At 33.2% G+C, this 142,968-nt stretch overlaps 15 protein-coding genes and 2 long non-coding RNA genes across 24 annotated transcripts; 8 read left to right on the plus strand and 9 right to left on the minus strand.

Moving 5' to 3' along the window:
• The first annotated feature begins 588 nt into the window (after positions 1–588).
• On the plus strand, positions 589–3,121 carry LOC11432620 (homologous-pairing protein 2 homolog). The gene is made up of 6 exons (XM_003614484.4): positions 589–724; positions 811–836; positions 947–1,214; positions 2,245–2,315; positions 2,423–2,611; positions 2,714–3,121. Exons 1-6 carry the CDS (start codon positions 697–699, stop codon positions 2,810–2,812), a joined length of 681 nt encoding a protein of 226 aa, XP_003614532.1. The 5' UTR covers positions 589–696; the 3' UTR covers positions 2,813–3,121.
• A 6,215-nt stretch (positions 3,122–9,336) lies between these two features.
• Positions 9,337–14,639, minus strand: LOC11430123 (cyclin-L1-1). Of its 5 annotated transcripts, none has more exons than XM_024785084.2 (9): positions 14,476–14,639; positions 13,994–14,167; positions 13,810–13,891; positions 13,591–13,731; positions 12,729–12,898; positions 10,846–11,107; positions 9,927–10,308; positions 9,813–9,866; positions 9,337–9,731 (listed from the first exon to the last, which is right to left on the minus strand). In XM_024785084.2, the coding sequence occupies exons 2-9, from the start codon at positions 14,143–14,145 to the stop codon at positions 9,670–9,672; spliced, it is 1,305 nt and encodes a 434-aa protein (XP_024640852.1). In that variant the 5' UTR covers positions 14,146–14,167; positions 14,476–14,639; the 3' UTR covers positions 9,337–9,669. The 5 variants fall into 5 exon arrangements, with proteins under 5 accessions (XP_024640852.1, XP_024640854.1, XP_039690477.1 ...); XM_024785086.2 differs by having other exon boundaries at positions 9,813–9,848; positions 14,476–14,638; XM_039834543.1 differs by lacking the exon at positions 14,476–14,639 and adding an exon at positions 14,405–14,425.
• Positions 14,640–19,403: 4,764 nt separating this feature from the next.
• LOC11433759 (uncharacterized) lies at positions 19,404–21,363 on the minus strand. Its single transcript, XM_024784364.2, has 3 exons — positions 20,448–21,363; positions 20,271–20,352; positions 19,404–19,886 (listed from the first exon to the last, which is right to left on the minus strand). Exons 1-3 carry the CDS (start codon positions 20,583–20,585, stop codon positions 19,720–19,722), a joined length of 387 nt encoding a protein of 128 aa, XP_024640132.1. The 5' UTR covers positions 20,586–21,363; the 3' UTR covers positions 19,404–19,719.
• A 649-nt stretch (positions 21,364–22,012) lies between these two features.
• LOC11433760 (uncharacterized) lies at positions 22,013–25,906 on the minus strand. Of its 2 annotated transcripts, XM_024784365.2 has the most exons (4): positions 25,752–25,906; positions 25,481–25,617; positions 25,190–25,271; positions 22,013–22,255 (listed from the first exon to the last, which is right to left on the minus strand). In XM_024784365.2, exons 2-4 carry the CDS (start codon positions 25,595–25,597, stop codon positions 22,089–22,091), a joined length of 366 nt encoding a protein of 121 aa, XP_024640133.1. In that variant the 5' UTR covers positions 25,598–25,617; positions 25,752–25,906; the 3' UTR covers positions 22,013–22,088. The 2 variants fall into 2 exon arrangements, with proteins under 2 accessions (XP_024640133.1, XP_003614537.1); XM_003614489.4 differs by having other exon boundaries at positions 25,481–25,904.
• A 1,510-nt stretch (positions 25,907–27,416) lies between these two features.
• Positions 27,417–31,272, minus strand: LOC11438423 (uncharacterized). 2 transcript variants are annotated; one of them, XM_003614490.4, is made up of 6 exons: positions 30,895–31,272; positions 30,190–30,260; positions 29,967–30,089; positions 28,810–29,637; positions 28,509–28,719; positions 27,417–28,403 (listed from the first exon to the last, which is right to left on the minus strand). In XM_003614490.4, the coding sequence occupies exons 1-6, from the start codon at positions 31,184–31,186 to the stop codon at positions 27,871–27,873; spliced, it is 2,058 nt and encodes a 685-aa protein (XP_003614538.1). In that variant the 5' UTR covers positions 31,187–31,272; the 3' UTR covers positions 27,417–27,870. The 2 variants fall into 2 exon arrangements, with proteins under 2 accessions (XP_003614538.1, XP_003614539.2); XM_003614491.4 differs by having other exon boundaries at positions 30,190–30,247; positions 30,895–31,192.
• Positions 31,273–52,922: 21,650 nt separating this feature from the next.
• LOC120580665 (uncharacterized) lies at positions 52,923–53,855 on the minus strand. The gene is made up of 2 exons (XM_039834702.1): positions 53,736–53,855; positions 52,923–53,621 (listed from the first exon to the last, which is right to left on the minus strand). The coding sequence occupies exons 1-2, from the start codon at positions 53,853–53,855 to the stop codon at positions 52,923–52,925; spliced, it is 819 nt and encodes a 272-aa protein (XP_039690636.1).
• A 1,604-nt stretch (positions 53,856–55,459) lies between these two features.
• On the plus strand, positions 55,460–57,048 carry LOC11442138 (uncharacterized). Its single transcript, XM_003614497.3, has 3 exons — positions 55,460–56,140; positions 56,255–56,311; positions 56,620–57,048. Exons 1-3 carry the CDS (start codon positions 55,513–55,515, stop codon positions 56,703–56,705), a joined length of 771 nt encoding a protein of 256 aa, XP_003614545.2. The 5' UTR covers positions 55,460–55,512; the 3' UTR covers positions 56,706–57,048.
• Positions 57,049–66,719: 9,671 nt separating this feature from the next.
• Positions 66,720–70,166, plus strand: LOC11409653 (LEAF RUST 10 DISEASE-RESISTANCE LOCUS RECEPTOR-LIKE PROTEIN KINASE-like 1.1). 2 transcript variants are annotated; one of them, XM_003614500.4, is made up of 4 exons: positions 66,720–67,536; positions 67,635–67,733; positions 68,189–68,437; positions 68,973–70,166. In XM_003614500.4, the coding sequence occupies exons 1-4, from the start codon at positions 66,900–66,902 to the stop codon at positions 69,884–69,886; spliced, it is 1,899 nt and encodes a 632-aa protein (XP_003614548.1). In that variant the 5' UTR covers positions 66,720–66,899; the 3' UTR covers positions 69,887–70,166. The 2 variants fall into 2 exon arrangements, with proteins under 2 accessions (XP_003614548.1, XP_039690531.1); XM_039834597.1 differs by lacking the exon at positions 68,189–68,437.
• Positions 70,167–71,718: 1,552 nt separating this feature from the next.
• LOC112422100 (uncharacterized) lies at positions 71,719–74,214 on the minus strand. The gene is made up of 4 exons (XM_024784846.1): positions 73,386–74,214; positions 72,675–73,229; positions 72,301–72,542; positions 71,719–72,201 (listed from the first exon to the last, which is right to left on the minus strand). The coding sequence occupies exons 1-4, from the start codon at positions 74,212–74,214 to the stop codon at positions 71,719–71,721; spliced, it is 2,109 nt and encodes a 702-aa protein (XP_024640614.1).
• A 5,575-nt stretch (positions 74,215–79,789) lies between these two features.
• On the plus strand, positions 79,790–81,028 carry LOC11411188 (probable xyloglucan galactosyltransferase GT14). Its single transcript, XM_003614503.2, has one exon. The coding sequence runs from the start codon at positions 79,790–79,792 to the stop codon at positions 81,026–81,028; it is 1,239 nt and encodes a 412-aa protein (XP_003614551.2).
• Positions 81,029–81,444: 416 nt separating this feature from the next.
• LOC11406056 (uncharacterized) lies at positions 81,445–88,652 on the minus strand. Its single transcript, XR_003012251.2, has 3 exons — positions 88,421–88,652; positions 87,708–88,315; positions 81,445–82,090 (listed from the first exon to the last, which is right to left on the minus strand). It is a non-coding gene; the product is annotated as an uncharacterized lncRNA (long non-coding RNA).
• Positions 88,653–92,852: 4,200 nt separating this feature from the next.
• Positions 92,853–93,727, plus strand: LOC120580666 (L10-interacting MYB domain-containing protein-like). Its single transcript, XM_039834703.1, has 3 exons — positions 92,853–92,987; positions 93,124–93,198; positions 93,299–93,727. Exons 1-3 carry the CDS (start codon positions 92,853–92,855, stop codon positions 93,725–93,727), a joined length of 639 nt encoding a protein of 212 aa, XP_039690637.1.
• A 1,350-nt stretch (positions 93,728–95,077) lies between these two features.
• LOC120580667 (uncharacterized) lies at positions 95,078–96,007 on the plus strand. Its single transcript, XM_039834704.1, has 3 exons — positions 95,078–95,270; positions 95,394–95,480; positions 95,553–96,007. Exons 1-3 carry the CDS (start codon positions 95,078–95,080, stop codon positions 96,005–96,007), a joined length of 735 nt encoding a protein of 244 aa, XP_039690638.1.
• A 3,159-nt stretch (positions 96,008–99,166) lies between these two features.
• Positions 99,167–103,685, minus strand: LOC11405157 (nicotinamide adenine dinucleotide transporter 1, chloroplastic). Its single transcript, XM_003614507.4, has 8 exons — positions 103,180–103,685; positions 102,926–103,009; positions 102,033–102,139; positions 101,238–101,286; positions 100,881–100,990; positions 100,444–100,538; positions 99,878–99,966; positions 99,167–99,787 (listed from the first exon to the last, which is right to left on the minus strand). Exons 1-8 carry the CDS (start codon positions 103,259–103,261, stop codon positions 99,339–99,341), a joined length of 1,065 nt encoding a protein of 354 aa, XP_003614555.1. The 5' UTR covers positions 103,262–103,685; the 3' UTR covers positions 99,167–99,338.
• An 18,491-nt stretch (positions 103,686–122,176) lies between these two features.
• LOC11418967 (probable leucine-rich repeat receptor-like protein kinase At1g68400) lies at positions 122,177–126,174 on the plus strand. Its single transcript, XM_003614511.4, has 2 exons — positions 122,177–123,591; positions 125,429–126,174. The coding sequence occupies exons 1-2, from the start codon at positions 122,313–122,315 to the stop codon at positions 126,049–126,051; spliced, it is 1,902 nt and encodes a 633-aa protein (XP_003614559.1). The 5' UTR covers positions 122,177–122,312; the 3' UTR covers positions 126,052–126,174.
• Positions 126,175–126,674: 500 nt separating this feature from the next.
• Positions 126,675–129,318, minus strand: LOC11415785 (glycosyltransferase BC10). The gene is made up of 2 exons (XM_003614512.4): positions 128,301–129,318; positions 126,675–127,488 (listed from the first exon to the last, which is right to left on the minus strand). Exons 1-2 carry the CDS (start codon positions 128,835–128,837, stop codon positions 126,853–126,855), a joined length of 1,173 nt encoding a protein of 390 aa, XP_003614560.1. The 5' UTR covers positions 128,838–129,318; the 3' UTR covers positions 126,675–126,852.
• An 811-nt stretch (positions 129,319–130,129) lies between these two features.
• On the plus strand, positions 130,130–132,123 carry LOC120580710 (uncharacterized). Its single transcript, XR_005646441.1, has 2 exons — positions 130,130–130,710; positions 131,384–132,123. It is a non-coding gene; the product is annotated as an uncharacterized lncRNA (long non-coding RNA).
• Positions 132,124–142,968: the final 10,845 nt, after the last annotated feature.

Below are 142,968 nucleotides of genomic sequence, written 5' to 3' on the forward strand. Positions count from 1 at the left end.
TTTTTTTATTTTAAAATTAATATAAATGAAAATAAAAAATCAAAAACAAAATTAATTATACAATCAGCGCGCCACATCATCCAAAAATGTTGACTCATCATGTCACGTCATCATGTTTGCGCAGTCAGATGACCTCAGGGACTAAAACGAAAGAATCTTCAAATTACAGAGTCTATTTCGGAAGACTATTCAAATTAGAAGGTTGAAATCTATACTTTTTTTTTTTTTTACAGAGGGTAAACTGTAACTCGCCCAATTTACAGGGGGTAAGTACATATTAACCCTTAAAAATATAATAGAAATATAAAAATAAAAGGAATTAGGACTCAAACATGGGACATCCATAAGAAAATTGTACTTCCTAACCATCGAGAAGATTGAATGTATGTATATGTAATTTTACGCTGTTGATATATACAAATTAAATTCATTTTTTAATTTGTAGCAAATGATGAAATTGATTAAAATTAATACTAATCTTCAATTTCAAAAACTAGTTTCACATTTTGCAAACCTAGAAACAAAATATACTTGGGTCGTTTTTCATTCACTCACCAAACAAACGACGTCGTAGAAGCTCATATACCCTTGTCAAATCAAATACCCCCATTTCATTTCATTCACCTTCTTCTCAGAAACAAAAGAAAAGAAAAAGCGTTTCAGAATTTTCCCGCCAATTTTCTTCCAATCTCAACAATGGCTCCAAAATCCGATAGCGCTGAAGGTACTCTCATTACACACCCATCTCTCTCTCAATTTTTCGTTTCCTTTCATAAACCTAACATTTTCTCTCTTTAATTCAATTTTCAGCAATCGTGTTGAACTTCGTCAACGAGGTAAAAAAAAAAAATTGTTTTCACTTTCAATTAGTTTCTATTGATTTGGTATTTATACTGTGTTTATGGTAAAAATTTGTTGAATTATTGTGTTATTGTGATTTGGGTAGCAAAATAGGCCGCTGAATACGCAAAATGTGGCGGATGCGTTGCAAAAGTTTAATCTGAAGAAAGCGGCGATACAGAAAGCGTTGGATAGTCTTGAAAAAGGCGGGAAGATTTCGTTTAAGGAGTATGGTAAGCAGAAGATATACGTTGCTCGACAAGATCAGTTTGAGATTCCGAATAATGAAGAGCTTAATCAGATGAAGGAAAAGAATGCTAATTTGCAGAAGCAGCTTGAGGAACAGAAGAAGGTTATTGGTGAGGTTGAAGCAGGTATGATTTAAAATGTTTTGGAAATGTAATTGAATTGGGTGATTATATTGATTATTGATTGAACTCGATGCTGTTTGGTTATTTGAGCATTTTGATTGGGGTTTGTTTAGGGTTCGAGGGGTTTAAAACAGTTGAATCATGACCTGGATGATTCAACTGATTGAACTGGTACTATCTACAGTTCAGTTATTTGAGTAGCTTAATTGTGGTTCCATCCCGATTTGAGCGGTTTAAAGCAGTTGAATCATGACCTGAATGATTCACGAGTTCGGTGTTTTAAAACCTAAATGATGGAACTGTGAACCGGTGCTTTCTACGGTTTGGTTATATGAGTAGTTTAGTTTGTGTTCCATTCCAATTTGAGTGATTTAAAAAGAGGTTTGGGTTTGATGTATGGTTGAGTCTTTAAAACACTAATTAATTTGAGTAGTTTAATAACTGTTATGGTTCGTTTATTTGAGCATTTTGGTTATGGTTTCATCCCAATTTGAGTGGATACCTGGAGGTTTTGTTCATTCGATGCCCGGATCAGTCTTTCAAGCACTGCAATTAATTGAAGCCATATTTTGATCTTCACCAGATTGTTCAATTGATTGAACCCTGAACTGGTACTATCTTTAATTAATGAAAAGAGATGGAACGAAGTACAATGATACAAAGTATCTCTCAAGTTAGTAGGATTTCGTTGTAAAAATATATACAATTATAGTGTTTGCTGTGCTGGATTTCATTTTATAGTATTTGTTGTGATCTCCACCGATATCTTCCATTGCTGAAAAAGGATGGAACGGAATACAATGAAACGAAGTAACTCTCAAATTTGAGAGGATTTGATTGTAAAAATCTAGAGTTATAGTATTTACTGCATTCCATTTTGTTTTGTTTCATCTGATTTCATTCGATTCTCTATTGAATATTCCAAGTAACAATCTAGCAGTACATTTGTTAAAGATTCCGGTTATTGTTGAAACTGGTGAGGGCTTGGTCTTTTAGAATTCTTGCAATTGATGAATGTAACTTGTTGGTGCAGAAATTAAGTCGTTGCAATCAAATTTAACAATGGAGCAGATCTGTGAAAAAGAAATTGACCTTCGAATGCAGGTAAATATGTGGTTGTTCATGTGCCTTTTTACATTGTTGAAAGGAATTAATGATTTGGAATGTTGTTCAATTAAGATATTGTTATCATCTATAAAATTCTGCTTCAGGTTCAAGAACTGGAGATCAAGTTGAACAAGTTACGTGGAGGTGTTACTTTGGTGAGGCCAGAAGAACGTGTGGCAGTTGAGAGTATGTTGTCGGAGAAAATAAGTCAGTGGAGGAAGCGTAAAAGAATGTTCAGGGATTTATGGGATACCCTCACTGAGAACTCACCTAAGGATCCCAAAGAATTTAAGGTTTCTTTTTGTCCTGTCAGTATCATAGTTGTTCTTTTTCTATTGTTGTGTTGTGCCTATTATTACTATTACTATTACTACTAATATAATTGAATATTGCAGGAGGAGCTTGGGCTAGAATATGATGAAGATGTTGGTGTGAGTTTGCAGTCATGCAGTGACCTGATACCGCAAGGTAAGAAGCGGCCAAGGGGACAGTGATATATTTATCGAAACTTGGAAGTCTTTCCTTCCTGATCAATGACACAGGTATATAGATTATATGGAGTTTCTGACAGTACTGAACATGAATACAAATTACATAGTCAATGTAATGTAAGTCTTTACAATTTAGACTCAGTTTTCGGGTTTTAGTCCACCGTCTTTTACAAGACTAACTCACCAGGGCATGGTCTCAGTGCAAATATTATTGTTTATATCTCTCTGGTTGCTGACATTGGTCATACTACATAGCATGCTATCCTTGTGTATTGATGTTTCAGGCACATAATATCTTACTTAAGTTTCAAACTTCATAACCACTAACATTTGATTGATAATTTCACAAAAATTGGGTCCAATAAACAAAATATTATGGTAGGAACCTCATATCCGACCTTTAAGAAACTTACTGATGCTTTGCCTGGTATGCTAATATTCTGGTCTAAACTGAATTCTAAACTTGCTGATAAATGATAATAACACCAGATAGCTGACAATTGTTTTCATCTAATGTTAACATGCTATATACCACTGAAGAGTGAAGACTAGTTAGCAACTTCACTTTGAAATGTCTTCTGATATTCTGGTTTCTTTTGCACTCATCTGTGAATTGTCAAATACCAACCTGTTTCCTATGTCCTTGTCTGAAGGGTACCTATTTTTCTGTGATGATTAACTAGAAGTTGGAATCTATGATTCTGATTTTATATCTAACCATGTAAATGCTGGAAATCCATGCGAAAACTTTGATGGTAAATATGGAATACAATAAAAATATAATGACCGAAATATTTACATATTTAGCTAGGCTACTAGCAAGTTCATATTTGATTTGAAACATCGCATGCTGCTTGCGCTCATACCGAGCAATTTAACAATCATCTAGGTCTCATTGAAAATGGCCTCTTTTCTGTATTAACCTGAGGTGCACTCTGCATCTAGTCCTCACTGTATTCAAATCTAGTTGCCTAGAACCTGATCCAACCTCTTTTTCCAGCATCATATCTTGAGAAGGTATCCTCTTGGAAGAGCGACTTCTATTCCGTTTATTATTTGATTCATCAATCATCACTCTTGTAAAAAACAATTTCCTTTACAAAAACATCAGCTTTAATTTCAGCATCTAGTGAGGCCGCAGCCCCCTTCAAAACATCATCAGCTGAAATGCAACTTAAGATACGTTTTGGCATCTTTTAAATCTTTGTTGAATTATTTCTTTTTTCATGGTTGGAGGCTTGGACTATTATGATCATCACACGATCATGTAGTCCAGTTTCTGAAAATTCCAAAAATGATTAATTGGTTCCTAAGATATTCATAGTCACAAAATCACAAATTTATTTGATATTTAAAAGTAATTCAACGTTACGTACATATCCTTATGAAAGAATCCTATATAACTTTGTAAAATACTAGTGTAACGCCTCGTGCCAAGTACGGGATACATTTTATTTAAATTTTTTTAATATGATTTAAATTTTAACAGATTTTTTAAATATTATTGTTTTTGTTTCTTTTCATCCATAATTTTGGCATTATGTGGTATTTTATCTTCGTATTTAAAATTGAACGATAAATAATCATTTATTGAGATCAAAAAGTTAAATTTTATAGATGACTATTTTTGTGAGAGTGATAAAATAATCAACAAAAGTACAATAAAATCCAAAAGATAAAAACACTATAAATAATTAATATATTTCTAAAAAATTAACTAATTAGTAAGAGTTTGTATTAGCTTTGGTTTGTCAGTCATTCAATATATCAAATGGATATGATTACCTATGTTTTAATTTTTCACTCTTAATAAAATATTAATTTTTTACTTAATCACAATGATCTCTATGATCGCAATTATAAATAAAAAAAACCTAAATTTAAAATTTTAGTTACATCTATTATTTTTATTGGTTTCATAAATAATATTCATTAACATTATTTTTTTAATTTATCAAAATAAGCACATTTTTGAATAAAATTTACCTCATAAATATATGTATATTTTGTATTTCATTAAAAAAAAATGAATTTTTATGTTAAATTTTGAATATAAAAAAAGCATTAACGTTTTATATTTGTGAACAAAAAATAAGTTTAAAACACAAAAACAATATTTTTAAAATAATAGGTTATCGCTAATTATTCACACTTAGGGAAACTTAATTTTTGTATTTACTTTAGAATTTGTGTAAAGTTTAAGACATAAGTAAATTGTAAATTGAAAATATGGAAACTGGTTTTTTTTTATTGAATTGTCAATACATGCAACAAAAACGATTTGTTCAATTGAAAATTGAAATTCCCAAGACAATAAAAGAGGTGCCGCATCACCATACAAAATAACATTATACCAAAAGGTGTACAAACTTTACCAAAATAGACCTGTAATAAAATAAAATAAAAAACCTTATTAACATTCTTCAACTCCTCAATAGTGGTCCTAGGAGTAAGTAAGAGAAACTCCTCATTTACAGGTATGCGAGATGAATTTGGTAACTGGATCAATCCCGATGCAGGAGAATTTGTATTTGCACTAAGAAAGCTATAATAAAAAGTATCAATCAATAATATTATAACTTAAGAAAAAAAAATGTTATATTAAAAAAAATATATATACCTTTTCCTTATTTCCTTTGTTTCACCCATTTCAGGATTGAATGTGATTCTAGTGTAAGAAAATGCATTTCGCAATGCTGGTTTTCCTATCATTAAGATTCAAAAGTATATGAATCAAACCTACCCATTTGAATCCAATTCAATGACATTCATTTTAGTTTTTACACCATCTCTTTCGTACTCTCTTTCAACTCCAACTCCAATCATGACTCCTATTACATCTGCATATATAACACACATTAAAATATCGATGAAATTACTATTTATTATTAAAAGAATATAACGTACAATTGAATCATATTAAACTAAACATTTTATTAATTCAATATATAAATTATTGTGTTATTTTTGTAAGCAAAAATAATATTTAAAAAAATCTACATGAAGAAAATTATAGTCACGTACCAACTAAGTAGTTGTTGTCGTAAGATTCATTGAAAACATGAGGTGCAGGTGTAAACGAATACACGTTTGTTGGGACCAAAACAGTTTTAGATAGTTTGACTTTTGTGTTGATTGTGAAATCCAGTTTGTATTCGTTGCATGATGGTCGATACGAACCATTGTTGCTAGCAACATTAAATGAGGAAATCGTGAACACCATTCCCTCTTGGAGTTGTTCCTTGAACTTGTAGATCAATGTTCTTCGTATAGACGCACCAATTCGATCACCCTAGATAAAAAAGTTGAGAACACTATACTTTAAACAAAAAATACTAAAAAAAAAAACAAAAAAGAAAAACGATATGAAAAAGATACCTTTCGATTCATTAGAACCAACTCCATGAAAAATGGTAGTTTTTTATTTTTGTAGTCTTGACCAAACCAAGCACGAACAACCCTCACAACCAATGTCCACGATTGTTTTCTTGGCGAAACATTAGAGATGAAGTTGTGTTTCGTTGACATTTTCCTTTGCAATAGAAAAATTACAGAAATAGTTTAGAATATAGATACCAGAGCACCAAAGAACAGAAAACGAATAACTACATTTTGTGATTGTTGTTTACTCATACCCAAAATCTCTACTATTTATATAGAAAAATAGTACCATAACGGTTAATATAAATTAATTATCAATTTGACCGTTTTAAAATTAATATTATCAACGTCTTTAATATTATAAAACGTGCATTAAACGGTTAAATTATATTTCATGTAACGTACAAAAAATTAACTTCATAACATTTGAAATTTAATTTAATATTTAATAATATCTTATAAATAATTATGTAATATAGTTTTGTAACAAACAAAAATTAATTATATAACCTTAAAAACTAATTAATACAATTAATTTTTTAATTAGTAGGTTAATGCCTTAGTGTAACGTCCCAAAATTCAAAATAGAATTTATTCAGTTTATTTATTATAATTTTGTAACCAACCAAATTTTGAATGTTACATATAAATGTTAATTGAATACTAATTAGATTAGTAATTATTTGATTTGTAACGTTCAAATTTTTATTGTAAAATATAAATTTTAATCGAAACAGTAATTATATTAATCATTATCTGATTGTAACCAACTATTTACTTTATGTACAATTTAATGTTAAATAAAAAACGGTTTTTAATAATAATTAAAATTATTAAGCTTGTATTAAAAATTAGGAGGAATTTTGGGAACATATGCCAAGTAGGCTTTTGATGAGGTGGACATCCTTAGAGGAAAGGAATTTGAAATAGGCTATTTCTAAGAACTCTAAATTGTTAGTATAAAGATTTAATATTTTAGACTTTTAAATATTTTTTTCATTGTTTTTACATTAATTTTTCATTATAGATACCTGATAGAATAGTCTCCGTGAGTTTAACTAAATTGGTACAGACATTGCCTAATTTATGTAGGAGTTGAAGTTTCAACCCTAGACACCCCACTTCTTAACGTTTAAACATGTGAGTTTCCACTAAGCTACTAGACAAAAAAAAAAAGAAAAAAGAATCAATGTCTCCTTAGCTATATTAATTTTTTTAAAAGTATGTTATAAAAGTTTATTCCATCATATCCCTCTTATCTGAACATCAAACTCTTAACGTAATGGACACCACATCCATTAGTAGCCAAGATTCCTAAACTATGACATACCTCTTAGAAAGTTCATATGAACAGAAGTCTCGTGGAAAATATACTCATTTTCTTTCTTCAAATAATTTAGTAGTTAGATTCACAAACGGTATGTTGAATATAGAGAAGTGGAAAAATTTATATATGCACCGTCACATCACTCTTGTTATGTTAGTTCATTATTCAAATCACGTATAAACAAAAATTAATTCAAAATTTAATGATGGAGAAAATTTACGATATTTTAAAATTTTAGAGACTATAATTTCGAAATTTCAAATAGTGACGAATAGAATATAATTTAAGATATTTTTCATCTTACTTTTTGCTTACAAAAATTACATATTCATTTACTACTACGACAACCAATTATGTCTACAATGATTGAACAATTCTTGTGATACTATTTTTTTTTTTTTTTAGAATTCTTTTACTGCTTTTATGTGCGCGTATAGATATTGCATATTTTTCTATAAAAAAAAAAAAAAAAAAACAAGATATTGCATATTTTTTGGAGAAAATCTAAAACCTTATAACATTTTTTTCATATTTTTAGGTAACTGTTATCAAAGAAAGGTAAAGATCTCTTGATTTCTTATCATTGTTTTCAAATTCAATTTTTTATGTCTGAAAACCCATTGCAACAATCTTCATATTGACATTGAAGAGTGTTGGAATCAGTTGGGTAGAAGTCGCAGTTATATATATATAGTGGAATGCAAGATGAAGTTCAAGATGAGGAAAAAACTCAATCATCTTCTTATTCAAGATGATATGTACTGGAGAAAGAGAGCAGAAAATCACTTACGAAGTTCTTTCATGTTGTGGCAAGATCTAGGAAGAAAGTTAATCAAATTCTTCCTCTTGAAACAGATGAAGGAACTCCTATAACAGATGACATGGGAATGCGCTCCATAGCTAATAATTACTTTGAAGAACGGTTTGAAGGAAAAGAAAGTATTTCTACCCCATTTAGAAGAGTTTGAGGTCATTAATAACGAAGACAATGACCAGCTAACAGCTCCGTTCCATATAGAAGAGTTTAAAGAAGCAATGTTCTTTATGCGACCTGACAAGTGTCCTGGACCTGGTTTTAACCCTGGGTTCTACCAACCCCGTGTATATAGAGGATATTTATAATGAGTGTTGTCAGTGGCTGAACAAAGGGCAATTCCCTCCATCTTTGAACTCCACAAATATAGCTTTGATCCCAAAGGGCAAGGAACAATAAACTATAAAAGACTGGAGAGGCATTGCGTTGTGCAATGTTCGCTGTAAACTATTATTGGAAGTCCTTGTGAATCGCCTCCCGAATTTTAATCCAACACATTATTTAAAATTACAAAAGGAAAATGTTTCAGCATTCTAAATGGAAATTAATTGTAAATTATTAATAGACCTTTATTTGAAGAAGAGGCGCTGCAAATTGTGTAACGTAAGGGAAGTTATGTATTCATTGATTTGACCAAGTTTGATTGACTATAAAGAGTAGTAATTGGTTTACAAACAAAACCAGCAAATAAATTACTAGAATTCAAGGTCAACTAAAACTCATGGAAGTGATTTAATTGGAGTTTAAAAAAGGTTTTTCCAATTAGTAGAATCAGGAATGCATGGCAGAAAATAAGAAGAAAGGGAGAGCAAGACAATGAGAGTCAAAAGAGAATTCCTTGGGTGAAAAATTGAATGATAAGGGCTTAAACATTGGGATGGAATATAGACGACTGTAGTAAATTCTATTAGAGTCATTACATAGAAATCAAGATAAATAAAATATATTGAAATATGATACAATAAAATATAAATAGATAATTGAAGTCTCATAGGTTACCTTTCATAAAAGAAACAAACTTCAGATTATACTGATTTAATTAAAGGAAGTGTGCTATATTTTTCCAAAATTCTTACACCTAAAATATTTTCTTTTGATAAATCAAGAAAAGTACTAAAAGGAGATTAGATATTGCAGAATATAACAGGCACACATATTGCAGAATATTAAGCATTAGATCAAAGTTTGGGTTTATATCTTTAACAAGTTCGACCCTGACGAGCATAAGCTATTTGAGAATATATCGTTGAATCAAGAGCTGTACAATGTTTGATCAACTGACTTAGACAAGCATCCACGGATATGCCGTGGGGCACACCTTAGCTCTTCTAAGTTACGTCAATGATGTCTACGCCGATCCTTCTCTCTTGACGAGTAAGAGGAACTGTAGTAGTCACGGTCTGAAATAAGAAAAATGTGTAAGGAAATTATATACCAAAAGAAAATGGCAAATACCAAACTCACAAAGACACAATTCATACCATGCGACGAGTGGCGTTTTGACTTCTCTGAATGTCCTGCATCCAGTACAAATACTAAATCTTAACTTAATAACACAACAAAACAATAATCACACATAAAATCTGTAAATTTACCTGAATCCCTTGCTCTCTGCCTAGAATGATGACCATGATCCTTGAGTTTGAACCTCTCAGCTTCCTCTCGCTCACGTTCATTATCAGAATCCCTTCCTCGACCACGACCCCTTGATTTTATTCTGTCCAGGTCCCTGCGTAAGTCTCCAGAGGCCTCCACTCTACGATCGGATTTGGATTTGAATGTGAGTTCATCTTTTACATCTCTCTCAGCAGCCGTGCCTTTGGATTCGTCATCAGACTTCCTAGCATCGTTCAGCTTATCACTGGTTTGCTTTACCAAAGCACCCTTGCTGCTACTCAAGTCAATATTAGCTTCTTCGAGAGCTCCCTTTAGGGCTGGCGTCTCAGCATTCGTTGGGGAGCTACTTTGTGGAACATCCTACAGATTGGCAATGATTAAAAAATATGTTCGATCAAAACCATAAGTTTCATTGTCAATAATACAGGTTTATAAAAGAAAACATTGTCTCATAACATAACAGCCAAGTGAACTAATACAGTATTGCACCAATAAGGCAGGTTAAAAATAAAGCATGACTCCACCGAATATGGGGACACACTTCAAAAGATAAAAAGAATAATGCTAGCAACACTCTCTTAACAAGTTTTTCAGCATACTCTTATTGCTTAAAAATCATATTGATCCCACCAAATTTATATGGGACTCATGAATTTGTGGACCCATGTGATTTTAACCAATAAAGAGTGAGTTGGAAAGTGTGTTAGACAGTGTTGCTAGCAGTCCGCAAGATAAAAATTATGGATTTTATACATATATTGAAAACATCAGTATCAATTTACATGATTTTCCATACATAAAACATGAAATATCACTGTTTAAACCCCACTTTACTATATAAAATATATACCTCAGTTTAGAGGAGCAAAATTTCAAAATTAAAAGGGAAAAACTGACCATCGCCTTTGATTCCAATGATTTGTTGGAGAATGTAAATGAGTCCTCGTCCTTGCAAACTGGTATATATTGTGCCTTGGGAAGACTATAGAGGTGAGCCAAAACCCTGCAGACTTCATCAATCCCAGACTTTTCTGCATCAAATGCCTTCCACCATGGTGGGTTCTCAGGAAGGGGTACTTGAAACCTACGAGCTGCAGCATATACAACTCCACAGGCCACAATCTCACTCTTAAATCTAACACACAATGAAGTGCGCAAACTGCATAAAAAATATAATTAGGTAGGCATATAACTAAGAAACATCAAGCGAGATGTTCTAGTTGAGAGCATTGAATACATGTCATAACTAAAGATACTAGCACGAATTCTAGTCAGAAATTATGAATAAATAAATTTTAACTCCACTACATTGTGATATGATCAGATGTTTGTAGCACAAGATTATAAGAAGCATCAAGTGTTAGTGCTATCAATTGGGGATCGCGGGAAATGGTGGCTTGTTCAAATTTTACAACGCCAGCAGTGCTATAGTGCCCCTATTTGACAACATTTTGTATGAAATGGTGTATCGTGGATCAATGGCAATTTACTAAAACTCCCCTAAGCTATAGCGTTATTGCGCCGCTATTTAACAACCGTGTCGCTAATAGCGGCAAGTAAAACAAGTCCAACATCATAATAAGTAAAATAATCATCAAAACATCTACTCATTGACAACAAGTTCAATAGGTTCAACAATGTCATAGAAGTGTCGAAACTTAGTACCATAATACAATCACACTTGCTGCCTAGACCGTGCGATATTTTTCAAAACGTTAATTTCTTTTTCTTTTTCTTTTTTTCGCTCTTTTATTACAAGATATAAGGAGAACAATCAAATAGAGCTAATACAAAAATCAAAAAGTAAAATCATTTTTATAATGTCTTATGTTTTCACTTTAACACTGCCCGCAAAGGATGATATTTACATTATCCGGTGGTGAATAAAAATTTCATGGAAAGATTTGCCAATATTATTTTTTACTTCATTAAACTTTCTAAGAGGATTAGTCCATCACTTGACATTGTATGTTGCATCCAAATATAATAATTAAGATGATGTTCAGGGATCTTAATATGATACAAAAGATACAGTCTAAATCGGGGATCATATTAAGGGATCTTTTGGGACTGTGGGAGTAATGAATCATGGGGTACATTACATACAATGTAAAGTGAAACAAAGTGCATGCCAAGAATATACACAATACACAATCAGCATAACAAAAGGCGGCAGTTATTTAGTAAAATAATTATAAATAAGAGAGGAGACAGCTAGAAAGTATAAGGTATTTCGTATGTTGGTTTGGTTTGGGAGAGACTAGGCTCTCTAATTCCTAGAGTATTTATTTGTACATTATTTCAGTTACTATTTTGTATTGTCAGTTTGTAACTATGTCATTTGTATAAAGGCTCTGTTGGAGACATAACCGTATGCAATCAATAACAGTCTGCAATTTTCATATCCCTTCTCTATCTATTTACTCCCTAAATAATTAAGATCTATCACAAAAATGTCATGGAAAGATTTGTCAATATTATTTTTTACTTCATTAATTGTGCTAAGAGGATTACTCCATCATGTGCCATTGTATGTAGCATCAAGTATAATGACCATGATGAAATATCCAAACTAAACACTAAGACTCCAATGGAAGCAAACCTTCAAAGATTTAACAGAACAAAAATAGTATAATTTGGGGATCGTATACAGGGATCTTTTGGGACTGTGAGAGTAATGAATCATAGGGTATGTATAGTGTAGTGGAACAAAGTGCAGGCCGTGAATATACACAATCAGCATAATAAAAATAGAAATCACAATATCTACAATTACATACCTATCATTAGCCAGATTCCAAGCTTCTTGCCTCAATTCTGGAGGAGTTTCAAGGGTGGCAAGGTAATTTGAAATAAACTTGTGAGGATGTTCAACATGACAAATAAATCCCATTTCTTTCAAAATATGTCTCTCTGTTCTGCTCAGCTCCATTTTCAAATTTACGTATTTCTGTTCAACAAAAGAGAAAACAAAATCAATCAAATGACTATAAATTGTTGTGATAGAGCAGAGAAATGATGAATGGAAAAAAAAAACCAGAAAATTATTATATTGGTTATCCATAAGTGACTAAGCCCTCAGCAGAGCCAAGCTCATCAGAGAAGAGAAACACACTCTCTCTGCCTAACCGCAACTCTGCAAGACTCCCAACAACAAATGGTTGCCAATCCAACTACCCTCTAATTACTGGAATATCGTAATTAACTGCAAGGTCTGCAAATTTCTAATTCGGACAAACCGCCATTTTGGTCCTTGAATATATGAGGCATTGTCACTATAGTCACTAAATGTATCGATATTGCAAACACATTTGTGTCTCTTTTGTTAGTAATTTTATGAGCTAAATAGACAACCTATTACCTAATACATTTGAGGACTAAATTGACTACCTATTACCTAATAACAGATTCAATGATCAAAATAACTATTAAAAGAGACACTTGTTTGCAATTTCGATACATTCAGGGATCAATGTGACTGAGTTACACTTTCAAAGACCAAATTGTGGTCTCCCTTTCTAATTCTATACACCTTCCATACAAGGTCCCTGTCATTAAGGGATTCTTTCAGCATGGGCCTAAAATCTATGATTCTATCATACGCATGCTTAAAAATAAAAGGGGAAAATGCGAGCTTCGAACCTTTGAATAGAAGTCTAAATACTCGACGGGCAAGTTCTCCCTCCTGCATTCCATCCTGTGAAAAATAATAAGAACTTGTCTGGCTTTTCTAGGGTTTTCCTCTAATTTTGAAGCCAACCAAACACAGCTTGCGGCGACTTTCTGCAAAAAAGATTTGGAATATGAGCATTTTGATTCACTATGCACAAGAAAAAGAACAAGTTATATATAAATCAAGACCTTGACATTGAACCGTGCAAACGACTTCTTGCAATAGAACCGATGAAACAGAACCTGCCCGGTAGCCATGACCGCTTGCGGTCTGTCAAATAATTAAGGTAACCAACTAAACCGAATGCATTTGAAAAGATATTAATTTAAACGCAAATGAAAACAATAGCAATACTGATCAGAAAAAGGATACAATCTAAGCAAAATACCACTTTCTTGGATAAGATCACAGCCATAGATTCTAAGAGAGGTTTCAGTTGCTTCATCTATGCCATCTTTTCTGGACGGTGAATTCGTTAACTGCTCATCCGTGAGATAGAACGTGTCAATTGCTGCGTAGATCATCTCTTTTATGCTCCCTTATAACCTTAACACAATCAAAACAAGGCTTCATCAAATTTCAAATAATAATAATAATAATAATAAAAAAGGTAAATCACCAATTCGCCCGTAAAATTGTATGGGTCGAGCATTAACCCCCAAATAATGCTCGACCCCTACAACTTGAGGGAGAGAATCGGTGATTTGCTCATAAAAAAGAGCAAATTAAACGTTTGCTGTTAATAAATTATGAAAATTAGATGTGAAAAATTAGGAAACGCACTTGTTTCGTGGAATCGCTTAATTAAAAGAAAATCCGAAAAATAAAGATTATTAAAAAGAAAAGGAAAAAACCTGGAATGGTTTCTTATGATAGTGAAATTCACCCAAACTTGAAATTTCAAAATTGTACCATTCAAATTCACCAAAACTTTGTTAGGGTTCTAATTAATTCTGAAGATGCGTTGTTTCTTCGTTTTTCATAACTTTGTAAATCCGTGCTTGCGACTATTATTATTTTTCCTTTACTTTTTTTTTTTTTTTTTTTTGGGTACATTCTTTCTCCTCAACTTATTTAAAGTTGGCTTAATTGCACTTTTCCCCCTATAGTTTGTAAATTGTGCGATTTTGCACTTCATAGTTTTAAACGAGCGATTTTGCCCCTATAGTTTTCCCCCTTTCTGATTTTATGGTCCCCATGACATTTAGTGCTGGTTTTTATCAATTAATGTGTGCTACGTGTGTAATTCTATTTTTTTAAAAATAAAAAAATAGTATTTTTCAGATTTTGAGAGAAGGAGCACGTGATTTTTCGGATTTTAAGAAGAAATATCACATGCCTCCTTCTCTCAAAATCTGAAAAATACCATTTTTTTTATTTTTTAAAAAATGGAATTACACACGTGACACACATTAATTGATAAAAAACAGACATATCAACACTAAATGTCATAGGGACCATAAAATCAGAAAGGGGGAAAACTATAGGGGGCAAAATCGCTCGTTTAAAACTATGGGGTGCAAAATCGCACAATTGGCAAATTATAGGGGGAAAAGTGCAATTAAGCATTTAAAGTTTTTAATTGTTGCAAGTGTAAGTAGACATGACAACACACAACCCGCACCCTCTGAATCCCACCCGCTCTGCTCCGATTTTAACGGGGAAAAGCTAAATTAACTGGGTACGGGTGCGATGCGGGAGAAACACGTAGTTTTAATACGGGGTTGGGGAATGCTCACCCCCGCCTCACACCAACCCCACCCCACCCCGCCACCTGAATATGCTTTGGACACACCCCTCTCCCTCCCTTTGGATTAATTATTTAATTAATCAATCATGGATTGACAATAATCAATTATTATAAGTTAATGTCATAATATAAATTATGATCTATTGTGTTAAGCACTAATTAGTTGATGAATATGTGTGATCGGGCTATTCTTTCTAAATGGACTGTGATGGGTTGGACCATTTAGCTAAGTCCAATGAGAGGTCCCTGCCCTCAGCCGTTTAGCTATTTAAACGTCATCCCATCGGAAGGTTAAACTATTCTGAACATTCTGGTGCTAAACGGAATGAGGGTAATCATCCCTCTCATCCTTGTGACAACTATCCTTCATCAAACTTAATTCTAAATATACACAATCTCTTATTCCTTCTTTGTTATCATGATATGCTATAATTTGTATCTAATCATCTATGACTAAATCCTATAACTTTTATCACCCTGAAGTTTGAAGAAGAGAAACGAGCCAATTCCAGTTTCCAACACCATCCATCTAACTCAACTCAAACAATTCTTACTTTTCCTCTCTTTAATGAATAAGCTTCTTCACTTCACATCACTGTTAAAGGAAGGAGCATCTCCATCAACTAAGGTAACGTTGATCCACTTAGGCAAGTATATTTGAGTATTATACGTAATCTTTTTTTCAAACAAATAAAAGCATATTTGATGTTCTTGTTATAGAGGGTTTTTCAATAACATTTCCTCCCCTCAAAGATGTTTGAATTACACTACCCTCTCCTCTTATGTTAAAATGTCCACTCCCCTATTAGAAATTTTTTCACTCTCATCCCTCAAGAGAAGCTTGAATTACATTCTCCTCCCCTCTTATGTTAAAATCTACACTTTACTCCCTCAATATATATTTTTTATTTCTATAAATCTAAAAAATAAAAAAATAATCTAACACAATTCAAAGAAAAATAGTATTACATGTTCATTTTAATATACTCAAAATTTGAATACATATTTTTCGCTATTTTTTATTAACAATTTCATTAACATATAGTTTTAAATCCTATTATAAAATATGAAACAACCCAAAATAAAATTAAAATATGTGAAAAATTAGTGAAGTCAATTAAGTAATGATTATTTAAATGTGAATTTTATACTCCAAATTATAAAATTAATAACAAAATATTTAAATTTGCTTATAATTGACATTTAAATTATAAAAAAATAAATTTATATTTTTTAAATCGTGATTCAAAATTAATATATACTATAAAAATATTTATTTATGTTAAAATAGATTAAAGTGTAGTGTATATTTAATTATTAAGGGATGAGGTTGAAATTTAAGCATCTTATAAGGGAGGGAAGTATCAATTTTACTTTTCAAAAGAGGGGAGTGTATATTTTAACATAAGAAGGGAGGGGAGTGTAATTCAAATATTTTTGAGGGGAGGGGAGTATAATTTACTCTAACATTTATCTATACAATCTTTTCTTGAGCAAGTAATCTTCGTTCATTGTCTTTCTTGAAAGTTGAAACCCATCTCAAATTCATTAATCCCATCCCACTTTACAACTCACTGTTATTTACTCCCTCCGGTCCTATATATAAGAAACAATTTACTTTTTTGATTCATTGAATAGTTGATGTATTTGGTCTATTTCTAGGCTAGGTACATTAATTATTTAATGAATCTAAAAAATTAACTTTTTCTTATAAATAGGACCGGAGGTAGTATATCTTTTGGTTTTATAAATGAGAAGTAAATAAAAGAGAACTGCACATTGGTTTAAAAACTCATATACCAAAAAACGAATACATAAAAGGATTAGATTTATTCCTAGTTTGCAATTAAAGTTGAATGGTTGAAACTTGAAAAGCCCATTTTATTTTGAGCTGAAACACAATTTTTTTTTCTACAGTTTGCGGGTGCGGTGGGGGCGGGGCCGGGAAACTCATCCCCGTTGGGGCAGGTCTGGTGGGTAAAGTTTCTATTGTCGTCGGGTTTGGGGCGGGGCTGGGTAGAGTAAAACGGGGGCGGGGCTGGGTATGTTAAAACCCAGCCCCACCCCGTTGCCATGTCTAAGTGTAAGTCAGTTGGTATCGGAATATTATGTGTAAGGGTTGTAGTTAATATACTAGATTTAATATTTTTCCACACATATTGTACGTTAATCTAGCCATTATGTTACATGATTAAAAAAAGAAGTCATGTTAACCAGTGTTCGGAGTAGTGGAACACTCGTTAAGCAGCTAAAAATGTAAAGAAAAAACGAATTTAGCATTAAAAGCAACATTTTTTCAGGTTACAAAAAGTGAAATCGACATAATTCTTTACACAATTTTCAAGAAAATATTTCCTTTTATGATTCTTTAACTAGTGCCCCGAAGGAACTGGTTAACCTTTCCAAAAAAAAAAATCACGTTAACTAGTTCCCCGGAGCACCGGTTAAGGAAGTAAAAATAGGAATTTTTCATTAAAAACAATAATTTTTTGAATTTCATAAAGTTGAATATTCTACTTTTCACCACTTTTCAATGCAAAACTTCTATATTAGTTTTTCTTAATCAGAGAGCTTCTGAGGCATTAGTTAACATTTCAAAAAAATAATTAATTGAAAAATTTGATTTAATTTTTTTTTGTCAAGTAGTCTAGTGGCTGGAGCTCACACAATTAAATTATGGAGAAGTGTAATGTTCGGGGTTCGAACCCCGACCGCTGCATAACAAATGCAATCCCATACTTCCTTTTGAATAGTTTCACTTTTATAAAAGACAAAATTTTACCGTTGAGAAGAAAGACATTGAGTAATCAGACAAAATTGGGTACAAATAGTTTCTCAAGGCTATCCCATACTTCCTTCATGGATTTAGTATCTACGGCCTTCTCAAAAATGTCAAAACTCACACATTGATGAAAGTGTAACTTTTTGTGCATCAATTAAGGTTTGAGTGATGGGGTTGACACCTATCTTTACTTGATCACATGCATCTTCATAATCGAACACCATTTTCATTTGTTTGCACAATTTGTCATATAGTTCATCACATACATTGTTGAAATTTGGAACCTAACCCATCCTTACAAAACCGACTTTTGAGGTGAGGAGTGTCTTCTCTTTATAAACTCTCATCAGGAGTCTCATCTATCCGATGTGAGATTTGGATTTTTCTCAATATATATCTTGACCTACGTTGCTTGAATACTTGCAATGGTTGGAACCAAACTGAAACTCTTGATGCCAGATGATGGAACAAATCACTATGTTCACTCAAGCAAGAAGAAAATAGAGAAAGTTGTTTGAGATAGTAAACTTTACTTATAGAATGTGAATGAACTCAATTGCTTATAATTGTCACCTATATACATCACTTGCACACACTTTGATCATGACCAAATTTTGTTGGTAACATAACTTGCTTCTTTAACTTCAGCTAAGTTCCAACTAACACCTAACTAACTTCAATTGCAAAGATGGAACCATTGATTTGTGACTTTCACTCACTGACTTTTATTAACATTCACTTTGGTTTATGACTTTCAACAATAGGAATAAAGTTTGGGTGAATTAGAATGGTGCAATTTTGTTGTGCTAAAAACACACTCAGAGCAAGTGTACTATACGATATAAGTAGTATAAAAGAGTGTCAAATTCAAACGGATACGATGTCCGTCTATATTGCTTATAAATACCTAGTGTACATGTCATTTTAGACGTACACAAACAATCAAACTTATTATTTTTCTCCCAATTAACTTTTATTTTTCTGCTTTGCAATTCATCTACGTTTTCTTTAGTTTAGTAGATCACAAACAATTCAAAATTCATACTTAACGCTCTTTGAAGTAGTTAAAGAACTCATAACTTATGAACAAAGTTATTTCTTTGGCATAATAGCTTGAAGTAAACAGAAAATCACGGTTTTGAGTTATTAGTTGAATCTTCAGCTAACTTTAAAATTCGAGAACAATATCATATCCTAACTTTCAACGAATTTTGAATGTAACTAATGTAGTAAATTATTTTCAAGGAAGATTCTTCTTATCTTCCTTCTAATATAGCATTTACATTTTGAAAAATGTTATTTAAACATCTAAAATTGAAAACATATATTTGACCGATAAAAAATATATCACTTGTAACAATTGATCTGAGTTAGAGAGATACGGTGTTGGACAACAATTTTGTTGTCCAAACATTTCCCTTGCATTTTTTCCATATAGTTTTGGAGTAACCACTGCAACAAAGTTGACTATTATATACAAAATATGCCATTGAAATCTTGGCTGATAGGAAAGGAACTATAACCATCTTATAAGAATGTGAAATTTCTATGTTCTCTCAGTTTAGATTAGTTTGGTAGTTCATTTTGTTCCTCGCCTTCAAATTCTTGAACTTCAAGAATCTCAACCCTACGGTTCATTTTCTTCTTTATCTTTATTGCAATATCTGCTGGTACAAATCTTCCACATACACATACCCTGCGTTGCTGCTTCTCTATCAAATGGGTTTCGATCACTTCAATATGAAATGAGAAATGGGCAGTTAGAAACTTAGAACTAACCACCAAACTCTACTTATTTGAGGCGTGTCGGATACTAATATGGATATATACATCTCTCGGAATTCAAGTTTAGGTTCACCACATTGTGGGTAGTTTAGCACATTGCATTAGACTCAACATGCACTAGAATCAACCTCGTTGGTTTGACGGAAGGGTCTAAACTTCTACAACATGGCGAACTAAGGTTCAAATTCCGATTGAGAAAAGTAACCATATTTGATGTCCGGCATGCCTCCAAATATAACTACTTCTTGTGACGAGAATTTATAGAAAACAAAAAACAAAAATATTATATAATTTACCAACCATATTCTAAATTAGCATTTAAAATATTCTACCTTTCATCCTTAGAATTATTCTCCTTAATTTTCTACAACAAGCATTACAGTCAACGTTGATTCTCATGATCATACAACAATACTGCAATTATAAAAACGCAACCAATATTAAAATCTATCACCAAAATGCAATTAATAATTTTTTGTGAAGGAAATGGAAATAGAACAAAAACTTGCCTTTTCGGACAAAGGGTTGGACTGAACGGAACCCAGGATTGATTTTCTTTTGTATATATTAGCCAAAAGGCACAAAGAAAATGAAAATGACTTTGTGGGGATTTGAGAATATGAATGTTCATTGTCTTTGATCAACATGTATTTATAATTTTGTAATTTGTTTTTATAAGAAATAATATAATTTTTATATTTTGGAATCTGATTCTACTTGGAGTTGGACTAGGTTAAGAGGTTGTTGTTTATATTGTAAGTTTTATTAATATCCTATACCTTATCTTAACGCTTCATTTATTTGAAAACAACATGGCAAGGTGAAGCATCTCTTCAAGCACATGATGTGCATTACCTAAAGCAACATTAGAAAGTTGTTAAGCATCTTTTTCTCTCTTTTGTAATTTTAATAAAGTGGCTTATGTCTTATGTCATGTATAAGTAATTAAGTATTTTAATTGTATTTTCAAGTATAAAACTATATAATTATAAGCTATCAAACGGATCATTGAGCTGGGTTTTGATCGAGTAATTTTGTGAGCTTCCATTCCAAGTTGTAGTTTATGCTTTTAATAATCCTCATATAATCTCCTTCAAACAAAAAAAATAAATAATCCTCGTATAGTCATAGTTTATTTTTTATTTTAAAAAATTAAACTAGTCCAACGAAATTGGCACATGGAAGAATCGATGTGACAACTTGAAAGGAGTATACTTCAAGGTCCAAACCAACGATACTAGACCAACCCATCGTAATTTATTATATCTACTAGTTTATCATACTCCTCGACCGAGTTTACTAGGTGGAAAATAAATATATAAGGATTTCTTATGACACCCCAGATTAAAATAGAAGGTAAAATGCACTAATTTTGAAATAGGTTCACAACGGTTGCAAACTAGATTATAAAATTTCTTTTTGAAAATATGTTTAAAATATCACATTTTACGCACACATTAACATTCAAGATTTCATAAGGCTATGCTACATGCTTGATATCGCCAAATAATTTCCTTGATAATAAATTGATTTTGGAAATAACAATTGAGGAACTTCTTCTTTAGATTCCTAGACTATAAAATACATTTTTGATTGATAAGTTTACAAACATAACTTCTTTTTAGCGAAAGAGTAAAGTGCTTGATTAAAAAGAGAAAGAGTTATCATTGTTCTGGGCAGCGGTGGATCTCCGTGGAGATTCATAGGAGCCACTGTACCCCCAACTTCTCTACAAATAACATATTAGTCGTTATATAACACATACTTTAGGGTTGATGTAGTGGTTAAACAACCTCCTAATGGATTGGAGGGCGTGTAATTGACTCGCCCACCCCCTCCTTTTTATATTTCAATTGTATTCTATGTAACACTCATGTAATCAAACCACCACAACAATTCGTAATTCTGGTACTTTTTTGATACTGTTTAATATATATTTTATCAGAATTTAACACCTCCAACATAATAACTCAAGATCCGCCCCTGATTCTGTGCTGAAGGCCATGCATCAGTATTTGTTTTAACCATTGCTTTATTTATTTATTTTTTAAATGAACGATTTATTATTCAATCATGAGCCCAAAAAAATTGTTTATGCACATTGTCAAATCAATAAACAAAATATCATTTCTAAACATACAGATCCTTTGCTAATGAAGGGAAGATTGAAATAAACGTTTGGTAATGGCAACTTTAGGGAGATGATTCCTGCTGATGGGGGTAATTTGCCTAGTGATTCCTTTAGCCACAGTTGGTAATATGAATGTAAGTGTCACTTTCTTTTCCAACACATTCACTTCCATGGACTCTGTCTCTACTGAATAATCATAATTGAGGCAAGCATCAAGAGTTAGCAAAGTTATTAAGCAATTTAGTTTAATTGATGTTTTTTGTCAAAACATCAAATTCTCCTATTATTGTGACAAAGAAGCAATAAAATAAAAGCAACATGTCATGTAAGTACAAATCATATGATAAAACATAGTAGATGTATGCGATTTTTTGATATGTAGGATTAAACATGTAGTAGTTCTCCATTTATCTACACCTAATTTATGTGAATTTCAGTGGTAGACTCTTTAAAAGAAAAATGCTTAAACACTTTTGGTCCCCTAACTTTGCATTAGCCCCCTAAGTTTCTTTTTTTTTTTTTTTTTGCAATTTTTAATTTTGATCATTTAAAATCAACTATTCAAGACAATAATAGCAAGTGGGAGATTCTCTTAAGCAAGATTAAATAAGCTCGACAACTAGTACAAAGAATATGGTTTGAGATTGGTTTCTTGATCTTCTACCGTCTTGAATGGTTGATTTTGAATGATCAAGATTGAAAGTTGCAAACCCACTTGGGTTGGTCTAGTGGTATTGGCTTGGGACTTGGAAGTGTGCTCCTCCCCAATGTCTCAGGTTCGATTCCCTCTGATATCAATTTAGGTGGGTTAATTTAGCTTCTTCAAAAAAAATTGAAAGTTGCAAAAGAGGGAAACTTAAGGGTTGAAATGTGATTTTTTTTTTAATACAGTCAAAATCGCAACTACTACAAAGTTAGGGGGCCAAAAATAAGTTTAAACCAAAGAAAAACAAACAAAAAAATGCAATGTCGGCCAATAAATATATATATAATAAAAGCAAACTAGTATGTAATGGTTAATCATATGATTAGTTTAATTTTCAAAGATATTTGCTTGATGCTACAACAAAATAAGAGCAGTTGACTATTTTGTCATTATGTGCATCACGCTTGACAAAACTAAGAGCAGCTTTGTTCTTTTCTGTGTCTTACTTGGTGGCTTAGAATTTAGAAATGAGTCATCAAACAGTGAGTTTAAGTAAGAATTTATGATCATTGATAGATGAAGACAGTTATTATGTGTGAAAAAGAAGAAGATGAAGACAAGTTTGTAACTAACAATAGCAGTTTCGGTCCAGTCAAAAATAGTAACGCTAGCAGTTTCGACAAAAACTAAGAATAGAAAATTCCAAAGGTTGACTTACTAAAAAAAGTATGTAAAATCATAACAAAAGAAGTATTTTATATTCCTCACACTTTTTGAAAAATTATTTCCAAGTAAAGAGGAATTCAAATATTCAATTTTGTTGAAAATTTATCCCTATGAAGCCCGATACTTCAAAATTGATGACGTATTGTATCATCTGCATGCATCGATACCTGCCCGATACGTATCAGGAGAGTATCCAAAGATTATTGTTATTTTTTTAAAAATAATTATCGATAATTTCTGATACGTATCAGAAGAGTATCTGATAATTATCCTGCACTGATACCTGCCTCGATACTTCTCAATTAATGTTAACTAAAATAATTTAACTCTTGAGCACTGATGTGTTCTTTTTGGATATAGTGCTTCTTTTTTGGATCGATATAGTATAACACTAACAATGTTCCTTTTGGATATAGTATAACATTCTTTTTGGGATATATTGTGTATGTAACTGACTAAATATCATCACTCTCTTAATCGTTAATATTATTTATATTTATGTTGATGTGTTACGAGCCTATGACTAGTTTCTTTTGTTTGTTAATATATTTGCATATTAAAAAATAGTTATAATTATATTGTACATTTAATTATGTAATTTTTTTATTAATGTATCTTAGCCGGATCGTATCTTGATTTTTGAAATTTTTTCGTATTCGGCGTATCGTTGCAGTATCGTATCTGTATTATATCTCGTATCTGGGCTTCAGAGGGTATTATATTATTTTAACACACGTAAACATTAATAGTTGTATTATGAGATGAGTTTTCTTAAGTCCAAAAACTCAGACTATGTTTTTTTTGTCAAGTAGTCCAGTGGCCGGAATTCACCTTTTTTAAGATGAATAAGTTGGGTGTCTGAGATTCAAACCACAGCCCCTACATATAATAATGCATGTCTAGACTATATTTAATATCATTGTAGGTGAATTACGCGACTCGCCGTAATCTTGTAGAAACTACAAACTATTGTGTTTTAAAAAAATTACGGTGGATCGATGTGATTCTGACGTATCCAACTGTAATACCAAACATAGATTTATACGGCGAATGACTATATAAAATTACGGTGGATCACTGTGATTCTGACGCATCCACCGTAATACAAAAGACGAGTTTATAGTGAAAGACTATTTATAAGTACATAAAAATTACGGTGAATATTGACCATCCAATAAAGATTTGATGTTTTATATAGGAATGAGATTGGATTGATAAAATTTTCAATAGAACTTGAAATCTGAGACTCATAATAGTATTTGCTACCAAACAAATGCCAGGCTATTTCTAGGTGGAAACCAACAAGGACCACCTCTTTCAACGTGTGCCCCACCCTCTTTGTCTCCCATGGAATACTTTTCTAGGAATTTTAACTTGGATTCTTTATAACAAAGTCTTTGAAAAGCTTCAAAGTTCAAATCATGTAACAATTTCATCTTCAACAAACTAATTTACTAATGGCATTTCATAACCCATTTGGGTTGGATCTGATAGTGTTAACTTATGACTTTAGAGTATGTTTCATCCTAAGGTCTCGGACTCGGTTCTCTCCAGTATCAATTTAGGTGGGTTTGTTTATGGTTTGGTTTTAAAGAAAAAACTAATGAGATTTCCTCTCAAAGAAAAATCTTGAAAAGGTATAGCCCTAAATTTGTAATACTAATGTTGTTTCCTCTCAAAATAATCTTAAAAAAGTATAGCTCTAAATTGGCAATTAAATGAATTTTTTAAAATAATAAAATTCTTACCATTCATTTTAGTAATAATGTCAATAACCCTCTTTTGGCACTTCTCACACTGCATATCTGCTGAAAGAACAACCTCATGAACCTGTTTTTATAGCAACATAACCAAACCATCAGGCTGAATACTCTAAAAAACCATTTGACCAAATTTATGTTTGGACCGACGGCGAGATTGGCAAAATCGTGGTGAGCCGTCTTGATTTTGGAGCTTCACAAAATCACGATGCCACCGTAATTTTGCTGTCAACCTAAACATAAATCAAAACCCAAAATTAAGTAAGTGAAAATACAAACCTTTGGCATGGACAAAGATTCTATAGATGCTAGACTAGTCCCAAATAGAGGAAAATTCTTTGAACTTTTTATAGCAATTTCTTGAAGCTCACTTTTAGCACTATCTTTAAAAGCCATAACTATGATTAGGTGTGGAGCTGTATCATAAAGAAGCTTTTATATTATATAAATTCAATAGGTTAGAAGGTTCAATCACATGGTTTTTGAGAGATAAATATGCAGAAAATGATCTATGAACAGCTCCTTCTACACTGATAGAACAATACCATACCATGTATATTGTTTAGTGGTTGGTGGCTTAACTCAACATGTTGAAGTGAAAAAGGTATTATGCCTAAGTTGACAGAGATTGTTCTTTAACTAACGTGCGTATATATTCCCCACATAGTGCTTAATTGTCACTTTCTTAATATTAGGATTATTCCTTCAATGTTGCTTACTAAAACAGCCATCAAGCTAATTCAATAAACCAACTAAACTGATAGTATTTAAGGGAGATGGAGTTTGTTTTTTTTGTCAAGTTTACTTGAGATTAGACTCCTACGTTAAGTATGAAAAAGTGAGAAATTATTGGTTCAAACTCAAGTTAAAACAAACTCATAAAATCCAACTTATAAAACTTTATCATAGATCGAATTGATGAAACATTCGACCATGGTTAAATTGAATCAATCGATTCAACCATGATTGAACCAAATAATAAATAAATACTTCTTTAAAAAAAAATACAAAAACATAAAAATATAAAATATAAAAATGTGATAATAAAGTTTGAAACAGCCATAATTCGACGAATCAACTTAAAATCAAATATTATTCACCAATTATAATACAACCAAAATTGAACCAATCAAAAAAATTCTTTTATTTCCAAAAAAAATGTAGTCTTCCGATCCAATTTTTAAAACATTAACTTTTTTCCTCCACACTTTTGCATTTAATGTTTATCTAAAGTAAAATTATGTTCCTATTTAGATGCTATTTTTTTGGAAAGGAATAACTGTTAGCTCGTCTGACTATACTTAACATAATCTCTTACTTATAAATATTAATTCGTCTCGCTATACTTAACCTATTATATTACGTTATCAAGGATGATGTCATGGAAATATTATGTTATGATACAGTACCAACATTTATACTTCTTAATATTATAAAATAATATATGACAATCATGACATTCATCTAAACCGTCAAATATTACCTTCGATATGACTAGCACGGGATGATCTAGTTCTATAAAATTTTGACATCAAAGAACCTAGATCTATTTAAAGGTGTCTTAATTAGGTTTAACAAAAGTAGATAAGCTGACCTCATAGAAGTTCAAACAAATAGCATTGGATCCCCCGATCCACGACCGTAGGGCCTCAAATATTGTAAAATAATAATAATGATAATATTAAAGTCAAACAAGTGGGTCCTTTTTTTGGATGATGTATATCTCTGATTTGGACATATCCATATGCAAGGAAGGTGGTCAATTTCCTGGTTAGCTGGCATAGATATTCAAACTCAATACGGCAAAGAAACTAAACACTCAAATTATTCTACTAGGCGGCTTTGACTTATATTATATATATGGTTTGGATTGGATTCACAAGTAAGTACAAAACACCTACTCAACTTGCTAAAATATCACTTAAACATGTGGATTATGTTTCGATATATTGATACTGAGTAAATTTTAGAAAGAAAAAAAAAAAAATTATCCCTTAAAAATAGTATAGGACAATTCCACCATGGGAGAATATTGTTCTTGTATACACAATATATACAATTATACATAGTGCACTTTCTTTGAGAGTTGATTTTTGTACATAATGGAACACTAATGTATAAAATAAATGGCTACAACCCATATGATTTCTAAATAAATGAATACAATACAACAAAACTGGGGATTAATGTAAAGAACGTGTAATGAAACAACAAATGGCAGAGAGAATAAAAGACATTCATCAATTGAAATTAAGAAAACAAGGCACAAGAAAGGTAAAACTTCTATTATCATTGGCCAATGTTACACATTGCATGGGCTAGCAAACAATGGTAAAAACCATCCCTAAAGTCAAAGCCAATGTTGGTTATTCCACTAGGTTAAACTGTCCTGCCAAAACTTATGCAGGCATCATCCTTGCTTCCTTGGGCTTCAAATAAATTGAGGCTCCGATGCCACGAAATATGCTAAAACAAGATAACTAGAAGGGAAACAAAAGGCTAGCACCTAAGTTAGGAAGAACACAGTTGAAGAAACCATGAGAAAGAAGGCATCGAATGGATGCACTAAAGTTCAAGTGTTAAAACTAAATATGTGTTTCTGCTAAGTGGGAGGATGAAGAAAATAACCTAAAATGTAGACACCATTCTAAAAAAAAAACAACATGGAGTCACCTACACATAACCATGTTGGTTAAAGACGGCACGACTGAGGAACCGAAAATGGAAGGATCTCCCTGGTATTTATAGTCATCATGATCAACCTTCAATGAAGCTGGAACCACAAAACTATCAGTAGCATCAGACTGCAGAAACTTCGGCGACAGTTTCCTATGTATGTCATTGCTCTGTTGCTTCTGCTGAGAAGTGCCACTTCGATTCCTCTTCCTTGATGACTTCCACCTTAACTGTAATGATAAAACATCCTTCACAAGATCTGGAACTTCCTCATTCTTTCTAAGTTTATCCCTTTCAGAAGAACCCGAGTAAGCATCAGCCTGCTTAGATTGTATTCCATCTCCGATAGATGCTACAGTTGATTTGCTGTCCTCCTCAGATTTGCAGGAACTTTGTTTTGCTTTTAAGCTTGATAATTTACAGGTCACAATATCAGGCCTTTCCCTCACCTTTACCCATCCATTCCCTGTCCAATCTCGAGAATGCCTCAAGTTACATGGTCCAAATATTGACATCTTCTTTTCCCCTGCAAACATCAACTTCAAAATTAATACGACGCCTAATATTACAAGGACCACAAAAACGTTTACAAAGCTTAAACATAATTATGATACAAATTATAAGGTCATACCTGGGAAATAAACATGATATTTATCATCAGATTCTTTTTGAACAACAATGCCTTCCCACCATCCATCATGCCACCAGGCATCAACAATGTAACCAACATCACCCACGAAAGATATTCCACGTTTCTCTAATAGTGGTCGGATCTTGGTCCTCTCTTCTACTCGGAGACCCAGATCATCAGGTACCACAGGTCTAGAAGCTAAAATCCATTCCTTCAAGAAAATTAATAAAAAAAATATCAGTCATGTCATATATCAAGTCTACCAATACTAATGAAAAATATAAAAGATATTTTAACACACCTCAAGGTTGTTAGCTTCATCCTCTGCATCCTGGATGTCATGATATTGCACCTTCACTTTGTCTTTGTGCCTCTTGATAACAGAAGCTCTAAACCAACAACCTCTAATCCCACTGTCTTGAGAGAGGACCTCAACATTGGAACCTACAGCTAAATACTGTGAAGCTTCATTTGTCTCTTTGATTGTGGCCAACTTGGTGGTTCCAACCAGTTTTACAGAACCCTCCAACTTGTTACCGCTACTGGTTTTGGCATCAATCTTACAATTACTCAATTTTTCTAATTGAAGAGAACCTAACTCAACAGCATCTTTTCCATCAACCTTTGTACACCGCTGCTTCTTCTTTGGTCTTATCGCAGAAGAAGAATGGAGGTTTTCTTCCAGTTCTGGTCCATCATCAGATTTCCCTGAACTACCACTGGAGTTTGACTCCACGTGGGGATACATTTGCTTCAGTATTTCCTGTTTCCAATAACCCTCCATTTGAGTTATATCAAAATCCTTGACATCATCCTTACCAAACTTCTTGCTGCACACATATGGTTCTGGACGAGCGTGTCGAGCTTTGTTCCGAAACTTGGCGTAGTGCTGTGGACTGAGGACGGAAGTCAAACCATCTATGCATTCAATACTCAGACGTTGTAGATAAGGAGAAAAGTAAACCTCTCTTTCACTAAAACTGTGGGGCAAAACAAAACCAACCTCGTCAATTCTGTGAAACCAGCGAACTACAACCATCTTGTTGCCTTTGGAACCCTCGTACATGTCTTCCAAGTAGGCAACCAGACGTTTGTTCTCCTCTGCTAAAACAAACACAAAATCATACACCTGAAAATCAATTTGCGAAAGCAGCAGGAAAAATCAATATTACAAGAGTCAGATTACAATATATTCGAGGCAAACACAAATAGCCAAAGAAACAAAAAACAGAGATATAACTTTTATGCACCACCAACAGTGGAAAGATTGTTTTTATTGTTGTCGATTATAACGGTTAGATCTTAAAAAAAAAAATCTGACTTTCATCGACTCTAACTTAAAACCATACAACTAAATTGTGATTGGCTGACATGTGTAAAATATTTAACACTGGCAAAGCATCAGAATTGGTATTTAAAAAAAAAAAAAAAAGGGAAACAAAGATGATGATGACTCACAGATATCTGAAAGCCGTCCTTCCGAAATGCCTGATAGTGGTTTCTTCTTTTCCTACATGTCCAAGGTAACCCTAACCATGTGAATTCTTTTGAACAAGGGTTCAGAGATAGCAGTTGATTATCCTGAAAAATCAAAATAATTCAATGAGGAATTTAATTTGATACAAAATTAATTGAAAGAATCATTATCATTAATAAACATAACAATAATTGAATTTAATACCTTCAATGCTCCAATCTCAGGTTCATAACCATGTTCTCTGACAGCCATATTCGCATCCCTGGAAGAAGAATCTGAAAATTTCAGAGGCAAACAGGAACAAATTTTAACTTCAATTACATTGAAAAAAGAATATTATCCAAAAAAAAAAAAAACAAAAAAAAAAAAAAATCAGTGGTATTAATATGAGAAGAGATTCAAGGCACATCAAAACAAAATTCACAAGAAACCTAACCAATGAAAACACTAATTTACAAAATTAAAAAGAAAATTTTTATATGGTCCACAAAGGTAAAATTGAAATCGAAATATGCTAACAATTTCAGATCTAGAAAAAACAAAAACAAAAATCAAAATCAGTGACACAAAACCATGATAAAAAACCAAAAACCCCACACGCGAGAGATCTAGAAAACAGACCAATTACAAATACAAAAACAAAAATGAAAACAATAAACACTAAACACAAAACAAAAGAAATATTAATTTGAACCAATAAAAGACTCGAACTAACGAATTAAGATGAAAATTAAGAAAAATAAACAAAACAAATCTCAGAGTTCATTGAAAAAAAACACTTTTTTAAGATTAATTAAGAAAAGGATGAAAAAGGCTATGAATCAAACATGAATTAAGAATCGAATTAACGAATAACAAACAAAACAGATCAAAAAGTTGACAAAACAAAAAGATAGAAATGAAACTGACCTTGAACAATAGAATCTAACCAATTAACAACTTCTCTACGAGATTTAAGTCTAAAAAAAGGAGCAAAAGAAGAGTTTCTAATCGCATAATGATAACTCATATGCCTAGAACTCTTCTCTTTACCAATAAGAGCAAGATCCAATTCACCATTTTTCTTCTTCAGAAAATAACGAACCTCTCTTCTACCTTTATCCATCGACACAAATTTCTCTTCCCACGTAACGTATCTTTTTTGTTCATCTTGTGACGACGTCGTTTCAGAAGATGAAGCCAATCTCTCTTTCAAAGCCATAACGATACGATATAATTCAATTTTTTCAAAGAGAGAGGGAGGGTTTGAATTGGGATTTATAGAGAGTGGTGGATGATTGGGTTCTAGGGTTTCGAGATCTGAGAATAAGGGAGGTTGATCGTACGGTTGAGATTGGTCGTGTGATGATGATATATAGGAAAGTCGTAGGAAATGACGCGGCAATGGTTAATTACGATTTTGTCCTTTATTTTGCAAGGTAATGAGGAAGCATCATCAATGGTAGCACCCGGAATTGCCGATGTAGAAAGGAAAGAATTCATTTCCAGGATCACTGTCTCACACTCAATGCCACCTGTCAACTCTATCTGGTTTTTTTTTTTTTTTTTTTTTTTTTTAAGAATAAATATGTTGGAATCACTATAAATAAATATGTCACTCAACTTACCTGACTTGGTAAGGATAATGCATAATATATGTAAGGTACGAGGTTCGAACCGCGAACTACAAAAAAAAATATCAATTATTTTTAAAGAAATTATCATAATATTCTACACTTTTTAGAAAATTTCGTTAAAATATAAAGTTTAGACATGAGTTGAGTAAAAAGTAGGGAAAAGAAATGGTGATGAAATATTTTTGAGAGATTAAAAGTCTATCAAAAAATTTAGATGAATTAAAATAAAAGTTAGTACAAATAATTCTAACCTTTTTTGGTCAAAAAAATATTCTAAGGGGATGTATTGGATTAGGATTCTATAGAATTTTAAAAGACTTTTTAATTATGAAAAAGTCTTGTGGTATTCGATTAAGACTTTTTGCAACTTAAAAAAAGTCTTGTGGTATTCAATCAAAACTCTTTGTCATTTTAAAAAAGTCTTGAGGTATTCAATCAAAACTTTTCATCACTTAAAAAAAGTCTTGTGATATTCAAAATCATTCAAATTTCGAATGATTGTTTAATAAATTGAATTTTGATGGATTTTGTGGGATGTAATTTTAACAAGAAAAACTCTTTCATGAAAAGATAAGATTTCTTAAGATTGTTTTTCATTAAAATCATTAAAGAGTTGATTGACGGACCGAAAGCAGTATTTTTACTAAACTTCAATAAATGGGATGACGTCATATTAAAATAAAATATTTATTCAAAATAAAAAAGAATATTGAAATCGAGTATTTGATGACAAACCAAAAAAAAAAAAATCAAGAAATTAGTTTTTGGAAGGAGTATAAAGAAATAAAGGAATTAATTAATTGTGTCATACTTTCAGTTGAATGAATGATAACAAAAATATTCTACATTTAATTTTTTTAATTGATTGCGTCCGGTTAAAGAAAAAAGTTTTATTTTGAAATAAGTTAGAGAAATAAATTACGATAATTAGTTTTTGGAGTAGTCAATTTTTTTCCTTACAACCAGTAAAAGACATGTGATTTTGCACACGGGTCGTGTAACATTGCGATAATTATATAAAACATAAGAAGAAGTTGAATTATGTTGGTTTTTTATGATTTTCTTTTTCCGAGTGTTAAAACTTGGTTAGAATTTAAGGGATGCAGATTCCGACATAGAGTCAGAATGCTAGGGTGTTCAAAACAGAATCAATTCATCCAATAAAAAAACCGCAAACCGAATCACACACAAATTGAAACCGTATTTGATTTGAATGTATTCGGATCAATTTTTTATTCAACCGCATGGTTTGATTCGGTTTGCGGTTTTTATTTGATCAACCGAACCGAACCAAACCACAACATAAGAAAAACGCTTATTGAACATATGTCACCTAGATCAATAATCATAGAAACTCGATGATTTTTTTTTCTCTCATTAAGTTTCTTCTTTACTTTTTATTTAAAAAAAATGAAAACTTTTATAAAATAAAATTTTATAGAATGATAAATCCTGGTCTTTTACATTTCTTACATAATAGGATTATTTTTTGTCCATATTTTAAATTTTGTCTATATTGTTTTGTGAAAATAAAATTGTAATGTGATATGAAATTTAAAACATTGTTGAAAATATATTTTGTTATAGTTTTTTTAACTCGATTTTAATGTTGGTAACAAAAAATAATATTGTCTCGAAAAAACTGCACCAACCGATCCAACCCAAACTGCATTAGTTTGGTTTGGTTTTGTTCAAATTTTATTTTAAAAGTCAATCGAACCAAATCAAACCGCATGTACTTTTATCTTGCGGTTCGGATGACTTTAGCCTCAAAACCGAACTAAACCGTACCGCGAACACCCCTACGGAATGCAACGGATAAAATACATAACACACAAATAAAACATATAAAGAGATAAAGAAAGAGAAAGCAGACACAAAGCGATTTATATTGGTTCCTCCCATAACACAAGAGTAGTCCAGTCCCCTTGCACTTCCAAGGGATTTCACTATAATAACATAGGATTACAAATTTCTCAAGGACTCTTCCAAGAGACTTCTCAATGCTCAAGCACAACTGCAAGAGACTTCTAACTTAAGCACAACTGCTTAAGACTTCCTCCTCCAGGACTCTACCTAAAGACTTCTTGCTCAAGGATAACTCTCAGAGACTTCTCTTTGCTTTAGGATAACTCTTAAAGACTTCCCTTGCTCAATCACAACTGACTGGAACTTCCTAGGTGCTCTAGTTTTCACCAAGAGACTTATCTGCTCAAGCACGTAGGTGAGATACTTTATAATTGTTTGCACAAATGTAAACAAATTAATTTGTTCTTACACTGGATTTAACAATGGTAGTGTAAACTGAACAAATGAACTATGTTTATAGAAACTTGGATCAACTTGAGGTGTTATCGAATAAGCTTAACCAAAGACCGTAAAAGTTGAGGCGTTTTCACAATCCATTGCTGCAACTAGGTAATATTTGGTGGTGATTGTTAATCATTGTTCAAAGATATATTGTTTTTGCATTAATTGTTACATTTGATATCAAATATACATGGATGACGACATGAGTTTTGATAGCTTGACATTGCCTTTGGGGTACACATGTTTATGACTGTAACACCCCGTTTTCCCAACATAAAAATTTCATAAATTAATCAGAGTAAAACACCTTAAACGGAATGTTACACTTCTTTTCTTAAAAATCACAAATGGAATAATTAGATAATTATCCTTCAAATTTCAACAACGTAATAATTAAAACTTTGCAGCGGAATTAATTTAACGACAATAAAAGCTTCAACAACATGTTCCAAAATTGATACATAAAGGAATGATAAACTTAGCAACAATTTCCCATCCCGTTACGTATCAGAGCCCTAAGACACTTGAGCCACCACTCCTACTAAACTTTAATACCTGCAAGTTACCCATACGAAGGACAACATTTTCAAGCAGAAGGGGTGAGATTCACAATCAATAATAATATTATATAATTCATCAAATGCACCTAACAACTTAAACTCCATCAATTAGTAATAATAATTCTTTTAACGACTCCTAAACCATATCATGTACTCATCATATCAACAGTCATAACTCGATATCATAAACAACATCATAACAACATCATAATCAACATCTTAATCATAATCATATAACATCATACTCATAATTCGTATACAACATGACAACTTCATAAGCAATGACATAAACAACGTAACAACATCATATTCATAGTTCATATACAACATAACAACATCATTAATTCGTATTAACATTCTCCACCAAGCACCTTATTAACAACTCATGAATATAGGACAACTTATCAACTTAACATAACCATCATCAAGTACATTTAACCACTCATAGATAACATCACATAATCATCATCACAACATTCATAATCATCATCATGTAACATCCTAACAACCTCATATTCAACACCATAAACAGTCATCATAACATCGTAATCAATATCATAATAATATAAACAACAACATATATTCAACAATAATATTCTTACTTCTTTAACTTTAGTAACACTTTCTAATTCAACCAACAACGACGACAACAACAAGATTCAACAATAACGACAACAACTTAATCAACAACAACAACAACAACTCCCTCAAGAACAACGACAACTACAATTATCCAATATATGTATATATTTCATAATCAACAATATCATCAATAATAGATATCTAATTCATCAATTAAATCTAACACCCTGTCATAATAATAATTCATCAATATATAAGTATATCATCATTAACAACATCAACAACAAATGGTAATTAAAACCAACAACAACGACTCATACAACAACTCGACACCACCGCTAAGACTCATGCAAGACATGACAACTCCACTAAGACTCCTCAACAAATGCAACTATGCATGTGGTACCATATCAGAGCCGAAGCCCTCATCGTTATAGAATGGTTAAAGCATTCTTTTATCAGGACATGAGTCTTCATCGTTAACATCGTTTTGAACAACATAGTGCTCCATCGTTTTGAACGACAAGGCGTTCCAGGACCGAAGTCCTCATCGTTTTTTATGCTTATGCAACTGACTCCACTTGTGGATATCTACATACAACTCAACGACAAATGCATATGTACTTATATGACTTATGACTCCACTTGTGTATATCTACATACAACTCAACAACAGCAACGACAACAACAAATGTACATAATTAATTATGACATACTCCACCTCTTAGTCAACTATGACACAACGACTCTTAATAGCAAGATTCATCAACACATTCACAACAACATATATATTCACCCACCATATCATAATACATCAATTCAGTAAGCAATCATGTTCTTGGTAAACAATGCAGTCAAATATAATCAATAATAAACGGCAACATGGCAGCACTCAAACATTCTTAAGATATAACAATATCAAATGGTAATCAACATCAACTTAAACATCTTATATAATCCACATAACGAATATATTTCACATTAACCAACATTAACCAACATTACCCAACATTAGGTTAAATACTCTTAAACACCTTAATTGAACTCATAATACTTCTAGTTTCGAGGTTTGGAATTATTCCCTAAGTTTTGGATTAACTTAGAAACGGTTATGCTGAATTTTCATAAGATTTCACTAAGACTTACTTGGAGTATTTCCATCATAACTCAAAAACTAAAAGTTATTTTCAAGTCAACATGCCATTAGAAAGCTAACAAAATTATCTAAAACTTTCATGTTTACACCAAAGTCCAATTCAAAACAGAAACGTGTGAAAAAGACACAAGAACGCGAAATAAGGAATGCTGTCAAAAGGCATTTCGCTTAAGCGAACGGTTCTTCGCTTAAGCGAACTACTTACAGTAGTTGTTCGCTTACAGCTCGCTTCCGGCTCGCTTAAGCGAACAGTCATCGTTTCTGCATAATTTTTCACGGGTTTTAACCATTTTTCACCCCAAAACTCCCAATTTTGATCTCCCAATGCCCAAACATGTTTCCAAAGATTGTTTATAGGTTCATTATACAATTAGGCATCTAAAGGAACATAAAACATGCATCAACAACAACAATTACAGATCATTCCACCATCATACACAAATTCATCAATTCATCCAATCACTCATAATTTTCAATCAATTTATGATCACAGCAGCAACAAAGATTAAGTTTTCATTCTGAACATTATATTACAAGAGAATTAACATGATCATTACCCATTTCCCTTCAGAATCATCATCAAACCCTAACCCTCAATTTATCTTCCAAAACTATGCAATTAGGTCAATTTTCAGAAATTATAGATTATGATTATCGAGAGAAAGTCTCACCCTTACCTTAGTTTTAGAAGAAACGCACAACGACCGGATTCTCTGACTATACTTGTTCTTCTCTCCCCCTTGTTATTGGTTTTCTCTCCTAAAACTTGTTTCACGTAAAACTGCTTCTGACTTTTTCTTTTCCTAACTCTCAAAACTATAACTTCCCCTTTTTCATTAAACTCCCTTAATTTTTATTAAATCCTAATTAACTCCCACACTCTAAAATAATTCTATTTCTCCACTTATTCTATTAAATAATGAAAATAATCATTTAATAAAATACACCACACCACAAAATCAACATAAATCATTTAAAATCATATAAAAGACTTTAAATCAACTAAAAATAATTAAATAACAATTAGGGCGTTACAATGACTATTTCTTTTCTTGTGTTTTTGTACAAAATCAAACCTTGGATATTTCTTAGACAAATCAACAATTGCCGGTGTACGTGGTTTTTGTGTTTGAGCATTGCTAAAACTTGAGGAAGTTATTAGAACTTAAGAATTAATTGAGTTTGATATTATGTAGACCTTCATGTTATTGGAAGGTTAACCTATTGGATGATTGATAATACTTTCATATCTTACTTTCATATCTTATTAGATAATTATATGTTTCGGATGGAACTATTGATGTTTACAAATTGAATTGTACTTTAGGAATGAATTTTTGAAATTGTTATTGTAACGCCCACACCAAACGTATCTACAAGTTTAGCATGTGCATTATCTTTGGTACTGGATACATTAAAATTTACAACATAATTCTTCGGATGAATAACTAGATACATCAAATCACGTTCGTACATCTAATGATACAACACCACACATCTGATACATAGAATATACACACTTAAATCCATAATAATATTCTGCAACCGGTACGAACGAGCAGTTGTTGAATGTCCTGCTAACCAATCCGCTGATCTGAAACAAATAAGGATTGGGATGAGACATAATGTCTCAGTGAGTTCTACCTAATCTTAGGTTGTAGGTAACCTCGGGGAAACCTACGGTCACCACGTGTCTACAACACAACCATTCAGTTGATTATACGTGTGTGGAACATGCATACCTAGACGGTCGTGCATACTAGGGCCGCCATAAGGTTCTACGTATCATAGGCTACAATTCTTTCTAAATGCTCTACATACCAGGGCGGTCAAGGGAACTAATACCACTATGCCGGAAACCGACACCATCATGGTTTAACATATCTTGTACATAGCATAATATGATTGGACGATCGGGAAAGCTAATATCGTCAACAGTGGGTTATCATAATTTGTTGCAGAAGCATTTACCTATACATATCATAGCATGGTTCATAATCATATCATACATGGTTTATAAACATTCATTATGTTAGAGAGTTAGCGTGTAACAAACAACATTATCTTGGTTCGTTTTACGGATTAATTCCGAGTGGAGTAACCCGGAGATTAATCCCATGACATATCCGGTGAAATTCCTATCTGAGGCTAACACCGGAACTCCTCTTTATGTCGTGCGGGCCTACCTTGCGGAGCGTGTCCCGTCCCCCCCGACGTGAACCTCTTTTATCCCCCTGGCGTGGATAACAAGAGACACGACACTTTCATATTAATTACATAGTCTTGTTCATACATGAAGGGTTTAACCTAAACTTGCTTGAACGATTACCGCGGGTCCGTAACCTACCCGAATAGTGGTAAAGTACATACATGCTTGTTCTAGTTCATAATCATAATACGCCTTGAAGCGTGCTAGCATACATGATCTCGACTGCCTAAGCCGAGCTTCTATGGTTCCCATACTTAGGGTTATTCGCTACCCGGACATAGTTCATACTTTGCTCTCATATGCCATTTCCTTGATGAATTTTCCATTGTTTGCCTATACATTTCCTTTGAAAATCATTGAATGCAAGGTACCATAAGCACTTGATTTTTAAGGGGTTTTAACATTTGAAAAGACTACAAAAAGATGCCTCGGATGACACCATAGGACCTCTGAAACAAGCCAAGAACTTCCACGAAGTTGTCAAACTCGCCAATGGCAAGTTGCCTCTAGAGGTTTTTCGCTATTAGCGAAATATTTCGCTAATAACGAGTTTCTTCATGACATGCATTTCAAAATTCGTATTTTTGATCTAAAACCCTCAAAATCAAGTTCGTGGCATCCACAATGCACCCAAAATACATGAAAAACAATATAAGTTCATTGCATGGCAACCATTAACACAATTTCATCAAGAATCAATGGCAATAGTACTAATTTCTCTAACTCACATACTAACATAATTCATAGTTTCTCACAACCCAATGGTAGGAAAACTAATTATAGAACTCACCTAAAATTCTGAAATCAATCAAGCTCTCCCACTTCTAATCCAAACCCTAGGCCATGCAAAGCTCTTAATCAAAGAATCCAAGCTTGAAGGTTAGGTTCCTCTTGATGCAAACTTCATATCAAACCCAACACTAAACCATACTCATCCAAGAATTTGCATTTAAGGAGGATTTGCTTGCATTTGAGAAGGAAATGGGGCGATGTTCTAGAGAGGGAATGATTGTCCTCTCTATGTGTTGGAACAAAACTTACTTATATAGGCTCCTCATGAAAGTATCAAAATACCCTTCCATCTTAAACACGCCTAACTTGATACCGATAACTGAACATACATGTAGCTACCGAAATTGCATCATAAAACATTCCTTGTCATAAATGAATCTCGTGAACATTTGTCCTCTGGTACATTCGACTGATGAAATTCCAATACTGACGAGTGGGATGTTACAGTTATGACACAATTAAATGTGCATAATATAAAGATATTAAAATCACAAAAGAATATTGTAAATAACATTTGTCACACATGATTTATTTGTGACTGAATTTTATATAAATTTATCCCAACAAATAATTTTAAAAAAATAAATAAATTTAACCCAATCTGGGATAGATTTAAGTATTTTGTCGCAAACATCGGGACAAAATTTGTGATTTCTGTCGCAATGTTGGGACGGAATTAAATATTGGGATAAAACAATTAATTACATTATGTGCCAGATTTCGTCTCAAACGTGCGACGAACGATGTAATTCCGTCCCCAAAATATTGCAACAACAAGAATTGCGACGAAAGTATTTTGTCCAAAATTTCGTCCCGGATTTTAACTGCGACGGAAATTTACACTATTGTGCGACGGAAATTCCCGTCCCAAATCAATGTTTTTCTTGTAGTGAGGTTTGGATGATAAAGTATTTCAAATAGGGAATCTTTATTAACTAACTTCAAAATGCTTGTTAGCCTACTTTCCAAATTTATCCCACCTTAACCTCAGCCACGTTATAACCTTGAAATGTCCTCTGTATGTGTGTGAAATGATGTATACCTTGAATGCCTGTTTAGAATTTCTTCAATCTTATAGCAAGGTACAATCACATGACGACTGGAGTGTGGCAAATGCTTTGACCAACCCTATTGACTTTAGGAGGTACATACGTGTATCTTGGAATATTATATGGTTGAAAGTAAGAATATCCTCTCTAAGTGATCTGCTTGCATGGAGGTGGTAAGCTAGCCACGTTTGATAGTAAGAGAAATGACAATTTGAGTAAAGCCTCCGGAGAGGTCTGCTTGATTTTTCTTAAATTCATATGAGTTCTAACTTTTTGCTATTGTGTTGCTTGTGGACAAGAAACATTTTAAGTTTGGGTTTCTTATGATAGAGATGACATTTTGGATATGTTTTTAGTACGTTTCTTTGCATTTAAAGACAAATAAGATGAGAAGATATAATTCAGTTTTATCCTAGATTATGCAACTTCATAGGTGTTTTGAGTGTTTTGAAGTGAGAAATCATGTAAATCATCAAATCAAGACATAACGTACAGGATCAAAGATTAATGAATTGAAGATCAAGGGTTCTTATAAGGTTGTTGAAGACAGGAAGAACGATTGAAAACAGGACAAAAATGCAAGAAAACACAACAATACTTATGTGTAGTATTTTGATAATAACTCAAGCTCTAGAAATCTAAATGGATTCAAACCAAATACATATGAAAGCTAACATCCATATCTACAACTTTCATGTTTACACCGAGACCCAGTTCAGAACGAAAGTGATAAAAAATGGGGTAAGAACGCAAGAAATCGCACATGAGGCGCCCTGCGCCTAATACCGGGTAAAAATCCATATTTTGCTTGTTTTCCAAGCTGGATCAGTGGATAAAGCCCAATTCTTTTCTCTTAACCCATAAGTAACCTAATGTTATAAATAGAGACTCTTGCACACTATTTTATTCATTCAGAAACATTGACTGTTCAGAGCAAGGGTGATGGTCGGATTAGACAAGTGTACCGAATCGTTTACCAAGTAATGAAGAGATAAGTAGAGTATCGTATCCATAAGGATTGTCGTTTCTTCCAAACAATTGGCATTATTTATTTTAGTTTTACGATATAAAATAAAAGAGTTAAGGGTTAGAGATTTACAATTTTTATCTGTTTGCAACAGAGCAAGTTACTAGTTTTGGTTCCAAAAAAGTAATCAACGATTATGATTCTTAGAATTCCCCCTATTTATTTCTTGGATATTAAATAACATTCATGTCATGTTTATTTATCTTAAGTAGACTATACAAGTGATGAGGTCGTTGGAACGTTTTAACCTAATCAGTTGTCAAGCTGCATCTACTGATTGCACGGTGATCCTTACGTGTGGGGTCTATACTATCTCAGTCGATTTAGGTTTATCCCTTCAGTGTTGAGTTGCACCTGCTGGTTGTAACACCCCGTTTTCCCAATATGAAAATTTCTAAACAATTATCAGAGTAAACATCATAAACGGGATATCACATTCAAACATAATGCAAAAATCAGTTAAATAACAAGGGTTACTAGTCTTTTACCCCCCTGTAATACAAGTCATTTCCTGTTTTCCCCCCTGTAAAATAGTTTTTTTGAATTTCATCCTTGTAATTTGAAGATTTTTTTGTTTTGGACCTTCATGGAACATTTTACCCCCTGTAATTTGAGCAAATTTAGGTTTACCCCCTTGTAATTTGAGAAAAATTTGGTTTAACCCCCATTTTAATTTGAGCAAATTTCGGTTTACCCCCTGCCATATCTTCGATTTTGTACAATCAAAATTCATGAAGGTCCAAAACCAAAAATCTTCAAATTACAAGGACGAAATCCAAAAAATATATTTTACAGGGGGTAAAACCGAAAATGACCTATATTACAGGGGGGTAAAACACTATTAACCCAAATAACAATTTAACTTTCAACAGAAATATCTTAAGCACTGCAGTGGAAATTAATTCGAAATTCATAAATCGTTTTGGCACGTAGGCCCATCAAAATATCTTAAAACAGTTAATCAACATCATAAATAATCACGTAAGGCAATGAAACATGCATATCAAAACCCCATCCTGTTACGTATCAGAGCGACCTAGACGACTCAGTGAGGCAAGGCCACTCACGACAGCAAATTGCACACTAAGCACGATCACCTGCAAGTTACTCATACGAAGAGCAACATTTCCAAGCAGAAGGGGTGAGATGTCATAACACAATAATATTAATCAATATAATTCAAAATCATAATTAACAACATAAACAATCTTAAGCATCATTGCATCTTCACTAAACAATTATTAAGTAATCACATCATTTCAATCATCATCAATAACAAAACATCTTTTGACTCGACAAATGCGACAATGCAATCTAAACCTCTTTATGCATGTGGTACCAATCAGGGCATGAGCCCTCAACAATCATAGTATTAATATACTATTAAGGCATCGTGGTGAGGACAAAGCTCAATTCGTGGTGAGGACAAAGCTCCAGGGCATGAGCCCCCAACAAGTATGCTAATGCATGGACTCAATCACTAAAACAATCTTAATCAACATCTCAATATGCATCCAATAATTTGGAGCTCAACAACATCTATTCATCTTATAATGACTCATGTAACTTAGTTAAATAACAGCAGCAACATAATCAGATCACAACAGCATTATAATTTCATAACAACAATTCATTTTCAACAACATCAAGTTTATTCAATAATAATTCAAGTAATGCATTTAATCGTTAAATCACATTACAAACAACTTAGCAGTTCTTAACAACTTCACAGGTCTCAGTTAACATCTTAAATAGGTTTCACAACTACCTAATGTCCATTCCTAATCAATTCATTCAACTCAGGTCACGACATTATCAAAAGCACTCAGTTCTGGAAGTGCTCGCGAGGCGAGAGCATCTGCTCGCTGTAACGCCCCAATTTTATTTAATTATTATTAGTTGATTTAAAGTCTTTTTATATATGATTTTATATAATTATGTTGATTATGTGGTGTGTTATATTTTATTAAATGAGTTATTTTACTATTTAATAGAATAAGTGGGAATTTAGAATATTTGGAGTTCAAGGGGCTGATTTAGAAATAAGGAGAGTTGCGTGGGATTAAGCGGAAATAGAAGAAGTTGAATTAGGTTTAGAAAAGAAAAGAGAGAAGTCAGAAAACTGTTTCACGTACAAACAGAGTTTTGGGAGAAAAACCAAGAGAAAGCCAAGAGAAGAGCCAAGTGGGGAGAATTCAGATTTTGTAAAGCGTTGTTCATCAATCTAAGGTAAGGGTGAGGTTTACTTTCAATAGTATAGATTGTAATTCTGATTTTGATTTAACATGTTTCTGGTAGAAATTGAAAAATTTGGGATTAGGTTTTGATTATTGATTTTTTGAATGAAAAAGTGTAGAAACCATAGAATTGAATGGTGAAAAGAGTGGTTAATCAGGTAAGTTAGTGATGGGTTAACGTTTTAATGATAGGGTAATCATAGGGTGATGATTATGGATGATTTTGGAGAGTTGAGGGTTAAGAGATGGAGCCAAGGAGGTTCCCATGGTAGAAAATCGCAGAAAAATCTGTAATATCAGCATGTATGATGCAGTCGAAATCGTGAGGCGATCCCAGTGATCGTGAGGCGATTTTGACAGAAAATCTGTAAATTTCAGTATGTCTGATGCATACCCTGTTTCATGTTCTTGCGTCTTTTTCACACATTTCTGTTTTGAATTGGCCTTTGGTGTGAACATGAAAGTTGTAGATAATTTTGTTAGCTTTCCAATGGCTTTAGCTTGACTTGAAAATGATTTTTGGTTTTTTTAGTTATGATGGAAATACTCTAGGGAGGTCTTAGTGAAACCTTATGAAAATTCAGCACAACCATTTCTAAGTTAATCCAAAACTTATGGGATAATTCCAAGGCTCAAAACTAGAAGCACTATGAGTTCAATTAAGGTGTTTACGAGTATTTAATCCATGTTGTGAGTTGAACTTTGGGATAACAATGAAAGTTGTATAAGATATTAAGGATGATATGTGAAGCTGATTGTGATGAATTGAGGTTATTTTTAATATGATATAATTGCATACGCATTACTTGGATTATGTGGGAATGTTAGATAGTGTTGAATTGCAAAGATATTGTTATATCACGCTGTCCGTATACTGTTTGTGTTGCTATTGATTGAGTATGATTGTTGCTGATTGCTGGTTTATGTTTAACTGCATTCCATTAGAATACACAAGGTGTAGGTTCGAGTTGTAAAAGTTGCAAGTTGTCGTTCTAAGTAATGGAGTCAAAGGTTGTTGATGTTGACCAAGTTGGGGAGTAAGTCATAGTTATTATGCACAGTTGTTGTCGTTGTCGTAGTTGAGTTGTATGCTGATATACACAAAGTCGAGTTCATTACATAAACATAAAGCGGTGAGGGCTCATGCCCTGGAACGCCTTGTCGTTCAAATTGGTGAGGGCACATGCCCTAGAATGCTTTGTCATTCAAACTGTTGAGGGCTCATGCCCTGGAATGTTTATCATTCAACTGTTGAGGGCTTATGCCCTGGAATGCTTTGTCATTCAATCTGTTGAGGGCTCATGCCCTGGAATGTTAATCATTCAACCGTTGAGGGCTCATGCCCTGGAATGCCTTGTCATTCAAATTGTTGGGGGCTTATGCCCCGGAATGCTTAGTCATTCAACATGTTGGAAATAGTACCACGTCGTAGTTGTCGTTGATGTTGTTGTGGATCGTGTTGATGATGTTGTCGTTGATGTAGTTGATGATGTTGTCGTTGATGTAGTTGTTGATGTTCTTGTGGATCGTGTTGATGATGTTGTCGTTGATGTTGTTGTTGATCGTGTTGTTGTCGTTGTTGTTGATGGAGATATTGAGTCGTTGTTGTCGTCGTTGGTTGATTTAGTAAGAGTTGTTAAAATTGAAGAAGCATGAATATTATTATTGGATATATGTTGTTAATTATGTTATTTAATTAAGTTGATGACTTATATATCTATTATTATTGTTTGTGAATCTCACCCCTTCTGCTTGAAAATGTTGCCCTTCCTATGGGTAACTTGCAGGTGATCCTGAGTAGTTGGTGGTGGCTCAAAGTGTCTAGGGCTCTGATACGTGGGATGAGAATTATTATTGTTTTCTTTCCTATGTATCTTATTTTGGAACTTGATGTTGTGGCCCTAAGTTGGTTGAATTATGTTGTTAAGGCTTTATGCCAAGATTTAATTACGGAGATTTAAACAGTTGCTGTTGTTGTTCTCGATGCAAATTTTCCGCTGCAAAATTAATGATGATTTTGAAGGATGTTTATTAAATAGATTTTATATTCTATTTAAGAAATTTTGAAAATGTAGTGTGACATGCCCGTTTGGGAATTACTCTGATGCATGTTTATTTATTATTAAATTGATTTTGGGAAACGGGGTGTTACACTCGCCATGGCGAGTACTTGCCAGATTTCCAACTAAGGTTGTTCCAGGTTCAATCTTGTTCTAAATCATCCTCTAATCTTTAGTACACATCTAAAGGTACTCAAAAGCATCTAAGGTTCAACTCAAAAGTCCAAAATACGGAAATCAACATGCTCTCTGGTCATGCTCGCTATGGCGAGTTGGGTTGCTCGCTGTGGCGAGCTACGACTTGTAACTCGCGAGGCGAGGGGTATTGGCTCGCGTGGCGAGCGATGAACTTCATCCCTCACAAGGCGAGGATCATCGTTCGCCAGGGCGAGCGATGAATGTTGGCTCGGGCAGAATGCAATTTTCTTCAAAAATTCACCTAAACTCATAGTTAAAAGCCTAATTTCACTTCCAGAATTCATTCTAAGCATAATCTAAGGTCAAGGGACGTTTTCTACAACAATCTAACAGTTAAACATCATCGGATCATCAAATTCTCCTATTAACCCTAATTTCAAAACTTTTCTAATTCAATCATAACTTTGTTAATTGATCATCAGAATTATAAGAATCAATATTATTGAATCATTAGTCTCACCCTTACCTTGTTAGATGAAAATCGCAGCACTCTCTTGGTGATTCTCCCTTCTATGGATTTTTCCTCCTTTTCCAAAGTTTTGATCGTACGTACAAAGTGTTTTTCTAAAACTAGGTTTTCTCTTTTATATCTCTTCCTAATATCTTATCTTATCTCACTTTCTCCCCCAAAACTCTCTAAAATCTCAAAACAGCCCTCAACTAAATATTTTATTTTATTTTAAAATCTTATTTTATTTAACAATAAAATAAGTCTCATAAACTCATCAAATCATCAAAACACATCAAAATCATCTAAATCGTCATAAATCAACAAAATTCACACATATATTATATAAATATAATATAATCGTCTAAACTCGAATAAATAATTAATTAAACGAAAGTGGGCGTTACACTGGTCATATGATGATCCTTACGTGCGGGGTCTTAATCCCTCAAAGGTAATTGAAACACAAACTTTATATTAGCATTCCTAAATTTCCAAAGGCAAGATGGTCACACTATAATATACGCGTAGTCTAAAAAAGTTACCTAGAGGTTGAAATTTTTCATAATTTTTTCCATGCATCTTTTTAGGACGTTAAACTATGGCTTTACATAAAAAAATAAAAGTTACCTAGAGGTTGAAATTATGAATTTCTTAAACAATTCAGAATTAATTTGTCTCTCTTTCAAAAACACAAATTTCACGGTGAAGGTTCTTATTATGTTTTAAATATGTCTACAACATTAGGGAACAAATTGCAATTTTCACATTTTGGTTGAAAAATAAAAATAAATGGAAACGTCTTAGAAATTTTATGAAACTTTTTATGCATTTTTAAAGATGTATCTGCAAACAATCCACTCAAAACTCGATTTCTAGGTCAGGATTTCCGTTGTTTTATTTTTTGATTTTTTGGCGTTTTAAAATCATAATTAATTCGACTCTATTTGATCAATTTTATTTGTGTAAACCCAAAATTATAGAAAAATTCAACCTCTAGGTCGTTCTTTTGGACTTTGCCTTATATAATAAAAAAAATGAGAAAAATCATAAATTACATGACTGGTTTTTTATTTTATAGGGTCAATTTCTAGGCATCGTGTATATTACATGATAAATTTTGACGATTAACCCTTTTTCTTTTGTAACCAAAGACAATGAAACAAAAAATAAGCGCAGAGCATAAACTAAAATCACCTTTTTTCTCTTCTTTCCCTTGATTTTAATTTTATTTTAGGTGAATTTGTTTCAATTTGTTTGGTTCTTTGAAGGTGTTTAGAAAAAATTCTTTTTAAAAAATATGTAATTTATATGGGAAATTGTAAAATATTCCAAATTTATATTCTATTATTTATTAGTGCAATGGATATATCATTTACAAAAAATTGAATAAATATTTATTATTCGAAAATGTGAAGAATCGTGGGTTGTTATGCAGGAATTGTGTGTTGAGAATGAGAATAAAGAAATTTTATTAATTAATTAAATTTTGGTTAAACTATCAATTGATTGTATTATAGATTCAAAAAATGGAAATTATAAAATATGAAAGAAATATACAGTCGTGTTTATTAAAATTATACATTTCTTAATTGAGGAAATATTGATAGTTGATTAAATGCATAATGGAAATAAAATATTTATGGTATAATTATTATTTTGATTTTCTATTTATTGTTTTATGAAAATTAGAGGATTTATGAGAGGATACCATGTATGCAAAATTTGCTAAGGGTCTATTTGGTACGACATATAAACTAGCCTATAGCGGATAAGCTCATTTGACAAAAGTCTCATTGAGACATTGCCACTTGAACATATACTAATTTTCTTTTAAATTTAAATTTGTGTCAATTTATATATATATATATATATATATATATATATATATATATATATATATATTTTGTGTTAAACTAAATTTTTACTTAATTATTTTTGTTGATAAATTTATATTCAAGGTCATGTAAATAGATTTTTTTACTTATTAGCAGTTTCCTGAAGCCATTCTGCTATTAAAATTAAAGTTATAGTTACATTTTTATGCGGGTCTCATATTAACACACTAGTAAATTAGAAATTATGGATCACGGCGTAAATGGATTTGCAGTGTTCTTAAATAAATGAAATTGAATGATGACTCCATAAATTTTTTTAGTGGTCGAGATTACCTTACCTTACGTATTTACGCATTGTCCTTACCAACTGAGAGAGGACATAAATTTTAGTATCTAAAAAAAGTAAATATGACTCAAACATTCTCGGCCAAATTAATTTCACGTGTACCATTTCTTCTATAAATACACATACTGTGACGTTGTGATACTCACTCACTCATACTCAACACTCTGTTCTTTCACACACATTGCTTGCTATGGATTTCTTTGATGAACCTAAAATCACTGAATGCTCAAGTTGGTTTAACAACAAACAAAATGATGAAGAAATGTAAGTAGTACCACTAATCTCATTTTTACCACTTTCTATATTCCATTTTTTTTCCTTCCTGTTTTTATTCTTAACATTTATACAACACGATATCATGTTCTTGTTTTATGCTTTCCCAAAAAAAAAATGTTCTTGTTTTATGTCACTACCTCAATAATCTTTTCCTGCAATTGCACGATCATGATGTTGGTGTTTGCCCGATCTCGATTAGGCAGCCCAAACAACGATATCGATTGGGCAGCCCAAACAAGCATATTTAATATTTTATTTTATAATCCCAAACTTATGGAGCTTGAATCTGAACCGTCCGAATTGTGATCGGGAGAATGATCCATTTTCTTGTTTTTCTACCACATAAAAGGTATTTTTGATTTTTTTTTAGTTTTGTGAAAGCTTTTGTTGGGTATGATCCACTCAATATTTAATTATTGCATTTCCTTTCCTTTTATATTTTACTATTTAGTAAAAAAAAATTAACAATTTACAAATTATGAAATAAACTTCAATTTGGAATGAATTTTGCCTAATTATTCAATAAAACCATAGAGTATCAAATGATTTTTGATTTAATTTTTATAGAGTACACCAAAAAATGGTTTAGAAAAAAAAAAATCACTAAAGCCCAATTTTGATATGATTTCACAAGTCATAGGCACTTGGCAAAAAAAGTGAATTCAACCAATGATAACCGTAGGAATGCAAATTTGATTAATTGTTCCTAAGTTTATCTTACTTTCTAAAGATTGAAAAGACTACCTATTTACATTGTGTGAATTTATTAAAGTTACTTTCAAGTGTGAAGATTGAAATGTATGAGCCTCTTGTTGGGAAATGTCAGCATAATTTTCTTCCTCGGAGAATTTAAAATAGGCACTAGCAGAAACGTGAAATATAAGCGTAATGATACAAAGAGAATTTTAGCATGGAAAACCTTCTCAATATGAGAAAGGGAAAAACCACGGGACCATTGGGCCTCTTAAAACTTATGCTATAATGATAATGGGAATACAACAACTTCACTCTTAGGTGAATCTCACTCTAAAAGTGGGGTCCAACCATTGCCACATGTCCAACATACATTTGACAAAATGGAAGGTTGCATGTGATGACAAGTAGCAAGATGCATGGTGTAGTGTACGAGTAACACATGTTGTGATCATCATCCCTCAAGGAAATAGCCTGCTACTATTTCCATAGCAAGAAAAAGGCAACTCAGAATCTATATAAACTTCACCATTGTACAAGCATGAACTCAACCAATCACTTTTTTGAATAAATTTCCAATTCCAAGCCAATCATAGTTGATTATAATACAATTGGTATAGGACTACAGATTGTTCTAAATGAAAATTGGCATGGCTAGAAGAGATGGTTCAGGATGAGACAGTTCCTCTCTGCACGAGATTTTTGGTATTGGAATTGTACCATACAGTTCTCTCCGGTCATGTTTTTTTTTCGGCGAAAAAGGAGTTCTGGAAAATGTACCGGCAGTTGGCTCCCTGACTTTTTTTCCCTACTTCCAAGCTGAGAGAGGACCTGCAACAAAACCTTAGCACTAAAACAATCAGAAGAGGAACTGCGAGAAATTCCTGCAGCGGTTATGCAAAGAACATAAACAGATGTGACCAAGTCCTTATGCAAAGTAACCAGAAAGCTGCTAGGTGATACCGCTAATCAGATATTTCCAATGTCTGTAGCAGGTAAAACACCGCCGATAGCACAGCTGCCTAAGAAAGTAGTTTTAAATCGCCTAGTAATAGATTAAAGGTTTAATGAACAACTAGTATTGCCAACTTTACATAATTGACTGAATCACAACAAAGCATATTGCAGACTCTATAAGACTGTCCTTCTATGATGTGATGAATGAAGAGTTAAATGTCAGATGAATGGACATTTTTAGTTATGCTGATATAACTAGTATTTTTCGGCTGTGACAAAAAATTGTTTGACAACTCGTCATCAATAACCATGCTGTGCTGCATAATGGAAAAACGTTACTATTGTAAAATTGGTCACAACTTTGCTGCATAATGGAGAAATCAGTGAGCAGAATCACTCAACAATCAATTAAGTATAATCTGTAGAGTAGAAGAAACCTTAAAGGAATGCAATCAAATAATGATATCATTGATTCAATCTGAACAAAAATCAGAAATGTATATTTTATAATGGGGCCTGTGACAAAACAAAAGCCTAAACATGCAAAAAGGAATGGGACCTAAAGGTTAAATAATATACTAACCAGAGTTCATTAAGGCAAGGTAAAACTAGTTATAAAAATACAAAGCTAACTATTCTTTGATTAGCCATTTTGGAAATTAATATACGCTAAAAATGCATAAGAACTAAGCTAGGCCATGATGTTGCCTTCTCTTTCCTCCATCACCTTCTTCTAGCCGAAATAATCAACTGATGAATTAATCACGACAATCTGGGAACAAGTTGGGTATGTCAGAAAAAAAGTTGCGAATATTGTCGGATTTGTTGTGCATCATCTTGTACCCGCGGATAACTTTCATCTTGGTCAATCCACTCATCTTGAACGTCATCATGTTGGTTCCGGTCAATCCGCTGAGCTTCAAAGTCATCACTCGGCTTTGATTTTTTCTTCCCACATTTTTTCTCATCAATCGATCTCTTCAAATAGTTTCTATATTTCTGCAAATTACCACATTCCAATTACAATTTTAATAAACTCCATAAATTTAAATTTAAAATCACACAAAACATGTGGTATATTATCAATAATTTTCTTAGATTCTATTAAAAAATAAACCTGTAAATGACTAGCAACATGTCCTGCACTCAAACCATGAATATCGATTCTTTTGAGAATCACTTTAGGTTTTGCCTCTGAAAATTAAGTGAGAGAAAAATGCACATTAGTCCAGTTGTTAAATAGTACAAACAAAGCAAAGAACCAAGACATTATCATGCTGAACTGCATCAAACGGGGCTTCTTCACATTTGGGACATTATCATCATCTCTTTCCCGTTTTCTATGACCTTGAACATCCAAGCTTCCAACACTTTTATGTTTTTTATTTTCCCTCAAACCTTTTCTTGCAACATGCTGCCACATGATCTTGAATTGTTCCTCATACAATGGCTTGGTCCAATATTCGCAAGCCCCGTATGTGATAGACTTTGTAACAGAACTTAAAGTGGGATATCAATGCAAGGAAGAAATATCAGTAGACATCACTGCAAGGAAGAAATATCAATGTCAGTCACACTTTATAAGTATATATATATATATATATATTTTTTTTTTTTTGAATGAATGTAACTAGTTAGTATAAAGTTGAAGAAATACTTACTAATAACAGGAATATTGAGTTGACCGGTAGCATGTTGAACAAAATCATAGGCATCCATGTTTGGCATATGAGCATCAATTAACATTACATCAAAACAGTCCTTTCTTTCCAACAAGTTCAAGGCTTCAGAAGCTGTATTGCATTTGGTAACTGAAATAAACAAACGTAAAAATATGTAAAATCAAGAATTTTTAGAAAAAGATGAAAACTCTAGAATTGATGAATAAGGTGTAATTTACCAAGTAACTAACCTTGATAATGACATCGATTACACATCTCCTCAATGGTGTTAAGGAAAGTGGTGTCATGATCAATTGCAATAACGTTGAGACCATCAGGGAATGATGGGTTGTCGATGAAAACGGCCATTACAACTAGTAACAGTTTTTGTGTGAAAAAACACAAGAAAGAAACAAAGTTGGAGACAATAACAGTTGTGTCTTCGGAGTTCTGACTATAAAAGGGTAGAAGAATTTGTGTCAGTCAATTGGTCGAAGAACCAACCTAACAACAATTCTTCAACAAGAAAGAAAGTGATTCTGATGAAATTATGGTTTAGGGTTTTGTGGCTGCAACAATGAGTGAGTGAACGCAAGTGATCCATGAAGAGAAGTAAGCACATTTATTTATAGGTTTAGAGTGTGTTTGGATGGGGGAATGTTTTGAGGGAATATAATGTTTTGAGGGAATTCAAATACTTTAAGGTGAATTCTATTGTTTGGATAATAATTTAAAGAATTTTCAGAATGATGGAAATTTACGAAGTTTTATTTTTTTTGACCAAAACAAAGTTAACTATTATCATTCATCAACCAATGTTCAACACAAGAAGAATAAGAATTAAAAATACGGTGACTAGCCCAAGAACATGCCGCCTTAGCTAAAGTATGAGCAACCATGTTCGTTTGTCTCCTAACAAACTTCACCTCGAAGTTGGAATGTAAAGATAACTGACAATCGCATAGAATTCTGAATTACCATGTCCCGCTGACGATAGAGCTTGCACTAGAGTATCAGAGTCAAACTCGAAGACAACCCGGTCCCATCTGTTTACATCAGCAAAGTGAATAGCAGCGAGTAAGGCTACTGCCTCCCCCTCCAAAACAGTCATATTTGCCCGTTGCCATTTCGTTTGAGCCCGAATAAATTGCCCCCGGGAATCTCTAACACAACACGCAAAAGATGTAAGATGATTACTGTCATGGAACGCGGCATCCACATTGCACTTCAACCATGTCTCGCTCGGTTTCTCCCAAACTGAGTTGTTACCTTGCACTCTATTTTGGCCGTGTGGCACAACCAGTAGTGATGGATGTTTATGAACCTCTTGCCATTGCTGCCATGCATCTAATGTTGTCATTCCAATGCCTTTTGAAGTATGATGAGCGTCATTCCAAATGACATCATTACGAGCAGCCCAAATTTGCCAAAGAAGTAAAGCCACTCGACCAACAGTGTCTCGGCTTTCTGAACAACATATGTCAAAAACAAAATCTGCCAACCGGCTCTTAGTTCCAACTCGCGTTTGCAGCACAGTCGAAAGTTCTGCCCAATACCAACTTTCACGTGCAACCGTACAACCCACGAAAGCATGCCAATCATCCTCAACAGCCGTATCACACTAGGGGCAGATCACCTCACATTGTACATGTCGTGATCGAAGTCAGAGACGAGTAGGAACACACCCCATGCAAATCCTCCATAACAAATTACGTGCTTTATGAGGGGAATTCACCTTCCAGATTCTATGCCACTCTCCCTCAACATGGAACCGATCAATGTCTAACAACTCCATTATAGCCAGTTTATAAACAATCTTAACTGTATACCTCCCATTACGTTCCATCATCCACATTATTCTATCATTATGATTTATGAAGTATTTTGTTCAAGTTGAATTTAGAGAATTTCAAATGACACCTAAAAGTTAAGAATTTCAAAATTCTTCATTGTTATATTTTTTCAAATTTTGCATTTTGGTCCTCAAATTTTCAATTTGACCCCAATAAATTTTTTAAAATTGCAAATTGCCCCTCAAATTTTTAAAAATTATAATTTGGCACCTCAAAATTTTTGAAATTTACAAATTGACCCCTAATTTCAATTTTTAAATTTGATCCAAAAAAATTAAAATTTATAAAAGTTGCCCAAAAATATCTGGAGCACCTGATGAAATATAACATTAACCAACCTGTAAATAATCCATCGGTTGATGAAGAAAACTGTCGGAATGATTCAAATCCAACTACTATTTCAGTTCCAAGGAATGATCCTCTAAATTTTATTATCGTCAATCGGAATCAGAATGCAGACAATGTTGTCCACTAAGTTAGACAAAATATTAGGGTGAACCAAGTTGAAAATATAGTCGAAAAGGCCTTATATAGGCATGGTATTAATATGTGTTTGTAAATACACCATACTTTGTGTCTCTATTCCCAAATGTAGTTCTACAAATAGAACTCCCTTGAGAATATAAAGTTCCCATATCTACCAAATTTTATAGTGAATATGGAGAATCCACAATAAAGCATGTAGTTGGGTATCAAATTGAGTGTGGCGATATTGCAAATGGTGAATTGCTTAAGATGAAATGCTTCTCTAATTCCTTAGCTAAGGTTGATTTTACATGGTTCACCACTATGTCGCCCAATTTGATCCTAAACTAAGGACAGTTAGATTTTTTATGAGTCGCTATTTAGAGGAGAAATGAAAGTGAATGTCATTGATTTAGAGAAGATTCAAAGAAAAGATGATGAATCATTAGATGATTACATCAGTAGATTTAGATTGATGAAGGCTAGATCAACGACAATGATTCCTGAGTATGAATTAGTTAGAAAGAAAATGGGTATCCAACAACTTTAAGATATGTCTGAATTGCTGAAAATGTTAGGCAAATTGAAAAATTGAATCTTGAGAAGAGACGTTTCAAAACCCGTAGCGTTATTCTCGAAAAGAAAGAGGTCATCATATAGTTCTACTTGACCAAAAAATAAAAAATACTAATGAAAAGTTAGATTTTTAATCCTAACATTTTTATGCTTTGTGGTTTTCTTTAAAATATAAAGATATTGACTCAGCAATTGAGAAGTTTGAAAGAAAAATCTTCAAGACCTTATTATCATTCTTAAGTCCGAACCTCAGACCAACCCAGCAACTTTATCAATTTGATCCTCTTAAAAATACAATAAACCATATTATCATATAAGCTGCGTTTAATTGTGTGCACAAAATTGTACCTTATCAATTTGTGGTGGACTCTGCGATGTAAACTTGTGGCTCCATGAAATGGACTATTAGTGTAAAGTCACATAAGGGCTCCAATAAAATTCTCAATACACTCTTTGTGGCCAATTTCTCAAGTCTTTTTAAGTGAATTTTCCAAGTCAAGTCAACTACTGTAGTAATCAACACAGCTAATGGCAAACGTCACTAGAGAATTCTGTTATACACCACCAAAAAAATATATTCATTCATATTTCTCTCCTTAATTAATCTGTCATTTTTTCATGGCTTCCTACTTAGTATTCTATTTCCTTTTCTTATTCTCTTATTTTCTGCTTCTTCTCTCTGCTGCACCAGAATGGGATACAAAATGTGCAAAAGAAAAAGTTTCCTGTGGATATCTTGGGGAAATCTCCTTCCCTTTTACCACCGTCGATAAACGAGAATGTGGCTTATACATAATCGGTTGCGACAATAACAGTTCAGTGAAAACAATCAACCTGATAAACCAAACCTATGAAATTGATAGCATCAGTTATATGAACAATTCAGCTATCATCTATGGCCTAAACTCCTCTGAATTAGAGCCAATAAAGAATAAGCCAAACTTCAGCATTAACACTGTTAACTTCTATGTATGCAATCATGGCTATGATAATAGCCATGATAACAAGTTCAAATATAAAAACTGTGCTGATTATGATATCTACTTTACTTCTACACCTGATAAACCTCCTATGTTCCCTATTTTTCCATTAGCTTGTTTCCCAGTTCCATTTGAAACTTTCAATTGTGTAGATATAATTTCATTACTCGAAATTAAAGTTGATTTAGAGTCTTGTGAAGGATGTTATCTTGAAGGAAAGTCATGTCTACTAAACCAGGAAACTTTAAATTTCACTTGTGGCCCAGGTAAACACATTATATTTTACCGACACTCATTCATTTGTGGTACGAGATTGTATGGTTTTATGTTTCAGACAATGTACACTCATTGTTCTCTTACAATTTCTTTCTGCTATGTAGTACTGAAACCTCCGATTCCTAAGAGAAATGATCGTCATTTGAAGAATGCCGTAATAGGTACTGTATTGTAACTTTACTAAAATAAAATGGGTTTCATAGCAGAAGCATTAGATAAAATTGTTTATTTCTCTTAAATCTAACGAATTTAAAAGTAGATGCACCAATGTAAACCCTTTACAGGATTTCAAGTTTGAAATTGACAGCTTCAATCCTGTGTAGTGGCTGCACTTGAGTAACCTGTTTTTCTTTTCTTTTCATGAAAATGCTATTACAAGTTTAATTTCAAGAAAAACATATATTTGATGTCCATGTGGATGTTAAAGTGCATAGATTGATCTAACAGTTGAAAGATTTCTATTCCACAGGTCTATCTATTGGATTGGCAACCACGATTGCAATTGCGTTGTTTGTTATTACCCTTGTCCTTTACTATTGGAGAATCAAATCTTAGGTATCAAAATGTAATCAAGAAATAATAATCACGGTCTCTCAAGAAATGCAAAAAAACCAGAAAGTGGAGCTTTCTACTATGAGAAGCTCCAAGAGGCAACAAACAATTTTGCTCAAGCAAGAGAGCTTGGAGAAGGATGCTTTGTGTTAGGATATAAAATAATGGCTAACTAGAGTAGTTAAATTAGCTATGAGTTGTTGGAGAAGTTAGTTAGTTTGTTATTTGAATAAGTTAGGGAATATGTGTAGAAATTGGAGAACAAAAAATTAAAGAGTATCTTAGAATATTTGTAATTTTGAATAGAGTTGTTCCAAAGAATCAAAACGGCCAGTTATTAATGGAATTCCTTGTCGGCTTTCTGTAAAATACTCGTTTGGACGGGGACTTCCAAATACATAGTAAGCTAAACCCGTGCTGACAAATAACCAACCCGCAATGAATAGGGAGGGTATAGTAATGCTATGAATAATCCAGTATCGAATACTGGTAATAATATCAGCAAAAGAACGTTCTCCTGTGCTTCCAGACATGCCGAGCTCCACATATTCTTATACAGTCAAAGGGGGATCGATTCCATAAAAGATGAGATTAGTAAATAGAAATTTACTGAAATGCAATCTTTGTTAGATCGTCAATTTTGTACCAAGGGTCTCTTTCGAGTATACCGAATTAGTATAGCTATCCTTCTTCTAACACAGCAACGAAATTTCACAATTAGTGGTGAGTTGGGATGCTTCAGATTCTCCTTGATGCCTAACCATCCTTCTGGCCTTTATCAAAAAAGTCCAAACCCTATCTACCTTCTTATAACAAAAAAAAAAATGTTATGTTTCCAGAGTGGGAGTATATATAGAATTCTAACCTATGTTATTTGTTAAGTTTTGCGTATGTATCAAACATAACTTGATAAATTAGGGGTAATTTACTCTTAATAATAAACTAGAACTTTTACCCGTGCTACTGCCCAGGTGATAAACAACGGAGAAGCCATTATATAGATAAGAAAATGATTCACATTGTCATCCGTTCTATCGCACGGGTCTATTACAGTTGAAGCGCTATTGTTTTTTAACGATTAATCTTTCTCGTTCTATTTTTTTTGGTTCTATTTATAAGAGGTAAACAATTACTTTTTGTCAATTTACGAATCTTGTTATTAATACGTTTTCAATCAAGACTTATATTTACTAAATTGAAAACTAAGAAAACTTGGATACATATAGACTGTATAAAGACAAATAAGACAATAAATAGGAAATTAAGACAAATTAAAGTAAGTAATCTCAATGTAGTTTTTCAATTAATAAGCATGCCAATTGTGTTCACCAAATGGGACAGTAGCCCAGAATGTTCAAATTGATGGACAAAAGATAAACATAGCATAGTAGAACAAAGCAAGATAGCAACATAATCCAAAAGTGCATCCAAAAGTGAATTACATGTCTAAAAAAATGACATTAAGAAAACATAGATAGCATCACAACATCCTTAATTATTTTAGAAATAATGCTAAATTTGATAAACAGGACCACTTGAACCGAGAATGACCGATGAACACAGTTTTGTATGGAGAACCAACATCGGAGGCGGCCGAATGTAGATTATCTTATTGTTGGCAACATCTGTCACACCAAACTTAACTAATGTACCTTCATTAAACTTATGTGCCTGGAAAATATTGATCCACTGCCCATAAATAATGCATGACATGTCCTTATCGCCACTGAATTTCGACCAACATTTCCAGATATACCCTAGGTAATCAACAAAAGTTAACTCTGTCTTCAGCAGGCAATGAGGATTGACAAAATCCAAGCCAATACAACTCCTGCTTAGGTTTAATACAATGCATTCAAAATCATAAAATTTGGTGGATACTTTACTATTCATTTTTGTATTGAGAGCTTGATTTTGTATGAATTATCTTTATATAATAATCATTATATTAAAACCTTAGGCTATCCAGGAGATAGATAGTCCTAATTCTACGTGAAACATCGTTAAATCTGACCAATAATCTTAAAATAATAACATGTATCACATCAAAGAAAAAGTAAATATAAGAAGTAATTACCAATTCACTTAAAAGCTATTATTTGCCTGTTTCTATGGTGTTTAATTATCACATGTATTTTTTCCACCCTCTATTTAGTTTTGTTGCATATATAGGAACTATAGCATTGTAACCATTTGAATTAATTGACACATGTATTGTTTTTTCAATATTCTAGCTGCAATTGCATATGGATAATAAATTTCATATTTTCAAGCAATCATGATTTGGAGACTTATTTGGTTGGAATATGTATAATTGGTGTCTATGAGATGCCTTCCTTCTTCTGCCATTAATATCAAGTTAAGGGACTATGGTTACATGCAGCTGCTGAAGAAAAAATGGATCTTATGCCATAATGACGTTGTAGGTAATGTATAAGGGACTATGGTTTGACTTGGAAATTCTAGCTGGGTTGTAATTTTTTTAATAGAATGAAAATTGTTGTTTCTCTCAGTATCACTAATACTTAGTTTTTGTAATAAAAAAATTGTTTCACCAAAAAAATAGGCTTAATTGCACTTTTGAATTCCTATCTTTTCAAAAGTTACAGTTATGGACCTCTAACTAATTTAAATACAAAACAGCCCCCTATGTTTTGATTCTTTGGCGGTTTTGGACCCTCAGTCCATTGTTGACTCGGTCAACGCTGACGTGGCACCCTAAGTGATGTGCCACGTGTCAAATTTTTTATTTTATTTTTTGCCTTGGGGGTCCAAAACTGCCAAAGAATCAAAACATATGGGGCTGTTTTGTATTTAAATTAGTTAGGGGTCCATAACCGCAACTTTTGAAAAGATAGAGGTCCAAAAGTGCAATTAAGCGAGAAAAATAAGATGACTAGAATTGAGGCATAGCTTTTACGTTGAGTCATTACCTGTGAATCAACTAAATCATTACATTGAGTAGTTCCATGTGAATCAATTAGATCATTAATGAATTTTAGCTATATAAAAAAATTTATATTTCTATTTGTTTATTCCTTTTATATATCTTTTCCATATGTACTTTTTTTGAATGAAGTGAGATGAAGAACACATCGTTCGTAAAAAAAAAGCAGCACATTGAAAATGTAGAGAGTAAAAAATAAGAAGAAAAATTCTTATTTACCCATCAATAAAATACGGATTTATCCATGTGAGTTGACACCAATAAAAATCATTCATTTATGTTAATGAAAAACATAATAATTTTGAATATTGTTAAATCAAATGGATAAATTCACCTTTTGTTAAGGGATAATATAGGTATTAACATATAAGAATATAGGAGTGAGAGAGACATTCTGTAAAAAAAAAAGTGAGAGCGGCTTTGTTGTTTGATAGATGAGGGGAAATGAATAAAATAAGTTTCTGAATTTTTTCTAGAGAAAAAAAAGTTTATTAGCATTAAAAGATGTTGAAGGCTCACGAAAATAAAGTAGTTGAGTAGAGAGACAATGCGTAAAAACTCTAAAATAAGTGGGATTATATAACATTTGTGAAGTCTCGATACTTTAAAATGGTTGGCGTATCGTATCCCCTGCATATCCTGCACCGATATCTGCCCGATACTTTCCGATACGTATCGAGAGAGTATCCAAATATTAAATGGACAATAAAGTAGTTGAACAGAGAGACAATGCATAAAAACTCAAAACTTTTTAGATTAAATAATAATTTTCACTTGTGTAAAAATATTCATTATTTAATTTAATTTTTTACTTCCACTTGCAAATTCTAATGTAAATTTATTTTGAGTAAGACGATATATGTTGGCGTTTTCTTGAACTTGTCAACCTAGTTAAGATGTCTAAATCTCCCCTTAATGCATGTGATTTCTCTTAGATCTTTGACAAAAAGATTAAATTTATTATTTAACTATTAATCATCTACTCCTATAATTTTTTTTTACTAATACTTCGTTTCCTTAAAAAAAGAAAAAAATGGGCTGAAAGACAACCACAAAATCAATATATTAATAACATTTTTCTTGTATATACTTGTCAATAAAAAAAAAAAATTCTTGTATTATATTAATAAACTTTAGGACACATTATGTTAGAAATTGTGTCAATTTATTTATCAAAAAGTTGAAACTAAGTTTTATCAATAAATATTTGCTATGCGTGAAAATCTTAACATATACCCTTAGGGAATACGTCTTCTGGTCACGTCTATAAGAAAAAAATATAACTTTTTAGATTAAATAACTACTTACTCTCAATATTTAATGGCAAGAATATTTTATCAAGAATAACTACTTAAAAAAGAACTTAATATTCTTATTAAATAATTATGAGGAGTGATATATTGACTCTAATAGCAAGTGTATAGTCTTACTCCAAATCCTTGCCATCAATTCTTTTTAATCTAATGGTTTAAAGCATTGCTTTATTCGCTCATTCCGTCAACATCCCGTAGGCTTTCTTCCTCCTAAAAACATTTTTTTATTTTTTAATTCCCAAAATATTGAAGGAAAGCCCGTTTCCAAACTGCATTTCATGATTAGTAATCTTGGAATGACTTCAATTTTTTCGTTCTTTTTCAAACTTTGATAAATCTCAAAAAGTCTATTCCAGCGTTTACATTATAATTGAAATACTGAGAAATCTTCAAATAACAATTAAATTAAATGTGAGAATTAGGGTAGCAATTGTAATAGATTGGTTGATCGTAGCAATTGATTAAGAACGAATGAATTGGTTGAGTGTGGTACATATTTGGAAAGATTGAAATAGATTAACAATAATTGATCGGAAAGGTTGAAATAGATAACAACAATAAAATTTTAAGAAATAAATTGGTTGATTGAAACAATTGAAATTCAACACTGAATCGATCAGAAAGATATATTTGTGAAACGACATTAATCTCCATTGTTTAGTAGCAGTGGCGGAGCCACTTGGGGACAGGGGCTGGCCATAGCCTACCCATTAATTACTGGAAATTACTATTTTACGCTTGCCTTGACATAAAAATTACAATCATGCTACAATCAATTTTTTCCCCCTAAAACACGTAAACTTTTCTCCTCCCTAGATGTGATTGCGACACTGCTTTCCTCCATTCCATGTATTTGAAACTGTTTTATTAAACCATATAAATTGGTTAAAAGTGCTTCATTAACACAGTTAGAAATATCTTAAATTGGTTGCTACTAGATACAAACTGTAATTATGAGTTATATTATATATATCATTATGATAAATTTGTTTTTGTTTCTTTGCATCGGAAAAGTTAGGACAAAGAGTTGAAGAATTGATTCCTTTTTTAAGAGGAAGGTCGATGACATCGAAAGAGATAAATAAGTTATAATTTCTTCATCCGAACCTGAACCCAATAAATGAAGAAAACGAGTACCGTCCTTCAAAGCTTAATAGAGTAAACCCGGATGACTTTGAGAATTCTTTAGGACGTGATCTTGGAAAGTGTATTCTAATTTGGCAATATCCACCAAATCAAACGAATGCAATACGAAGAGCGCATCTAAAATGGAGTCCTTATCAAATGCATTTAGAAAATTATCCCTTGTTCGACAACGATGTTTGAGGTAGGAACAATATTACATCAACACTCATTTGAGTTTAGTTTGATGCGGCCATCCCAAAAAAATTTGTCTGGCTCCTGTAACGCCCTGTTTATTTATTAGATTATTTTATTAAGTTTAAGAGTCTATTTTTAGTGATTATGTGATTTAAAAGATTATGTGGTGTGTCGTTATTTTATTAAGTAGTGTTATTTTATTATTTAATAGAATAAGATTTGAAAATAAAATAAGATTAAGTTGTGGGGGCTGTTTTGAGAATTTAGAGAGTTTAGTGGAATAAGTGGAAATAAGATAAAGAGGGCTGAGGGAATAAATAGGAGAAAACCTAAGTCAGAATAGTTTTCACGTGAAACAAAACGTTTTGGAGAAAAGGGGAGAAAACAAGCCTTTGGGAGAAAAACCAAGAGAAAGCTAGGAGAAGAGCCAAGTGAAGAACCGGAGAGATCGTAGAGCTTCGTTCATCTGAATTAAGGTAAGGGTGAGGCTAACTCTCAATAATCATAGTGTATGTAAACTCTGAAATTGATTTAACATGTAGTTGTTCATGAATTTGGGAATTAGGGTTAGAATGTAGAATTGAATTGTGGAAAGAAATAGATAATCTGATGGATTAGGGTGATAAAGGATGTTTAGATTGTAGATTAATCAGAGACTAAGTTTCCAATCAGTATTGGGGTTTGGGTTGATGGAAATTGGGATTTTCGTTTGAAAAATAGGTGTCTAAACGTTTTGCAAATAAGAGATTATGTGAGGTTTGGGAAATCGATTTTTGGGCGGTTGAAACTTGAATCTTTCTGTAGATTATGATAGAGTTAAGTGTCATGAGCGTGTAGGCGAAAACGGCATCGAAAACGGGATAACAGTTTGAATTTTATGCGCGAAAACGTGAAAATTAGAAAATCTGATGTTGTATATATATATATGTATTTTTTTAAGGAAATGCTTTATATTTTGCTATAACTAACCTGCCGTACACCACACAAAAAATAACTAGCCTATTTTTTTTTTAAAGGAAAATATAACTAGTCTTTTGTACGTTGTAAAATTTTATATGTTCTAGCTCACTTTTTGTTTCCACCTTTCTCTTAATTTTGGGATACATAAAGCAGAGATCAAAATTGTCGGTGATTTTTTTTTTTTAGGATTAAAGGTCGAAGAATTTTTTTATGGAGACTAAGACCAAAAGTTTGAATATTTATAGGGACCAAAAACATATTTAACTATAATTAAAAATATTAAAAAATAAATACATTACAAAAAAATGTGTGTCTATATGTATATTAAAAAAAAAAGTCATTTTATGTCATTTTATACTTATCAACCACTTCAACGGCTAATTTTACCAAAAACATTATTTTTAATAAGCAAGCTTTTCAGCTATAAACTATCAGCTATCAGTCATCAGCTAACTTTTCAGCTATCAGCTAGCTTATAACTTATTTTTACCAAACAGAGCCTAGGTGTGGAATTTTTTAGGCGGAAGGAGCAAATAATTAATTAAGACTGTTGGATTAAAACAAAATGGATGGCAATGATTTGGAGTAAGTCTATTGACTTACTCTTGAAGTCAATATATCCCTCCTATATATATATATATATATATATATATATATATATATATATATATATATATATATATATATATGTCATATCAAGTGAGAGGACATCTTATAATGAGAGATGAGAGGATTGATTAAGAAAGAGGATCTTTGACCCGTAGTAAAGACAATAAGTGATCTTTGACCCGTGTAGGTCTATAAAAAAACACAAATGACAATAAATTCAACACTTGCTAAAATGAATCTTATTTTTAGAGGAATAAAAAACTTTTTTTTTTTAAAGCGTGAAAAGACTAATTTTAACTATATATAAAAAAAAATAACTATTTTATAAATGGAGAAGTGATGGTTGACCTCTACTAAATATCGTATTCATTAATAATAAGTTTAACCCATAACCCAACATTTGGGTTCAAATTGCAAGTCGTATGATGCATATATGCCCAAATCTCAATTGCACCTTTCACATTATTCAAATAGATGTAAATGAATAGGCATCAACTACTTACATCAAAATATGGCTGCAAGTTCTACACGTGAATAATGCATCAAACCCCACTACTTTACAGTCCAAATTTACAAACTATACTTCAAATCAAATGCATGGCCTATGGCTATGTGACTATCGTCATGCCATCAAGTGATCAAAATCTTTTTCAGATAGAAGTATACATCCTCTCCCTCCCCCGATTCACAATGGCGTTTAGCAAAAAAATAAAATAAATGGAGTAATACAATAACTTATATATTCTCTTCAAATATTCAGTATCACTATCTATACATGATCATCCATCTTTACACATTTTAGCCAAGTAAGAAATTTCATATAACAATATAATCATAAAAAGGAAAATAAGCAAGATAAATACTCAATTTAGATCGAAATGTTTCCTAACTAATCAGTGAAAAGACTCAAATGTTTAGGAAAAAGAGCAGCATTGCTTCAAGTTTTTTTTTAAAAAAAATCATAGCCTAACGCATAAACCACAAACAAATATAATATGAAGTGATCTTTTGATCCCTTTAATCACAAACAAATCAGACTAAATTTACAAATGCCTCACTTCCTTAAATTTGTTATATAAATATCACATATAAATGATGAGTTAGTAACATGTGTTTTAGGGGACCCATGATGCTGAATACTTTATACAACAACTTTTAGATTAAAAACATGTAGTGGTAAAGAATGAAACTCCAGCTTGAGAATCATTATATTCTTGAAATGGAAAGGAATGGATAAACACATCAAAATGAGATGAAAATGTGATCTTAAAACATAGCAGATAGGGGAACATTATTTTAGCTTGAGCATTTCTATCAACTTTAGTTTTCCACTTGTCATAAAGGTCATGATGCAATAATACATTTGAACAACTTTAGTTTTCCACTTGATGCAATAATACATTTGAACAACTTTAGTTTTCCACTTGTCATAAAGGTCATGATCAATTACCTTAACTCATACCATGAATTATTTATCCATATTTTGACTTAACCTAGAAAGATAATCATCACTACTACTAATAAACAGAGTAAAGTTGAAATGATTAGTAACATGGGAAGTTAAATAATGATATTAGTAACATAGCATTGCTTCCAAAACAGTGGATTTCAAAACAGTTTTGAAAGACAAACTCAGTCAAAAAATTCAAGTAGAAAAAGAGTAATAAAGTGAGAAAAAAAATGTTGATATACAAATCTAAACATGTTTATCTTAAATATCCAAAAAAACAAACCTGTTTTTGGAAACACAACCCAAAAACAGAGGCAGTTGAGGAGCATCATTTAAACACGTTTGAGATATAGAAGGTCAGATTAATGGCTTAGAAATAGGTGTGAATTACAAAGTGAAATGCTGATTATGATTAGCACTTAGAAGGAGTTAATGCTAACACAATGGAGGGAAAAATTAGGTTAAGATTAGGGTAAACAATAGCTTGATCAGACAAGCTTTAGAAAGAAAGAAGTATGATAAGTATGATATGATTTAATTTTAGAACGAAAAACATAGAGATCACATGTTGAATGACGTAGATGAAAAAGTTTGATGTTATTGAAATAAAAATGGTAACTGATTGTAATAAAAAACCTACCAATGAAGCATGCATTACCCAACGATGAATTGGAGGTAATTTATCCCTAATGACAACTATGATTTGATTCTAAAACGAAAGGGATGAAGATCACATGTTGAATGAAGGATATGAAGAAGTTTATTGTTTTTGAGATGAAAATGGTGACTCATTGAAATAGTAAAGATTAAGAAAATGAGTTTTTTCTTTGATTGAGGTATATTACCCCTAATTTATCGACGGCTAACGTAAAAAAAAACCTAGTTTATGCCATATTATTATTTAATAAAGTTTTTATTGCCGTTTTCAAACCAAAAATAATAGGCAAATTCTATGGTACACTTAAAAATTTATTTTTTTGTAGGAAAAAATAATTTTCTATCACCTGTAATTATAGTAACTAAATCTTATTTACCAAAAACGTCAACGCAATAAAATTTAATTTTTCTGAATTTTTATTCCTCATAATAGAGAATTTTGATCATTTTTTACAATAAAATTTAAAAAAATTAGTATGATTTTTATAAAAAATGAAATGATAATTTTTCTTATGAAATGATATTTTCTAAACTATAAATGTCAACAAACAACTATTTTTTTCACAAAAAATGATAGTTAATTTATAAATTTTTTAAACAAGAGTGCCGGTACATCTTAATTTGCAAGTGTACCGTAGAAGTTCCCAAGATAATAATGTCCAAACCTAAGATACAATCAACCACAACCACATATGAACTGTGTGATTAATTTTGTGCACAAAATTGTACCGTGTGCATCTGTGGTGGACTCTACAACGTAATGGAATTCTCAATACACACTTTCCGGCCAATTTCTCAAGTCTTTTTAAGTCAAGTCAACTACCGTAATGAACACACCCAATGGACAAAATTACTATAGAATTCCACATGTTACATAATATAATACATTTCATATTCATTCATTCATTCTTATTCTGCTTAATTCATCCTAAATTTTTTTAATGTCTTCTTCCAACTTTGTGTTCTGTTTCCTTTTCTTATTCTCTAATCTTCCACTTCTTCTCTCTGCTGCACCTGAATGTGAAAAAGGAATCACTTTGTGTGGATATCTTGGAGAAATCTCCTCCCCTTTCACCACCGTTAATGACTCAGAATGTGGCTATTACATATCTGGTTGTGACAACAGCAGTTTAGTGAAAACAATTCAACTCAGAGACCAAACCTATATAATTGATAGCATGTATTATATGAACAATTCAATTATCATCTATAGCCCAAACTCTCATAAATTAAATTTAGAATCATTTAAGAATAGGCCAATATTCAGCATTAACACTATTAACTTCCACCGATGCAATCATCACCGTGAGCACATGTTCAAATATAGAAACTGTTCCGATTACGATATCTACTTCACTTCTATACCTGATTATCCCATGTTCCCTATTTTTCCATTTCCATGTTTACCAAACTTTGTCCCTCACGATTGTGCAGAAATATTATTTTCAATACTCGAAATTAAAGTAGATTTAGAGTTTTCCAAAAATGAAGTAGATTTGAAGTTTTGTGAAGAGTGCCATAGTAAAGGAGACTTATGTCTTCCAGATCAGAAAACTTTGAAGTGGAATTGTGTCCCTGGTAAATACATTAATCTGATGCTTATTCCTTAGTTGTATTATACAAGATTGTATGATTTAATATGCTACATATAATGTATACTCATTTTTTTTCTTCAGATTTAAGCTATGTAGCACCAACACCTCAGCCTCAGATTGAATACCATTCCGATATTCATACAAAGAGAAAGGAACAGCATTTGATGCTTGCGGTAATAGGTACTGTATTTTTTCCTTACCATCAAGCATTCATCTTGGTACATACCTAAATGCATGAAGTACTGTCCTTATAATCTCTGATTGTAAATTTACAAACACAGTGTCTTGTTTGTTAGTAATTTTATTTTATTGACCAAATTGACTAACCGATGACACATCCGAATCCGATGTCTAAACAAACTAATTACAAAACACATTTGTTGACTAAATTTACAAACAAAAAACATAATTAGATATATTTTAGTAATTTTGAGGATAAATTCAAGTATCGATCTTCACACAATTAGAAACAAGAATGACTATATATTTGCTACCTTACTAAAATAAAATGGGTTTCTTTTGTTTTTACGAAGATTCTTATAAATTTATTCGCAATAAACAAAAATACTTGATGTACTTGTGGATGTTACTGAGTGCATATAGATTGATCTAGCTTTCTATCTTTGACGACACAGGTTTATCTATTGGATTGGCAACTATGATTGTTTTTATTGGTCTGTACTGTTGGAGAATCAAATCTTTTGGTGTCAAAAACATATCAAGAACCAATTATCAAGGTATCTCAAGAAATACAACATTCCCAGAAGGTGGAGCTGTCTACTTTGGAATTCCTGTCTTCTCTTACGAAGAGCTCAAAGAGGCAACGAACGATTTTGATAAAGCTCGAGAGCTTGGAGAAGGAGGCTTTGGGACTATTTACTATGGTAAGGGGGGGGGGGGTTCTTGAACCCTTTTGTCTTCGAAGAATTCTGCCAGTTTTCCATGAGATACATGTGTCTAGGACAAATTTATTTTTATCTTGTATGTTTTGTAATTGTTGTTGTGCAGCAATGGCTATATAGTCTATGCAAGGTTTTAAATCGCAGTTGAGATCGCTTTGCAATATATTGGAGAGAATTGCAGTCAAATCCGGTCACAAAGACATTAAAAACTTTGCTGTCGCATACTTTGTCAAAATCACGAGTCTATCATGGTCTAGCCTTATTTATTAAAGGATTTATTGTCTGACCAATATAGGTTGTTGATCATAATATAGGCTAATCTCCATCCATCAGATTACATATATCTTTTAACTTTTTCAAGCAAACCAGTCTAGCTTTGCTTTAAAAATGAGATGCTGATGTTAGTTTTTCTCTATGATTTTGGCCACTCTTTAATGTCAGTTATGTACAAAAGATCCTAAATTGAAGTTAAACATGTCTTGTTGAGTAATATCAATTTTGATTCTTTAACAACCAGGAAAGCTTGTAGATGGACGTGAAGTTGCAGTGAAGCGCCTATTCGAGCGCAACTACAGACCAGTAGAATCATTCACAAATGAAATTCAGATTCTCACACGCATGCGCCACAGGAATCTTGTATCCCTTTATGGCTGCACTTCACGCCATAGCCGTGAGTTGCTGTTAGTCTACGAATACATCCCAAACGGAACAGTTAGTAGCCATCTCCACGACAACAAAGCTGACCAAAGCTCATCATTACCATGGTCAGTGAGAATGAAAATAGCCATAGAAACCGCCAGTGCATTAACTTATCTTCATGCCTCTGATGTCATTCACCGAGACGTGAAAACCACCAACATTCTCCTTGACAACAATTTCTGTGTTAAGGTTGCTGATTTTGGTCTTTCAAGACTATACCCTAATGATGTCACACACGTCTCCACAGCGCCGAGAGGAACACCAGGCTATGTTGATCCAGAATATCGTTTATGCTACCAGCTAACAAACAAGAGCGATGTATATAGCTTCGGCGTTGTTCTTGTTGAGCTAATATCATCTTTGCCAGCAGTTGATTTGACAAGGGATAGAGATGACATTAAGTTGGCAAATCTAGCCATAAGGAAGATTCGAAGAAGCGAATTTTGTGACTTGATTGATCCTTCTCTTGGTTTTCAGACAGATAAGAGATTAAAAAATGTGATAACTTCTGTTGCGGAATTGGCTTTTCGGTGTTTGCAAGAGGAGAAGGAATTGAGACCCACTATGTCTGAAGTGTTGGAGGTGCTGCAGACAATTGAAAGCAGGAAGGATGAGGCAGGGAATCACGAGGGGATTGATTTTCATCCTGAAGTAGGAGTAGCACAAAGTTATGTACATCCATCAGTTCCTAACACTTGGATGACGCCACGACGCCATCGACAAACACTTTGATGAAAATGGTATTAAGATTGATGCATCAAATATACCAGTGACTAGACAGTTAGTCTTCGATCTCAAGCATTTGTACATGCTTATGCTCGTTGAGAGGTTCATAAATTCTATATATAAGCATATAATTCTAGTGACAGATGATATTTGTTTGTTGAATATGATTGTATTATAAAAACATGGAAGTTAGGATTTTTATGTTTTCAATCCAAAAGATAAATATTATGCCTCTTTATACATGAAGGTCTAAAATGAAGTGTGCTTTGTTTTCCAAAAGGTTCTATACTGCTGTTGAAAGTGAGCCTTGTCAATACTGTTATACCGGTAAGCTCTTTTCCATTCATGAAATATCAACACTGCTATTGACAAACTGTTATTGACAAGTTACGTAAGTTGTTAGTTCAAGTCATTATAGAATTTGGCGTGGCTACGTGAAATATAGGTTCAGAAATCCTTATTCCAATGGTGTTTCAGCCAATTTCTTGGTGTGTTCGGTTCAGATTTCTTTGTAAAAGACGACGGAATCCATAATTTCTCCATTCTTCAACTCTTTTCCGTTTCTCGAAGGCGTGCCCATCGAAGTTTTTGCTTCCATTAGGTTCTGTCAATCTGAAATCCAAGCCAGCGATAAAGAAATCTTTCTCACAAGCTCTATTAACAATGTGTGATTTGCATCTTAGCCAATTTCGGACGAAATCCGTCGAATGCAACGCCATTGCTGAAAATGATATCATTTCTAACTCTCCAAATCTCATTTATCCAACAATCAAAATACACAAACAAATTTGGAGACATAATTAAGTTAAACTCTACCACCGCATTATCTTTGACCACACTGAAGAAACCACTTGACACAATAGAGGAATAAATGAGTAAATGTTTCTTCCTCACTACAACAAACTTTGAGGAGGAATATTGGCAGAAACCATAACAAACTACCTAGTGTTGATTTTTGTGCACACCAGTATATGAATTGTTCTGCATTTTTGCTTTATTTTGAGACCAAATATACCTGAAGGCTAAAGTGTCGTGATTACAAAGTAAATATCCAAGAAAAGCTAAAGGATTAAGTCACCACATGTAATAAGTAGAAGCGAAATTAATTCGATTTGCAGCCACCAGTAAGATTTTGACGGTACATTGACAGATAAAAGAATTTTGATACAAATTTTGGGAATTTTGATGCAATTGTCTTCTTAATCAACAAATTAATGATTATTTTTATTACGCAAATTGCTATTTGTGAACTCTACTTTAAGAAACAACATTTTAAGAAAAATAAATTAGTGACTTAGAGCAGCAACATCCTTTTGGTGTGTTTCCTCCTTCATGGCAGCGTCCTTCTCGAGGTAGATTCAAGTGCAACATTGATGCCGCTTTTTTAAACAAACAGAATGTCATATGTTTGGGCATGTGTATCTGCGATGAAGGGGGAGTTTTTGGGCTTGCTAAGGTTATTCCATTGCCGGTTATGCATAACGTTATTGTAGGGGAAGCTATGGGTCTCTACCATGCTTTAGAATGGCTAAGTGATATGAGATTTGATAATGTCGATTTTGCATTGGATTCAAAATCTACAATGGATGCCTTCATCAATCCTCGCCCGGATATTTCTGAGTTTGGTCTCATTATTTCTGCGTGTAGAAGTCTTTTCAACCTGAAGTTCACAAACTCAAATATCAAGTTTAATTGAAGACAAGCGAATGATGTAGCTCACGCGTTCGTTGGGCTACCAAATTATTAGCTAGTTCCACCACTTATTCTTACGTACCTCGTTGTATTGAACATCTGATTATTAATGATTTTTTTTTTTTTTTTTTTTGAGAGAAAGGTGCCTATAGCATTTCATTAATAATAATGGATTCAATACAACTTGGGATAACATAATAAATAGTGGGACTAGCTAAGGAAATGGCTTCTCGTGCCAACACATGAGCCGCCACATTCGCTTGTCGCCTAGCGAACTCCACCCTGGAGTTTGTAAAATGTACATAGAACATCTCCATGCAAGCCTTCATAATGCTTCCAAATTCTGTGTTGTCTGAATGGTGTGAATGGAAAGCATCCTTAGTCACTTTCGAATCAAGTTCAAACTCAACATTATTAAATTGCATATCTTGCATCCATTGAATAGCATGAAACAGTCCCAACGCTTCTCCAACATCCGCGGGGTAAAGATAATCAAAATGCATCACTTTGGCTAACACAAAAGTTCCGGAATCATCCCGTAAACAAATCCCAATACCTGTCCTTTGAAATTGCTCCGAAAAGGCCGTGACCACGTTGCACTTAAACCTCCCAATGCTTGGTAGCTGCCACTGCTGAACAACAGTGCTTATACGGGCAGTCTGTTGCTGCAACACAGTCTGCTGGACCGTGACAGCAGCCCGCTGCTGGCCAGCAATCTACTGAGAAACTTGCGGCTGAACTGTAGCAGATTGCGCGTTCAGCTGCGGTGCATTAGCCTCCTGCCAGTCGACAATTAACCCTCGAGCTCTGTCAACAACAACAACACTAATCTCAGTGACGTCCTCCCAAATTTTAAGGGTTCTATGCTTCCACAAACTCCAACATAAAGTAGCAAAACGTTGATTAAGTTGCACATACAAGTTGCGAAGCAAATAAAAAATGGCCTCAACGGCATAATCAGTTTGCATAGCTGCATGTTGGACATCAAACTACATCCCAGATGAGTTCCACACCTGAATTGCAAAAGGGCATTCAAAGAAAATGTGGTTCATGTCCTCATGATTAGAATTGCAGCTAGCACACACCGTCAGACACGACACACCTTTGTCTTGCAAACGGACACGGGTAGGTAAACAACCCCTACACATACACCATAACAAATGCTTAATTTTTGGTGGAACCTTAAGCCGCCAAATATCCTTCCAATTGCCCGGACGATGAAGATGAGAAACGTCGATCAACTCTTCAACACATAATCTATACGCACTCTTCACCGAGTAACAACCATTCTTCTCCGCCTTCCAAATCAAATGATCGTGCTGAACTTGTTCGAAAAGTGGCGTATTCAAAATACGATCAGCCACATCATCGCTGAAAACCTTCCGTATCAGAGGAAAATTCCAGCTTTTGCGATGGACAGACATAAGGCTTTGAACCTTAATATCACGGACATAATGACTTCTGGTAATGTTTCCATCAATACACTCACCGTGAGAGAGCCAAGGAGCATAAAGAATAGGTATATCCACACCAGAACCAATAGTCCACCTAGCCCCGCCTCGCACGATGAAAGGAGCGCTTAAGATACTACGCCAAACAAAACTTGGATTATGACCAACGGTGGCGTCAAGATAGGATTTAGAAGGGAAGTACCGAGCTTTAAAAATACGAGAAACCAGAGATTGAGGTTCTGTTAGAAATTTTCATTCTTGCTTGCCCAACATCGCAAGATTGAAAGCTGAGAGGTCCTTGAAACCCAAACCCCTCTGAGTTTTATGAATCGATAGTTTTTCCCAACTCAACCAAGTTATACCTCTATGAGTGGTTCTGCCATGACCCCACCAAAATGAATTAATCATTCTGTCGATAGAGGTAATAAACGTGGACGATAGTTGAAAAAGACTCATAACATAGGAAGGAATGGCTTGGAGAACCGACTTGATCGTAACTTCACGTCCTGCCTTAGATAGGCACTTACTACTCCAAGAATTAATGTGATGCCACACACGGTCCTTAATATAAGCAAATGTGGATGTCCTATCTCTTCCAATCATAGACGGCATTCCTAAATACTTACCAGTGCCCAAGACAACTCTGACTGCTAAAATGGTGGTGATGTTCTTCTTTAACTCATCGGACACATTCCTACTATAGAAAATTTCTGACTTCGGCAAACTAATTGCTTGACCAGACGCAACCTCATACACATTAAGAATGTTCTTCATAACTTGAGCCTGATTTTCTTCCGCCTTAAAAAGGAGAAAGCAGTCGTCTACAAACAGAAGATGAGAAACTAGGGGTGCCCCTCGACAAATGCTAGTTCCAGAAATGGTTTCACTCTCCTCAGCTTGTCGAATTAAAGATGAAAGACCTTCTGCACAAATTATGAAAAGATATGGGGAAAGCGGACCCCCTTGTCTGAGACCATGCTCCGGTATTACTGGTCCAACATGTTCACCATTAACAAGAACACTATAGTCAACAGATTCAATACACATAACCATCCACTGAAACCACTTCTGATTGAAACCCATCTTGATCATCACCTCCTTCAGATATTCCCAATCCATCCTATCGTAGGCTTTACTGATATCGAGCTTTAGAGCGACAAACTTGTCATTGCCTCTAGTCTTCGTCTTCATAAAATGGATAACTTAAATAGCCACCATCGCGTTATCAAGAATGGACTTATTAGGGATAAATGATGAATGGTTTTCTGACACACATTTATGAAGAACTAATTTCAGACGATTTGCAAGCACCTTAGAGATAAGCTTCTACAACACATTACAAAGAGCAATGGGGCACCAATCTTTCATAGACGCCTTAGAATTTCCTTTCGGAATGAGATCTATGTTCGTAATATTTAAATTAGGCGAAAAACGACCTGTATCAAGCCACTCACAACTCTCCTTGAAAATCTCATCACTACACAAATTCCAAAACTGTTGGTAGAAACCGGGATTATAGCCATCGGGACCGGGACATTTGTCCGGATGCATAGAAAACATGGCCTCTCGGAACTGCTCCCTAGTGAATGGCGCGGTGAGCATCACATTGTCATCCTCAAACACTGATTGGCGAATGGCTTGAATAACAGGAGCCACAACCGTATTTTGTTTTTGGAACAAATTCAAGAAATACTTTTTAGCAACGTTGCACATTCTTCGGCTATCAGAAATCTTGTTACTTGAATCGTCCTTGAGAGATACAATACGATTGACCTTCTTTCTAGCGGGGGAAGAAGAATGAAAGAATTTCGTATTCCGGTCTCCGTCTCTATACCAGTGAGATTTCGCCCGTTGCCGCCAATAAGCATCCTCTTGGGAAAGCAATCTGCACGTCTTCTTTCTAAGACTCACAACCTGCTCTTGACTAGGACCAAAACTATTCAACCGAATAGTTTGTCTTTGCTGCCTACATTCTTCTATATCGGATTTCAATTTGTTACAATGGTCTATGCTCCATACCACCATGTCAGCCGCACAAGAAGATAATTTAGAGACAATTGAATCTAGTGAATGCATATGCCAAGCATCAGTCACGAACTTCTTGAAACCTGGTTCCGGGTACCAAGCATTCTCATAACGAAAGCTGCGTTTGTGCAAATAAGGCCGTTGCACAGGACAACTATTTAAAAGGATGGGATAATGGTCCGAAGACGGGGCTGCCAAATTCTCAAGCGTAGTTGTAGGAAAAATATTGAACCAACCGGTGTTAGCTAAAGCTCTATCAAGCCGTTCTTCCACCGCATGCGGCATGCCCAAACTTTTGAACCACGTAAAAGGATACCCCTCCACCGGAACATACACCAATCCTGAATCAAGTACCGCCTGCCTGAAACCATTAATCAACCAACTAGGTCGGAGGTTCCTTCCTCTTTTTTCACTTGCATCCATGATGTCGTTAAAATCACCCAGAATACACCATGGTCCTGCAAACTGATTAGCCAGAAATTTAAGGAAATCCAACGCATCTCGCCTACGCCTCCTTCAGGGTACCCGTAGTAACCGGTGAATCTCCAAACACCTTGAACAGAATCAACAACGTCTACAGACATATGATTATTTGAATAGTTTACAATCTGACAGTTAAAAGAAGCGCGCCAAAATAATGCAAGGCCACCACTTCTACCATAACAATCAACAGAAAAGCATCAATCAAAACCAAGCAGGTGACGTAAAGCTTCAATTTTATTACGGTGGACTAATGTCTCACTTAAGAATAATAGAACCGGATTGAAGTGCCGAACTAGGTACTTTAAATCAGAAATTGCACTCGGGCTACCTAAACCCCTGCAATTCCAACCGATAACACTCATTTGTTGGACACTAAACATGTCTGATGCAATGGCGTAGGCAAGACATGATATGATCATAGTATGGGCAAACACCTTTTGTCAAGCATAAAATTAAGACGCAGCCACACCAAACCACTATAAATCAATTTGTGGATGCAAGAAATAAAGCCACGTGAATCACAAACCTAATGTACTAATTGATTTAAATGTCATATGGTAGCCAATTGATGAAACCATGCCTCCATCAGAAATATCTTCCATAATCAATGAATTTGAAAGCCCATATGATCACATAACATGCAATGGAAAAATGACTTTGTTATTGCATGGATTCCAATTTAACAAGGAGGAATTTGAATCGGAGTGCCAATTGACATATGCAAACACACGTAAAATTAACTCCAACACACAAAGGAATTTCAATGATGATCAGTGGAAGAACCCTAGGAGAGAAAACCAGAAGTTCGATCTCTATTTGCTAGCATCTTTTATTAAATTGCTAAAAAAAAAAGCATCTTTTATTAAAAAAAAAAAAAAAGTAATTTCATTGTCTATGTCTATGTCTACAGTCACTCAAAATTAAAAAAGTTCGTAGTCAAGAAACATATAAAGCTACGCTCACATTTAAAACTGAAATTAATATATTCTTTAAGAAAAAATAATACTTGATGTGTTTAGTAAATATGGTTAGTGTAAAAAGCAATATTCGTACAATAAAATCAATGGGTTGGATTGGATAACCCTAACGAAAAAATATATATAATGCATAACAGTGCTTATTAGTTTACAACGAAGGAACAAACACCGTCCATAAAATCCAGCTTCTATTGTTGAAATTGTTAGGTTGAACTCTTTCATCCAATTTTAAACCATGAATTTTCTAATGTGTATGAGTTTTTTAGTCTTTAACTCTTCATCTACAAACAAACAAAAAAAGTAATAAAGTTTTCCTGCAACAAAAAAAAATATAATCACTATTGCAGGGAAACTTTGTTACAATCTAACAATCTTCGGTGAAGCCATGTTGCTGCCCATAGTAATTCATCCTAATCCTATTAGTAGTATAAATCTTCTATTCTCTAATTATGAAACTCTACCAAAAATATAATTTTACCATTTTTTAATTTTTTTAAGGGAACCATATTTTAGTTTTTTTTTTTTGGTTACAAGTCATTATAAATTATTTTCTTTTCTGTCTTTTGCTTCTACATCCCGGTGTTATTTCTCTCATAAAAAATTATAAATTAAAACAAATTTTAACCAATTAAAACAACTTTACTCATAATCAAAAGAAAATTTTCTATAATAACTCACTCTCTAAACAAATTCTTCCATAATAACTCACTCTCCACTGTTAAATACTTAGAGTAAAAAACAATCTCCAATAAAAATTGATAATTGATAATTTATTCTTTAATTATGAAACTTTTTTTTTTTTTTTAGGAATCTCTAATTATAAAAATTAATTGCCAGCAAAAACACATTCATGCTTTATTCTAATCATTCCTCACCTCTGAATTTTTTTCCTTTTTTTTTTTTTTTGTGTCTTTTTGTAACAAAAGTTCCCTTTTAGTAGGGGTTGCAAAAAACCCATGCCTGCGGATATCCGCGGATAAATTCCGTCATGGATACGGGATGAGTAGCTAAACGGGTACCTGCAGGAAAAATAAACGTGTATTTAAATACCCGTTGCTTTACGGACACGAACATGGATTTGATGATACCCATACCCGTTAATAAATTAAGTAAGTTACTAAAGAATCCATGTGTGTGTCTATATATATATATATATATATATATATATATATATATATATATATATATATATAATATATGTATGTATGTATATGAGTTTGGTATCTCAAAAAAACCCTAGTATTTTGGATGATTATTTGGATTTTAGTCTTTTTTTTTTTTGGTACATAGAAGAAATGGCAAAATCATCATAAACTCACACACACAAAGTGGAGGTGTCGGGGTTCGAACCCCTGTCAAGACGTCCGACCTAACAATTTCGGCATTTTTGCCAGTTGAGCTAGGACTTGTGGGACTTTTGGATTTTAGTCTTTTCTAACTTTTATTTGGAGGTTTTTATACTTTTTGGATGTTTATTTGGATTTTGGATGTTTTTACCCTTCTATTTTACTTCAAGAATTTGTATGGATTATGTAAGAATCATATACATATTATGGTATGATGAATTTGTTTGGGATTGTGTAAGAATCATGATATTTGTTCGATTTTGGTATGAAGTATAAAATTTGAATGAAATATAATATGTATCGATCTTTAAAAGTTGAAGTTTGTAGGTAATTAAAAAAGTATTTTTCTTTGTACAAAAACAATAAAAAATTCATGGGTACCCGTGAATATCCTTCGGTATCTAAATACCCGTGGATTACCCATATAGAGATACCCACCCGCATGGAGACGGGCACGGTACCATATTTATCCAACGGGACTTGGACAGATATCTACCCGTACACACAGATACCCATTGACATCCCTACCTTTTAGAATGGAAAGAAAACAATTGGTCGAATATTTAAGGTAATTTTGCAACAAAGAATTTCTTTTTATATAATTATAATTATAAACATAAAATAGATTTTGATTTTTATAAAATCACTACAAAATAATTCTTCAAGTTTTTGATTTTCAAAATCACATGTATCTTAATCTGTAACAAACGAGCCTTACGATGGGTTTTGTATAATTTCTTTAAGAAATAAAATCACATTTTTTACCTCTAAAAAATATATTCTTTTTATGATTAAGATAAATAAACACAAAAATAGATTTTGATTTTTTATAAAATCACTACAAAATAATTCTTCAACTTTTTGCTTTTCAAAATCACATGTATCTTAATCCGTAACAAACGAGCCCTATGATGGGTTTTGTATAATTTCTTTAAGAAATAAAATCACTATTTTTACCTTTAAAAAATATATTCTTTTTAAAAACTATTGTATCCATCTGTTACAATTTAAAAAAAAATATCGGTATCTACTTTACAGAGTATTGTATATTTTTTTTTTGAAGGAACAGAGTATTGTATATGTTCGTTTCATTTTTTCAAAATATACTTTTTGTAGAGGGGAGAGAAAATAAAATAAGCATCAAAAGATGGAGATAATTTTGTAACAAAAAATTTCTTTTATATAGTTTTATCCAAGCAAAGTAAATAGTTTTTTTTAAGAAGTGATTTTTATTTCGATAAACAAACACAATTTATTTTTTTATAAATCTCTTAATAATATTCTTTAAACTATTGAATGTCAAATAATTTTGTTAATCCTTAACAAACAAGTCTTATATTTAATTTACATTTACTAAAAATAAATAAACTTTATGATGTTCAATTTTAGGTAATCCAATGAATATGGCAATTGTTTCAATTTTAGTATTAAAAATTAATAAAATAAATTCGAACAAAAAACATGAATAAATACATTTCACTTATCAATAATATGCAAAAAAATATATTTTTACATCCTTTTTTTAAGGAACGTTTTTTAAAAACCTTGTATACTTCTAAATCAAATCGTTTAATGATTTCCATAATAAAATCTTATTCTCATTTCCTCTTATACAAAAAAAGAATATTATTCATTAATATTTTTTTAAAGAAGATACTATTTTAGTATTCTGTTTTTATTTTGTTTCCTTTAATGGAATCTTCAGTCAACACTCAAATTTTGTTATTTTTTTCTTATAATAAAATATCACTCTTCCTCTCCCTATTCCAAAATCATCATAGAGAAAAAGAAACTCTTACATTCAACTTGAAAAGGCCAAAAAGAGAAAAGATGAACATGCTCATGTTGAAGAAGTCCTTGGTTAAACACTGGTTTGTGATTTTCATTTCACCCTTTATTTTGTGTGTTTCTTGTCTTATCCTTTCTAAATACTTTATGAAAGGTGTTTCCCCTACTTTTCATGCACCAAAAAAATTGGACCCTTGTTTAGGCCAATATATATATGTCTATGATCTTCCTAGTCGATTCAATGATGACTTGTTGAAAGGATGCAACACACTCATTAAGTGGGAAAATATGTGTCCTTACTTATCAAACTTAGGATTAGGGCCTAAGATTATTGAGGAATCAAATGAAACTGTTATTTCAAAGAAAAATTGGTATGCAACACATCAATTTTCACTTGAAGTAATTTTTCACAACATAATGAAAGACTACAAGTGTTTAACCAATGATTCATCACTGGCTTCAGCAATTTATGTACCATACTACGCTGGTCTCGATGTAGGTCGGTATCTTTGGGGAGGATTTAATATTTCCATAAGAGATGAATCGCCGAATCAATTAGTGAAATGGTTAGCACAACAATCTCAATGGAAACGAATGTATGGTAAGGATCATTTCATGGTTGGTGGAAGAGTTGGATATGATTTTAGGAGAGGAAGCGATAAAGATGAAGATTGGGGAACAAAGCTAATGTTTCTGCCGGAAGCTAGTAACATTACGATTTTACTAATAGAATCGTGTGCTGATAAAGAGTTTCCTTTATATGAGAATGAATTTGCAATTCCATATCCAACTTATTTTCATCCTTCAAATGATGATGAGATTTTTGAGTGGCAAAGGAAAATGAGAAATAGGAAAAGGGAATATTTGTTTTCATTTGTCGGTGCTCCAAGGCCAAATTTAACATCTTCAATTAGAAACGAGTTAATCGATCATTGTCAATCTTCTAAGAGTTGCAAACTTGTAGGAAATCATTTTGGCGATCCCGTTCATGTTCTGGATGTTTTTCAGAAATCAGTTTTTTGTTTACAACCTCCTGGTGATTCTTTTACCAGAAGATCAACTTTTGATTCGATTTTGGCCGGCTGTATTCCTGTTTTCTTTCATCCACATTCAGCGTATAAGCAATATATGTGGCATTTTCCTAAAAATAATTCAAGTTACTCCGTGTTCATACCTGAAACTGATGTCAAGAGGAAGAGAGTGATGATCAATGAGACATTGTTTAATGTACAAGAAAGCGAAGTGTTGGAAATGAGAGATGAGGTCATAAGATTAATTCCGAAGATTGTATACCGTTATCCAAGTTCTAGGTTGGAGACACTTGATGATGCATTTGATGTAGCTGTTAAGGGAGTTCTTCAAAGAATTGAAGAAATGAAAAGGTAGATCACAAATGTCAGCAATTCTTTCCATGTAGAAGTTGTTGTCCTCTAACAATTGCATTTTCTTTCGAGTAATTTGTTCTCGAGAGTCGGCACATTATTTTTGTATTTACGATAACAAAATATTTCATTTCTTTAATTATGATTTACGATTTAAATCTTTAATTTTGTTTGAGTTTTGATCTAATATAATGTTTTACTTTGTTGGAATTCAAATTAGTGGTATTATCTCATCTCATGTCGACTATAAACGTGCTAATTGAATGATATATTAGACATTTGTGTCTCATATACTCAACGTCTTAAGATTTTGTATATCAAATTAGTGTCTAGATCTCTTGGTAAGCTTGGTTACTTGAACAAGTGTTAACATTATTAAACATTGGTGTTGCATTTTTTAGCTTTAAAAGAGCGTTACAGTAGTTGCATTATAAAAGTAATACATTAATTGGTGGTACATTGGTGTTGAGTCTTACATTGGTTGCCCCTCTTTGTATCTGGTTTTTCTTTATTTTTATATAATTATATATATTTTGCCATTAAAAAAAAAGTAGATGCATTATAGAAGGTTCAGCCATTCCACCATTGCCAAAATCAGCACGAATTAAATGGTTGGACGACGATGAATACTTGGGAAACACTATTCTGTCAACAAAATGCAAAGATGAATTTGCGACAAAGATTTGCAAATTTAACAGCTGCAACACTTCCACGAGTAGCAAGTAAAATCCGAGGCTTCCTGTAGTTGGCATCTGTTCCCATTCTCGATCCTCCAAATGTTGTCTCAGCTCTGCCTCCCGAGCTTGGGCTTCAGCTTGTTGACGTTGATGTTCCTCATTTTGTTTTTGTTGTTTCGACATTTTGTGCTTGAAGCTCACGCACTGCCTCGATCAGTTGAGCAAGTTGGGAGTTGACATCGTCTTCCAGCTCGGATCCAGATGATGTTCGGTTTGATCTTCGTCCTAAAATGGACGAAGGTTTGTTAGTGAAGCTAGGTCATTGAAAAGTTTTACCGTAGCCCCGCGGTGGGAACCAACACCATGGGCCCCTACGCGCGTCCATTATCCTACCAAAAAAATTACACCATTATTAAAATATGATCGAAAATCTTTCAAATCAATTTGTAAAATATCTCAAATTATAGTATTTAGCCAAATAAAAGACATTCAAATTATAAAATGCAGGTGCATAGTACAACAAATATAAAAATTAAAGATTAATTAATTTTTGCTTTTATATAAAATTATAATTATATAGCTATTTATGTGCGGGTTGCAGACAAACTAGGGATTAGAGTGTTTGCACCCGTATCCATATCCATTTAAATTTGTAGGTAAATACCCGAGCTGAAGCCCGAACTCGTTAATGCATATGTATTTACCTCACTCATTGTAAGTATTTTTGGTGTATGCCTAATAGGGTTGGGTTTAATTGTTTTCCCTAATAATATCTAACTACCTTAATAGAGTTTCAAGTTACTCCAAAAATACTAATTGAAAGGTATTTGCAATACACAGTTGAGAGATGGTTAAAGGTAAGATTTTTCATTTCATATGTGGCAGATTGAGATTTGCGGGTTTTGAAATGTTAATGTCTAACAAGAGAATTTGAACGAGTGTGACAGAAATCATCTGATGCAGTTCTTGAAACGGTTATAATTTGAAACCAGAGATTTTTACAAAGATGTTAAGTGTTAACTATCCACCGGTTAAATTCTTATTATAGGAGGGGGTTTTGGAAACTAAATCCCAGATATCATATCTTTGGAAGTGACTTAGTTATTCTTGCATGGCTACAATCCATCCATCATCTGTCAACGCTTCATCAATAGAGGTATGCTCAATTTGAGAGATTAGTCTTATCAAAGATTCATTCCTGAATGCTGAACTTGTCCTTATTGGAGTATCTTTACTTCCAATTATTAGTTCCTCTGGATGAGATGACTTATATTTGAAGGTGCTTCTAGATTGAGCAGCTTCTTCTGAATTATCATGGGCTTCTTCTTCTTCAGAATCTCCAACTTCAGTATTTCCTTCAGGAATTGCATCTATAATTGGAACTCAGAAGGATTGGCTGGTAATGACAGGTCATCTTACGTTATTATTCGCATGTTTTTCAGTCATTTTCGATAGGTTTTATTAGCAAAAAGGAGAAGTATTAGAGCGATTGCCTATGATTTCGGAACTTTTGTAATGTTTTCTATATTTAAGTATGTAATTCTAGTTTCCCCGAAACATGGCCATTTAAGGGGGGTGGGCGGTGGTTGAAGTAATTCACGAAGAAATCATGCAAATCGGCAAATCAAGAACATCCGAAGATTTGTGAAAACTTTCGGAAGACCAAGAATGAAGATTCAAGTGAGCATAGAGAAGTCTCTTGGAATTGTCCTTGAGAAATTTGTAATCAGTTGTGACTATAGTGAAATCCCTTGTAAGTGCAAGGGGACTGGACTACTCCTAGATTGCAGGAGAAACCAGGATAAAATTGTTGTGTGTCTTCTTTCTCTCTCCCTATCTCTTTATATTTGTGTTTTGTATCTTATCCGCTGCACTCAGACTTTGCATCAGTATCGGTACACCTTAGATTCTAATCAGACTATTAAACCAAAGAAAAAGAAAGCCACGAAAATTCTTGCACAATTCACCCCCTTTCTTGTGTATTTTTCTCACCTTCAAATCCTAGATTTTTTTTGTTTACTCCCGTATTTGTTTTTGCACCAGTCCTTTGATAATCTATGGTACACTCACAATTTTGAGTGTACCGGTACTCTTGTTTCACAAAATATATAAATTAACGATCACTTTAATGAAATAAAAAGGTATTTTTCAATATTCATATTTTAAAAAACATCATTTCATAAGAAAAACCATCATTTCATTGTTTATAATGATCATATTAAAAAAATTACATTTTGTCATAAAAAATAATCAATATTCATTGTTATGAGTAATAAAAATTATTAAAAATTAAATTTTATTTCGTCGAAGCTTTTGGTAAATAAAATTTAATTATCTTAGTTGTCAATGATAGAAAATAGTAATTATTTTTCTTCAAAAAAACAACTCATTTATTATTAATTTTACAACTTGGTGTACCGATACACCCAAATTTATTGGGTGTACCATAGAATTTGCCTATATATATATATATAGGATGTATCAAATGAGAGGACATTTTAAATGAGAAATGAGAGGGATAAATCTCAACCCTTAGATTAATCTTTATTGTTCTACCTAATTTTAAAAACTACAGCCTATTTTCTTTTTCATTCCCCTTTGTGTGCTTCTTCTCTCCGCCGTTTTCTCTCCCTGTTGCTATTAGGCTTTCTTTTTCAGATCAAATCTAGTTTTTAATCAATAAGCGAATCCACTTTTGGAATCACACCAAAAAGAAGTTTGAGTAATACGATTTTTTTTTTCATTCTGTTCATCTTTTAGATGTAATCTACTTTCAATTTAAAGAAGAAGAAAAACAATCTTTTCAAAATCTTCATGGATTTCGTTTCGTTATATAATGCTCTCATTATAAAATTTCCTCTCACTTGATACACTCTGTATAGTCAGATCCGTTGATATCAGGTGTCAACGGATTCGTTGACACCAAATCTTAATCGTTAATTTCATTTGATCAAAAGGCTAATATTTAACCACTTAAAAGTAATACCATATTTATTATGATTTTCATTTCCTAATTTGTTGCATCGAATTCTCTCTCTTTTCATAATGAGATTGTAACCTGTATAATTGCATTCTACCATAAATTAGCAAGATTAAATTAACAAGCATTATTATGTAAAAAAAAAAAATTATGCATTGAACTTGTTGAACAAGTAGAACAGCACTTCAATTCATCGGTGGCAATACATTGTTGTTATGAATTTCATGTCCTCAATACGGTTGACTTGCCATTATTTGTGCCAAATTATTTTTTAAATTGCTTTCGTTCAATTTTTTTCCTTTAAAATTTTTAATTAGTAGAAAAACATGAAGGCCATTTTAGTAACATAAGATTGTAACAATAAAAAATAGCATAAGATTAAGAAGAAGAAGAAGAAACATGGCTTAAAGAAAAGGTTGGCATAAGATTAAGAAAAAGAAATAATGGAGCTTATAGAAAACGAGTTATCATCTGCAAATAGAAAAGGTTGAATCTTGGCATTGGAACAAAATGAAGAATAAGTAATTATTATTTTTCTGAGAAATTAACCCTTTTTTTATAGAAAAACTTTACTTATGTTTGCTGCACACATAGAACAAAGTTATTAATGGAATGTAAATCGCAAATATAGAAAGAGAAAACCGATGAAATAAATTAGGAAATGAAAATCGCAAAAAGATATTCTACATATACTCTTATGTGGTTCACATTATATTCTTAATGAATAAATATAAGTCTTTAGATCAAAAGAAATCAACAGTTAAGATTTGGTGTCAACGAATTCATTGACACCTGGTGTCAACGGATTCTGACTTATATATATATATATATATATATATATAGGGGGCATATCCTGTGAGAATGCATTTCTTATATGAGAATCGTGAGAATATTTATGAACCCTCTGATCAAAAAGAGATGATTGAGATTAAAAGCCTCATATGTGCCTCTCCTTATTCTATTCCCATTCAACTTCATCTTCTCCAACCCACCATAGTCTATGATGTTGTTCTCCTACTGATTCTATAGCAACGCCTTCAAATTAAAAACAACTCTCCAGAAAGAAAGAAATAAATAAAATGCAGATGTCTCCTTAATGTCACGGAATTTCAGTTTTTTTTCCTTTCGATATTATGAAAAACCATCAAAAATTAAAAAAACACCATAATAATTCAGGAGATTTATTGTTCTTGATATAGCCAAATTGAGAATTACACTACAGAGAGAGATCATAGTCAATTGGAATAAAAAAAGCTAGCAGTATGGGAAATTTGGGGAAAATAGGATTTGGGAAATTTCTACCAGAATGGAACTGATTTATTTACAATTCAATAAAGAAAAAGAGGATTGTTGCTGGATTACTATCAATTATACTGTTCGATCATTTCCAAAAACGGAACGTTGCAATTGAAAAACTTTGAGGGTTGGAGAAGATGAAGTTGAATGGGTTTATGAGAAGGAATAGAATAAGGAGAAGGCATATATGAGGCTTTTAATCTCAATCATCTGTTTTTGATCAGAGAATTCATAAATATTCTCACCATTCTCATATAAGAAATGCATTCTCACAGGATATGCCCATATATATGGGGTTTGTTAGGATAAACTCATTAATTTTTATTAACGTGTGTTTTAATAAATATATAATTAAAAAGTTGTTAAATACATCTTAAGGTGAATGTTGCTACAACACTCCTTTTAAAAAAAGAAGTGGGTGTATGTTAGCAACTCCTACAGACATTTGCTAGAATACACCCACTTATTTTTTAAAAGGTGTGTTTTAACAAATTATAACTAAAAAGTAGCTAAATACACGTGTAATTTGCTAAAACACTCTCACGTAAAAACTAGTGGATTTGTTCTATCAAATCCATATATATATATAATATGGTATTGCTATAACACACCCATTTATTTTTATGAAGGTGTACATCAGCATACAATACCTTATTATTTGGACACTAAAAAAACTCTTTTCTCTCTCTTTAATTGTTATCTATTAAATGTCTCTAAAGTAATTTTCATACCCAATCCCCATTTTCTCTCTCATGTCTCAGCCAGAGGATTTTTGGTTCAAAGAAGGAAGAAAATCTAGTTCATGTGGTTCTTTGACATTTAAATGATAACTTTTTGTCCTAACTTACTATTTTTTTTTTGAAGCAACCTAACTTGCTATTTAACTGTTGAAATAATAATAACTGGTTTGTGTTGAGTTTTTTTTTTTTTGGTAAGATTTATTTTTTCTTTTGGTACAAAGCTGAGTTTTTTTTTTAATGGTACAATATATGTGTTAATAACAAAGCCAACGTCAAAAAAATATAAATAACGTTGCAATTGTTGGGTTTTTTTTCTTAATGCCAAAGAGGAACGAAAAGTACCAGCTTTTCTTTATTAAAAAAATAAATGTACCAGCTTTTCTTCTATCCACCAGAATGATTGGCCGAAAGAAATGAGAGCAAGAGAGAGAAATTGAGGTTTGGGTATGAAAATTACTTTAAGAGGCATTCAATAGGTCACAATTGAAGAGAGAGAAAAGGGTTTTTAATGTCCAATTAAAAAGGTGTTACATGCTACTGCACACCTTCCTAAAAATGGATGGGTGTGTTATAGCAACACCGATATATATATATATATATATATATATATATATATATATATATATATATATATATATATATACTTCCTTCGTTCTAAATTGTATGATGTTTTGGGCATTTCACACATATTAAGAAATGTAATTAATATGTGTTGGAAAAAGATATTATGAGTTATTTTATAAAATTATCCTTAATAAATGATATGAGAAAGATAAATGAAAGAATTGAAAGAAGAAAAAGTAATAAATAGTTAAAGATATAATAGAAAAAGTAACATTAATATTTCATTGGTATTATAAAGTGACATATAATTTGGGATAGAGGGGTATATATATATATATATATATATCGTGTGTGTTTCAATTGCTGACGTGTTCTGGTTTGGGCAAAATAAAAGCATTCATGAGTGAAAAACAACATAGATTTCACCTGAGTTCCCATCGAGTACCACAATCGAAGTCAAAATCCATTCTCTAAAAGGCTTCATAAGTTGTATGAGTATAGTTTCATCTTGCATAACTTCTAAACGAATATTTTTTAATAATTATAATCAATACAGTTCCTTCTTAGAAGAAATAATTTAACTAATGGACTCTTTCATCATGAAATATGACTTGAACTGTTTCGAAAATTAAAAGTGTATCATTTTTCTTGGTGGAATTATATTGGAAAGAAAAAATAATCTTATTATTATATTATTTAGTGCTTTGTTTCATTTCATTACCAACATCTTCGAGTAGAAAGCAATAATTGCAAGGATTGTAAAATTATAAATTATAAGATAAATATAAAAATACAATTATTGTGTGCGTGAAGATTAACTAGATGGAAACCATGAAATATTTTTGTATATGGTATATATTTCATATATTTATTGCTAGCATAATTGCTTGTTCTTCCATTTACGGAGTAAATCTACTTTCTTCCTTTCGGAATTGGAAATGGTATACAAAAATCATTAATGCATTCATACCAGATATTCTCATCAGTCTTCAATGTCTTCATACAATCAGCAGTAGTGACACATGGTTGAAATGCTGTAATGTAAAATTGAGTAAAATAATGTTACTAAAAAAAATAAAAAATATTCAGTAACTACAAACAAAATAAGGAAATTTGAAAAGCTTGAAGAAGTAGCTCACCATAAACATTCTTTGGACCAAGAAATAGGGTAACCAATACAATAAAAGTAATAACAAACATGAGAGTATTAGACATATTTTTATATCTTTACATGTTACAAATAGAATATGAGTTGATGATCTTATAGTGTAGAAAGTGTGTGTTGTGCTAAAAACAATTAAATATTTTAATAACTTAACGAGTTGTTAAAAACCTTCATACATTTATAAATTGTCTCTTAAGGATATTAAGGTGTAGTGATTGTCTCTTTAGCACATCTAATATATGGGTAACATAAAAAAACTTGGTAATAATTAATAATCATTTTCTAATTAACTTTTCAACATATGGAAATATAAAGGGGAAATTTTAAAAAAAATGTCGTTCATGCATAATTATAATCACAAGATAATTACACACAAGTTTAACATATTTAAGGATTTTTTAAATATAAAATCATTTTATCACTAATAAAAAGTAGGCTTAATTACTCTTTTGGTTCCTTAACTTATTTTTTGATTTCGTTTTGGTTCCTTAACTATTAAAAGTTTCGTTTCGGTCCCATAACTTATTTTTGGGTTTTCTTTTGGTCCCTTAACTATTAAAAGTTTCGTTTTGGTCCCTTAACTTATTTTTTGGTTTCGTTTTGGTCCCTTAACTTATTTTTTTTGTTTCATTTTGGTCCCTTAACTCTAATACATTCATCCTAACATAAAGGACCAAAGAGGCTGACGAAGGAAGAGTTAAGGGACCAAAATGAAACCAAAAAGTAAGTTAAAGGACCAAAAAGAAACTTTTAATAGTTAAGGGACCAAAATGAAACCAAAAAGTAAGTTAAGGGACCAAAACAAAACTTTTAATAGTTAAGGGACCAAAACGAAACCAAAAAATAAGTTAAGGGACCAAAAGAGTAATTAAGCCTAAAAAGTATACAGAATTGTAAATGCATGATTTCTTCATCATTATCATTGACATAAATTATTTGATTTACTCCATGTCCTAATTTGGATCGAACTCTTCTTCCTCTGAATCATCGACTTCAGATACCATATCATATTAAGCTGGCAAAATTGAGACCACATTGCATATGAAGTCGAAGTCTGGTTCTGAATCCATAAACTTTGAACCCAATTCATCATCTTCATCAGAATCCTCTTTGACTAGGGGAAGAGACAACCTTTATTATGTTGGTCTTCTTCTTGATTCGACCATTCTTTGACCATCATTTGGGTCAACAGTTTGTCTTCAAGGCTTGCAGCAACGCCTTTTTTGGACCTCTGGTACCTTCTCCATTGAGTCCTTGTCATGGGGTTCTTTCCTTTGTAGTTGTTGTTGTAAGCATACTTCTTTGACTCAAAGGCAGTACCATTTTTGTTGTCAACAATAGTACTATTGCTTCTTTTCACCACATTGTTCTTCCCATGTTGCACATTCTTATGGGTCGACTGAACCCATTTCTGGTTAGGTGCATAAGGAACCAAAGCTTTTCCTTTACCACCTTTGTTGACGTAATTGGTGGTAGAAGAGTTATTAATGAATGGAACTCTTTGTAAAGGAAAACTTAGGTCTATGATCACCATACCATTTCCCTCTTTTCTTAGGGTTTGGGATAGAACTTTCAACGCCTTTAGTTGCCTCTTTGTCAAATACAGCACTACATCGAAGGCAAAACATTACCTCATAATTCTTCAGCCTACATCGATTGAGGAAGTCAATCAATTCTTCTTCAGCTGTAGGATAGGCTGTCTTTAACTCCGCGTCGAACTAAGGCCTATGGAGTAGTCTTTTCGACGTATTCTGCATCTTTAGTGATGTCCACCATTTGACATTCTGCAACATCGGCCTCTGCTCCTACTTCTGCTTCGACAAATAGATTTTCGACAATATCAATGATTGCTTCGACCATATTGCAGCCTGTAATATCAGTGTACATCATACTCTCATCTTTCAAAGGATCAGAGTCTACTTGCATTTGAGGCTTTGGTTTGTCTCTAAACTTCAATTTGCCTTCATTGAGACCTTTCTGAACCAAATCCCTGAAAAGGGAACATCATGAGGTGTTATGTCCCAAATAATTGTGGTATTTACAAAAACCTATTTTCTTACGTTGCTCCAGTAGTGGGATTTTTAAATCCTTAGGTGCTACCACTTGACCATCAGCAACTAAGAGATCATAAATCTCGTCGCATTTGGTTACGTCGAACGTATATGTCTTGGGAACATATCTTTCATTGCTTGGTTCGATAGGATTATTCCCATCTGAGGGCCTTAACGATTTACACGTATAAGGGGCCCCTGGTCTTAGTTCAGAAATGTCAACCTCCTTTGTTTCGACATCGCCAAAGGCTATGTCGAATTCTTGGTTGCTTCCGTCTGATCCGATATAAGAAACCTTTTCTCTTTTGTCATATTTCTGAGTTCTGGATTTCTCAGCCTTTAGTCATTCGACTGCCTCTGTCAAATATCGTGTGATATGTTCAACAGGAAACTCACTGATATCACCTGAAAATTTGGTGAACTTAGGAATTTTGTAACCCCTAGGAAGTTCAGACTGTAATACCAATTCCGACAAAGGAGAAACAAAGTTTGGCCTATGTAATCCAATATTTAAACCATTTTGAGCCATTATATTTTCGACCAAATTGGCTATATTGTTATGTGCTCCTATGTTTTGTTGTTGCACATTCCTAACAACTTCATCGGCATCATTATTTATATCTAACAAGACCACCTCAGGTTGACCTTGAATCATTGGTTCGATCGGTTGGGGTCGAGGAACAGGTTGTGGTCTCTGAACCACTGGTTCGATCAACCGCAACAGTTGTTGGTTTTGGACCTATGGAACCGGTTGGTAAACAGGTTGTGGAAGAGAAAAGAAACCTATTATCCTCCCCATTTATTTTGTTAAAGCTTGGTAACTCCGTTTTTTTTCCGTATCAAAGGATTAAACACGATACCAATTTGTTGTGTCAACAAATTAACCATTTCGTGATTACTCTCATCTATTTGTTGTATTAACAAGTTCATCGAACCTGTCGTTAAGACTGGTAGAGTATTTCGACCAAAAATGCTAGAACTTGAAGGACTATGTATGTTGTGCATTGTGAACGGATTTGCTTGGTCTGCAAATGCTGACGCACTATTATGTACATTTGTCATTATCGAAGTTGGCATACCATACAGTTGTTCCCTAGGAAAGTTGTGCATAATTGTGTTTCGATCATCAAGTTGAGGCCTAGCTAAAGGAGAACTTGGAATATTGGTAATTGAAGGAACACTACCAGTGAATGGGGGAACAAAGGTTCCTATTTATGGTTGTGTCATTGGAGAGGACGTCGAAACGGTTAAGGGAGCAGTTACTCCCATTTTCGACGAAACTAGCATAGCCATGGTTTCCCCCACATAGATTGACACGTTTAAATCTCTCAAAGGAGAAGTCGCTTGTAAAGATTGTGCTTGTGAAGATGATTGTGAAGAGGATGAACTAGCACGAGCCATAGATTTACCACTTATCAAATGCATACACAAACAACTTGGTGTTACTTGCAATATCAAACTTGTTAAAATGCATTGCATTAAAAGTAAAGTGGTCTACAAATCAGTTTACATACATTCTGTATAACTCATTTTCCTAGACATCGGTAGTTTGAGTGTTGTAGAATTTCTTTAAATGATTTGCGACCCATTTCCGACTTGGAAACTCTTATTTATACCTAAAAAAATAAGTGGCAGAGCACTAATCCCATGATCAGCACTTTCTCCATCTTGGACAACCGCGTGTCCCCACATTTCCAATAAGGGGACCACTCTTGATCTTGAAATCATTTTTTCCCGCCTTGAATGTTTCAGTTCGATATGATTGCACTTTCAGCCTTGTTCTTTCGAAATGCTGACTATGCGCGCTCGACATGCCATCTTGTCGAAATCCTCAAATTGAAATGAGAAAGCTTTCGATTCCTGCAAAGTTAAAGGTCAAACAAGTGTTGAACATATTTAATGAGTCTGTCGAAATTACAGGCTAACACTAACAGAACACAAATTATGCATAAAAGACGACATATAACCACATCATGATAATCAAAATATCAAACACCCAACATGTTTCATTCTTATTTCATATTGTTATCATGTTTGTAAAATCATTTGCAATTTATCCGATTAAGAAAACTCATTTTGACAAAGTTCGTATATTTTCACAAAATCGCCTATTTTGACATTTTCACACAATTCATCATATTTCAAGCATATAAATACTCAATTCAATCATAAATTATCATATTATCATGAATACAAAATGTTGTGGGTTCCTCCTCACCTAATGATAGGGGGCAGGAAAAAAAAACTATTTGGGATTATAAGTCAACTGAAAACTTTGTGAAAGCATGTTTGGAGCAAGTTTCCAAGCGAGAACGTGTTGGTGCGAGCTTTACAAAAAAAGGGTGGAAAAATATTATGGCCCGATTTCATAATTTAACCAGACTGAAGTATGAGAAGGCTCAATTAAAGAATAGGTATGACAGTCTGAGAAAGGATTGGAGAGCATGGTATAACTTATTTGGGAGAGAAACTGGATTAGGGTGGGATCCGGTGAACAACACTGTTGTAGCACCTGATGAGTGATGGGACACCAAACAACTGGTATGTAATAGAAAAAATTGTTATTTCGTAAACCTTAGATATGTATACCCGTGTTTCTTATATGATGTGAGTTATGAAAATGCAGGAAAACCCTCTTTATGAAAAATTTAGGAACAAGGGGCTTCCATTCGCCAATGATTTAACCACACTTTTTAAGGATGTAGTGGCCAATGGAGAGTACACTTAGGCACCATCATGTGGGGTATTGCCATGTGTGTTTGAAGATGATGATAATGATGATAATGATGTAGTGGCTGTAGAAGGCTGGCGATAGCGAGGATGCAAGTGTTGGAGCAACAACTGAATTTGCAAATATTGGACTGAATTCTTCACAAAAAACCGATGGTCAAAAGAGTGGTGAGAAGAGGAAAAGAGCTATTAGAGCAAACAAGCCAAGTAAGAAAAAAGCAAGTGCATCATCAAAGCTAGCTGAAGCTGTTAGTTTAATTGCAGAGACATGTCGTTCTCGCAATGATGTTGTGGGTAATGCATCTATTGGTGAAGTGATGGTTGAGCTATACACCATGGATGAAATCTCAAATGATCTTTATTTGCATGCTCAGTGTTGCAACTTGCTGATGTTTAAGCCTGCAAGGGAGATTTTTATTTCCCTACGAGGTTCAGAGGAGAAGAGGTTGAATTGGCTTAAGCATACAATTGATAACCCATTGTCATTCATGACTATGTAATTTGGAACCTATGTGACTAGGATGTGATGGGAATTAAGCTAGGAAGTACTATAAATTAAGAAGTAATCTATGAAGTACTAGTAACTATGAAGTATTGTTATGTTTAGTCTTTAATGTTGTAATGTTCCGTTATCTTTAAATTAAGAAGTAATCTAGGAAGTACTAGTAACTATGAAGTACTATTATATTTTTCTTTTCAATTAGGAAGTAATCTAAGAAGTGGTAGTAACCATGAAGTACTCTTATGAAGTACTAGTAACTTATGTAATTTTTTTATCCCTTAATGAAGACTTATGTTGTGTGATAATTATGCTCGTATTTTTGGTTCACTTATGTTGTTTTTTTTGCTTCAGTTTTAACTGGTATTTTGGCTCTGATTTGCTGGTTTCCTTGTTCAGTTTTTACCACCCTTTTAGATTGTGTGAAAGGATTGTCCAGATCATAGTTATTTGCAATGTTGTTATGATTTCTGCACTATATTTGTCACTATATTCGGCACTATATTTGTTTTAGATTGCAGTTATTTGCAATGTTGTTATGATTTCTGCACTATATTATGCACTTGCTAGTAATGTTTAATTTTTAAAAGACCATTCACTTGCTGTTAATTGGACTGCCTCTTCCTTCTGGTGTTTCGGTCTGCAGACATAAGAAACATAACATGTGGGTTGCACTTGGTAGTTTGCTGCAAAATGCACAGATATACACAATAAAGAAAACTAACATATGGGTTGCACTAGGTAGTTTGCTGTAAAATGCAATACATAAGAGTTACTTTGCTAGAAACTTATTTACATTGCTAGTACCTTCTACAAAGCTCCTGCACTATATTTTTCTATAATTCAAATGCCATGATTTCTGATTGTTCTGATCATTGTTATGTTTTTTATGATTTCTTATGTTTCAAAGCATGTTTTAGATTGTGTGACATTCAAGATAGCTCCTGATATATTAAATTAATTTTTTTTTTTTGTTTTTTCTTACTAATTGTTTACCTTTGACAGTAGCCAAATCTCATTGCAAAATGAACTATTGGAATGAAGAATCAAATGAAGACGATGATTTTTTTGAACAAGCTTCTTTAGTGGCTGCACTAATGGGTGAGTATGTTGTGAAACATTTATGTAAAGAGCCATGTAGAACTAGTGAGCTAACAGGGCATGCATGGGTGAAAGAAGTATTGTAAGGAAATCCCACTCGTTGTTATGAGATGTTTCGAATGGAAAAAAATATTTTTCATAAACTTTGCACTAAATTAGTTGATCATGGTTTAAAGCCCACTAATCACATAGGAGTAGAAGAGATGGTTGCAATGTTCTTACTTGTTGTTGGACAGGAGTGGGTAATAGAATGATTCAAGAAAGGTTCCAACACTCAGGAGAAACTGTGAGTAGACGTTTTCATGATGTGTTAGTTGCTTGCTTGAGTTTGTCCATAGAATATATAAAGCCTCAAGATCCTTTGTTCCGTGATAGTCATGCAAAAATTCAAAGTGATCCACGGTATTGGCCATTTTTTAAGAATGTCATAGGAGCAATCGATGGTACGCATATTCCCTGTGTAGTTAGTGCCAATGATCAAACTAGATTTATTGGATGAAAGGGATATCCGACACAAAATGTAATGGATTTATGTGATTGGAACATGTGTTTTACTTTTGTTTTAGCTGGATGGGAAGGTACTGCCCATGATGCTCGTGTTTTTGACCATGCTCCCACAAATGCAAATCTAAATTTTCCACATCCTCCTCCAGGTATTAATATTATCCTTTACAACTTATTTATTAGTATTATTTTTTACAATTTATAATTTAATTTATTTTTAGGTATGTATTATTTGGTGGATGTCAGTTATCCAACACCGATGGGGTATCTTGAACGTTATCACCTCCCTGATTTTCGGCGTTCTCATGGGTTTGAAAATAACAACGAGGTATTCAATTATTATCACTCAAGTTTAAGGTGCACAATAGAAAGAACTTTTGGTGTATGGAAGAATAGATTTGCAATTCTACGACGCATGACTAAATTCACAATTAAGACACAAGTTGAAGTCGTTGTTGCAACAATGGCTATACATAACTTTATTAGAAGGAATGCTGATATGGACGTCGATTTCAATCGGTATGAGGATGAAGACATAACCCTTGATCATGATGATTATCGTAGACCAGTTAATTTTGATTTATCTCAAAAGTTAAATATAGCTTCCTCATCTGAGATGAATCATGTTCGAAACTCGGTTCGAGGTCAAATTATAAAGTTCAAGAAAAATCATTAGTATTGTAGTAATGTTTAATTTTAAAAGACCATCCATCAGAGATGAGATAGCAGGATGCAGTGAGAAGGCATATGACTATCTTGCAAAGAAATACCCTCTTTGCAACTCATCAACCAAACACTTAGTTATGCTAGGGAGTTGGAGAGGATTGTCTCAAAAGAAATGGATGCAATGGATTTTGTGTTTTCCAACATTGCTAATATTGTCTAATGAAATTGTTTAGTTCTGATTCAATGTGGAACTGTAAAATGATTTTATCTCTTTATTTTGTTCATCTGGGTGTTGTATTTTTCTTTAGTGTACCCTTTTCTTTCTTCTTTACAGTGCTCAAATTCATTATATGCTTGTGTTGACTACTATATCGTAAGAATTGGACAATTGATGAATTTCAAATCCATTGGAAGGTTCATATTAAAAAAAATTATATATATTCCCTACATGCATTTTTATTTGAATATTGTGTGATTAACAATTATATTAATTTAGTAATTTTATTGTTAGTTAATCAAAAATAAATGAAGGATGAAAAAATCAAATAAATGTAAAATTTGATATATATATATATATATATATATATATATATATATATATATATATATATATATATAAACACATACACATACATACACACACACACTCACATTTTAAAGTCCATTTTGATCTTTTACACATCTAAAAGCAATTCTGACTCAAAACATGCAAACAACATTTTTCATACTAATCACTTTTGTTTTGAAGGTATCCAAACATAAATCACTTTACATTCAACTCACTTTTAACCAAAATCAATTCTACCAAGATCAATTTTTTCCACCGCACAACCAAATACACACTAAAACCAGTATCATTTGATGAAAAACATAGAAGCTATTTTCAAACTCCATCAATATCATTAATATTTCAGGGAAAAAAATAAACAATCATAACTAAGGTCAAGGAAAACAAAAGAAATAAATTGTTTTTTATTTAGGCATTTTATCAAACACATCAAATGCAATGTTATCAAAATTGAATTAATAGATAGAAGATGAGTGTTTGAGCTTACCCTTGAGTACCAAACACTGCAACTATTTGGCTATTTGCTTGTGTTCCTTTTCCTGCGTGTTTAAGAATGAAAGAGTGACAAATGAGCCAACCTATATATAGAAGTTTGTATGAACAGAGAGTAACAACATAGTTAATGAAACTATGAGGTTGGTGACTGATTTCTACAAGTTGTAAAGAATTATGATAAATGGAATTGATTAGAGGTTAATGAAGTTGTGAGGTAGGTGATTTGTTTGGTCTTTGGATCATATTTGCATTCAAATTTTGAAAGGAGTTATGAATTCTGATTAGATGGAAAGTTATGAGGGATGTGAAAAGCAGCACAAATCAAGGGCAAAAAAAGAGATTTTGATGGAAGGCAAACCTGGAGTTGAAGAAATCGATTTTCAAAAGCTATGAATAGAAGCTTCACCTAGAATTGAGTTTGAGGAGGGAAACGTACGGTGGCTTCATCCAGTTGAGAGAGAACCAAACACTCGAGAATCACGTTGGGATGGTTGGAAGCGCTTTTTCCACTTTTCACTGTGTAACCAAACACTCACTAACTCTAGAGGCACATTCTCAATATGAATCTGTTCTTAGATAGGTGTGTTGGTGTTGATATGAGTTCATAGATTTTTAATTAATTATATTAAATTAAATTTGAAGTCATACAAATCGCAACAACCAGTAAAAAAATATTAATTTTTGTTGGTTAAATAAAAATATTGATTTATGAACGAACGAATAGTGCATCGAATGGCTGGTCCGTTACAATTTATATCCCCTTTTTGTTTTTTTGAAGAAATTTATATCCCCTTTTTGTTGAGTAAATATTGATTTTTTTTTTTTTTGGATTTTTTTATGAATGTTGTTGAATTTGACATGAATATGAAGAAGTGGTGGAAGGAAGAAGATGAAGGAAGAAAGAAAAAATTAGGTGTTGGCGGTACACTGTAAATATAATGGACCTGCAATCGAATGGTTGAAATCATATCAAAAATATTAAACATTAAAAAAACTAACGGAGGGGACCAAAATAGTAAACTGCAGAAGATTTATGGGATCAAAGTGAGACATTTTATAGTTAAGGGACTAAAATGAAAATAAAAAATAAGTTAAGGGACCAAATGATGTATTAATTTAAATATATTTAATGTTAGAAATTTATATGTAAATATTGCCCCCATTATTTAAAATTTTTGGCTCCGCTTCGGGCACACCATTTTACTTTTAAACTTCTATAGTATCATATGCATATAATAAAGCCAATTTCAAAATATTAATAACTACAGTCTCAAGATATTTTAAGTTAGTTAATGTAAAAGGTTTAAGTTCAATTTTTTGCATACTAAATATCATGGTAAACTTAACCTTGAAATATTCACCAAAAAAAATATAAAAAAATCTAACCTTGAAACGAGACAATTTCCCATCAACAATTTGGTGGACTCACTCTATTCACACTCAATTCAAATTGAAGGGATCACTACAAAGGATTTTTCACATTTTGATTGAAAAAATAAAAAGTTTACCTGACATACGACATATCATATGCATGCTTAAAATGGCACAACAAGAAGGTCCTACCATAATTACCATATTATCCTTTCCTTTCCCTTTCATGTCTTGTAAACAGATAAGCATGGTCCCAAGAGCTATTAAAGAGAAAGCACTACTTATTTACACGAATGGGGCAATGTGATACTAGCATCCACTTACTCAAGTTGTGTACTTGACATTAATGTAAGTGATCTAAATCTAATGTAAGAATTGCAAAAAGACCATGAGTGCATACCAAAATTATAAATGCACATTCCACTCCTTCAAAATTATAAATGCCGATCAATTTTGTCCTTTAAATTTGTAACCAATTTAGTCCTTTAATTTAACAATGTCAATCAATCTAGTCTCCTTCAAAATTTTCAAATTATCATTTTAAAGAATAAAGAATTTTAGTTTTTTGTAGTATTATGTTTGTTGGAGTAGATGTTTATTTTGATTGAGGGACTAAATTGATCGATGTTCTTCAATTTAAGGAACTATTTTTTTTCAATTTCAAAAACTTAATTAAATGTTGATTTACTCATTGAATAGCACAAATAATAAACCAAAAAAAAAGGAAGTAAAGCGTGTTCAAATTATTGCCTTGTTCTTATTCACATTTTGCTTTTATTTTTTGGCTAATATAATTCACAATTATGGTAGAATCGAGCATTTACATGCTGAATAGGAATAACAAAATTCAGTGTAACCAAGATATAAATTGAATATGAGAAAAGACAACTAAAAAAGAAAACATGAATCAATGTCTTGTTAGCTGGTCTTTGTTTCCGAGAGGAATCTTGTTAGATTGAGAGGGTGGTGATTCCCCCCTATCATCACCATTTTTCATATCAATGTCACTGGCTTCTGGTTTGGGTTTGTTAGGCTCATTTTGTGGTATAGTTCGCGTCAAAAACCTGTGTATCATCTCATAACTGGTGAATGTAATAACAGCTGAAGGGGTTGTTCTTAATAGATTAGTAGCACAACCGCGATAAAATCCCCTAATGCCTTCCTTTTGAAACACCTTTTTAGTGCAGTCAATAACCCCGGCATATTGAACTCCACTACTATTTTTCGCTTGGCCTTGCTCTTGCAGCCGGGAACGTATTACCTCGTGTGGATAAGTCATTACAGAGGCAGTTACTTTTGAAATTGATGATGCGATTGCAACACTCCCAGGATTTAGCTTGTCGACAGTTGTGTTATCTGAAACATTTAAAATCCTCATTGAATGAGTTATGTACTTATTTCAAGGATTGCTGAATATATAAATAATATAGTGTTAGCATTTTGTACCTTTTTTGGCCATGTATAACTTTATCTTTTCATATGCTGGGAATTGAATTGCTACATGACTTACGCCAGCTAATGAAGGCAAAATACCACTGCATAAAAGGAATATAATACGATCACAATTCAAAACTAAACACACAAGAAACAAACTCAACTTATATCACTATAAGTTTTATTTCTGTAGCTGTCCAGAAAAAAAAATCTGGTTTCTGTATTGAACTTGGTGATGAAGTTATGTACACATTGGCTGCGCCGTGTATATTAATACAGAATACATTTTCTCCAGTCTAAAGAGGTTTCATTATTATTTTATTCTGTCTCTGTCCAAATTTGGAATCAACCATTGTTATTTATATCGCTGACATCACTTTGTGAAAAAAGGCCTGGGTTATCTTATTGTTGCTGAAATGATTGGGTGAAGGAAACTGCATCTATTCTATAATATTTCTTTTTTCATAACGTAAGATTAACAAGTTATCTGCTGTCCACTATTCATTGGGAAAGAAATAATTGCAAATAAAATATTCGATCAAACGATTAACCATAAATTAGGGAACTAGAAAACATACCTATACAGTCCTCGTAGGCCTTCCTCATGAGTAATCCTTGTCAAAGCGGAGAGAACACTCTTGTAAGGAACTACATTAGGCCTCATACCTTGTGTCTGATAGGTTTCAGAGAGAGAAAATGAATTAATATCCAACATAGCAAGGGCATATATAGGCATCACTGAATAAGTGAAATAAAGAACTCATTTTTTGATAATAAATCGTGGTTAAAACAGAAAGAGGTACAACAACCAAATACAAGTTAAAACATAATACAGCAGAAACTATTCAATTTAACTGATTAGTTTGGCTCGCAAATGCACCAATAAATATATGGAAGATTGAGAGACATCATCGACAGTAAAAAGGACAAAGAAAAATAACAATAGAAAAGAACGTAAATTCCTATTTTTACACATATTTTACCAAGATTAAGCGCATGAGAAGCACTGACTTACTTGAAGTCTTGTCTTAACAACCCACAATGGGTTTGTAGATATTGCTGTTGCAGCCCCAGCTCCAGCAGCAGCTATAATATTTCCAATAGTTGTGAGTTCGTTGCAACCCTCTGCGACAGTATTACCAACAAATATCGTCATAAAAAGTGGTAAATCCAGCAAATATACTCAGGATCTGAAGTTAGTAAAAAACAACACTTAGGATCTGAGGTTAGTAAAAAAAAAAATCAGGATTTGAGGAAACCAAAATTGGAAATAAGTTTGACAAATCTGGTATCATACTCCCAAACTCTCCACTTCACATTTACAGAAGAAACAATGCAAGTAAAAAGAAATCATCATTAAGATAATATTTACCATGTGTCCGAAGCAAGCCCTTTATTTGCTCATAACATGTGAAGTAAACCTACATTTGAAATGAATTTATTGTCATTTGAAAATATATGAAATATGAAGAGAAGCTATTACAATTATATGATTAAACAATAAATGAGATTATTCATCTTCTAATATAAGAGATATGATTAATCAATCAATGCAAGACAACTGGAAGATTAACATTCAGAAGATTCTTCACACAAATGCAAATGTATTTGTTGTGTTACACATCTAGGGCTATGCAAGAAGGAAAAAGATGAAGTCATCTTATACGATTATTTTTTGTCATGAGTTGTCAATTTAGACCTTGAAATCAACTTGGTAAAATGGTGCTATAAAACTAAAGTACCCAAGAGCCGTAATTTGAAGGTAATTACATTCAACAATAATTAAAACTAAGCAGTCAGAGACAGAATATTTCACTACATTCCATTATGAAATTAAGCAAACAAAGATATTGTAAACATTATGTCTGCAAGTTGGTTGGTGAAGACTATCATAGAGAGTGGATAGAGGATTTTATGAAAAATAAGATTTGATGTGGACATTATTCAGATCATGAAGTTATCAATTATGTCTTGTCTTTGTTTGTTAATATTCGTGTATATGGTATCGCAAGTGGGAATACATGCAGAATGCTGAAACAAGACATAACGGAATCAGAATAGAAATTCATCCAAACTCCTATTTCACAGAACATAGCATCTTTTACTGCAATGGACGCCAATCACAATACAAAATGTAGTTAGAAAAGGAACAGTAAAAGAAACTCACTGCCCAGTTTGGAAGCAATGCTAGTATTGTTGGTGAAAGGCCACGGTACAATCCCCTGAAGCCTTCAGTCCTAACTATATTCTGCAAGCTCGTGACAATGACACTACCTAGGAGAATAGCAAAGGTTAGGCTCAAGAAACAATCACTCAACAAATGCACCTCGTAATTTATTCATACTAAAATAGTTCTGCTATAGTAGTGTTGCATATATCAGTGATACTTAGAATCAGTGTTGTCAAATAGCGGATATAGCGGCCCTATAGCGCTATAGTGTAGCAGAAGTTTGACAAACCACTATTGTTCAGCGATACATGATTTAGTACAAGGTGTTGTCAAATAGTAGCAAGTGCAGTGTTGTCTATGGTGGACGGCAGTCCATAACTGAGAGCCAAAATTCCGCCATACCAGCTGCTATGTGGCGCCGTCATACTGTATTATGGCTAAAATCCCGCCATATTGGCCGAAATTGGGCATCATGGAAAGCCAAAAAACCGCCACTGCTATCCGCCATGGCCGATATTTGACAACACTGAGCTATTGCAGCACTAAAGCACGATTTGAACAAACTGCTATGCTATGTTCCGCTATCCGCAATTGACAACATTGCTTTGAATTGAACTATTATAACTCCTAATCAAGTTTCATCAATACAATATACATAAATCCAACATCAATCTCAGCATTGTCCATGACCCATTTACTATGAAGTATGGACACAGACACAAACACCGGACATGACACGGAACACCGATAAAATTGTGATAAATGACACAATTCAATGTAATTGCATGTGTAGTTTCGGACTGTCGAGTCGAACACCGACATGTGTCGAACGTCTTCGATCAGAAGTGTCAGTGCTATAGAGCCAATTAAGCAATTAACAAGAAGTGTACCTTTCTGCACAGGTGGAAGGCCATGAACTTGTAGCCTTGTCTTGATCACATCCAATGGACACACAAACGTGGCAGCTATTGCCCCTATAATAACATCACAATGTCAAACCAACCATTCTAGAAATCACATGAAAAACATCACAAAATTGAACAAACACAAAACCAGAAGAAAAAAAGTAAAATTTTGAGAGAAACCCATTAAAGAAAAACACAAAAAACGAAAAGGGTCGAAGCCAAAAAGAACAAAAAATTACCAGCAGCAGCACCAGCACCAGCGTTGGAGATTAAACCTCTGATATTATGACTAGTACCAGAATTTTGGCAATTGTTACTCATATTAGAATCTAAAATCACCCTTTTAATTGCAATTTAACAAAGTTAATTAACGAATTAAAGCAACTTAAATGGTGGAAGAAGCAAATTCACATGGTAGATCTTAACAAATTTATCTCATTATATAACATTACATATGGTGAAGAAGAAGAAGAAGAAGAAGAAGAAAAAAGGGGGTGTAGAAAAAAGAGAAAAATGAAAAGGGGTGTTGAATTGAATTTTTGAAGGTTGAATTGAATTGAATTGATCTAGGAAGGTGAGTTAAACGTAACGTGTAATTTGGGAATTAAGTGCGAAATGAAAGAGCGTGGGAATTTGTTCGGTTTTTTCTCTCTGGTTGAGTCGAATTTGTACGATGCAGATGTCACTGTCACTCACTGTAAATTCATGAACCAGCTTTCAATTGCCGACTCACAAAATGAATCAAACTTCATCTTACTTTTTAAATTTATTATTTTAGTCCTTATCAAAAATTTATACTTTTCATTTTTTATCTTACTCTTAAAGTTTTTTTTTTTTTTTTACGCAAATCTTATTCTTTAAGTTAATTTTGTTTATTTATTTAGGTTTAATACATCCTCCGGTCCCTTAACTTATTTTGTTTGTTCAGTTTGATCTCTTAACTAAGAAACGTCTTAAATTAGTCTCATATGTATTCTTCTGTTACTTATTGCGGTCCTCTCAATTAGTATTTTAATATCTATAATATTTTTGATTTGATTTCAACTGTTTGATTGCAAGTCCGTCGCATACAGCACCGAACCTTCAACATCTAATCTTTTTTTTTTTTTTTTTTCATCTTCTTAATCTCCATCAACATTCATAAAAAAATAAAAGACCATGAAAAAAAATCCTTAAATAATCAACTTTTAAACCCAAAAGAAGAAAATCAATTTATCACCCACCTCCATCCCTTCATCTCTCTCACATCAGCAACACCATTTTTTTTTAACAATTTCCATATTTTCTAACAACAATCTTTTTCATCTTCTAATAATCTTCTCCAAATGCAAAACCATCAAAGTTACAATCTCTATTAGTATCCTTGTGTGGTTTCCTCTTCTTGTTCCTTTCATAAATAACTTTCAAAATTTTCAATTCTCTGTAAAATTTCATCGTATACCCATAAACATAAAAATGAAGGGAAAATAAAACCTTGTGTGGATTTTCGAATTCTGATAAAAGAACCGTCTTCTTCATTTTCGAATTATGGGAAATTGTGAGAATTGAGAATTTTGAATTCTGAAAAATGAAATTGTTGTTGGAATTTTGAGAATTTAAATGGAGGGTTTTGTTGAAGTAGAGACAAGATTTAAGGTTGTGGTAATAGAGAGAGGTGGTGGTGGTGTTGACGATGGAAGCGTCCTTGAGGAAGGAATTGAGAATGGGTATTGAATAATATGTGTTATGGATTTGAGTTCAAAATTGAGATTGAATTTTTTGGGAAGTGAATAGAGTGATTAGGCTTTGGGTTTTTGTGTTAAGAGAGTGAAGGACATGATGGTATGGTGATTCAGGAAGAAGAATTTTTCCAGAAGAAAAAAAAGGAGAAGAAAAGATGATGACTTACATTGTTGTTTTTAATCTTTCTTTTCTTAAATTTGAGAAGATGATGAAGAATTTAATTTTATTGTTTTGAAGATGATAAACAAATTTTATATTTTTTTTATTTCTAGGTTTTAATGGTTGAAGATTGATGAAGGTATATGTAGATGTTGTTGAAGATGATGAAGAAATGAAAGGAAGAAGATGAAGAAATGGGAAGAAATTGATTGTTGGCGGTTCACTATACGATATAATAGACATGTATGATCTACTGTTCTCATTTATAGACAAAAGATCAAAGGGTTAAAATTAAAAATCTATTAAGATCTATAGTGGACCACCTATCATGTTGGTTCACCTTAGATATATAGGGTTAAAAACTAACGGAGATGACCAAAATAGTAAACGGCAGAAGAGTTATGGGACCAAAATAGTAAACGGCAGAAGAGTTATGGGACCAAATTGAGACACTTAATAGTTAAGGGATCAAATTGAGAAAATAAAATAAGTTAAGGGGCCGGGAGATGTATTAAGTCATTTATTTATTACTAAAGTAACAACGGGTGCTAAACATGAGAATAGGATGGATGAGGTTGTTAGCATTCTACACACAGTTCAAAGAGTCGTGCATAGCAATGTTATGTCTGTTAAATCTATGAATGTTGTGTTTATGAAGATTGATTTTGTCATTCAAAATGATTTAGCGATGCAACTAGTTGTTTGTTTGCTTTTTATTCATGTATAAGTAATTTTTGTTAAAACATATTAACTTTTTTTTGACAAACATTAAAACATATTAACTTGTTAGAGGATTTATGTTAACTTTTGATCTGACCTTTTTAAAATCCTGATCTAATTTATTAATCGGTTTAAAAGTCTAATTTATTTTGAGGATTTTAAATAGAACATTTGGTCTATTTATAAAAAAACTATTACATAAATAAAAAAATTTAGTGTCTATACATCCAACTATTTTTTTTACTTTATATGCATATATTGTCTATATATCCAATAAAATTTTATGGAACTTGTACATCCATTTTGTATAGCCTAATAAGCATATATTGCATACACTTATCTATTGCCTTGTTTTTACTTTCTGATGCTCATTGGGTTCTCTATTTTGAAATTTAAAATGACATGAGAATGACAAATAGTAAGAGATTAAGTGTGTAACACCAAAAAGTATTTGTATTTGTTGGAATTGGAATAAGTGAGTAACACCAAAAGTTTTGTAACTCATCATCCCAAAGCCTACACAAAAGGACTGTCAGACCCATTGATCTCGAAACCTACTACCAAAACAATGACGACAGTTCCTACAATGAATACCATTTGGACACGGAATCTGAAACTGTAACCACCATGCTTGATGAACTTACCACCTCTACTACATTCTATACTTGACGCATTTACTTGAATGTGAGAAAAACACAAAAAGAGGATGTTGAACTGTGTTGGCTTTTTCAAAACTTTTTCTTTGTGTTTTAAAACTGGTCAGAGTATGATGAGTTCAAAGTCTGACTGAGACTTTGTTTGGAGTGGATACATCAAATACAAAGATAGATAGAAAGAGGGAGAGACAAAGAGATGGGGAGAGAGAGAGCAGACAAAAATCAATTTATATTGGTTCCTCCTACAAACCATGACTAGTCCAGTCCTCTTGCACTTCCAAGAGATTTCGCTATAATCTCACTAGATTACAATTGTTCAAAGACACTTCCAAATGCTCAAGCACACAAGCAAGAGACTTCTAATGCTCAATCACAATTGAAAGAGATTTACACTGCTCAAGCACACAGGAAAAAGACTTCTAAAGGGTTACAAATAAACAAGATTTCTTCTTACACTTGATATACAATCAGAGGTGTAAACAATACAATACATAACAGACTCTTTGATAAACACTATTTTGTGAAAATTGTTCATATTTGACTTATAATTATGAATTGATAAAAGTTGCTTGCTGAAAGATTAATTAAAGGTACAAAACACAAGAAATGAACTAAAAATATTGTTAATGAAAGGGTGTGCCAAAAGGAAACGAAAATTATGTATTGGGATTAATTTTGGCAATGAATTGAGTTGAAAATGAGAATTTGGTTTTGAATTGGTGTTTAGGCTGATTTGTGGTTTCAAACAAGAAATGGAATGGAGAGTTTAGGAACGCCACACTTTCTAATCTTAGAAAATGATAAGTCTATGGAATGAAGTTCACCCCAAGAAAGGATTCTTGATATGATCAATACAAGGTCCAATCCAGAACCTAAAGAGCAATTACTCACTTTTTTAACAAAAATTAACTTGCCCTTTTTATTCAATTTCCGTGTCCTATATATAGGTAGGAGGGACACTTGCCGAATTAAAAAGAAAAAATGCAAATAACTCTTAAGATTCCTTCAGCCAAATTAATCTATCATTATTTCCTATGGTTGAAGTAAATTAACATGAATACAACAAATGGTTACAAGACAAATCAATGAATGAGGGTGGCTGGTCTTGATGATCATGATGATGGACGTGATTTTGATGATGATGGTGGTTTCATATGCTGAAATGAAATGTCTTCATTGTCTCATTGAAGTCTTGTCTCTTTCCTCTTCAATTCTTGCATTATTTTCTCCTTCAGATTAAATGCTCTTTAATGTCTTGTTTTTCTTTTGTCTTCAGCACTCCTTTGCACGAAATAAACACACAAAACATTCCATTTAAAGCTTTGGAAGCTTTAAAATGGATTAAACACACAAAATAATCATACTTAGTGTTTTTGGGCTAAAATAGGTCTCTTACACTTTTTATTACAACATAACAAGAACAACTAAATAAAATGGGCAGCAAGAGATGCGCCCTACACCTCCTCCAATGGTTTGATGCACATGACCATTTTATCCTCAATGCTTTCTAGTGTAGGTTTGGACTCCAAGACTTTTGCCACCAATTGAAGTCTTGTCTCTTTCCTCTTCAATTCTTGCATTATTTCCTCCTTCAGATTAAATGCTCTTTAATGTCTTGTTTTTCTTTTGTCTTCAGCACTCCTTTGCACGAAATAAACACACAAAACATTCCATTTAAAGCTTTGGAAGCTTTAAAATGGATTAAACACACAAAATAACCATACTTAGTGTTTTTGGGCCAAAATTGGTCTCTGACACTTTTTTTTTTTTTGATAACAAGAGGGCCGAAGCCCGAATAAAAGCAACTACCGCTTCACAAGACGCGGAGTTGAAATACCAACAAAGTCTGCTAAATAAATAGAACTAATCTGAGCTGGACATTGCTCATATAAAATCAAAGAAAAACCACTTTCACAAGCCATATTCGCCATCACATCGGCATAAGCGTTGGCTTCTCTAAAGGAGTGACGAACTTGAACTTCCCAATCTTGGTCGATCAACCGTCGAATATTATGTAGAAGAGTCAGACCACCCACAGTACCACCTTGATCACGGGATATGGAAGAGACCACACTCGAAGAATCTATGTGAAGCTCCACTTTACGGTAACCATGAGAACGAGCCAACTTCAAGCCTTCAAACACACCCCACAACTCTGCCACATAAGCACTACAAGAGCCCAACCCTTTTGAAAAACCACAAATCCATTCTCCCTTATCACCTCTCAACACCCCTCCACAACCTGCATTTTGGCCACCTTTAGAAGCACCATCTGTGTTAAGTCGAATCCAGCCAAAATCCAGAGGCCACCATCGAATTTCTTTCAACTCTCTACTAACTGTTACAATTGCAGCATTTATACTAGAATGAGCACCATAATTCAGGATTCTTTGATTAATTACCTGCCAAGGAGAAGAAGGCATCACAAATTCATCATCATGAACTAGCTTGTTCCTCCAATACCAAAGAGTGTGACACGTCGTCGCCCAAAATTCTGCCCACCTCTTCCGGTTTAGATTCTGCTCTATTCAATCTCTCAAATCTGTAGTATAGAAATTGGTACGAAATTGTAATTCAACATAATTTAGCCACACCGCCTCTGCCAAAGGACAATCCCTTAGGACGTGCAAGGTTGTCTCGATGGCATCCCCACAATGATGACAGTAAAGATTCCCTATGTGCATACGGTTGAACCTACTGCATATCATTAGCCTATCATGTTTGATAAGCCAAACGAAACTTTGAACTCTTTCCGGAACATGAAGCTTCCACACTCGATCCCAACGATCTACAGCGCCACTCGTGTCAAAATTGCATAACACGTTATAACCATGAGCAACAGAAAAGTCCCTTGTATTCCTGCCTGTACAAGCACTAATATCATCCCCTTGCTCCGTCCGAGGAGGAGGAATGGCACAAATTTTTTGCAGAATTTCCACTGGCATCCACGTTTGAAGATCACAAAATTTCCACTCTCCACAATCATCAACAAGCTCTCCAACCTTTGCATTTCTCAAAGAAGGAGGAATGACAATATCCAAATCACTAATTTTCAACCCCGCCTCTATCCAACACTGATCCCACGCATGGATAACATCACCATTTCCTACTGACCATAACACCAAACTCTCAATTTTGGGCCATAATTGAACCAAATTTTTCCATAAACTTGAATCATTCGGTTTAGACACCACCTCATCCATCAACAAATTAACCCGGTCATATTTTCCTTTGAGAACACTACACCAAAGAGCATTATCAACACTCTTTAATTTCCAAACCAACTTTAACAAACAAGCCTGATTCATTTCTTCTAACCGTCCGATGCCGAGTCCCCCAAGATGCTTAGGTTTTGCTACATCATCCCACTTAACAGAATGAATATGTTTCCTAACCTCATTATCCTCCCTAAATAAAAGCCCGCTGCACTTTTTGGATCTCTTGCACACATGCTTTAGGAACAACACTATTCATCATTGGATAAATAGGTATAGCTCCAATGACAGATTTAGCAAGCGTCACTCTCCCTGCAAAAGATAATTGATTACTCTTCCATGCTGTCAGCTTGTTCCGCACTTGATTAACTAAATACTGAAAATCTTTTCTCCTTGGAGCTTTTCCTGTAAGTGGCACACACCTAGATACTTACCCAACTCTGTAGTCTCCCTGAAACCAGATATATTAACTAATAATCTTCTGGTAACTCTGTCAACATTACGGGAGAAGAAAATGGTTGTCTTCTCAATACTTATACTTTGACCTGATAGATGACAAAATTTATTGAGAACTTCCATCACTCCTCTCATTTGACTGTCAGTTTCTTGACCGAATAACAATAAATCATCAGCAAACATCAAATGAGAAATCATTGGACCTGTTCTACCAGCTTTCAAAGCCAACCAATCACCTCTATCGACTGCCTCACTAATAAGATGGGACAATTTATCCATGCATATAACAAATAGATAAGGTGAAATAGGATCACCTTGCTTCAAACCTTTCTTAGGAGAGAAAAAAATCAGCACGGTTACCATTCCATCGAACATTAGTTCTCACTGTCGTCACTGAATGCATAATAACATTAATCATTTCCATAGGGAGACCAATTTCAAGAAGCATCATATGAATGAAATTCCAACTTAAATTATCATAAGCTTTGGTGAGATCCACCTTAATAGCAAAATACCCCATTTTACTCTTCAAACGATTCATACAATGTATCATTTCCTGAGCAACAACTATATTCTCATGAACACTCCTTCCAGGAATAAAGCCTATCTGAAAAGGCGACACAATTTCAGCAACACAATTTTTAAGTCTATTGACAATCACTTTGCTCAAAATTTTATAAACTGTATTGCACAAAGAGATCGGTCTGAATTGATTGACAAATTGAGGATCTTGCACTTTTGGTATCAAGCAAATATCTGTACTATTGATTTCTGCCAATTGCTCCGGACTACACCATAACTTCTTGATAAAATCACATGTATTTTTACCAATAATCGACCAAGATTTTTGATAAAAACAAGCCGGAAAACCATCAGGACCAGGAGCCTTCCACGGTGTCATGCTAAAAACCGCACTACGAATCTCCTCGTCAGCAAGAGGATGCCTCAAGATTTCTAAAGTTTCCAAATCAAGTCTGGGAAAAATAAGACTTGTTTGAAACCATTCACTGGTGTCAACATTAGTAGTGAAAAGTTCATAATAGTACTTATTAACCATATCTTTTACCTCTTCAACACTCTCCACCCAATGGCCATCAACATTCCTAAGCATAATTATTTTGTTTCTTCTCCTTCGCTGCACTGTTTTTAAATGATAGTACCTAGTGTTCCTATCTCCATCCACCAACCACTTAGCTCTAGATCGTTGAAACCACATGAGTTCTTCTTGTTGAAGAATTCGAGACATTTCTTTTTGAAGCTTCCTCTCCAACCTCATCAATCCACTATGACCCCTTCCATTCTGAATTCTTCTCTGAATACCATTAAGTCTCGCCATAAATTCCTTCTTTTTTTTCTTGACACTATCAATAGATTGCAGTTCCCATAATGGCACATAGCTGCGGAAATTATCAAGATTAGTCACCATATGCTCATTCGGATTCCACACCTTGGATAACACCTCCTTATAAAAATCTTCAAGAATCCAACTAAATAAAATGGGCAGCAAGAGATGCACCCCACCCCTCCTTCAATGGTTTGATGCACATGACCATTTTATCCTCAATGCTTTCTAGTGTAGGTTTGGACTCCAAGACTTTTGCCACCCATTGAGTTAGGGCCTCCTTAGCTTTCTTGGTCCTCGACCTTGTCATTGGTCCTCCTAGCCCTTGAATTGAAGCACTTGTGTCATGGACAACCATGCCCTCAAAGTTACAAACTTTGATAAGAAATTCTTAAGTGTCCTTATGCGCTATTTGATTTTGGTATAGTAATGGCACAATAAAAATAGCAGAGTGTTGTTATTGTTCTTCAAGCCTTCAGCTCCTTATATAGGCAAGGATTTGAAAGATGTTTGAGAAGAATGTCAGCGCATTAAGAGTCGTTGAGAAGTTTCAAATCAAGAACGTTAACCCTTTGTCTGATATATTGATAATTCTGTTGATTAGACATTTGAAATTCCTTTGCAGAAGGAATTATCCGTTCATTCTATTTGTCCTTGAATTTTTTTGTTTGTTTCTACACGTGGTCAGAAGAAGATAAACTGTACTATCAGACTTTGATAGAGAAAACTACAAAATAGGACAAATTAGACGTGGAGTCTGGGTCCCTCAAGATCTTCTGTACTTATGAGTCTAGAGGTCTTCCGAGTCTACTCACTCATGATCATTGTAGACATCGCATTAAGGTAGAGAGACATGAAAGTAAAAGGCATAAAAATAAATTACTGGAAATGTAAAGTGCTGGAAAATAAAGTGCAGAAATATAAAGAACAAGAACTATAAAGTGCGGAAAAATATTCCAAGATGATTTCCATATCTGATATGAGGCCTATTTATAGTCTAAAATCATAGACATGTCATTAAATTCGATTTACAAGTCTTAAATTAGAAAATTGCAAAAGTTTGTAACAACCATTTTCTAACAGCACATGACGCACGGTTGTGCATGCCTTCAAAACTATTAAACTTTTGCAAACTTTGAAGGCCCCACGGTCGTGCTAGGTAGGCGCACAAACCGTGCTAAACTCTCAGCAATTAACTCAGACCTCTTCAAACAAGGCACACGGTCGTGTGCCCTGGACGCACTCCCGTGTGTCCTTTTTCAGTTGTTGAAAATTCCTCCTTTTTTCATTATTTTATCTAGAAAATGAAAACTATTGTTTTGTAGTAAAATATCTCTAAAGTAAGACCAAAGTTCCACAAATATAATTCAAATGCTAAAAAAGTAACAGCCTAATTTTTGCTAGAATTATTTTAATTAATTATTATGTGTGTCTATATGTTCTTGTATGTGATTATTCGTCTCTGTGTGTATTTTATTCAGGATTAGTTTGGCTTAAGAAGGGCAATTTAGTCATTTCAGACTTAAGGGCATTTTGGTCATTTGGTGAACAAGGGTAATATAGGCTTTTGGTTATGAGAGTTTTTTTTAGCGTTTTAAGTGGGAATGATTATTTGTACTAAGTTATTAATGACATGAAGTAATTAATTAGAGACGATAATTATTTGTTATTTAACGGTTAAGTGAATAGTAACTCGGTGAATTAGTTAGTAAGCCCATTAAGACAACTAGTGTTTTAGCCCATTTGTGTAGTGACTTTATAAACACAAGTCTTATGCTAAATTAGGTCATAACCTTCATTTTACTCATTTTCAAAAACATTTTAAGATAGAGGTAGAGAGAGAAATGGGATCTTGAAGAGCAAAGAAGAACTAGAGAGAGAAAGCTTGGGGTTGGTGGATAGTGTAACGCCCTAGCCGTTATTTAATTATTTCTGATCTATTTAGAGTCTTTTTTTATGATTTTAAATAATTATTGTTGATGTTGTGGTGTGATGTATTTTATTAAATGATTTATTTTTATTATTTAATAGAATAAGTGGAGAAATAGAATTATTTTGGGAGTTTGGGGTTAAATTAGAATTAATAGGGTTTAAGAGGAGTTAAGTAATATTGGGAGGTTACAATAAGTTAAAAAAAATATAGAAACTGTCAGTCAGAAGCATTTTCATGTACAACAGAGTTTTGGGAGAAGGCAAGAGAAAGCTAAGAAGAGAGCCAAGTGAAGAGAACCGGATTTTCTGTAGAGTTCTGTCCTTCAACCTAAGAAAAAGAAGAAGAAGAAGAAGAAGAAGAAGAGGAGGAGGAGGAGGAGGAGCAGTAGAGAAGAGTAGAGGAAGAGGAAAGCTCACAATTTTAATGAAGTCCATAAGGTAGACCTTGGAGGTGAAGGTGTTGCATCATGTATCAGAACATTTGATTATTTTATTCATTTATTTGATTGCCCCTTAGGACATCGTTTCTTAGCCCGATCATTTCAACACCTTGTCTTTGTTGCTCGGTGCATGTTCTTTGAACTTCGGTTTGCATCCATGCCCACCGTTCATCATTATAGTTTCCATCGGCTTCTTGTTAATGGTGCAAGTTTGCACCTACCTCATTTTCATCACCACCATCATTGTGTACTTGTGGATATTGAGGTGTTTGAACGGGTCCTTGAAAGGCGGTTTGAAGAACACTAGATAGGCTCAAGATGAAGATGCTTTGGAAGGGTATGTAAATGCGAACTATGCGGGCAATGTGGACATAAGAAAATCTTTATTGGGTTTTGAGTTTACTTTATATGGCACAACTATTAGCTGGAAGGTAAATCAACAACCCGTGATGGATCTACCTACAACTCAAGAAGCGTACATTGCCCTTCTTGAAGGGGTGAAGCCATATGGTTGAAAGGTATGATTGGTGAGTTAAGAATTATTACAGTAAGTGTACTGATATATTGTGATATGTAAAGTGTCCTCCATTTGGTGAATCATCAAGTGTATCATGAGAGGATAGAGGACATTGACATTCACCTGCACATTGTTAGAGACATGATTGAATTTAAAGAGATTGTGGTTGAGAAAATTGTATTGGAAGAAAATCTGGCGGATGCATTCACTGAGTCATTGCCGAGATCAACGTTCAAGCATTTTTTGGACTTAATAAATTTTGTTGAAGAGTAATTCTTTAATGGAGAGAGCAACAAGGTGGTTGATGGTTAAATTAACATTATCGCCAATTTAGAGTCAAGGTGGAGAAGTGTGGCATATTGACTCAACATTTGAAGTTCTTAGTATCATCAAGACATTTCGATATTGCTTGTAGAACCTAATGTGATCAACGTGAATAGTACGAAGAATAACAAATAGGCACTCAATGTTTCCAAAAATGAAAATATAAAAAGGTTAAAAAAAAAATAGAATCTTATAACGGTCTTTTTGGAAAGAGAAAGGAAAGTGCGGGTTGTAAAATCCACAAAACTCACCAAAACAAATATTCTTAAAAACTAACCGTCCTCTCTCTCTAAGTTCTTTGTTTGTTCGCAAGATTTTATTGGTAACACAAACAACACACAACAAACAAACATGTCCCACATAACCTCCCAATGGCAACCGAACTTCCGCCATGTTTCAAATGGCCGTTTTTTGTTGTGTATGTTGTTTTTGGTTGGGTTTACTGCTTTTGTTGTGTGCGGCGTTCATTCTAATGATATGATTGGTCGATTGGTTCTACTACCGCTGCCGGGATGGAAGAAGAGCAACAACAACGGTGGAAGCCCCACACTCACAAGCCTCCTGAAATTGTAACTTGTAAGTAATGTTGTAAACATGACAAGTGCCTTTGATGTTCTTCTTTGTAAAAAGATGAACATGCAATTAGCACTTTGAGGAAGCTCATACAATGTAAAAAGACATTGAATAGCTATCTCCCGAACAAGCCGCACAAGGGGAGAAAAAGAAATCCACCATTAATATCGTTGTTAATTTTGATCGCTCTAAGCATCACTGAATAAGTTTGAGAAACCTAAGCTCTTTTGAATAATCTTGTCTTTTAAGTCAGACAAGTTTTTGTACTTTCTTAAGTTACAGCCAAAAATAACGAGTTCATGCATGTCTTTCTGGCGTAAATTTGTCTAGATTATTCAAACAGACAAAATGTTTTAAGAGGCAACGAAGTTCCTTTATGACACAAATAAAGTCGGCATGTTTTAGCAGTAAATAAATTATACCGTCTTATGAGAGTAGTCCGCAAGCTTAATTAGACAGTTGATGATAATATGTACATTCTCAATGACAGCTTCTTGTCCTGCATGTATGAACATGGTTTACGGAAGACAACATTTACCGGTCATTCTTTCTCGCCAAAAATTACAGGATTGTCGTCATCTTCATCCAATCACATTAACGACTAGAATGCTAATCCTTTGTGGAAAGACAAGTAGAAGAGAGACAATATACAACACAATTGCAGTATGAACTCCTCTGCGCCTCCATTTTCAAGGATCCTGCCCGGATTCAATTCAAAATATCAGATATATCAGAAATTTTGGCAAAAGTTCAGCAACTGACGATCCTATAAATGAGGCACAGGACAAACTCTAAATTTTCCACTCAACAAACCATATGAAGACTTCTTGTCTCAAAATCAAGACTATCACAAAGATAAAAATTCTAATTTTCTTTTACTCATCAAAGCGCTTTTTTTGCTCGGTGTTGTGTTCAAGCTCAGACAGATAAAAACAGAAGCTCTATTATATTTGCAATGTAAGGTAGCTCAATTAGTAGATTTAACTGTGAAGGTTTTAAAACTTTTGGTTTATTGTGAAGAAGAGGAACAAACAACCCTTTTTTTTTCAAAGTTCTCTTTGACCTTCTTACTAAAAAGTTTATTTCTTCTATCAAAATAAATATGCACGTCACAAGTTCATGATACAACTATTTAAGAGGAGCTAGTACCACTTAACAAAGCACAAGTAAAATCATCAAAAATAAACAAAGAAAGTGTATGTAGAAGAAAATGTTATACTAAAAAAAATAAAAGAAAAAAGCAATCACCTCCAATGTAAAAGAGAAATATGGCTCCCCCAAATAGGGTGCGGTTATGGTGCATAAGGAAATGATTTTGGAGTACAACTCACATAAACCATTTCCACAAAAAAATGATTTTGGCATAATTTTATGCAGGGTGCTGAAAATCCTTATGCAGGGTGCTGAAACCATTAAGTACATCTAATGGTTTTGGAGTACAACTCACAGAAACCATTTCTGGATTTATGCAGTGTGCATAAGGATTTCCTTATGCACCATAACTGCGCCCCCCAAATAGGTATTTATGGTGTCTTTTAATGAAGACAAAATAGCGTCGGTATATTTTGCGATTTTCTCTGATCCATACTTTGAAGAGCACAGTAAGGAATCAATCTGAATTCATAGAAAACCAACACACTGGAAATTATAAATGGTTATGTTTTCTCTTTAAAAAAAAAACAAGGTATGATGGTTATTACCGCTATTCAGAAGAAGGAGGGGAACAACAAATGGCTCAAAAAGAGGTGTAGAAGAGAATGCATGCTGCAAAAAATTAATATAATTAGATCATATTATAAAATAGAACTTGAATAACATATACTCGTGATTTTTTATATGTAAAATATATAATATTGTATCAGATTTCAATTGCATTTGAGAAATATTGAATATTCTTTCCCATTTTCAGATGATAGTAATCCCGAACAGCATGAAATGAATCCCCATGCGCACATATGTATATGTATATTTTCATTTTGCTTCCTTTATAAGGTAAGGGAAGCTGAATAGGAGGAGAATGGATCAGCCTAAAGAAGACAACAATAAGTAACAAAGTTTTATCCTCCAAAAAAATGCAGAAAAATATGTATATCAGCCTAAAGTATTGCTCGGTTCCATTCTATCCTCCAAAAAAATGCAGAAAAATGTGATCCAGGACATGAAGTTTTATCTGGGAAAAGCACTTCAAATGAGAAAGATGGAACAAAGATCGATTTGTTAAAGTCTATCTGTACGAAAGCAACATAACTCTATGTTGATTTTGGTAATCAACTACAAATCTCGTAAAATATTACTTGAATCCTAGCAATTTCCGTCTACCAGAATGCATTAAAATGAAAAATGAATGGAAAAGTGAGGTTCTAAAAGATAAAAAAACATCTCTAGCAAAGCTTGCAAGTAGACCATATAGATCAGGGTATAATCGTGCCAAAGACTCGACAATATGAAAAACAAGCATTAGACATTCTGGTTCCTTTTCTTCATCTATAGCTTCACAAATTCCAAAAGAGCAGTGCTATATACTGCGAGAAAAATTCCACGAACAGATCGCGAAGGCAATATTAACCAATGACAAAACATGATTTAGCGGAATTCATGGATGATCATGAAAACGTAGAGGTCAACAGAAACGGTACCTTGGTGGAATACACCTTCGTGATGGGGTCGTGATATAATTATACGCAATAAACAACATTTCCGATTCCAAAAATAAGGACATCGTCCTACAAGAGAGTTAAGAAAAAGAGTGTTATAATATCACCCTTCTTAGTCTTCATTCAATCACTTTTTCCCATAACTTCATGGTATGACTCATTAGCTTAATTCCCCTATAAGAAGTAATAATCACACGCCAACAAGAGTAAACCCTGATTGTTTTGTCGAAGAGAGCAAAACTATCTAAAAACAAACCTAATCTAACATTATGAGGATCTCGAGAAAATTTAGGCCATGTTTCATCAAAGTATTTCCAAGCTTCTAAATTTGGCAATGTGAATGAGATAAAGAACTGTTCTACCTTTCCTTATCATGATTAAATCTCATTTCACAAGGTGTTTGTATTGCAAAATCTTATATTCCTCAATATACAACCATCTAGTATTCCCTTTTCCAGTGTCATCTTTATAATGTGTTGGAACATTGGTGTGAAGTTGAAAGGAAATTGTAAGGTTGGAAGATTAAACACCAAGGAATTAGATTATGATTTAGTGTTGTGTGAATTGAAAAAATAGAGTGTGAAAGTCCACATAAAATAGAACACATGTTTAAATTATGGTATTTAATTATTAAATACTTTTTTTAAAGAGTAATTAAATACTTGATAATGTTAAAAATAATAGTAATTATTATTTTTTATTCATGGTATCACTTTCCATAGTTTTAGTTTATGTTGTTTGTGATAAGAATGTGAATCCAATTGAATATCTTATCTTTCCTTCATTCATACCCAATTAGTTTGTTCCATCTTTTACTAATCTAAAAAATCTCATCAGGAACAAAGTAGCTCTTCTAAATGTTCCTCTCTTTCCATGAAGGCTCTCGAATAATTGGATTCTAACAAATGATAACTTAGTTTAATGGGGTATTTTAGATATAGACACATTTTCAAAGGAAAATGTAAAATATTTGTATTTTAAGCGTGAATTATTTGGTAGCATATGACATAATATTTTAAAGTGGTTGGATAATCTCAATAGTTCTTTTAATCAAACAATTGAATTTTTAAACAGAAAATGTATTATATATAACATTAAATTTCAAAATATAAAAAAAAAATTAATTTTAATACCATCGGCTCAAAAAAAAGAAAAAAAAAAGTAATGTATCCATCCTTATTAGAAGATAAAACAATTGAGTTTTAAATTATAGCGACCTTCATCAAAAAAATGTTTCATACAAAAGTAATGTATCCATCCTTATTTCATAGGTTGGAAAGTCTTTAATAATTCATCAATTGGTACGTCCATTGCAGATACCTAAAAAAGTAAAAAAAAAAAAAAAAAAAAAAAAAAAAGATGATTTCTCACTAAAATGACTTAAAATACATATGAAATTGGCGATTTCGAGATGAAATAGAATTACATGAACTTAAATACAAAATGTTCTTCAAATCATAAGTAACTTCTATAAAATTTTCGGTTTGATTTGCACCCTCATAAAATTTTATTTTCCATAAAACACCCTTAATAGGCCATTCAAAAACCATAATTTCTTGAAGAAAAAAAAAATCTGAAAATGGCCTAGAAGAGGTGTTTTCCGGAAAAAAATAATAATTTACGAGGGTGCAAATCAAACCGAAAATTTTATAAGGGCGAAAACCGAAAATGACATATATTACAGGGGTGAAAAACACTATTAACCCTAAATTTTTGTAAAAAAAAAAACAATTATTTATTCTAAGGATCAACAATATTTTGAATGAAATTAATTAGGTACTTTTTTTCTAAATAAGCTATCTATTTTTGTCTTTACTTCACAACATTTGATTCCAAAAATCGGGGAGAAATAAAATGGTTAAAGTGAATGTTATTAGTTTTGTGTATGTCTATAGCAAGGGATTGTGACTTCCCCGTGTGAATACGATACAAAAAATTGTTAGGAAGTACCTCTAAATATGCCCTTTTATTCATTAGGTGATAGCACCTGAGGCAAGATTAATTAATGCACGTCTTATAATAATATATATCTCGTGTGAATTAGATTTGACTTCTAAATAGTAATTTTTTTAATTGCATCCAAGCATATCTGCACTAGAAGAAAACAAACCAAGTGGATCTTCTCTTTCCATTGAAAGAGAGAAAAAAATAAGATAGAGAAGGAAAATTGATGATCAAGTGGAGAGGGAGAAAGTTCTTAATACTTTGAAAACAACTATTTCTAGCAATTTTTTTTTTTAGAGAATTTCTTGCAATTTGTTGTCAACAAGTGATAATGATCAATCACTAATAAAATAAGATAAGTTCATCATCACAAAATTATTATATGTTAATATAAGACGCGACAATGAATCCATAAATGTTTTAGAAATGTAAAATTGCATATTAGAAATTTCCAATTACACTCATGATATTTTTTCATGATTAATGTTCTTAAATAAATGTATCAATGACGTTAAATGTGCAAAATATTAGCGATGGATTGCTAAAAAATTTCAAGTGCTTATTTTTTTCATCGTACTATTAAAGTAGTAAGTTAATCATTACTACTCTGAAAACCAAATAATTATTTCCTCTCTTTGGTCTATGGGTGCAACAAAGTTGTTTAAATTAAAGGATCGTAATTACATAAAAGATATGTTTGTTACAAGTTTATTAGGATAAAACTTACTAACCGTTGTTACACATTTTGACTACGAAAATTACTTTTGTAAATATTCAAATAAAAAAACTTCAAAAGAAATATAAAGGATTAATAAAAAAAAAATCCATACCTTATTTAATAAAGGATATGATATCTTATCAAGCTCTAATAAACTTGATATTATAGAGGAAGATCAAAAATGTAATTACTATTGTCGAATTCAAGAACATGAAACTAAAGAAGTGTTCAAATTGGTGAGTAAGGATAATTCAGTTGGACCAGACAACATACATATTTAAGAGTGGAAATTTCTTGGAGATATAGGCATTGGGTAGATCACCAAACTTATTAACAAATTTATGAGGTCAATCAAAAGTTTTGGATGTGTTGCAAGAATCACTTTAATTCCAACCTATAAGAACAATATGGATACACAAACCTTTAAAAGATTTACAAAATTATGCAAGTTATTGGAGGATTAAAATTATTATTCATACCATGAAGTTATGAAAGGCTAATTAAACGAAGATTTAAGAAAATATACTAAAGTTATTGATGGTGTACTAGAAGAACCAACCCGAAATTAAACTAAGTGTGGTAAAGATGAAGAGGTTGTGTTGAAAGTGTGATAAAACTAAACGTGATATGACTAGAAATGACAATATTAAAGAAAGGGTAGACTAAATGAAGTGGATTCAAATCACTAGAAGAAAGATCTTGAAATTATCAAAAACCTTTTAATTTTTTTGTTGTTGAAGTTAGCGAGCTGAATATAAATATGGTATTTGATACTCCATATTATGGGATAAATGTAGTCGATCTCATTTATGGGATAAGTTTCTTCTTTGTTGTTGTTAACCCTCGGAGTCTCAAGGGAAATAAGCCTTAATAATTCGGAGTATGATCTAAAGGTAAACAAAGTCGAGCATAGAATTGTTCCATCTAAGAATCAAACTCATGTTTTCCTGACTAATTCGTTTTTGGTGAAGCTCATTAACCGCTTGATTTTTATTGGATAATATTTGGTTTTAGTTGTTGTATTTATTTTAATATTTATGTATATTATTACAATATAAATGTAGTTGATATTTTTAATTCATTTTACCATGTTTAAACTAATAATATTTTTTTTGAAGGTTTTAAACTAATAATATGATATTTATTCTTGTTAAAAAATGAACAATTTGAACAAAAACAACTTAAATTTAAAAATTATAAAATTTATTCATAAGAATAATAATGTAAAATAATACTTTATCTTAATAATATTAGATATACGAATAATGTTTTTTTATATTAAGATTTATTCGTGAGTAATAAAGTTAATATTCTCTTTCTCATACTCATTCAAATGTCTAAGTTTAACCACTTGAGCTACGTTTTGGAAATTAGCATAACTTACTAACAACTAACATTTATCTATAAAAACCATAATCACAATTCATGCAATTTTATTTTCACACCACAATTGCATATGCGGCCGCAACATTAAACCATCAAGTTAACTATATCCATTCAAGCGTTAAAATTTAGCTAGCGTTATGAAGTCGCAAAAACTTCCCCTTCATGTGCAAAATGAGCTTGAACTTCTCTTAAACCTCAACCAAAAATAATTGGGTTATAGATCCAACCTCAAAATGGTGGACAACTTTAGCCTAACATGTGTAACAAGAAAGCCCAAACGTTGTTTCCATCTTTGTAAAGGAAGAGACAAACCATATTTTATTTTTGCAAATCTTATTTTAACATAAATTGATCTTAAAATTTATTTAAAATATATATTTGTTTGTGAAATATTTATAATTGACTTTTTACCCCATGCATTGCAGGGGCTCCTACACTATTTAAAACTCCGATCGAATCTTGAATTCAGGTCAAATTAAAAACAAAATCTCAGTGTGGGGTATGTATGAAAACAAGAAATTAACAAAACCAACCGCACAAGTTTCAACACTCTATTTCTTCTACTAGTTCCTAAATCCTACTATTCTTTTCCCTAACTCTCACTCACTCCAACAATGGCACAACCACCTTCTCCTTCCACCATCTTCACACTAACCTTCTTCCACTTCCTCCTCTTCACTCACGCCACAAAAAACCCAGATTTCCACTCACTACTTGCATTCAAAACAACCACCGACACATCCAACAAACTCACCACATGGAACATCACCACAAACCTATGCACATGGTACGGTGTCTCTTGTCTAAGAAACCGTGTCTCCCGCCTTGTCCTCGAAAACCTCGACCTCCACGGCTCGATGGAACCGTTAACCGCACTTACTCAGCTCCGTGTACTCAGCCTTAAACGCAACCGTTTCAACGGTCCCATTCCAAATCTCTCCAACTTAACTTCACTAAGACTTTTGTTCCTTTCTTACAACAATTTCTCCGGTGAGTTTCCCGAAAGTTTAACCTCGTTAACCCGTCTCTACCGGCTTGATCTCGCTGATAACAATCTCTCTGGTGAGATTCCGGTGAATGTCAACCGTTTGTCTAGTCTCCTCACTCTCAAACTCGATGGAAATCAAATCCATGGACACATTCCAAATATAAACCTGTCTTACCTCCAAGACTTCAATGTCTCTGGTAACAACCTCTCTGGTAGAGTACCTGAATTACTTTCGGGTTTTCCTGATTCATCTTTTGCTCAAAACCCGTCTTTATGTGGTGCTCCATTGCAAAAATGTAAAGACGTTCCTGCCCTTGCTTCATCGTTGGTTCCATCTTCTTCAAGTATAATGTCGAGAAACAAGACTCATAGAAATGGTGGTCCAAGAATGGGGACTTTGGTTTTAATCGCCATTATCCTCGGCGATGTATTAGTACTCGCAGTTGTCTCATTGCTTCTCTACTGCTACTTCTGGAGAAACCATGCAAACAAAACGAAGGAAAGAAAAGAAGAAGAATCAAATTCGAAGAATGTTGAAGGTGAAAATCAAAAGATGGTTTATATTGGGCAACAAGGGTTAGAGAAAGGTAATAAAATGGTGTTTTTCGAAGGGGTGAAGAGGTTTGAGCTAGAGGATTTGCTTCGTGCTTCGGCGGAAATGTTGGGGAAGGGTACCTTAGGAACTGTCTATAAAGCTGTTCTTGATGATGGAAGTGTTGTAGCTGTGAAGAGGTTGAAGGAGATTAATATTAGTGGGAAGAAAGAGTTCGAGCAGAGAATGGAAATTCTTGGAAAGTTAAAACACTCCAACATTGTTAGCTTAAAGGCTTATTATTTTGCAAGGGATGAAAAATTGCTTGTCTTTGATTACATGGTTAATGGTAGCTTGTTTTGGCTTCTTCATGGTATGATTTCTTTTCTTTCTCAATATTTTTTGGATAAAATTCTCTTATTTCATTTTAATGCATCTTTCTTTCTGCTAGTTCAAATTTTATTTTTGTTAGTAGTTACTGTGAAGTTTATTGTAGTCTGGTGCTGTTCAATGCAGTGGTTGCATCCATTATATTGCTGCCTTATGCAATATATTTTTGTGATTTACAATCACAATGTACTATTGCATGCGGATTCGGTTGCATTGCAATGCAACCGCAACTACAGAATTGTGGCCGCATCATGAAATGTACTCCACAATTCTAGTATCGTGATCGGCTGTAACTGCAATATTGTGGCTGTATCATGAGATGCGCTACAAAATTGCAGTATTGTGGCCGGCCACATTACCTAATGCGGTCCAATATTTAAAACATTGCTTGTTTGATTGCCAAATAGTACATAGTGAGTGAGGCTAGTTATAAAAGTCAATGACCCTAATGACTAGTTTTTTATTTTCTACCTTAAAATCAATCTTCTTCTTGCCTTTTCCTTACAACCAAACAAACCTAAACAAAATTGAAAATACCTAACAATCTCACCTAATTATTCTGTAATGATGGTGTAGTGACTAATGAGCAAGAGACCCATACATATGTAGGGTACCTAGATAGATCCACATAGGGGACCACCTTTGATTATTTGAAGTTGGACCATGTGATCATAATAACTAGTTCTGTTTTGAGCACAACAATATCAACAAAATGTCCCTATCGATCCTTCCATGTTCCATCCTTAATTTGTGTCACCAATTGATACATATCAAAGAATTGTGAACTCTGCAGATGCTGCATTATCAGAGAATAGGAACTACTACTAATGTACTATTCAGAGACTGTTCAACCAACTGAATTTGATTCTTTTCTTTTGTGAAAAGAAAAGACAAAGAATAAACATTTTTTTTTTTTTATGTATTTTGCTTTTGCTTTTTTGTTGTTTTTAAGAACCACCTTTGGCTTTGTGTTTTCACTATTAAGACACGGAAATTAGAATATTTGAATGTGAACAAAAAGGGCAAAACAAAATAGGTTAATTGGCCCTACCTTGTAATACAAAAGGTTCAATACTAATAATGGCAAGTTGACATGTAACCATTTCTTATAAAAAATGGTGGGTTGAAATGTTGAGAGAGAGAGATTTTTTTGTAGGGGATTAAGAGAGATTAATATTTATAGAAAATTGGAAAAACATAATTTTATAATCATTTTTAAAAATAAATTTTAGTATTTAGTTGAGGGTGAGGATTGTTCCTTTAACCTCTCATCACTCCATTTCTTAAATTCTCAATCCAATCATAAAGTAAACCTTGTATCCTCTAAGTTAAGACATTTTTCTTCTTTTTGGTTTATCATGTTACCGATATGATATTTTCACCGCCGTTTAGGAATGATTATTCCTCGTTGAGGAACACATACATACAATATGAGTTCTCTCCTCTCAACTAGATTTTTTCATACGTAAATGTCGTGATCGAATCCTTAACCATTTGTTTAAGAGGTCTGAATCACTTATCATTTGAATCAATCTATTATTGATATCATTTTTTTAATTAATACACATTTGTAGAATGTAGAATCAATAATTGAATGAGTGTTAAGATCATATCAACATTCAATATTTCATATCTATCAAATAGGATTACCTCATGTTAAAATACTTAAGGAACATTAAAATTAAAAAATGTGAAATATTAATAAGATGTTATGATGTCTTTAAATAATTATATTTTGATTGCTAATAACACCTCCTAAAGAAATCCTTCACTTTATTAAAATGGAACCTTGATGACTTAATTGTTATATTTTGTGACAGGTAACCGAGGACCCGGACGAACCCCACTTGACTGGACCACAAGACTAAAGATAGCAACCCAAACAGCAAAAGGTATAGCATTCATCCACAACAATAATCTCACCCATGGTAACATCAAATCCACCAACATCCTCATCAACGTCTCTGGAAACACCCACGTGGCAGATTTTGGACTCTCCATTTTCACCCTCCCATCAAAAACAAGATCCAACGGCTACCGTGCTCCAGAAACATCATTAGACGGTCGAAAAAACTCTCAAAAATCTGATGTCTACGCCTTTGGAGTTTTACTAATGGAGATACTAACAGGGAAGTCCCCCTCCTCCGCCGCAGACAGCGGAGCAGGGGTTGAACTTCCTAAGTGGGTCCAGTCAGTCGTTAGGGAGCAATGGACTGCTGAGGTGTTTGATCTTGAGCTGATGAGGTATAAGGATGCTGAGGAGGAGATGGTGGCATTGTTAAAAATTGCGATGACGTGTACTGTGACCGTACCTGATCAACGACCTAAGATGAGCCACGTGGTTAAGAAGATTGAGGAGTTGTGTGATGTGTCCATGTGTCATGACTCGGTTTGTGAGTCACCTTCAATGTCTGAAGATGCATGTGGAGGTGCTATTAACTAATCTTATCAAAGATTATTACTAAGTAGTATAAGTAAATAAACCAAATTATTATTAGTTTATCTTTGTTTTTCAAATGTTACATGTCACTTAATTTTATTTCATATATTATATTTTTAAATTATAGTCGTGGTTATGTTGCAAATCTTTATATTTCGTGAACTTCAGAAAAATGTGATCATGTGGCCGCAATTTGATTACAATGGCTTTGCATAATCATCGAAATTATTTATATAACTATGTTCCTATATTGTCTAACATTTTTCTCCAAAAAGAAAAAGATTTTATCTAATATTTTACCTTAGTGCTATATTGATATGTATGATAAAATTTCTTGCAATGAATTATGCCAAGTAAAGCAATGTGACATAACATTTTGATATAGAAGTATAATATCGTGCATTTTTATAGTTGGTGAAGATTTAGAGAAGCACTTCTTTATTCCATTTTTATTTTTTTTGAAAGAACTTTTTTAGTTGACGTAATCTGAATGGCTTTTTCTAAATTAAAGCATGTTTATAGATGCTATTTTGGACCATATTAAAAGTATGGAAGAGGAACCTAAATGCAATTTAGTTTGCTTTTTTGTCCACCAACTTTCCTTTATTAATTAAATAATATACATGTTTTCATCAAAAAATTAAATAATATACCTTTGATGTGGATCTTAAATTACAAGTATATGAAACCTATTAAAAAAACTCATCAAGTCCATGAAGTAAGTGGACTTTATGATAAAAAAGAATGAATTAAATAATTTATATATAGTTGTAACTTGTAATTACTAAACTATGAAGAATGAGTTTATAAGTGCATGACCTTTGGAGCAAACCTCATGAGTCTTGTCAATGAAGTAGGCAAGAATTTCCTAGCAAACAAATAACAAACATTTGTGCTATTTCCATTATACTTGCATGTTTGATTCCTCAAATTTTCCAAAAACTCACAAGTAACTTCTGGTCTCACATATTTAACTGGATGGGGTCCACCCTTTGACCAGTCAACCCAAGTCAAACTTCTATTTGTATTACTCTTCCAAAACTTAATGCTAACTAAAGTTGGCAAATAATGCTCATCTGCATAACATGAGCCATTGCAATATTTTCCGAAAACCGGGTAATATGTTCGGTCTGATATTACTTCTAACGCAAGATTTCTGTCCATTTCAAACCATTGTGACCCTTTTCTCCATTCTCTGAGTTTGATTGTAGGGGACATTTTAATTCTATACCGTCCGCGTCCAACTGAACTTGCCTGGTCGTAAGCCATGACGTAGCTTTTTGTGGAGTTCATTAGATAAGAGTAGACTGTTGAGAAGTTGAAGAGTGGTATGCATGATTCTGATATGAGAACGAATCGTTGGTTTGAGAAATCGAGAAGCGCGTTTGCTAGCAAGCGACGCTCGGCTTCAATCATGTTGAATTTTCCCCATTCTACTTTCTGCATTATTTGCATATCAGATGAAAGTTATGATACATTTTGATACATTTTGAAGAGTGGTAGGCACATGATTATGTATCCTCTATCCCACATACAAGAATTTCATGAATAGGTGGTAGGAATTTAGATAGAGCATATTCCATTGATAACTATTTATCAAATATCAAATAATGAATTTATTAGTAACATTTCACCAAACTTTCAACGGCTACCTATTATCACTTAATATGGTGCCTTAATTTGGGTCTTCATGATCATGACCTACCTATTTGAAGGCTATGACTTAAAAAAATAAAAAAATAAAAAATAAAAAAAAGAGAGAGATTCAAACTATGATTTATCACATTGTTAAAAATGGACAAGGATTTCGTGCTGTAAATTCTCCCACAGTTTTATTCTTGGCTGTTGGATGCGTTTATGTCACAAGACTCGCAATTTTGTAATCCAATCCAAGTAACACCGACACTTCATATTGAAGGCACACTTGTGTGGTTTCATAAAAAAATTTCAAGTTTTTATAAGTGTCAACACGCATGTGTCATGTTCTTTATCGGTGTCTATGTCGAACAAGTGAATGTGGTGATAACTTCCAGTTGTATTCATAGTTCCTAAACATCTCTGATCTGACTAGAACTCAGCTAACATAGAAATTTGTTGCAATTACTGTTATTACACAATAGTTTAATATCTAATCTAATGGTTTGATTTTCTACTAAGCAATCTTAATCTTCATAATGACAATTTTCATTCTTAAGTTAACCATATCAAGATAAAAAAAAAAAAAAAAGCAATTGAAGAATAAATTGACTAACCTTACTGGGAATTCTCCTACCATGAAACACAGGACTCTCCACTTCAGAACCATTGTAAGATGGATTCGAGTGCACGTAAATTGAGTAATACCCTTTATGCCCTTTGAAGAATTTCTCCCACAGAGGAGCCAAAGGCACAGGACCCCTTACTAAGAACAAAAAAGCCACCTTTGGAACTCGATCGAAAGGATATTCATTTATCTTAGGACTCAATGAAGCTCTCCATAACAATTCTTCGTCGCTTAAATCATGTACAACTTGAGATGGCTCGATAAATTTCTTCAATCCTTCATGACTACCATTGAGGCTGGAATCAAATACTATTGGTTGGCGTAACGGTAAAAGCGTTGTTTTTTGTGATAATTGAGTGAAATGAAGATTAAAATTTAAGCTTTTAAGATAGAAACTGATGATGATTCCAAGTGTTATACCACATGCTAGAAGGAGAAGGTAAGTGAGGAAACGTATAAGATGAAGATGAGAATTGAAATTTCTTGAAATAGTGTTTAATGAATGTTGATTATTTGAGTTCTTCATGTTTTTGAAATCTAATCTAAAGAAGAAAAATGAAAAGATGGATTTTTTTGTTTTAGTAGGATATATGTGGAATAAGAATCTTAAAAAGGTTTGAGAGAGTTTTCTTGTTAACAAAGGCTAATGAATGATTATAGGAATACGTTTGGTATAGGAATGTTTATTGGCTTTTGAAACAACTTTTAAAGTGCTTTCAAGTTAAGTTATGAAAAAAAAAAATTCAACATGTTATAAATAAAAGGTGTAAATAGTCATAAAATTGAAACTATAACGTTATTATTGAATGAAATAAAGGATCAACGAAAAGGGGTAGTAACGTTTTGAAATTTATGGTGAAGGGGGTGTGTATATGAGACCCATCACATTGAAAACTGGCGGCTTTGAAGGTTGATGAATTGGAGAATTTGAGTCTCTCTTTTTCTGTCTCTCATTAATGCTCACTTTAAAAAAATCTTATGGCAACTTGTATCAAAGGATAAGTTGCCAACATAGAATTCTTATTTGCTTGTTTTGGAAAAAGCTGATTAAATAAATAAGTTCTAAAAAAGTGTAACACTACATGCTACCTATGGCTTAAGAGTAAACAATCATATCGGTCCGTCTCTTTGTACCAAATTTTCAATTTGGTCCCTCATTCTATTAATAATTCAAAATGGTCTCTGTCTTTGTCAAATATTTCTCAATTAGGTCCCTCTGTTAGTAAATCATTTACAAAAACAAAGATAATTTTGAAAAACATTTGACAAAGACATGGACCATTTTAAGTTATTAATAGAGTCGAAACCGATTTGAGAATTTGGTACAAGGGACCAATTTAATGATTTACTCCATAACTTAAATTTTAAAGTTTGAAATTATGCACATTTTTGTAGGTAGTATCTGGTGGAATTTCCACGTTGTTTAGAAATTACAAGTCAATGATGGCGAGATTATGAGTATGAGTCGTGGAAGACCAACTTATGTGTATGTGGCCAGCCATGTTTGTGAAAGTGATTTTCACGACTAATGTTTTATTGGTTAATTAATAAGTTAAAGCTATTTTTCAATGAGTTTTTGAGAACACGTATTAGTGGGATTAATGACTTTTCAGCATGATGAGATGAATTTAAAAAATAAAATAAAAAAATGAATGGATGACATTTTAACAATCAAAGCTCACCGGGTTGAAAATAATCATACACGTGTTGGTCATACGAAAGAAACTTAATAATAGGTTAACATTATATTCATAATAATAATTCAAAATATATAATATACACCCTTAAGGAAAATGTTTGGTTCGAACCTTATGTAAACATGCTTGAAACTTTTAGGAGAAGACCCTATTCATAGAGAACTTCATCAAAAGGCCGACTAAGTCTTGAGCTAGAAGTGTTCATTAGTGAGATTTTAGGTCTTCAATGTCCCTCCTTCATATTCCCCAAGAACGTTGATAAGACTTCGGTAAGGCGAATTGAAGAAAAATTCAAACATTTAAACTAGTGTTGATGAGATTCTACTATTTTGACCTTATCGTCTATCCAAAACATGAGTCTTTGATGAAGTGTCGAGGGAACACGTTCACTGATATGTATCCAATCTCTATCGAGGATTAAAGAGTATGAAGGCTTGTCGTCAATGAAACTTCACCTATTATTTATGGTATTGGTTCATGATTGCCTAGTCTAGTATATCATCAGTAGTTTCTATAAGAACATTTATGATTGCTGGAATATTTTGGCTGACACATCAAGATAACTTCTTTGTTATGGTTAGTTTTAGAATCAGTTGGGAAAGCTTCTTCCTACTCTTTGGAAACCCGAGACAATGAAACTTCTATTTTACCCATGTCTTGGACTCTAGTAATCAATTACATTTTCTGTTGCATCTTCAAAAGGTAGTGTTTCCTCTGCTACCTTCGCTTTTATATTCTCTGCTACCTTCGCTTTTATATTCTGATGAGATCTGAAAGTGAGAAAAATATAAGAAGGGTTGAATTGTGTTGCCTTTTTCTGAAAAATCTTTTCTAAGCTAAAAATTAATCTTAAAAGATTAAAAAAGAAAGAGAGGAGAGATAGACACAAATAATTTATCCTTTTTTTTAAAGACAAATAATTTATCCTTGTTCAACCCGCAATACGGGATTATGTGTAATCCTCTCACACAAGAGAGATTTTTCATTATAATCATACAAACTTACAATTACTTAGAAGCACAAGTTTAAGATTTGTTACCTCAACTAGAGGATTTTTACAATCACAATTTTCAAATATTTGATTGATGTTTACACTTCAGACTCAAATAATGGTAAACTAAAATAAGCTCAGAGTAATTTATAAACACTTAAGAAATTCTAAGATTGAAAGCATGCAGTTTTCTATGTTCCTCAAATTCTCAAGGTCCTTTTATAGAAGAATTGAATAAAGTCGTTGTTTAAGATATTTGCTAACGTATCACAAGATTTCTTTACGTTTGAAATCTTTGTCTCTAAAGAATAATTTTGTTGAATAGTACTTCAAAATTTCTTTGTTTCTTTTAGAATGATACATTGCCTCCTCTTTGTCTTGTAGGAGCTTTGTCCATTTCTGCAATGTGGTGTTCATTTAAATGAGAAAGGACCAAATGTATTATAGAATTTGGAAAGTGATGTTTGATGGCAGATCATCTTATGTTATTCTTAGCATGTTTGTTAGTTAATTATAGTAGGTTTTACCAGCAAAACATAGGTGTATTAGATCAATTGCCTATGATTTTTGGACATTTATAATGTTTTCTATATTTGAGTTTGTAATTCTATTCTTCCCAAAACATAGCAATTTTAGGGTGTTCTTGATGTAATTCACGAAGAGATCAAGCAAATCAGGAAAAGCAAGACATTCAAAGATTTATGTTATCTTTGGGAAGATGAAGAATGAAAATTCAAGAGGCTTCAGAAGACTTAGCAGAGGGAGAAATTATGTTCCATAGTTCCATGAATTTTTACATTGAAGAAAATACCAAAACAGGCGTAGAAAACATGCAAAATAGCATAGAAAACACACTAAAGCACCCATGCGCACCACAAGGGTGCTAGGAGCTCTGGAGCTGATACACAGAAGTGCCTGGCCCATGCCATGGGGTGTTAGGCGCCTCATACTGGCAGGCACATGCGCTAGGCGCATGACCTTAGGTTCTAGGTGAAGCTTGCTTTGCATGTGTTGTTGTTTTGATGATGTTCACTAAGACTCTTAAAAGTTGTTTATTATTTTTTTTGCTTTAGGTTGTATAGCTTAAAGTTATGTTAATGCATCTAGCAATCTTTGTCCCTTTATTGCCTTGTGTGATTTTGTGTCTTGCATACAATGCTTGCATGTAATTATGCATTCCAGGCCTTTTGAATCGAGTTATTTTAGCTTGAATCGACCAACCACAAGTCTCTGACTTTGAGTGAATCGTTTCGGTGGTTTTCTAAATCGTATCATGAAATCTTTCTGACTTACCTTGAATTGATTTGAAGTAATTTGAATCGTATCAATCTTCATCTTGGTGTTTTTGAATCGACTCAGATCTTGTGTGATACATTTCAATCTTCATGCATCTTCATTATTTCGAGATTGGTTTTTAGCTGTCCGAATCGATTCACACATTTAGTGAATCGATTAACATAGTTGTTCTTGGACGAAAATTTATACTTGCCCCGCTTTTCTATATATACTCACTTCCTCATAACCTCATAACACCCAACTCATTGAATCAGTTGCATCTATTCTCTCTAGAGTCTCTAAACCGCATTATTCATATATTCTTCAAGATTAAACACTTTTTATTAGAATCACTTTGTTCTTTGAGTCATAAGATTGCTAGAGTTCTATATGGATTGTAAGTTGGTTCATTCAACAAAATTGATTGGGTTAATCAATGTTCTAAAGTGAAGTAAATAATCTCATTCCACCTCTAAAGGTCTTGGGGGGTTCTTTCTAAAGTTCTTGTATTCAAGGAGATCTAATTTTCGAACGGAGCATCGAAGAGTTCGAGTGAACAACTTCAAGGGTTGCACGGGTAATTGAAGATTCGAAGATATCAAGAAGCACCGATTTCAAAAGGTTTTGAAGATTGGGGGAGTGATTGCATTGGAATTGAAGAATTAGGGTAGTTTCAAGGAATTCTTGTAATCACTTTGTAATCAAACATTCAATATTCTAGTGGAAGTCCTTGGTGGAGGCGTTTTCCATCAAGAAGAGTGGACGTAGCCTGAAGCGGGGACGAAAGGGTGAACTACTACAAATCTCGGTGTTTTCTCTCTTTTCTATACTCTTTAATGTTGATTAATTCTGTATTTGAAGCTTGATAAATTGATAGTGTAGAAATTAAGTGTGATCTAGTATAATTGATTCATTGATAATTTATTAAACACTTGTACAATTGTGTTAATTAGTATAATTAATTAATTGTTTTTAAGTTTGGTTTGAGATTGTGCTTTTTGTATTTTGTATGAATTGTGTTAATATTGGATTGTATTAAGATTTCTTAGAATCTCTCAATTCAAAGTAAATCTTAGCTTGAACATAGTCTTGTTATTTTTTATCATTGTTATTAAACCTTACATAATCCGATAAGTTGCAATATGCCTTTACTAAAAACGCTTTGACTACAAACTCGATTTAAATTTTATAATGTTATTCACTCCCTGTTTACCGGTGTTTTTTTTGTTATTACAAGCATGATCAAACTAGAAATCCTAGGACATTTTGTGCAAAGTTTTTCCAAAAAAGTGAGTGAGTGTTTATCAGATTCATAGGTTGTTCTATGAACAAGACGAATTTGTGGTGTCTTTCGACAAAAAAAAAAGTAAAGAAAAATGCAAGTAAAAGACGTTAAAAGGTTAAAACGGAGAAACTTAAAGAAAAGGTAAATTGCATTGCATTAATATAAAGGTGATTCGACAAATCAGATTACAAAAATTATGACTGACTCTTTTCTCTAGACACAGGTACTTCTATTGCTAGAATTCTATAAGTGATTTGTCCTCTGGAATTAATGTATGAATGCTTGAGTAAAACAAGTGCTCCTCTAGTCTATGAACAATTATTAGTTTAAACCTTATGCAAATTGATTGGAAATTAACATGAATTCATCTTCTGAGTTTGTTCCCAATTTTCTATTCATATTCAAATCATAATTCCTTAGGCAGTAAAACCTTTAGTTAAATAAATACTATATTCCTTTCACAATATTAGTCGTTTAAGGCTTGTACAAGATTATTAAGGAAGCGATTAATTGTGTTGATTTCAATAGTAAAATTAATAGTATTTATTAAAACACCCTTATTAATTGTAGTTAATGGAGTAGTTAGATTGGATGAAATTCAATAAATAAGGGTATAATAGTGAGAGAGAAAAAACGTTGCATTGATATTGTTAAGTAGGGATTTGAAGTTACAACATCCAAGAATGATTTGCTGGCTTGAAATATATTGTTTGATTCACTTTTATCCAAATATAAATCATTTCAATTTCGACTCACCACTTCAAATCGAAATGAATTTTATAAGTAAAACACATAGAAGTTGTTTTCTTTTATGGACGCCTCTATTGGGGATATTGATCGTTTCGTTTCACAAAATGATCTCTCATATATTACATACCATCTATTTGAACACTAGATTAACCTCTTTTGCTTGTGGATTGTGTTTTGTGCTTTATACATGGTTACTAGATTGGATGTAGGTCTATTTTTGTTGTTTGATGGTACTTTTTTATTGGTTACTACTTCTCTTTTGCTCCGCACATCTAAATGTTGGTGTAAGATTTTAATCCGACAACAACCTTAATCGTAAGTAGTGAGGTATTGAGATTACGTCAATTTGTGATAGCCACATAGGTCTCTATTTGAAGTCAATTTTGTTTTCTTATGTATTATAAGATGTTGGTAATGTCAATTAATTGCTTGTTGGTACTAATACTACTACTATGTAACAAAAATGGAAACAAAGTTAAAGGGCATTGCCAACATAAAGCAATACCCATAAGCTTTTGTTTTACCATATGATGATTATTAATTGATGTCGAACATGATTATGAGTGCAAGAAGTGCTCAATGTTAAATTCATTATGTTTTCAGTGTTATACTTTTTTTTTAATTAAAGTATTATAATTGGAAAATAACTGAAACGTAAAAATTTCTTATTACTTTTCCAGTTGCATGCATTCAAATATATAATTATAACTTCCAAATATAAAAATATGATACTCCATCCGATCATATTATCAATGAAGTTTCTTGCATTTAACAAAAATACTATGACATATTGTGCAATCTTTTTCCAGAAAATGTATGAATGTTCATCATATTCATGAAGAAAACTGTTCGTAGGATGAAGATAAATTGTCTTTCGTTGAAAATCAGAAGTATGAAACAAGTAAAAAAACTTAAAGTTTTAAAGGCAAATAAACTTGAAGAAAAGTAAATTGCATTGCAAATAAACTTAAAGTTATAAAGCATATGGGTATCTTCATACTTAAAGAAGTATTAAGATAAATCGCCAACGCTTTACGATCAAATGTAATTCACTAGCAGGCACATGTTGGATTCCTACATGTAGTTGACATTCTTGACATCTTTTCGCAAACGATTTACCTACTCTGTTGTGTAGTATTGGATTCGACATCATATGCTTGATTATGTCAAAGTGGGAATGAACATAAACATCGACAAGCTTTATATATTGCTAAAGCTTAGTACATGAAAAGTACAAACAAAGGCACAATTTTTCACTGGGATGATACCTTGTTTTAGCATTATTCAGAACCCTACTAAGATAATAAATGGCTCTTTCTACGCCATTTTCATCTTCTTGTGCAGCATCGTTCCTATAGTATTATCTGAAGCAGCTATATACAATTTCATTACTTTATCCCTAAGAGGAGGTAACAAAATAGGAGGGTTCATCAAGTAAGCCTTGATGTCATCGAATGCTTTTTGATGTTCTGGTTCCCATTTAAAAACATCTTTCTTCAGTCACAGTAGTGGTGAGAAAACTTCAAATCTGCCACTTAGATTCGAAATGAATCTTCTGAGAAAGTTAATTTTTCCCAACAAAGATTGAAGCTCTTTATTTGTCGAAGGCGGTTTTGTCTCCAAAATTTCCTTTGTTTTGTTTTGATTAATTTCAATGCCTTTTTTGTGCACAACAAAACCTAAGAAGTCGCATGCACGCACACCAAAAGCACATTTCAATGGATTCATTTTCAATCCATATTTTCTCATTCTTTCGAACGATCTTTGAAGGTGATCTAAATGATCTTTCTGAATAGATGATTTAACAATAATGTCATTTATGTAAATTAGCATAAATTTTCGTATAAAATCATGAAACATAGAATTCATCGCTCTTTGATAGCAAGCACCGTAATTTTTTAGACCAAAAGGCATAACTATCCTTTCATAACAACCTAAAGCCCCTGGACATCTAAAGGTAGTCTTAGATACGTCTTCTTCTGCAATGTATATTTGATTATACCAAGAATAGCCATCTAACAAGCTTAAATATTCATAGCCTACTGCTGGATCAACAAGCATTTCAGCCGCTGGCATGGGGTACTTATCTTTTGGAGTAGCTAAATTCAAATCTCTAAAATCTATACAGACTCTAAGAGTCCTATTTTTCTTAACAACAGGAACAATATTAGCTAGCCAATCTACATACCTTGTAGTTCTGATGAAGCCGCATTTCAGCAATCTCTCGATTTCTTCTTTGATCTTCGACTGGATCTGTGGTGCAAACCTTCTTGGAGTTTGTTTCACTGGCTTTTTGTCAGGTCGAATTGGTAACTTAAGTTCTACCACATCTCAATTCAAACCTGGCATCTCGTTGTAATCCCAAGCAAAACAGTTTTTGTATTTTTTCAACAATTTGAACTTTGAAGTCTTTGTCAATCTTGGTGCTAATATAAGTTGGTCTTTTTGCTAAACCATCACCTAGATCAACTTCTTCCAAAGGGTCCTGAGCCTTCATTTTCTCATTTGATCCCATTGGATCTTTCTCGAAACCCAAAGGTTCATTATCATAGATACAATCTAACATTTGGCTTTCAATCGAACTGAATCGGAAATCATCATCAACATCTTTGATTGTTCTTTCTTGTTCGATTTTGGCTTCTAAGGCCGCTTTTTCATTGTTTTCGGCCACATAAGACGTAATCTTTTCCCAAACATTGGGTTCAGCCGTCATCAACGCTGACATCTTCCCACCCAGATGGTGAGACTCCAATTTCAGGATGCCCCCAGGCTGGGGTTCTTGCATACATAGAAGCTTTAGCCTTCATCACATCATCTTCGACACATTCCTTCTTCCAAATGAAACTATCTCTTGGATGTAATTTCATTGATCAAAGGAAACGACCATGGTTCTCATAACCAACTGCAGAAATAGGGCATGGCCCAATTCTTGTCAATTGATTGTCGAAGGTTTTCTTTGTGATGTTTGCAACTTCTGCCACAAAGTAACTTTGGTTTGCTTCGATGTTTTCTAGCAGACCATTGTCCTTCCTAAGAGAGAGTTTTTGGTGCATTGTTCAATGAACAACTCCAACACCATGTAACCACTCTCTTCTAAGTGGCAAATTATAGTTAGCCTTTGACTCAACTACCAAAAATAAAGTTGGCCTTTTGACAGTTCCTACCACCAGGTCAACTTCAATAGCACTGAGGGAACTTCCAGATTTCCCTTCGTAGTTGCAAAGAACTACATTGTGTAGCTTTAAATCAGTTTCTGACAAGTCAATCTTTTTTCAGAGACAGTGCGGCAATAGATTTACCGCTGCACCACCGTCTACCAGCACCTTGTTTATCCCAACATCTTTAATCTTAGCATGGATGAACAAAGGTTTAAGATGATGTTGCATGTCATGATCATGTCTTTCGAACATAGCTTGTTAGCCTTCTACACAACCATTATCCATCACGTAATAACATTTTGGCTAGTGAGCCATCATTTCTTCGATGAAATCCTCTTCATCCTTTGTAACCTCTGATATAATGTCATATTCAATTGGAAGCATTGATATGACAAAAATTATATTGAGGCTAGCTTCAGAATCAGTGAAATTCGAAGTTAGTTCTTCATCTTCGACCGAAAGACCTTTCTTCACAACTGAAAGGGGACAAAAGATTCTCTCAGTAGCAGGTTTTCTAAACGCATCGAAGAGAATTGGTTCTTGGTTCTTTCCTCTGTCAACATTTTTCCTAATGTTTGAAACATCCTTCAAGGCATCATTCTTCTTCTGACGCTGGAACCTTCGCCATTGAGTTTTTGTCATAAGACTTCTCCCTTTGTAGTTGACGTTATGGACGAACCTTTTCGAATCAGATGTTTCTTCTCGTTTTTTATCAAACATCTCATTCTGATTGTTATATCCAGTATTTCTCTTCCTACCAGAAGATATCCACTGCTTAGTTGGAGATTTTCCATTGACTTTCTCGACCCATTTTTTAGGTGGAGACTTGTGATTGGGCTTCTTACCTCCAGAAAATACCAATTGATTATTTGGTGATTTGGAGGTAGGAGTGAAGGTTTTTACTAGTCCCTTCTTCTGGTTTGCAGTTGAGGATATGTCTTTGAAAGGAATGTTTGCTTTGTCGAAACTGAACTTAGGCCTTTTGTCAGCCCATTTTCCTTTTCGCTTCGTTTTGGGTCGAAAGCCTTCAACATTCTTTGTAGATTTCTTGTCAAAAACAACACTACATCTGGGACACAGCATAACCAGAGAAACATAGATCTTACATATGTTAAGAAAATCAATGAGATCTTCTTTAGCTTTTGGAAATACCGCTTATATTTTTTCTTCATATTGATTTTCAGTAATTACTGTGTCAGCACATCTATGGCCTTCATTAACCATTTCGACATCAACCTTTGGACCATCAGTAGCCGCTATAGGATCGATCTCGAATATTTCCACCATGTTCAAGCCTGCAACTTCCAGGTACATGGAATCTGATCTCACCAAATGATCAGTATCAACTTCCATAGGCTGCTTTGGTTTGTCTCCAAACTTTAGTATGCCTCTATTTAGTGTTTTTTGGACTGAGTCCCTGAAAACCATGCAATGAGATGTGTCATGACCAAAATTACCATGGAATTTACAATATCCTCTTTTTTGCCATATCTCAAGAGGAGGTAATTTCAAACCATTAGGCACTATCATTATGCCTTCTTTGACCAACAGATCAAAAATCTAATCACATTTGGTAACATCAAATGTGTAAGTTTTAGACACAAACTTGTCATTTTTAGTTCCTCATGATTCTTCCCATTGGAAGGTTTCAACAATTTACATACGAATGGGGGTCCTGGTTGCAGTTCAGCGACATTAACTTTGCTTTCCTCGACAGGACTCCAATCAACGTCGAAATCTTGGTTGGTGTCATTAGTATCGACATAGGCAATCTACTCTTTTTTACCACCATACTTGCTAGCCCTTGCTTTTTCAGCTTTAAGTCTTTCAACTTGTCGGAGTCTATCTGCTAGTTGTGTCATATCTCTTAGATACTGAGTATCTAATTTCTTTTGAATAGAATAGTCTAGACCGCCAGCAGTCATTTCGACTAATTCATGTTCAAGCACTTAGGTAAAACATCTAGCTTTGAGATGTCTAAATCTATTTAGGTAATCATCAATAGATTCTGCTGTTTTACGTCGAACACTTGCCAATTCTTTGAGACTAATCTTTGATTGTCCCATGTAGAATTGTTCATGGAAAGCCTTATCTAATTGACTCCAAGTAAAGATAGACCCTGGAGTAAAAGTTGTATACCAAGTAAAGGCATTCTTCGTCAATGAACTTGGGAAAAATTTCATTCTCAATTTCTCATTGTTTGTTATGTTACCCGCTTCTGTCAAGTAACGAGCAATATGTTAGACAATGGATTCATTCATTTCTCCACCAAACTTGGTGAATTTGGGGATTTTCTAGCCCCTAGGTAATTCCTCCATTGTCACATACTCAAATAAAGGTGACACGAAATTAGGTCTATGCAGACCTAAATTGAAACAATTTTGAGTCAAAAGGGTTTCAACTACGTTGGGAATATTATTTTTACCCTTCAAATTAACTTGTTGAACTTGCCTAACTATTTGATCAGGATCTTGGTTCCTTTGAACCAAAATTGGAACTCTTTCCTGCATCCTTGGCACTGGTGGTTCGACCACATGTTGGTGCATTCGACCACATGTTTTATCCTTATTTTTGTCAAGCTAGTGACAATAAAAGAGCGCTTCGTGGGAGGCAACCCACTGATTTAATTGCTTTCTTTGTTTTCCGTTATTTCTCTTTGTTTTGTAGGTAAATGTCCGAGATTGATTAAGAAACGCAAGAAAGAAAGAAAAAAAAAGTTACAAGACCCAGAAAGGTGGCACGGCCCGTGCTCGAATTGGCACGGCCGTGCCAGGATCCACAACACAAAATCCACCAAAATTGGCAGAAAGATGGCACGACCCGTGCTAAAGTTGGCACGGTCGTGCCAACCTGACAGGCCTCCAGGGTTCAAAATTTTCGGCAAATTGTGAGCTTTTCGCATCCTTTCCCACTTTTTCCTTGTTTCTTTCATTTCTTTTTCTTAAATCATTGAGGACAATGCTTCTCCTAAGCGTGGGGGGAGCCTAATAAAGTGTCTTTAGTCGTAGTGTTTCCAAACTCCCTTAAACTTTATTCTTTTGTTTTGTTTTATTGTAAAAGGCATGAATAAGCAGCTTGTTTTTATTGTTTTATTATGACATAAATTTTTTTGTTGTCTCTTCAATGGTCGTTTCTTGTACATGAAAGTGATTTCTTGTGTTGTAAGTGTTCTTGCTATACCCACATCAAGTTTTAATGTGAAAATTCTCCAATGAGAAAAGCACCTAGTTGCAATCCTTGAGTAAGTGTATGAATAGGTATTTTAAGGAACACGTTCTAACTTTAATGGTAACTTGGACCCTTAAAAATCTTCAGAGTAAAAGTAGTATAAGTTTGTGTGGGAATAATTCTAATGTGCTGTAATGTGTAAACCAAAATGGGGCAGAAGAATATCACCAGCACGTGGAGGAAAGGATACCCCCTCACTAACTTCCTAAATGTGGTGATGACTTCTCAAACAAGTTGTGCTTAAATTAAACCCTCTAAAAAGAGGAACTTCCTAAGTGAAGATGAATAAGTTGTACCACTACTTAGGGTGATCATGGAAACTTGGAGGAAAGGATACCCCCTCGCGGACTTCCAATGTGAAATGATAGCCCCTAGGCATCTACAAGCCCCTAAGTGTCTAAATTATCAAATCTATCTAAACTCTCCCATCTCTCTTATATGAAATGAAGAAAGGATTTTTCTCGGTCACTTTAGTGTTAAGGTTAGGACCTATTCCTCATAATATCTATCTTATACAGGAGCAAGAAAAGGGTTGGACTACACACACACACACACACTCACTTAAGACTTGTTGTTGGGTTGAATAAGTTTACAAGGAATACTTGAAGTTGTGATTAGTGTACATTGAAATGAAACCTCGAGGGAAACATAAGCTTTTATTTGAATTGTCATATATTAATCTTTTTTTGTTGCTGCCATGTCTATGTCTTTTGCTTGAGGACAAGCAAAGATTCAAGTGTGGGGGAGTTTCATGAGTCATTTATTGCTTATTTTTATATGCTTTTTAGTTTAGTTTTAATTAGATTTTATTTTATTTTATATTAGTATTATTTCCTTTTTAGAATAGTTTACTACAAATTGCATTTTATTTTATTTCAGGAATGAATATTGGATGGATTGAGTCTTGGAGCAAAAGAAAGGGACTTGGAGCTGATTGAATGCGAAAATACGAAGATTGAGAGACAAAAATATGTCTCCCCAAAGTCAGAAGCTTGGCACGGCCCGTGCCACCCTCCAGAGTTACTTTTGCTGCTTTTGCTTAGATTTTAAGCTACTCTATTTTTAGCCCGAATGTAATTGCTTAGATTTTAAGTCGAATGTATGCTATAAATAGAGTAGCCATCCATCACAAATATTCATCTTTTCTTGGAATTCAATAAGTGACAATTGTTTTTCTAATTAAAGTTCTTTTCTTTTCCTTTATTTTCTTGTCATTTACTTTTATGCTTTCTCTCTTCTCCCCCATGTCTACGATGAACATGAGTGAGTAGACTTCTCCTTGTCTTGGGATTGTTGGATAAGTCTAAATGACATAATCCTAATCAAGCCAAGCTCTAAGCCTTAATCTTATGTAACCCTAATTTCTTATCTAAATTCACCGCTTTAACATGGATCAACCATTATCAAACTGTGGAAACGAAAGTGGAGGGTTTGATAATTGTTTATCCATTATTCCAAATATCAATTCATAAAACGAAAGTGGAACTTTGATATTCGAACAAGTGAATTTAGACAAGGATTGCAAAGGCAGCGAAATAGTCTTTGCAATCTTTGAGACATATAGTTTCGATCTTCAAGGGAACTAATAATAATCAAGTCAGCGAAATAGGCTTGGTTGTTAGAGGAACCAGAATCTAATAGTAATCAAGTCAGCGAAATAGGTTTGGTTGCTAGAGGAACATAAGAGAAACTGTCTTGAGAAATTAGGTCTAACATAACATTATAAGCTTTTAGTTTGGTTTGTGAAGGACTTGTTATTTAGATGAAACCAACGATCCCAAGGCTCCTTTTATTATTATTATCTTTCAAACGCTTGAAAACCCCAACTTGTAATTCTTTTATTCTCTAATCATTTCCAAAGGTTAGTTGAATTAAACTACTCCCTGTCGGAACGATACTCTTTTCATACTACTTCGGTAAGACCGTGCACTTGCGGTTTTATCTCATCAAACGTACCATTTCTGGAAGTTTCTTTCTACTCCTCAATAACATACACAACAGAAATCACCAGTTTATAAAAAACAGGACAAATTTCTCAGAAATTTGAACAAAAGAACAAACCGTCCCACAGGGCGTGCCAATTTGTTTACCCTGGATTTTGGTAAACTACTGAACTGGTTTAAGACAAAGGGGCGAGCGAGATCAGCCAGCAAATCTAAAGACTGTTCATGCTTCATTGTCTTTCTAGAAATTACGTTTGGTCTTGTTTCAATAGTGAACTATGAACATAACCGTCGAAATCCAAAAACAGGGTGAGACCCGTCGAGATTATC

Source organism: Medicago truncatula, chromosome 5 (genome assembly GCF_003473485.1).
Source record: "Medicago truncatula cultivar Jemalong A17 chromosome 5, MtrunA17r5.0-ANR, whole genome shotgun sequence".
NCBI classification, from domain to species: Eukaryota; Viridiplantae; Streptophyta; class Magnoliopsida; order Fabales; family Fabaceae; genus Medicago; species Medicago truncatula.

Excerpts from the sequence above, each read along its gene's own strand:
- LOC11432620 (XM_003614484.4), top strand. The coding sequence starts at position 697 with ATGGCTCCAAAATCCGATAGCGCTGAAG. Across the intron at positions 2,316-2,422 it reads AAATTGACCTTCGAATGCAG|GTTCAAGAACTGGAGATCAA; the intron begins GTAAATATGTGG and ends ATTCTGCTTCAG. Across the intron at positions 2,612-2,713 it reads AGGATCCCAAAGAATTTAAG|GAGGAGCTTGGGCTAGAATA; the intron begins GTTTCTTTTTGT and ends TGAATATTGCAG.
- LOC11430123 (XM_024785084.2), bottom strand. The coding sequence starts at position 14,145 with ATGATCTACGCAGCAATTGACACGTTCTATCTCACGGATGAGCAGTTA. Across the intron at positions 12,899-13,590 it reads ATTTAGACTTCTATTCAAAG|AAATACGTAAATTTGAAAAT; the intron begins GTTCGAAGCTCG and ends TTTGTTGAACAG. Across the intron at positions 10,309-10,845 it reads CATTGGAATCAAAGGCGATG|GATGTTCCACAAAGTAGCTC; the intron begins GTCAGTTTTTCC and ends GCCAATCTGTAG.
- LOC11433759 (XM_024784364.2), bottom strand. The coding sequence starts at position 20,585 with ATGTTGATCAAAGACAATGAACATTCATATTCTCAAATCCCCACAAAG. Across the intron at positions 20,353-20,447 it reads CCAACCCTTTGTCCGAAAAG|TATTGTTGTATGATCATGAG; the intron begins GCAAGTTTTTGT and ends TTATAATTGCAG. Across the intron at positions 19,887-20,270 it reads AATAATTCTAAGGATGAAAG|TGATCGAAACCCATTTGATA; the intron begins GTAGAATATTTT and ends TTCATATTGAAG.
- LOC11433760 (XM_024784365.2), bottom strand. The coding sequence starts at position 25,597 with ATGGCTTTTAAAGATAGTGCTAAAAGTGAGCTTCAAGAAATTGCTATA. Across the intron at positions 25,272-25,480 it reads AATCTTTGTCCATGCCAAAG|GTTCATGAGGTTGTTCTTTC; the intron begins GTTTGTATTTTC and ends CTATAAAAACAG. Across the intron at positions 22,256-25,189 it reads CATTATTACTAAAATGAATG|TAGAGACAGAGTCCATGGAA; the intron begins GTAAGAATTTTA and ends ATGATTATTCAG.
- LOC11438423 (XM_003614490.4), bottom strand. The coding sequence starts at position 31,186 with ATGGCTTTGAAAGAGAGATTGGCTTCATCTTCTGAAACGACGTCGTCA. Across the intron at positions 30,090-30,189 it reads CTGAGATTGGAGCATTGAAG|GATAATCAACTGCTATCTCT; the intron begins GTATTAAATTCA and ends TTGATTTTTCAG. Across the intron at positions 28,720-28,809 it reads ATGAAGCTAACAACCTTGAG|GAATGGATTTTAGCTTCTAG; the intron begins GTGTGTTAAAAT and ends ATTTTCTTGAAG.
- LOC120580665 (XM_039834702.1), bottom strand. The coding sequence starts at position 53,855 with ATGTGGATGATGGAACGTAATGGGAGGTATACAGTTAAGATTGTTTAT. Across the intron at positions 53,622-53,735 it reads AGTGGCATAGAATCTGGAAG|TGTGATACGGCTGTTGAGGA; the intron begins GTGAATTCCCCT and ends ATCTGCCCCTAG.
- LOC11442138 (XM_003614497.3), top strand. The coding sequence starts at position 55,513 with ATGGCTTCCTACTTAGTATTCTATTTCCTTTTCTTATTCTCTTATTTT. Across the intron at positions 56,141-56,254 it reads AAATTTCACTTGTGGCCCAG|TACTGAAACCTCCGATTCCT; the intron begins GTAAACACATTA and ends TCTGCTATGTAG. Across the intron at positions 56,312-56,619 it reads TTTGAAGAATGCCGTAATAG|GTCTATCTATTGGATTGGCA; the intron begins GTACTGTATTGT and ends TCTATTCCACAG.
- LOC11409653 (XM_003614500.4), top strand. The coding sequence starts at position 66,900 with ATGTCTTCTTCCAACTTTGTGTTCTGTTTCCTTTTCTTATTCTCTAAT. Across the intron at positions 67,734-68,188 it reads TTTGATGCTTGCGGTAATAG|GTTTATCTATTGGATTGGCA; the intron begins GTACTGTATTTT and ends TTGACGACACAG. Across the intron at positions 68,438-68,972 it reads CTTTGGGACTATTTACTATG|GAAAGCTTGTAGATGGACGT; the intron begins GTAAGGGGGGGG and ends TTTAACAACCAG.
- LOC112422100 (XM_024784846.1), bottom strand. The coding sequence starts at position 74,214 with ATGAAGACGAAGACTAGAGGCAATGACAAGTTTGTCGCTCTAAAGCTC. Across the intron at positions 72,543-72,674 it reads TGTCCGTTTGCAAGACAAAG|CTATGCAAACTGATTATGCC; the intron begins GTGTGTCGTGTC and ends TCCAACATGCAG. Across the intron at positions 72,202-72,300 it reads CTGCTACAGTTCAGCCGCAA|TGGCAGCTACCAAGCATTGG; the intron begins GTTTCTCAGTAG and ends GTTGTTCAGCAG.
- LOC11411188 (XM_003614503.2), top strand. The coding sequence starts at position 79,790 with ATGAAAGGTGTTTCCCCTACTTTTCATGCACCAAAAAAATTGGACCCT.
- LOC120580666 (XM_039834703.1), top strand. The coding sequence starts at position 92,853 with ATGGCCCGATTTCATAATTTAACCAGACTGAAGTATGAGAAGGCTCAA. Across the intron at positions 92,988-93,123 it reads CTGGATTAGGGTGGGATCCG|GAAAACCCTCTTTATGAAAA; the intron begins GTGAACAACACT and ends ATGAAAATGCAG. Across the intron at positions 93,199-93,298 it reads TAACCACACTTTTTAAGGAT|AAGGCTGGCGATAGCGAGGA; the intron begins GTAGTGGCCAAT and ends TAGTGGCTGTAG.
- LOC120580667 (XM_039834704.1), top strand. The coding sequence starts at position 95,078 with ATGATTCAAGAAAGGTTCCAACACTCAGGAGAAACTGTGAGTAGACGT. Across the intron at positions 95,271-95,393 it reads TGTCATAGGAGCAATCGATG|CTGGATGGGAAGGTACTGCC; the intron begins GTACGCATATTC and ends CTTTTGTTTTAG. Across the intron at positions 95,481-95,552 it reads TTTTCCACATCCTCCTCCAG|GTATGTATTATTTGGTGGAT; the intron begins GTATTAATATTA and ends ATTTATTTTTAG.
- LOC11405157 (XM_003614507.4), bottom strand. The coding sequence starts at position 103,261 with ATGAGTAACAATTGCCAAAATTCTGGTACTAGTCATAATATCAGAGGT. Across the intron at positions 99,967-100,443 it reads GGCCTACGAGGACTGTATAG|TGGTATTTTGCCTTCATTAG; the intron begins GTATGTTTTCTA and ends CCTTTTATGCAG. Across the intron at positions 99,788-99,877 it reads GTTATACATGGCCAAAAAAG|ATAACACAACTGTCGACAAG; the intron begins GTACAAAATGCT and ends TAAATGTTTCAG.
- LOC11418967 (XM_003614511.4), top strand. The coding sequence starts at position 122,313 with ATGGCACAACCACCTTCTCCTTCCACCATCTTCACACTAACCTTCTTC. Across the intron at positions 123,592-125,428 it reads CTTGTTTTGGCTTCTTCATG|GTAACCGAGGACCCGGACGA; the intron begins GTATGATTTCTT and ends ATTTTGTGACAG.
- LOC11415785 (XM_003614512.4), bottom strand. The coding sequence starts at position 128,837 with ATGAAGAACTCAAATAATCAACATTCATTAAACACTATTTCAAGAAAT. Across the intron at positions 127,489-128,300 it reads GTAGGAGAATTCCCAGTAAG|AAAGTAGAATGGGGAAAATT; the intron begins GTTAGTCAATTT and ends CAAATAATGCAG.